The sequence below is a fragment of the Trachemys scripta genome, chromosome 1, assembly GCF_013100865.1.
Source record: "Trachemys scripta elegans isolate TJP31775 chromosome 1, CAS_Tse_1.0, whole genome shotgun sequence".
Classification (NCBI taxonomy): Eukaryota; Metazoa; Chordata; order Testudines; family Emydidae; genus Trachemys; species Trachemys scripta.
In genome coordinates this window covers 79275646-79419824 of record NC_048298.1, presented here as the reverse complement: position 1 = coordinate 79419824, position 144179 = coordinate 79275646, and the positions used below count along the sequence as shown (strand labels likewise).

General features: G+C 40.3%; 1 protein-coding gene across 2 annotated transcripts; it reads left to right on the top strand.

The window, feature by feature from the left end:
• Window positions 1-28776: 28776 nt before the first annotated feature.
• On the top strand, window positions 28777-143029 carry EEA1 (early endosome antigen 1). 2 transcript variants are annotated; one of them, XM_034772665.1, is made up of 26 exons: window positions 28777-28924; window positions 45457-45549; window positions 70136-70263; window positions 76842-76896; window positions 77007-77066; window positions 77996-78035; window positions 78939-79046; window positions 79135-79256; window positions 81822-81977; window positions 90180-90296; window positions 100629-100967; window positions 109799-109948; window positions 111361-111480; window positions 111749-111952; window positions 114286-114486; window positions 115478-115591; window positions 116878-117033; window positions 120324-120463; window positions 121638-121968; window positions 124308-124409; window positions 125139-125333; window positions 126315-126497; window positions 137938-138123; window positions 138560-138691; window positions 142002-142187; window positions 142766-143029. In XM_034772665.1, the coding sequence occupies exons 1-26, from the start codon at window positions 28901-28903 to the stop codon at window positions 143006-143008; spliced, it is 3885 nt and encodes a 1294-aa protein (XP_034628556.1). In that variant the 5' UTR covers window positions 28777-28900; the 3' UTR covers window positions 143009-143029. The 2 variants fall into 2 exon arrangements, with proteins under 2 accessions (XP_034628556.1, XP_034628565.1); XM_034772674.1 differs by lacking the exons at window positions 28777-28924; window positions 45457-45549; window positions 76842-76896; window positions 77007-77066 and having other exon boundaries at window positions 70196-70263; window positions 142766-143028.
• The last annotated feature ends 1150 nt before the right edge of the window (window positions 143030-144179 follow it).

Below are 144179 nucleotides of genomic sequence, written 5' to 3'. Positions count from 1 at the left end.
TTTCATTATACATGAACAACATGAACACCTTCCTGTGGTGGATAATGTTTCACACTATATTGTCTCTGAAACTAACACTGTTGTTACCCATCTACTTCTCCCTCAGCGATCCACAGAGAGCTCAAAGATTCCACTGCTCTGTGCTCTGCAGTAAAGGAAGACAACAGGGGTGGGCAGGCTCTTACAATGGAAAAAATCACCCTCTCATCAAACCAAGGGCAGGTTAACAAGGATTCTAGCTCAGTTAAAGGCTGCAGTGTCTTTGCCAAGCATAAGAAACAGAATGGTGATAGTCTCAGAGGACCTTGTGGGTTCTCTTCACTTGCACATGTATTTTCCACTCTGTGTTGTCCCTGAATTTGACAGATTGGTAGGAAAAGTAGGGAACCTCCTGACTGGAAGTTGTGAGCTGTGGAGTTAGTTTAAGTCTTGTATGTTTAATATTTAAGAATCAGCTTGTTAAACTTATGAAGACATTAAGAAAAAGAAGGCAAGGAATGCTCCCTCCCTCTTCTAGAAGCAGAATGATTGGAAAACTTATAATTAATAATCCTGTACTGATCTCAGAACACAGGTATTGGTTTGTGCTTGTTGGAATTTAGCCTGTGCCTTAACAAGTTTCAAAAATATGAGCTCTCCTATAGGCTCATAATGTATGTATGTATGTATGTATGTATTTATTTATTTTTCTCTTACACACATACACACATCCCTGAGCTGACTAAAAATATACTTATCTATTATTCAGTAATCTCTTCATCTTTCACCCTGCTACTGGGTTGCTTTGTAAAACTTTAACAATAAACACATTTGATTGTAATGAAGATAAACAGCTAGCTCATAAATGTAGATTCCTGCTGGAGTACAGATTGTGGAACCCATATATATTTGATCTGAATGGTTGCTTTAAACTCTTTTTAAAGAACGTAACTCTATGAAAATAAGTCACTGCTTGGATTTCACGGGCATTTCGAGTACATAATATAGAACAAATTATTCTCCTAGCCTTACTATAAAACAAAACAAACAAAAGTTATATTGCTAAACAATCGACTAGAAACTAAGTACCCTGGAGTAGCAAACAAATCACTCACTAGTACTGAGCAATGAACTGAGTAGAGCTGATCTGACCATTTTTGCCAGAAATGTATGTTCATCATCATAGGTTGTTTAGTCAAAGTCAAAATGATTTCAACAGAGTTTTGGACAGGAAGGTTTCTGAGAGAGACCTGAGTCGAAAACTTGACCTTTCTGATCTGAAAAAAGGATATTTTGACAGTATTCCATTTTGTGAAAACGTTCTAAAGGTTTTGTTTTCATTCAAAGGTGGAACAAAATCAAATTTCAAAAGTTGTCACAAAATGAAATTGTCCTCCAGCCAGCTCCACTTCTGAGTATTCTGAACACTGACAATATGTAATACTTTTCTAGTAGAGATACTGTCCAGTAGCACCATTTGTGTAAATAACACCGGTCTACAATTTTTGAGAAGTCGTCTACTTCAGAGATAAAATGTGCTATTTATTATGTATTTTGATGTGCTGAATTCAAATATGACAATTAAAACAACTGATTGGCTACTGTTTCTAAGATATTTCAGTTTTTACATTTTATGTCTATGTATATTGTGTAGATAGTAGAGTTTTAATCATAAATTGTAAACCTAGGTCTTTTCATGTGTTTATGGTTGCTTTACATGATAATATTTCACTTGTCCTGTTTATGTAACAATTTAAAAATCAGCAAAAGGGTTATATAAATAAAATTTATTATGAAACAAAAGGCAAAAAATTATTATGTACATAGTTTAGTCCTATTCAGTGTCTACTCGGTGCTTCTTGGCTTGTCTCTTGTATTCATGAAATGGAGCATCTCTTGTCACTGTCCAGCAATAGGCTGCAAGCATTGATGGGCTCCATTTGCCCTGATAGCGTTTCTCCATTGTTGCAATGTCCTGGTGAAATCGCTCGCCGTGCTCGTCGCTCACTGCTCCGCAGTTCGGTGGAAAAAAATCTAGATGAGTGCAAAAAATGTATCTTTAGTGACATGTTGCAACCAAGGCTTTTGTATGCCTTGAGGAGGTTTTCCACCAACAACCTGTAGTTGTCTGCCTTGTTGTTTCCGAGAAAATGTATTGCCACTAACTGGAAGGCTTTCCATGCCATCTTTTCCTTGCCACGCAGTGCATGGTCAAATGCATCATCTCGAAGAAGTTCACGAATCTGAGGACCAATAAAGACACCTTCCTTTATCTTAGCTTCACTTAACCTTGGAAATTTTCCACGGAGGTACTTGAAAGCTGCTTGTGTTTTGTCAATGGCCTTGACAAAGTTCTTCATCAGACCCAGCTTGATGTGTAAGGGTGGTAACAAAATCTTCCTTGATTCAACAAGTGGTGGATGCTGAACATTTTTCCTCCCAGACTCCAATGACTGTTGGAGTGGCCAATCTTTCTTGATGTAGTGGGAATCTCTTGCACGACTATCCCATTCACAGAGAAAACAGCAGTACTTTGTGTATCCAGTCTGCAGACCAAGCAAGAGAGCAACAACCTTCAAATCGCCACAAAGCTGCCACCGATGTTGGTCATAGTTTATGCACCTCAAAAGTTGTTTCATGTTGTCATAGGTTTCCTTCATATGGACTGCATGACCAACTGGAATTGATGGCAAAACATTGGCATTATGCAGTAAAACAGATTTAAGACTTGTCTTTGATGAATCAATGAAAAGTCTCCACTCATCTGGATCGTGAACGATGTTGAGGGCTGCCATCACACCATCGATGTTGTTGCAAGCTACAAGATCACCTTCCATGAAGAAGAATGGACCAAGATCCTTTTGACGGTCACGGAACATGGAAACCCTAACATCACCTGCCAGGAGTTTCCACTGCTGTAGTCTGGAGCCCAACAGCTCTGCCTTACTCTTGGGTAGTTCCAAATCCCTGACAAGGTCATTCAGTTCACCTTGTGTTATGAGGTGTGGTTCAGAGGAGGAGGATGGGAGAAAATGTGGGTCCTGTGACATTGATGGTTCAGGACCAGAAGTTTCATCCTCTTCCTCTTCCTCGTCTGACTCAAGTGAGAATGATTCTGGTGCATCAGGAACCGGCAGTCCTTCTCTGTGGGGTACTGGGCGTATAGCTGATGGAATGTTTGGATAATGCACAGTCCACTTTTTCTTCTTTGACACACCTTTCCCAACTGGAGGCACCATACAGAAGTAACAATTGCTGGTATGATCTGTTGGCTCTCTCCAAATCATTGGCACTGCAAAAGGCATAGATTTCCTTTTCCTGTTCAACCACTGGCGAAGATTTGTTGCACAAGTGTTGCAGCATATGTGTGTGGCCCATCTCTTGTCCTGATCTCCAATTTTGCAGCCAAAATAAAGGTGATAGGCTTTCTTAACCATAGTGATTATACTGCGCTTTTGTGATGCAAAAGTCACTTCACCACAAACATAGCAGAAGTTATCTGCACTATTCACACAAGTACGAGGCATCTCTGCTCACTTTGGCTAAACAGAAATGTGTCCCTTTGCAAAATCAAACACTGACAAATAAGACACTGTATGATTTCTAGAGCTGATATAGGGCAATTTGTTCAGCAGAGTGATGTAAGCTTCGTTATGATTGCATCATCCATGACTTCTAGGAATAACATAATGCAATTCATATCATGTATGATGTAATACCAGCTTCAGATTGCATCATTCATTGTTTTGCTTAAAAAGCAAGTACTGTCCAAACCCAGTCATATATTTATTCATAGATCCAGTCAAAGATGTATTTTAGTCATTTCTGGTTTAAATTGAGATCCCTTCCCTTTATAACTAACTTATCCTCCGCCATTCCCAAGTCAAGGGAATACTGACCCAATAGCATATCCTGAAAACTAGAGCCAATCAACAACTTTAAGCATCATTTTTGTTTTCAGTGACCCAGAATTAGTAAAGTTTGACTACATTTATTTCAGAAGCATTTTGGCTGTAGAGCAGTGAATTAAATATATGGCAGTGTCCACTCTCTGAAAGAATATCCTTAGCTACATGAGGGAATTGCCCAGGTCTCCCCCCAACAACAAAACAAAACAAACGGAAAAACCCTCACACCACATCAGTCCTATAGCAGAACTGGAGGGAGCCCTAATGTAACAAGGCTCTGGCAGCTTCTGATGTGTTATCCACGTGACAATCAGATTTAATTAACTCTGGTGGCTTCCAGCATTGTTACCACAAAATCTTGTTCACACTAGTGTCCCTCCAGTTCTGCTATGTAAATATGGCCAAAGCGCAAACCATCTGTACTCCCTGTGTCATTGAGTCCCCAGTATTGGAAGTTTAAAATAAATATATATATAAAAAACCCCAAATGTTCTCATTCATGCTCTTAAGCCTTGTCTATCCTGGGAAAATTCATTGGATTAGAAAATGTGTTACTTAACAGTGATAAGCATGATTTTGCTTTCAGTGTGGAAAAGGACAGTTGTGTTTAATAATGTGCTAGCTGGTTATATGCCACTGGCCTTGCCTGCCCTAACGACAAAACAAGTTTGACCATTGTTAGTTAAAATGTATGAGTTACAATGTTTTCTAACACTGTGTTTTCCCAGTACAGTGAAGGCCTTAGTTTTTCTAGTTTTATCTCCAGTTCCAGATTCCTAATTTTATTGTTGTGGCTGTTTCTCCCGCAGGGAATTTGGAATTGAGATTCAGCATTTACGAAGACCTTAGCTGTAACAGATTTTTAATAATGAAATCAGTGAAACCAATATCTCTAACTATGAATCCTGAATAGTTTAACATAGCTACACAAAATGCGGTTAGTATTTGTTTACTGCTAAATCCCCACCCCAGCCCCTCCTCCCCCGGATTTAACCACTTAGTTGTCCAAAGATGTTCAGTTCAGGTCTAGAAAATACCACTCAGAAGGTCCTATGGATGGCATATGCCACACATTTCATTGAAGCTTTGTGAGGTGCAGTAGATATCACAGGAAACTTTGTGGATCCTGACTGTCCAAGCAGTGGTAAAACAGGTTCAAGCTCTGTAGCCAGTATGAGATTATGATGCTATATCCAAGAGCATATGCTTATTGTTAATTAGGATCAGATGTTTCCTTGGCTGAGACAGGAATAGGTGCAATTTCCCTTTAATTGTGTGAAGCGATCTCTCAGTCAAGGCCCAAGAAACAAAGGAAAAACTAGGAGGAGGCGCAAGGGGGTTGATTGTGGGAGAACTCTGTGAAGCAAGAGTTCAGCGTCACATGAGTGGGTTCCTGAGAGGTTTTGGAGGGCAGGAGGACCATCTATAGAGAGTCCTTGTGCCTCTGCGTTGACCCTGAAAATGCCTCTGACTCCCCAGCAGTGTTGTTTGAACTATTCATGTTATTTGATGTTAGTAGGAATTTGCCTAAGTAAGAGCTTCAACATTTGTTTAGGATCCAGTACTCCAGTGCACATCTCCCTCCCTGCACCATGGTGACAGTTGAAAAGAGCTAATGAAGTCAATAAGTTTTAGAGAAATCAAGAGGCGCACACTTATAAACCTCTCTTGAGTTACGTGTCTGTACATTACATTACCCAAATAGGATAATATGCTTAAAAAAAGTAGTGTCATTTCCTGGGTCTTGTTTGCCAACTATCAGCCTGGAGCAAAATTTTACAGCTGAGTTACAAATGCCTGATAACAGTGTTTATTACGGAAATGCTGCCAGCCACTTAATGACAGTGACACACTAGTCACTTAGTCATTGTAAGACATTGTTGTTAAAATGATTACTACTTTTGCAAATGTGGATACATTTGGTGACTGTGTCTCAGTGATTCTAAGAGTAAAGGACTAAATGCTGGTTCAGGGCTAGCCAGCTGGCAGTTACTGTGGACAAGCTTCCCCATAAGGTTCTGCCAACAATAATGCCTAATTCTTACATATGCAGTGTAATTGTAACTACGTCGGTCCCAGGATATTAGAGAGACAAAGTGGGTGAGGTGATATGTTTTATGGGACCCAAAAGCTTGTCTCTCTCACCAACAGAAGTTGGTCCAATAAAAGATATTATCTCGTCCATCTTGTCTCTCTAATACTGAGATAGGACTTTTCATCTTCAAAGTGCTTTACAGACATTGGGTGAAATCCTACCCTTAAGAACAGTGGCTACTGGTGGCTGTGCATCTGGACCTAGAGTTATCCTGCTGGCTCAGGGAAGGTTGGGTCAAGTCTATTTGTGGGGGGACATTGTTAAATGCCACTTCAGAAAGGAGCATCATGTGCAGTGGATGCCGTCATACAGCACAACACAGCACACATACTAACTGAATGTGGGTTTGGTTATTTTGTCTGTCCAGCACATTACACCCCTGTGGAGTTAGGCTGCAGTCATTGATGGGCATAATGGCCCAGGGCTGCCTTCCTGGGTGAGAAACATGCCGCTATTGAGTGGGTGCACTACTGCTCTTAAACCCTCTCCTCGGCCTAACACACCTGCCGCTGGATTTGGCCCTTTAATGCCATTACATCAGTCATTTCTGACATGCTATCCCAACCCTGGAGCTCTTCAGAGTAAAGATTGCTAAATCATTGTAGTACTTTTGCAATGTGGATAAATGTCCACCAAGTACTAGACTGAAACCATTCAATCCTTTATCATTTCATAGCAAACTTACAGTAGGGGCAGCCCAATAACAGATAATTTTTGTTTTTTTGGAACTGAGTGGTAACATTTTAATTGCTAGCCCCTTGGGAGATACTGAGAAAATTCTAGTCTCGCAGATTCAGTATGGATAGCAGCTACTTGGAATTTAGAAAAGAATGAAAATATATTTGCTGGAACAGTCTCTGGTGACACAATGACTCAAAACTCTCCAGGGTAATGTGTTTGGTGCCATTGGCCTGATTTGAGCAGCAGAATATTTTCAGCTAATTTTCAGTCATATAAAAGACCCAAAACCCATTGAAATGTCATGCTTAGCAGTATGTAGCCACTTTTACTTGCCTTAATGAATGCATACAAATAATATTGCAAATTGTGTATTCATACTGTACTGATAAAAGGAATGTGTTCCCAGTTTCCATAAAGCTGCTGAGACACATCACTGTATTGAATATAGTCCTCATGCAATCTCTCTTTAATGTTGTATCAGGGGAAAAAGACAAAGCAATGTATATCAAAGGGTGAAACATGTTATGTTTTCCAGTAAGGAACAGCTCTTCCATGCCATTAACACAATAATGCCGCATCCTATAGTACCTAGAAATCAGAGGACTTAAAGTGACTTTTGCTTTTAATGCTGAATTACTTGTTTCTTAATTATTGCAAACTTAAGAACTTCTCCTGCTCCGCTGGAAGGCAATGATAAATTACCCATTCAAAGACCTTCCTGTAAGCAGAGGAGTGCCCTTAGTAAAGTTTTTGATGTGAGACTATTTTATCCCAATGTATTAGTTTTTGCAGAAAGGTAAATCACCTAGTGCACACTCTATGGCCAGTGTTCATAGAAGAAAATGCAGTAGATTCAACAGTTGGATTAATTTCCTGCATACCTGCAAGTCAATTATACACCCAATTTTTTGCATCCACATTGATTTGGTAGAGTGATAATTAGTTAATCAGATCATCAAATGGTACTACGTAAAGCACCTTACAGAAGTTATTAAATAAAAACAATCAATTTTTATTAAACTTTTGATCTCAAAGAATGATATAGAGTTTGTTTGACAAGACCTATTTTCCATGAAACTTCTTGGGCCCATCTGTAAAATTAGAATAATAAAAATTACTTTCTCCTACTGTCTTTTCTATTTATACTGTAAGCTCTTCAGGACAGAGACTTTTACTACATATTTGTGTTGTAGCACAATTGGACCCAGATCTAAACTGGATCTTTTGTGGGGCATACTCCCCACACTGGCCCCGAGAGGGCAGAATTAGGCTACGTGGGCCCAATCAGCCCAAAAGGCTGCAAATAGGTCAGATTTAAGCTGGAGGAAGCTAATTAGAAGAAGGCTCACCTAAAGGAATAGGTAGGACTTCTACAAAGCCAGTATATGATCATGCAGTTAAAGACTGTATCATAATTATATGCACAAGGGGGATAAGTTAAGGTTGCATGGGCAATATTAATTTTGGCATTTCCTAACATATGAGTGCTTGACTTTGCAACTTTAATTTTTTTAATGTAGTGTGTGTATGTGAGAGACTTACACACACACACACACACACACACACACACACACACACACGTCATGATTTTTGGATGAATAAATTCTGAGGAGAAGTTCTAACCATGAAGAGCTTGATTTTGCAATGTGCTGATAGCTCTGCATAGTGCTAAGTGCCCCGAACACTTGTTGAACTTGGTAAGCACTGAGGTTGCTCAGCACCTCACTTGACTCCTGACATTTCCATTCTTCGCCTGTTGCTTTCATTTTTGACGGTGCTGTGGCTTAGGGCAGAAAGCTCTTGTCATGCAGGAAGAAAAAAAGAGGACTTGTGCCCTCTATAGGCTTTTCTGCTTATTGCGCAAGTTAATTGACTAGATGTGGTAATACCTTTAATGGGGGGCATGGATCAGCATTCACATCACACTCCCCATTGGTACCCGGCCTATGTGGACCAAATTCGGTGATGAATCCTGGTCACATGCCACCTGAGGCACATTGCGCATATGCTAAGAAGAAGATACCTTTAGTTAAGTCAACATGCAGGCTTGGGAGGCCATGAAAATCTCTCTTCTAAGTAATGCCCCTACTGTAAGTGTTTTCAAAACGTAAAGATTTTATTTTTGTAGCTATTATTTCTCCAAAAGTCATATATGGAACGCTTTTATGGTTTGTTTGTTTAGTGTTATGGATTATTTTCATTTAAATCTATGTATTTTCCTCTTTTGTGTATGTATCTGAATTTAGCACTCATAAAAGGGGCCAGACTGACTATAGACTGAAGCCCTCTATCTGCAGTACAAGTACAGTGTAAGCAGTTTGCCAATGTACCTTAACTTTAACGTGGAGGTCAATGGGGGGATCAGTTTATATGTCAGTAATCCGTAAAGTATCAGGGGGTAGCCGTGTTAGTCTGTATCTACAAAAACAACAAGGAGTCTGGTGGCACCTTAAAGACTAACAGATTTATTCGGGCATAAGCTTTCGTGAGTAAAAACCTCACTTCTTCGGATGCATAAAAGTAACACTTCAGGGAAGTAATAGGCAATAGTGACTTGGACTTATAAGAAATTGCTCCTCAAGGCAGATTTTGCACTAACAATCATAGATGTCTTTTCAGGGTGTCATTAGACACTGATAATTAATCCAGATTAATGATAACTTTTTAATATAGACAGCACAGGTAGGGACACTTGTATCTAAGGGTACCTGACACTTTCTGCTATAAGATCCGGGTTTAGTTGCTTGTAATTATATCAAACTTGTAATTGTTTAGGCTGAAATTTTCCATATTGGGTGTCTGCCTCAGTTCAAATTTTCTGGGAAAAATTCAATTAAAATAGTTCAGCCATTTCTAAGAACAAGATTAGGGAAAAAATGTTGTTTCAGCCATTTAAAAAAAATTCTTACAGCTATTTTGTTGATGAATTATATTTAGGGCCCTATGAAATTCATGGTCCATTTTGGTCAATTTTATGGTCATAGGATTTTTAAAATAATAAATTTCATGATTTCAGCTAATTAAATTTGAAATTTCCCAGTGTTGTAATTGCATGGGTCCTGACCCAAAATGGGTTTGTGGGGGGATCACAAGGTTATTGTAGCAGGGGTTGCGGTACTGCTACCCTTACTTCTGCGCTGCTGCTGGCAGCAGCACTGTCTTCGCAGCTGGGAAGCTGGAGAGCGGCGACTGCTGGCTGGGAGCCCAGCTCTGAAGGCAGAGCCGCCGCCAGCAGCAGCGCAGAATTAAGGATTGCATGTATGGTATTGCCACCTTTACTTTTGCCCTGCTGCCTGCAGAGCTGGGCCCTCAGTCAGCAGCCGCCACTCGCCAGCTGCCCAGCTCTGAAGGCAGCAGCGCAGAAGTAAGGGTGACATGGTATGGTATTGCCACCCTTACTTCTATGCTGCTGCTGGCGGAGTGCTGCCTTCAGAGCTGGGTGCCCAGCCAACATCCGCCACTCTCCGGCCGCCCAGCTCAGAAGACAGCGCAGAAGTAAGGGTGGCAATACTGCGATGCCCCTAAAATAACCCTTATGCACCCCGTGCAACTCCCTTTTGGGTCAGGACCCCCATTTTGAGAAATGCTGGTCTCCCCTGTGAAATCTGTATAGTACAGGGTAAAAGCACACACAAGACCAGATTTCATGGGGGGAGACCAGATTTCATGGCCCTTTACACATTTTTCCTGGCCGTGTATTTGGAAGGGCCCTAATTATATTGCACTGTCAGTACTGTGTTCTCTGCTTTCTTTACAATGTATGAAAGAGTTTGTTCCATGCTCCACATTACAGTGCTCTATTGTAGTAAAGGTTGTGTTTATTATGAATTGAAGATATAAATAAATTGCTTAAACTTAAACACACCCCTGCCGAAGATGACAAATACAAGTGCCAAAGGATAGTGCATCAGATAAATAACTGTAATGATTCATGTAGCTTTGAAGCTATGGTAACTGGGGTAAGAAGAAACAAGGTGAGTTTCAATAATATCTTGCATATGTATTTGATAATATGTTCAATTTTTATTTTTACTAAGCTGCTCATTAAGTCAGTATTACATGACATAATAAATATTTATACTTATAGTTTCTGATGCACAATACATGGTATGAATCAGATTAATTAAATAGGAGAATTTGGAAAATACATCATTTTCAGGATTTTGGACATCTGTTACATTGGCCAAGAGTGACCATATGAAATACCATGCAGTGAATTGTGTACAATGCCATTCATACAATTTTGTCACAGTGCACTCCTGTTACAGCAATAGAAATGTTTCAATAAAGGTGATGAGGATTAAAGCTGATCAGTTTTTTTTTCAAAATATTTTTTCAGCATAAAATTGCTTTTTGACCAAAGATAACATTTTTGTAGAATATTTTTATTTTGGTCAACGTGCTCTGTTTTTTGACTCTGACTCCCCATCCAAAAACTAAAACCCGAACTATTTTTGGCAAAATATTCGGTTTTCAGATTGTAAAAACTAACCTCTACTGTTTTTTTCTGACAAAACAAATACTTTTAATGACAATTTTAAAAAAATCAAATTTTTAAAATGTTCTGTGGAAAAATAATTGGCACTTTCAAGGAGCTCAAGTTGAGACAACATTTATATACATATATTTACAATAACAGGGCACCTTGAACAGGCATCATTTAACATAATTAATAACACTTCAAATAAAATACTAGCAATACTAAAGCAATAACTTTGAAAGGAACACAGCCAGGAAAACACCTATAGAGACTCCTTTCAACCCCTTCATCATTATGGGAAGCAAACCCTCAGCCCTCTCCAATAGACAAAAAGAAATAGGTAGTGAGTCAGGTAATAATCACCAAGTCAACAGGTTATAGGAAGATTTTGGATTAAACCATGTTTCAAGAAAAGGTGAGGAATTGGTGAGACAGAGGAAGATGAGGGAGTCATTTTTCTATAGAAGGCTGGCCTGTGGCAGCAAAGGATCAATCTATGGCAGGAGAGGATGCCAGAATTAGCATAGCAGAAGGACTGAGGGGGAGTATAGGGACAGATGAGATCACAGCATGGAGTAGATTGGGGTCGGCACCTACAGCATACGTGCCAAACACGGCATGCAAGCCGATTTTGAATGGCATGCGGCTGCCAGCCACGGTCCCGGCCCCCAGCCCCACTCAGCCCCCCCGCCCACCGCTCTCCCCTGCGGGGGCAGGAGGCAGAAGCTTGGTCCTGCGGCAGCCAAGCTTCCCCACTCCCACGCTTCTTCCCCCAGCGTGGTGCTTTCCTGCCCCTCCTCCTCTCCTTCCCTGCGCTGATCAGCTGATGGCCCTTGTGAGGGGGAGGGGGATAAATGGCAGCGTGCTTGCTGCTCCGGAGAGGAGGCAGAGAAGAGGTAGGGATGGGGCCTTGGGGAAGGGAGTGGAACAGGGCATATCCCTTCCAGCCCCCTGGCATGAGCCACTCAGGGCAGGGAGCTGGGAGCACCCCAACGGGCCGAGCACCCCAGCCCTCTGCCCTGACCCCTGAAACCCCCCCACACACACCCAGCCTTCTGCCCTGCACCTCCACACACACCCAGCCCTCTGCCCTGACCCCTGAACTCACCCCCCACACCCAGCCTTCTGCCCTGCACCCCCCAACATTCTGCCCTGACCTCTGAACCCCCGCACACACCCAGCCTTCAGCCATGCACTCTCCACACGCTCCAGTCCTCTGCCCTGACCCCTGAGCCCCCCCACACCCAGCCTTCTGCCCTGCACCGCCCAACCCCCCCAGCCCTCTGCCCTGACCCCTGAACCCCCCCCCACACACACACCCAGCCCTCTACCCTTACCCCTGAAACCCCCCCTTCCCCGGTCTGGGGTCCCAGCTGCCGGCCCCTTGCCAGCCGGCATCCTGGCTGTAGGCCCCGCTCAGCCCGCTACTGGCCTAGGTGAACAGAACCCGAGGCTGGCAGTGGGCTAAGCAGGCTGGTGGCGTAAGATCAGCATTTTAATTTAATTTTAAATGAAGCTTCTTAAACATTTTGAAAACCTTGTTTACTTTACATACAACAATAGTTTAGTTATATAATATAGACTTATAGAGAGAAACCTTCTAAAAACATTAAAATGTATTACCGGCACGCGAAACTTTAAATTAAAGTGAATAAATGAAGACTCGGCACACCACTTCTGAAAGGTTGCCTACCCCTGGAGTAGATGGTGTAGCCAGAAAAGGGAGATGCAGTTTTTCAGTGGCTAGGGTGAGGTGGTTGTGTTTTGTGTGTAAGGATACTATAGCTAGACTTACATAGTTTAGTTCTTTATAATGATGCCAGAAATCTGCTGCATGTCTCAATACCGGCAGTTGTTGCCAGTTTCTGGAGCACAATGTGTCTAGGAGATTATGATATGAGGCCGTCGTTAGAACTGCAAAATGTTTTGCACATAAAGCCAAACCTTCAGAGAAACAGAGAAAAGATGCTTGGTGAGGCTCTAAAGATCATGTTGGAATGCAGGATTCTGAGACTGCAGAGTAGAACAGCTCCTGCTAACAGCTGGCTCTGGTTTCTGTGGTGTTAGAGTTATGTGAAGTATAACATAAAATTATTTGATTATTAAATGTAAAGGTTTCCTTGCCTTATAATGAAGAAAATCACTGGTTTTCAACCAGCAACAAAAGTAGCCAGGTCTTCGTCTCCTGTTTTTCTCTATGACAATTGACAAGAGTAGTAAGGCATTGACTAATTTTTCTGGCTCCTAAATATGACCAAAAAGTCTTCTCTCCCCAGTTATTAGCTAGCTAATGAGTTGCCTCTTTTTAGTGCATACCATGCATGACTGCATTGTTAAAACCATTCTTAATCACCCAACGAGATCGATTCTATTGATCACTTCCGCCTTTTAGTGATGTGCATTAAATGTCAACCGTAGCAGTTATGAGTCAGTCTCAGGTCATGTGCTGTGGCAGAATGGGTACATTCTTGACCTTAGTTACAGGAACACTTTGGCTGTTGCTCTCTGTGTCTTCCTAGCAGACCTATAATAAAGAATATATTTTTTTTTATTTCCTGGCTTTGTGTTTAACTGGAAATCACCATTTTGCAATTGAACTGAGACCAATTCTTGCACATGGCCTCAAAGGGGAGAAAACTATGATGACTGGATGAGTGGCTTTCAACAGAGAATAGAGTAAAGCAATTCCTACTGGCTCAGCAGGAGGGAGACTTTCCTTCTAGAATGCTGTGAGTCATGAGGGCCTCCCTTGATTTCTGCACTAGAGTTGGGCACACTATCCATACCACAAATTCAGCTACTGGGTCTGCTCTGATTTTCTAGAATTCTTTGGGTGTGTCAACAACACAGTGGATGAAGGAGAAATAGATGAGAAAGTAACTTAGAGTTTTAAAAAGCCTTTGACAAAGGCCCTAAAAAGAGGCAGCAGAGTCATGAGGTGATAAGTAAAGTCTCTCATTGCTTACAAACTGCCTAAGGGACAGAAAACAAAGAGAAGGGATAAATGATCAGTTTTCAACTTGACACAAGTAGGTTGCCACATTTCATGCTCATGCTGAAATAAGGTTCCAGGATTGTCTCTGTGTGTGCCACTCTGAAGTCTAGAATGTCTCTTGAATTTGTGTGAAGTGATGGAAACAGCAACAGGCATGGTTGAGAGCTCTTGTTGATCAGAATATCACCAGGTTCAATTACTGGGATTCACTGTCTGTTACCAGCCTATGTTTAAGTTCTCAGCCATTTTGACTTTATGAATTACAGCCGTGCAACAGCAAGGGCTTTCATCTACACTAAGCATATATCTATGCTATGCCAAGAGTCTTAGACCATTGTGATATCAGTCACTCTTACTCCACAGCTAATTTGCATGCAACAATTTCATTGGTTGTATGAGGCAGACTGCACAGGTGGATTACTTGGCCTGACTGCCACACCCAAGCAACAGCAGGGGCTTTCAATTACTAGTATAATTATTAACTACATACATATGTTTAATGTTTACGGTTGCAAGTTCAAGCATTAAAAGGTAGGAAGTACCAGAAGTAAAGTTGCCTGTGCAGCATTAATTCAGTCCTTTTGTGCATATGAATTATGATCTAGTTTGTTTACTTTATTACATACTCTTTGTTTTGACTGGCTGAGGTTTGTACAGTTGTACATACTGTACAAACACATAGGAAGATAGGATCCCTTGGTGTAAGAACAGACATATTAGCAAAGCGTCAATACGTTTCTTGTTTGTTATGTTTTCTAGTATTTCCCCCCAAATATCCCCTTCTACCATACCATCACTCTTTCTAGGTACCTCTATCAAAGTGCTCGCCCACGGCTGATACACTGTGCCCTTTTGCCACCCTGTAACCTCACAGAAATAGATTTAGGGTCAGTGGGGGTGGAGGGTGGAAAGAAAAGCTGCCAGTCAAATGTTGCTTGTGTTGCAGTAACTAAAAGGGCTTGTCTATATTACAACAATTTACTGAATTGCATCTGAAGAAGTGAGGCTTTTTACCCATGAAAGCTTATGCCCAAATAAATCTATTAGTCTTTAAGGTGCCACTGGACTCCTTGTTGAACAATTGACTGTGTTTTGAACAAGGCTGTGAACAAACTAATTAAATGACACAATGCTGACCTCACTGAGTGGTCAGTGTAGATCAAGTCGAATTGTGTTCAGGGTTTAATCACATGATGCTGACCATGATGTGTCCTGAGCTATACTGTCAGATAAGTTGAGGTCAGTATCACATCATCTAGTTCAGTTGTTCAGTTTCATTCAAACACTATAAAGTTTTGTAAGATAGATAAGCCCAAAGTATGAAATCCTGGTTCCACTGACCACGGCAAAACTTCCATTGACTTCAGTGGAGCTAGGATTTCACTCAAAATGTCTAAAGGCCTCTTCTGCCTCTTTGCAGTCCTTACTGGCAGCTGGAGCTGCATTCCCCCAAGGGGAAGGTTAGGGAGTAGGGAATCTCCCACCTTGCCTCTGGGGTTCCCCTGAGCTGGGACCAAGCATCAGTATGTTGCTGCTTTGTTGTTGTTGTTGTTGTAAATTTAGAGGCAGGCAATAAATATTTTTAGTTGACTCTAGAAAGCTCCCCCACAAAAAAATAATTGTGTATTGTACTGTGAAGCCATTATTTGCCTTGTGTAAGGCAAATTGCTTAAGTTTACAGGGGTGAGCAGACATAGGTACCTGCACATAAATGAAATTACTAAATATAGCAGATGAACAGGAAGCATTGCTTAGGAAGGCACCACTAAGCATCATATTTGAGCCACACTTTGAAATTGTACAGGTTTTAGATTCTCTTTCAAGTGCAGTTATAGACAGAAAAGTGACTGTAAAAATGACACAGAGGGGTTCTATATTTTCACAATGATTTCTAGAACAAATTTGCTTAATATATAAGTCAAAAGATTATTTTTGTATATTGCTAACTCTTCACCTGGAGTAGGGTAGTTGACCTTTCTACCTCTTAACGTTGTCATTGGTGGAGCTTGCCAACAACCAATTTTTTTTTTTGGTTTGGCCATGGAACTGAAAAAAAATCATTTCAGGTCATTGTGAAACAATAATTTTTAAATTTTTCAGCAAACCAAAGAAAAGTTTCAGGCTGAATTAAACATTTTCTTTGGTTTTGAGGGTTTTTTTACTTTCTAAAAAAAGTAAGTCAAATTCTAAATTTGCAAAATGTTTCAGTTGTCCCTAAGCTACATTTTTTGACCAAAAAAAAGTTGTGTCTGAAAAATTTTGCCCAGCTGTAATCATTAGTAGTAAAGAATTTGCAGTCACATATTGGACTCAGAAATATCCTGCAGAGCAAGGGAAAGTTGTGGCATTTCTGTTAAACAGGGCAATTTTTCTTCAAAGCCCTTTCTTCATGTTTGGTGCTTCTGGGTGCTGGGAAAGGACAGCATCTGGGGCATGGCACCTTTCTGTGGAATAACCCTCACACTAAAGCATGGGGATTTCCCTGCATAAGGTACTGCTGGACTATATGGGCATGAAGTCTGTGAATTTTCCATGAGGGCATTTTGGGAGTGGTATAAGTAGGGAACGAATAAGAGCACAGATAATGAGGGAACCATGGTGGAGGGCATCCCTGGGAAGTAATGCAGAGATTCTGGACTTCTGCTCAAATAGGTACCCAGGCATCCAGAGGTGTTTCAGTTTCTATTTCCTCTGGGGTCTTGAGACATCTGATAAACTGAGATGCAAATCCCAACCATCTCTGGATGTTCAATGCTCAATAGGAAAGCCCCAAAGCTGAAACTTAGCAGCATTTCCTGGCCCTCACATGGGTTTCTTTTGGCTGGGGAGTGATCTGTCCCTCAGCAGATAATGGGATTAAAGATGCATGAGTCCAAACAGTGTGCAGCTGTCTCTTCTATAGCTATACTGGCCCTGCAGAGAAGTAGTAGCAAAAACTTCTTTTTGTAAGTAAAGTAAACTCACGTGGTTCAAAGATGCACCAGGAAGCAGATATGTTGAGTAACAAGATACTATTTTACAGGGGCTTTTCTGAGAGTAGCCATGCTCCAAAATAGGTTTTAACTGGGTTTCTGGATAGACACCTTCTTCAGGGGTTAGTTGTGCCTTTAAGATAAAGTCCATAATAAGTGGTGGTGTGGAACCAAAGCGACACAAGGGGAGCATCAGGAGGCATCCTTTATAGGGTGTAGCTTATCCTTGCTTGCGTGCCAGTTGGAGGGCCAGTTGGGGCCAGTTGGCCCCAATCCTCCTCCTTGCCTGACTCCTCTTCCCCTCCTTCAGGCTCTGTGTGCTCCTAGGGGAGTATGATGGAATCAGGCCTTAGGCTTCTGCCAGTATTTGACCGAATATTTTAACTTTTGCCTTCTTATTTGGGTTTGCTAGAAACTTGTGAACCATATTCTCAGTTGTAAATCAGTATAGTTCCAATACAAACTTCATAGAGCTATGCTGTTTATACCAGCTGAGGATATGTCCAGTATATGCTAACCTAAACAGGAAAAATAGGGCCTGATTCTGATCTATATTACTTTTAAACCAGTGTGTAACTCATTTGACTTTGGTGCACTTACTCCTGATTTATATCAGCATAACTGAAATCAGAATCTGGTCCATGGTTTTTAATGTCATGATTACTAGAAGATGAAAAGAAAATAATTAAACATTATTAATGAAATAATTAAACAAACCTTCAACATTTCCACAATCATTCACTTTTCTAGCTTGTGCATCTGCTCAACATGATGTTACCAGCAGTGGCAGCAGCCCTACATGATATGTTCCCAAGAAGACAGAAAACTACACAGGCTGGCCCAGTGCAGAGGAAGAAGCTACCAGGAATCTGGTATTTAATTGCTGTTTGTTCTAAGGTGTTTTTAAAAACCATTCAACATCTGGGGGGATGAAATTTTGGCCCCATTGAAGTCAATAGGAGTTTTGTCACTGACGTTAATGGGGCCAGGATTTGGAAGTATGAAAAACCAACACTCCAGTCAACATTTGTAACATTTTATTGCACACGATTGGGCAAGGCTTTTTTAGTTCAACCTGACTTTTATTTATCAGATATCATTAAAGGTTCAATCCTGAAATGTCTAGTCAAGCAAAACGGCCTCTGATTTTAGTTACAGATGGGGGCAAAGAACAAATTTAAATCTAGATCCAAACTTCCTCAGGGTTTAAGACGGTTTGGACCCTGTGTTCTGATTTGAACCCATCTCTGATTTCAGTGGGCATTTTCACTGAAAAAGGACTACAGAAATGGGCCCTAAAACATATCTTTTCTTTGTGATTGTACTGAGTCATCTATGGAGACAATCCAAGAATGTCTGTATTTTTAAATAAATTGTAGGGCACCTAATTACTACTGTTTATAGGTGTAGGGAAAACTAGTAAATAAGTAAATTAAAACAAATGATTCATGCCCCACTGTCTGTTTTTCTTAGTGTTTTCATGTTAAATTACTATGTTTTGGAGGTGGACAACTTGGCTATAAATAAGCACACCAATGTGAAGCTTAGAATACAAGCTCTTAAACCAGACTGACTTTTTTTTTTTTTTTATAAATTTTGGTTTGGACCAATTTGTCTCTTTTAAAAATAACAATAAGGAAAAGAGCAAAACAGAAGTTTTCTGGTAACAGGTGACTCTCTTTTTCATACTTCACCAACCCCTAACAAACTTATGGCCTGCTTTTGCATTCCTTCTCATCACCCAAATCTCCCAGGGAAGTCAGCAGAAGATTTGGCTGCCAGGGTTGTCCATCCAACTTTGGAGTCCAAGGCCAGCACCAGCGGTAACACCACTATAGCGCTTAGTGGGGAGGTAAGGAAGTATGCACCTAAGCGTGGCAGTAAGTCTTCCTCTAGGCCTAAGAAGGGAGAGATTCCTTCCTTGAGTTCCAGTCATGAGGATGGAGCACGCCCTAAAGCACACAAACACGAAAAGAAGCTGCACAAATCGATGGATCCACTGGTACTGAGTGCTGACCTGAAAACACAGTCACCATTGGCGTCCCTCATAGCTAGAGAGCCATCCGTTCTGAGAAAAAACATTGCTCCCTGTGATGGGGTGTATCAGCCCCGCACTGGTACACAGGGGTTAACCCTTCTCTCTTAGCCGAGGAGGCCCCACTCCTCCAGCTCTGCTGGGCATGCTCCAGCTGGAAGCAGGATATAAAAGCCAGCAGAGCAACTCAGTCTGGGCTGACCGCCGGCAGGGAAGGAGGTGTGTCGCTAGCCCCTGAGGGAGCCTTCTATATCATGGCAGTATCCTCCACTCCAGCTGCCATGGAGCCACCGTTTTCCTGCACCACTCAGCACTCTCCATATCTGTCATGCTGGGCCTACTGGGGATCCTGGCCCCAGTGCCCTCCCTTGGAACCTGTCCCTTCCACCAGGGAGATTTTGCCTATTTCACCATCTCTGGCGCCTTCGAGTAGATGCCCAGAACCACCATGGAAGATAAGCCACTCTGTCTGGCTCCGACGGTACTGTTGGAACAGGAGAGATTCCTGTTATCCTCACCTGATGTGGCAGTGACTTCAACATTCCCTTCCCCCCACCTCCTCCTGATGACTACTACCAATTCCAGGATCTCCTGTGTAGACTGACTGGAGAGCTTCACATCCCCCTGGAGGAGATCCAAGACACTCAGCATAAGTTGCCGGATAATCATTGGTGCCAAACAGAGTCATTCCTACCAATCAATGATGCCATCCTCGAGGCAGCTCGTACAGTTGGGCATACATCAGCCTCATGTATGCCTACCCCAAAGGGGGCAGAAAAAAATATTATGTACCAGCCAAGCGGTCTGAGTTTCTGTTCTCACGCCTGCCCCCCCAAATTCACTTGTGGTCCAGGCAGCGATGGAACGGGCTAGGCAACAGCATCCATGCTCCATCCCATCTGACAGGGAGGGCAAGTGACTGGACCTTTCAGGTTGCAATCTTCTCTTCATCCAGACTTCAGTTCAGGACTTCAGATTATCAGGCATTACTTGCCTGTATTCTCACCATTTATAATCTATTCAAATGAATTACTAATGCAACACGTGTACACAGCAACTACCAACAAAGCCAACATTTATTATGTCTGCTCACACACAACCCAGGAAGAAATAAATGCATTAATATTCATAGAGAGAGGGGACAGCGTTTTGAATCACAGGCATATGAACTTCCATACATTTAGAAAGAACTTCTTCTTATATTTGTTCAGATATGCATTGAAAACATCCAAGGACTCTCCTCTCTTCTGAAAATTACTCAAAAGGATGACTTTTCAGAGAAATTCACTGAACTCCAGTACCATTAAATCCTCACACACACTGAAAATGTATTTTGTTAATTATTACTCAGAGTGCCAAAATGCTAAGTGATTTAAATGACTCGATTGTATATACGTACGACACTCAGATGCCTAGATATTATGTATATATAATAAAAGGTCCCCTGCTTATCTTTCTGGAATTCTAACATTCTCTTGGGAGCTGTTTGGATGATACCTGCAATTGCCCAAACAGTGAGTGGAAGGAGATGACCAAGGAAGAGCTCTTTATAAGATCTGAAACACAGACTAATTATATGGAGGTTAAAAGTGAACAGGTAATAAAATATAGCTATTTTTAACTGCCTACAGTTTGTTCTGCAATGGAATGTTATAAATACTCTTTCTCCGTTTGCCCTTTTTCAGTGCCACTTATGCTAGCGTACATATGAAGACTCTTTAGCACTCTTTGGAGTAAGAGAGGATTAGAGTGGCGATGTGATAGGTGGGATCAGTGGCAGTTCTTCATAGTGGAATTTGGGCAGAGAAACCTATTGGTTGAAGGCCTTGGCAAGGGATGGGCTAAATGACTCAATAGATCTTTTCCATCTTTAACTCCTATGATATAAATATCTGGACTTATTTTTCACATGAACTGGTGAAAGTTTGGGGTTTTTTTTTTTGTTTGTTTTTTTGTCATTGCTCTCACATGCTAGCCCTACTAAACTTCTGTCAGTTTTATGCACATCTCTTAAACCACTGCAGCAGAGATACATCTAGTAGAAGTTTGAACATTCCCAGGAAGTTTGTTCCAGGCTATAAACATTTGTGGTTTCCCCGAGACTGAATCTAAAAAGAGGCTAAAGTGAAAAAAAAATGAAATTCTGGGAGTTCAGACTCACTTAAAAGCAAGATAAATGTAGTCATTGTAATAGTTAATATTAATTATCCTGTGTTAAACTTTAAAATATAGTGCTGCAAGTATGTTAAATTAAATAATGGATGTAGATTTTCATATTTTGGCAAAGTCTTTTCTTTTCACACTAATGATGAGAACTTTTCCATTTGCTCCTAATTGGGCATTATTTTGGTTCCACTGTGGATTTAGTACAGATGAGGGATGATGTACTTTGCAAGTCCTGTGAGCTCTGTCATACAGTGTGGGTTTTTTTGACTTTGTATTAAATGGCCAGCTAGTTCACTAGTATGTTAATATATGTGTGGACGTAAGTCATTGTAATGCACACAAACTAAAGTTAGACCTGTGTAGACCTCCTGTGTAGACCTGCCCCTTGTCTTCACGAGACTACAAAAGTTGTGACTGAAACAAAATTAGACTAGAATTTTCTGAAGTCAGATATCTTGTCCACCTTTCTTGTGATTTTCACTTTTACGTTTCTCATTTAAAGCTATTTTAATTGAGGTTCTGTGCATCTTATTAGTATCATATCCTAGCTACTAATGCTTATTTCCTCTGATTTTCAGTCATGTCTATTATTTCTGTTTCTTGTATTGAACTGATTTCTACCATTGGCCTCTCCAGACTTGGGAATCATGAAAATAGAAATGGTGATGTCTGCATGAATGGCAAGTTTCTATTCCATTTTCTTGATTAAATGACTGTATATGCTCCCGAGTTGTACTCTATGTAATTTATCAGCCGATATGTATGAACGGTGTATTTAGAGACAAAGAGGACCTATAGCTGAAATCCTCTAGTCATGGCAGTTTTTTCCTTCCTAAATTTGTGTCAATCTAGTTCTTCCTAATTTATATCAGATCAAAGAAATGATTTAAACTCATGAGATGGGATCTTCAAAAGTTCTTAAGTGATTTAGGAGCACAAGTCCCATTGACTTTCAATAGGGCTTCCACTCCTAAACCACTTAGGGGCTTTTGAATATCCCATCTCATGAATATTTTCTATGTATTTTAGTGCTGTGGTAACTTGTATTGCATGACTACTGATTACGATCTTTAATTTGTTTCTTTTTCTAGTCACTACTTGACCTACTTGAGCTTGTTTATGAAATTTTGGCAATCATGTATTCTTCATTTGCCAAGTCATCTAATGAGTAGTTTAGGTAATCCCTTTTACTATTGTAATTCTATTTTTTTAGAATCCAGTTTCTAGAAGATGTGTTTCTTAATCCATGAGGAGTTCACTGTAGATGATGATCCATGAAGGTTTCTCTGCTGTCCCTTTGGCTGCTATTTCATAAGCACATAGTTGATGTAATAATTTTATAAACATTTGCAAGAGTTAATGTCTTAACTGTGCTGATCTTAGCATGAAGAATGTTAATACTTACATAGAAGCCTTGTTAAGGTCAATAACTCTATATGCTAAATTGTATGATTTCTTGTATTTTTTTAGATGTGGAAAGGGGAAGAAACCTTGATTTGACTGAAAGTGCACCTGTTTTATTACTTTATGGAAATCCAGTATTGCAGTTCTTTTTGTTTTTGTTAGTGTGAGGAAAAAATATTTTTTGCATCCTTTTGATCTTTGTTGCATGCTGCATATGGTAGTTTAAAATCTTTACTGTTTTAAATCTTCTATTCTTTCTCTTTTATAATGGGCAATCCATTTAAACTAGAGGTTTATCTATTTAGCTTAGATTCCTGGGTTGTAAATTAAGTGTACACAGTCAAGAAAAAGAAACTAGAGGTAATTGAAAACAGCTTGATGAAAATATCTGCTAAATATACAGCAACAGTCAAAAGAGCAAGAAAAAATGTGAGGGTTTATAAAGAAAGGGTTAGAAAACAAAACCCAAAATATGTTGGCTTTATATAAATCAGTAGTATATCCTCATCTGGAATATTGTGTTCAGTGCTGGTGTCAACTCAAAAATACAAGAGAAATATAATGGGTCCAAAAACCAGACAATGAAATTGATTTGAGGCAGGAAGAGACTCCACTGAAGAGAGACTGAAAGGAATAGAACTCTTCAGTTTAAAGAGATGATTGGGGACGTTTTAGAGACATGTAAAATAATGTATGGTATAGTGAAGGTCAGTTGCGCATATCTGATTACCCTTTACTCATAGTACAAGACCAAATCATGACGAAAAGGGCATTCAAAGAAACTGACAGGTAACAAATTTATATCTGATAAACTAAATACAATTTTTAACACAACAAACACTTAACCTGCAGAACTTGTTGCCATAAAATATTGAGGCCAAGAGCTTAGTATGATTAAAACAAAGTATTAGAAATTTAAATGGATAATGAGAACCTCCATGGTTCTATATGGTAGGATAAAAATGAAAGATGACAAACTCCGTTGCATCCAGGCACGCACCAAACACTAAGGTCCAAATCCACAAAGGTATTTAGGCTCCCAACATCCACTGGTTTTTGTACAGCACTTAACACAATGGGTTCCTGTTCCATGACTGGGACTTACAGGTGCTGCTGCAATACAGATGATGATGATGATGATTATGATGAATAACTAATTAGGAAATCTGCCTCCTCCGCAGGCAGATTATTCCATAATTGTCAATTATGGGGTTTCTTTCATCTTCCTTTGAAGCATCTGGTATTGGCTGTAGTTGGAGACAATACTTGACTATGAGGTGGACTACTGATTTGACCTGGTATGGCAAAACCTGTGTTTCAATCAGTTGTTCCTGCTGAACTATTTGGCAATGAGAGCTGGGCTTTAAAGTGTATATGATGTCAAGTAAATGATCACAGATCACCTAACTAATTAGCTTTGGTTAGTAAATATTTATTACACTCAACCTAATTATTAGTTAAATACAGTTTTATTGTGTCAGTAGTTTATTTGTATCCTTTTTATGTTGTGTTCTAGATGGAAAAATGATAGCTTTAGAACAGATAAGGGTATTGGTTGATGCTGAATAATTTATCCTGTGTTACATTGCTGTTTCAGGGGATCCTTTGACAGCAGGACTCTATGTGCGTTTTGCCTCAGCATTAGTAAATACACTTTCTTTCTACTTGTTGTTCTTTTTGGCCTTAGAGGCCATTGTTCGAAAGAAAGGGAAAAATTGTTACAAATTGTGGCCTGTGTTATAGAGGTCAGATTAGGTTATCATAATTTCTCTTCTGGCCTGAAAATCTATGAAAAAATGTAAATAAGAGGCACAGGTGCCAACTTTCCATTGTGCCGGGAGGTACTTGACCCCCGGCTCTGCCCCAGGCCCTGCTCCCACCCCACCCTTCCCTTAAGATCACACCCCAGCTCTGCCCCACCTCTTCCCACCCTGTTCCGCCCCCTCCCCTGAGCCTGCCTCGTACTTGCTCCTCCCCCCACCCCTTCCAGCCTCCTGCACACCGCAAAACAGCTGATTGCGGTGGGCGGGAGGCATGGGGAGGTAGGGGGAGGCGCTGATCTGCGGGGCCCACTGGCAGGCAGAAGGCGCTGGGGGGGGCAGGTGCTGATGGGGGGTGCTCAGCACCCACAATTTTTTTCCCATGGGTGCTCATAGCCGCTGAGTCAGCGCCTATGATAAGAGGCATCATGTATGTTGATGATTATGGATTAAGTGTACCTGAGAGGAAAAAAGAACTTGTTCTGAGTGTTTTGAAAACCTGATGGTATTTTGCAATGTAGAATTTTCAGTTGAATGCTCAATTAAGTGTGCAATTGCTCATGCAAATTTCCATTTCCAGTAGTACTAGTTCTTATTGAAATTACTCATGCAAAAATATTATTTGAGCATGCAACTGCTCAAGCATCTGTACCATATTTAGTGCTTAAAATACAGCCTTGCTATCTTTCACACCAACAGTTTCTTATTTAACAAAACCAGTAGGGAATGACTTAAATTTATTTTTTCTCTTACATAGCATGTCTCATCCACAAGATGGGAACATTTCCCACAGGAGGTGACACAGAGTCATATGTAGTACTTGCTTGTAGAAGTTTGTGGGGAAAGTCCCACCCTCTTCCAATCCTCTTCTGATCGGGCAAAAGTGCTGACGAAGTTAGAACCCACAACTAGATTTTTTTGGAATCTTGAAACTTATCACAGGCTAAAGAGCTGCCTGTTGCGTACTGTTGAAGATAAATAGACCAATCAGACACAGGTGAGGATGGCCATTCTGGGGGCAAAGGGTGTGTTGTGCCTCCTGGTTAGATGCACAGACCTGGTGCTGTGATTTAAAAAAAAAGTTTCTTGAAGAGGAAATAAAGTATTAGAAGTAAACAATATTAGAAAATGAGAGGGAAGAAAGTACTGTACTACAAGTAAAAGAGAATTGTCACTCTACGTTAGGGACAGATCTTTGTGCATCCAAAACTTCGTTTGAAGCCAATTTGCCTAAGTAAGGACCACAAGATTTGCCCTAAGAAAATTAGAAATAGGATGGAATTGAGTGGGTTTAATACAGATCTTCTCCATGAAAAAGAAAGGGAGGCTGTGAAGGATTGTTTGTAGGCAGGACCTTTTATATGCTCAGTTTCTATAGTGTTTACAGATAGGTGAAGCAAGCGGTCTCCAATTACTAGTGACAGTTTGGTGGCATGCGAATCCAGGCATGTGACTGTGAATCTGCCAAGGCAATATATGCAGAAAACCCAGGCTGGTGAGTAAATTTAAAAATTAAGTTTGAGAATTTGTTTACAAGGTTGAGCTGAAAGACTGCATCAAAGGGAAGACCACAACACACAATGGGAAAGTGTCTGAATAAGAAATAGATTTAAATTTGATTTTTTTTCTTTCTGTGGCCTGGACTTGGTTTGGATGAGAGAGTACTTTTTATTTCAATTTCTTGAATTCTTAAGTTGAGATCAATGCTATCGGTAAAAAACCCTAAACTATCCTGAGAAGTAGAAGCCTGATCCAGCAAGATGCTGGAGTCCTCCTCTGTAAGCTCAACATCCTCAGCTCTCTCTAACATCAATTGGAGTTAAGAGTGTTTAGGGCAGTGGTGGGCAGGCACGGCTGCCCGCAGCTCCCATTAGCCAAGAACGGTGAACCGCTGCCACTGGGAGCTGTGGGTGGCCGTTCCTGCGGATGGTCAATGTAAAACTGTCTCACGGCCCACCAGTGGATTACCCTGACAGGCCACAGGTTACCCACCACTGGTTTAAGGTGACCATATTTCCCAAAGAGAAAATGGGACACCCCCAGCCGCTCACCCAAGGCCCCCCACAATGCTGTTGCTGCTCACTGGAACCCTGTAGGTCCCTCCCCGATGCAAGGCTGTTGCGCATGGCTGGAACACTGTGGGGGCCCCTGCATGCTGGAACGCTTCCTCTCCCTCCCAGCCCTGCCTCTCCTGCTGCAGGGGGCCGGCAACTCTGCTTGCCCCCTGCACGTTCTTCCGCACCACACCCTACTTTTTTGACAAAAGTGAGCCCATTTGCTCTTGCCAACTGATCAAATCAGCAAGAGCAAACCAGACAAATGCCTCCTTTTGAAAAAAAGTCGGGATGGCTGGGACAGGGCTTAAAAAAGGGACTGTCCTGGCCAAAATGGGATGTATGGTCACCCTAATGTTCAGTACTATGCAGGATTGGGCCCAAGGAGACGTGACCATGACACAGAATATTCTAGACTTTCCTCCCACTCCCATCTGTGACATCATGGAATGCCACAGCATTTTCATTGGTTGCAAAGCTCCTGACTGGGAGAACAGCACTATTGTATACAGAGCAAGAGAGAGAGTATTAATGATGTCACTAAAGCAACATCAAACATTTTATAGTAAAGACAGCAATTCGACTTTCATTGTAGCTTTTACTGTCTCCAGTAAGGCCTATTAGCAACTGAAACAAAGATTTTATTTGAGAGAGATTAGTTACAAACTAGAGAATGTGCCACCACATTAACACTTACTTTTCTTAAGCAACAGACTCTGGACTATGGTGTAACTTCTCAAATTCTTTCTGAAGTGTTTAGCAGTATGCATGGAAGCAGTTAAACTACAAATTAGATTTCCTTGCTTTCCCATTTGCTGCTTCAGAGATAAAAGACAGCAACCATCAGGTAAGTGAAGAACAAATTTATTTGCAAGTCCAACAAAAATCTGGACTATTTGCAGATGTAGAAAAGGAAATAACAACCAAACTCTCAAAAGTAATTATCAAACCATGTTAAAGAAGCAGTTTAAAAATAATGAAAAACACAAGAGGTAAAAACATCTATTATATCTATTATAAATAAATACTAATTACTTAACTAAATGATCATACTATGCAATAGTCTTACAACTTTATCTTTCTTTAGGAACTGTTGGTCTATCAATCCTGAAACCTAAGAGAGTCAAGGCTGATAGTCTTTGCTTCTAAATTCTCTCTGGGTTAGTACAACTGCATTTCTTCTACATTTAAAACAATCCTGGTTCTTTGCCGGTCAGTGATAGTTTGCCATTGAATCCATTAGGACCAGGATTTGGCCCAGAAAAAACATCCCCAGTCACTGAACACTGAAGCACAGGTTTAAATCTCAGTGAATGGGATTTAAGTGCATGTTTAACTTTTTTGAATTGTGCTTAAGTGAGAAAATTCATTCCTCAGTCATCAGTTGCAGGATAGTTGATTGTCTCCCTAGTCTCTGCAACAGTTCAGCATGTCCTCATGGTACTGTTTGGGGTAACTATTTCGGTGTGTCCACAGCATTTATAGCCATGGTTATACTAGGTATGGTCCTGGGATCCAGTGTTTTAAAAAGGAAGTTTATTAATAGCCCCAACTAGCTTAATAAGAGCAGGCTCCGGGCAGGTGCCACTCTCCTGTCCAGCTTCACTCCCACTTTTGTCCTATGTCCTTAGCACTAGACAAACATGGTGGATTAGCTAATAGCTTTTATTGGCCCCATTTCTAGTGCTGGGAGAGCCAGGCTTTGGAGCTGACAGAGCTCTTCTGGCCTGGCTCTCAACAGAAGTGGGTGGGTCCAATAAAAGCGATTACCTCGCCCACCTTCTCTGTCTGTCTGGTATCCTGGGCCCAACAGGGCAGCACCAGCCCAGCCCTGCAACCACCTGCAGTGCAGCGTCCAGTCTGGTCCCGCCCAGCCAATTGTTGCTGCATTTCCTGGGGGGCGACAGCCTGCTCCCCAGTAGGGGCGGAAGGAAGCGGGGGGGGCACCCCCATAGGGCCTGGGCAGGCAAACCCAAGCGGGGTGGGTGGAGGGAGCGCGGCCTAGGCTGGGGCAGCGGCGCAGCCCCGTCGGGCCCCGCTCAGCGCCGGTTCCCCTGACTGCGGCCCGCGGGAAGGCCGGGTGAGGCCAGAGCGCTCCCGGCCCAGCCTACGGGACAGGCCGCCGCTCCCTGGCAGCGGAGAGACCCCTCCCCCAGGCCGGAGCCGGCCAGGCTCCCCGCCCAGCGGCTGCCTGTCAGTGGCGGAGGCTGGCGCCGCCGTCCCGCCCCTCAGCTGCTGCGGCGGCGGCTCCTCCTCCCGGCGGGCAGCCCCCGCTGTCACCGAGCGTGCGGGCCGGGCGGCGCGGAGAGCGGGTGTCCCCCTCCCCGGCGCCGCGTCCGCAGGCAGCCGGCGGGACCGGGCCGCCGTAGCCATGTTGAGGCGGATTTTGCAGCGGGTAAGAGAGTGACAGCGGCCGGCCCGGGCAGCCGCGTGGGGAGGCGGCTCCGCTTCCTGCTGCCAGCGGCGGCGGGTCAGGGCAGGGGGCAGGCGGCGCGCGTGGCCGCATGGCGCCCCGCGCTCCTGCCTCCCCAGGCCCGGCTGCTTGCGGGTCCCCCCCCTGCCCCTTCGTGGGGGAGGCGGGTGGAGGAAGCACATTCCCTGCTAGACAGGCCCCTCCTCCCCCCGAGCTGTGGGGCAGCCTGCCGGCTGTACGCCCCGGGGGGAGAGTCCTCTCTCCCGTCTCCGCAGCGTCCAATGCCAGGCAGGATCCAGGCAGTGCCCTCGTCTCCTCCCCCCCAGTCTGGGCTGGGCAGGGCCCCCTCGTGTGTCTCGGATTTGTTTCTGCCCCGCCTGGTGTAGGCCGAGGCCAGGGACTCCAATGGAGGGAGGGAGCGGAGGGATGCAGGCCCAGGACCAGCTCCTCTCCACCTGACTCCAGCTGCAGTAGGTGGTGTCCGCCTGATGCTGGGCCGGAGGCCCGTTCTAGTGTCAAGAGAGGGTTAATGGCAGGGCTCTCTGGCAGGGACGTGTCTCTGCTGGGTTGGGAGACATTACTCACTCTCCGAAGTCTTGTGTTATTAAACATACATTTCTTACATCTCCCTCTGAAGCTCTCCGAGCCATTATACGCTAACACACTCACAGAAGATCAAAATAAACTCAGGTCACACTGATAGCTCATCTCGATTGGCCTCTTACAATTGGTATGCGTACTTCCACCTTTTCATGTTCTCTGTATGTATAAATATCTTCTGTCTGTGTGTTTCACTCTTTGCATCTGAAGAAGTGGGCTGTAGCACACGAAAGCTTATGCTGAAATAAATTTGTTAGTCTCTAAGGGCATGTCTATACTTACGCGCTGGTTCGGCGGCTGGCAATCGAACTTCTGTGTTCGATTTATCGTGTCTTGTCTGGACGCGATAAATCGAACCCAGAAGTGCTCCCCGTCGTCTCTGGTATTCCTGCTCGCCGCGAGGAGTACGCGGAGTTGACGGGGGAGCCTGCTTGCCGTGTCTGGACCGTGGGAAGTTTGAACTAAGGTACCTTAGTTCAATTTGGGGGGCCTCCCGGTACCACAAGTACTCCTGTTCTTTTTGCGGATACAGACTAACACGGCTGCTACTTTGAAACCTGTCAAGTCACACAGATTCTGTAACTCAGACCCACAGTAATCCTGGGTAGTATATTTCCATCCTACTCCCCTCTGGGCTCTGGTTAATAAATAAACTCTAAAGTCAATTGAAATACAAATGTAAGCCAGGATACCAAAAACTACCAGCCAACTGTCTCCTATTTTAGGAATTGGTTCCTGTGTAACTTTAGATAGGTTTAAAAATCAACTTGTGCTATTTGATTCTGAACCCTGTCTCTCCTTCTGCTCTCATCTGCCTTTAAAAAAATCTCAATTGTTTACCTTTCTACTATGTTGTTGTGTTACCTGCCCTAATAGGTTGTTTGTGATTTACATGGATGTTGACCATGCAATATTAATGTGCAATAAAAAATAGATGACAAACATGGTTGTCAAAAACATTTGGTTTCCACTGGAGTTGGATAACTGGTTCAAAGTGCACAGGGAATGCCTTCATCTTTAGTGTTCAGCATTGGGATGTACAGAATAGAGTTGAGTCACCCAGCTAGTTGAAAGGGTGTGCTCTAATTCGTGCATAGCTTTCTTGCAATGTCAGTGTCATGTAGAACTTAGTCATGTATAAGTGGTGAAAATAGCCAACTTTGGTATTTGACACCAGCTTTGAAAATTGCCTGTTTTCACAAGCATATTTGTGGAAGGGTTTGAAGGCTTTTGAAATTGTTCTAATAATACTCTATGTAAGGAACATGTATTGCAAGAATGATAATAAATCCTTGTTATATGTGGGAAGGAAGGATATCTGTGTACATGTTGGTGTACTTTGAAGTGTGGGGTGACTGATTTTTCTTGTGCCTCAGACTGTATTTTTGCCATAGTTTCTAATCAATCAAAGTTTTTCCTTTTGCTTATTTAAAAGTTACTGTTTACAAGGAATAGTTTCCTGCCTGAAATATGATTTCCCAAAGAATTAATAAGGTAACAGCAAAAAACAGGGAAACTTTACTTCCGTACTGATCATTTTAGGTATTATTAACATTAGTTGATTTTTTTTATTGATTCTGAGAAACGATCTGCTGTTTAGAAAAACTTACACAGTTGCTGGAAATGTGGCCCAAAATATAAATTTAATTAACATGATCTTTTATAAAATCGAAGGCATATATAAATGTTCCCACATTTTTAAAATTTCAGCGAAGACCGTTGTTTTTAAACAAATAAACATTCCCTTGTCGTTTTTGAAACTCAAACTAGAACTAACTGTGAGCAAAAATGAAACTGATTTCATTCATTTTTATTGTTTAAGTAGAAGGAAATACAAAATATAAACAAGAGGCATAGTGACTATGTGAACTTTAAAAACCTTTCTTTACCTTTGTTATTAGTAACATAGATAAAGAAATGTTTGCTTACAACATATGATTAAGTTCACAGTGTCCCTTTAACAGAAAATTATGTTAAAATTATATAAACAGTTGTATTCATGAGTTACATTAGAAGCAGCTCCTGGTATGCGATTAGGGCCCTACCAAATTCATGGTAATGAAAAATACATCTCAGACCGTGAAATCTGGTGCCCATCTTGAGTTCCTACCCTGCGCAGCACTCCAGCTGCTGATCCCAGCAGGGGATGGGGAGAGACAAGACTTCCTCTTTCCCTACATGGGCCACTCCTGGGGTGGGTCAGACCCACCTCTGGGAATCTGTCCGAGCTGCAGGAAGCTGTGCGACTTGAGCTGTCCCCTTCCCCCATGCGGAGAGGCTGTGGCTTGAACGGTCTCTCTCTCCCACACACACACCTGTGTGGAGAGGCTGCAGCTCCAGTTGTCAGCCATCCATGCTGCTGGGAAAACTGGACATATGGTAACTCCCACCCCCACCCCATTTCTGCACTGATGCTGGTAGTGATGGTCCTGGCTTTAGAGCTGGGTTGCTGGCCAGCTCTGAAGGCAGCACCCCTGCCAGCAGCAGGGCAGAAGTAAGGGTGGCAATCCCACAATCTCCCTACAATAACTTTATGGACACCCCCACCCTCTCCCAACTCCTTTTTTAGTTGGGACCTCCATGGTTAGAACACCTGAAATTTCAGATGTAAACAAATGAAAACATGAAATTGACTAATTTAAAAAAAAAACCTGGCCATGAAATTGACCAAAGTGGACCATGAATTTGGTAGGGGCCTATACTGAGCTGACAAAATATGAGGAAGACTCCTGACTTGCACTGGAGTTAATAACTATCCATAATTTTGTGCTTAGATTGTATGAATACATACTAGGAGTATACACTTTAAAAAGTGAGATATTATGTTTTGAACTGGCTAATTTAAAGCATGTATTGGTTTCTTCTATGCTTTTAAGCGTGTGATATTTGTCACATTTGATTAATAATGAAGTTTAAAATTACACACATTTTGCAGTCACTGAAACAGGTATATTTGCAATATTTTTTTCTTTGTGTCCATAACTTGAATTCGGTTAATGCTCTTTTCCCTAAGCCAACAGGTAGTCACGACTAATAGTATATCATGAATCCTGAAAGTGTGTAACATAGGGAAATCTCCACCTTTGTAACCTTTCACTTTGCATAGCAATTATAAGACAGCAGCAACTGAAGCTGCAAAAGCACTGTTTTCATTTCATGCACAATTGTGATCTTTTTCTTTGAAAAGTATCCTTTCAGTTTTTTTGATAATAGAAAGTAAACAGAATACTGATTACTATTCATCGTAGCTCATTTTAGTTTTTGAAGTTGGCATAACCAATCAGGGATGTGTGTCTTTTTTCATTCCCCCTCTTTTTTAGCCAAGATGTTGTGTTGGATATAATGGCTTAGTCATCTGTTGTGTGTTGCATCCTGTGTCTTATCTGTTTTTTATATATTGTCTATTAGGCTCCGTTTCTGCAATCAGGTTTGGATGGATGGACCCTTGCATTCATATGGAGCCCCATTGACTTCGTTGGGTCTCCATGTGGATGCAAGGTTCTGCCTGCATGGATCTCATTGCAAGATGGGGGCTGAAGACTTTGTCCTTTGAGGCAGGAGCTGTTTCATTTTACCTGTCTGTAAAGCAGCTGGCATTCTTCAAAATAAGTAAATTATAATATTATACAGTACACAGTGTTTCTAGGATGTGAATTAGTTTAAGTAATAGCATTTTGTAATTAATTTCAGTGGATAAAAAGTGATGTACTGAGGGCTTGGAATGATCTTATGTAATGTTAGTTTGAAATGTGAAATTACCTTTTAATAACTTGAAAATAGTCCTTTCTCACTAAAATTCTAAAGGAAAAATGAGTTTGTGATTAGGTTTCTTCTTCTTCTTTTAAAAATAGCACACACAACTAGTAAAATAAAGGAACAAAGCTAATGTCCTGAAAATTGTTCAGGAGCAGAGACTTGAACAAGCAGTGCTGTCTTTTTATATTTTGATTCTTGCATTTAATATTTGTTAGGGAATTCAGAATGATTGAACAATAGAAGCCTTATGCTGTATTTAAATCTCTGCTGGGAAAATTGTGTAACTTCATGTTCATATATTGTTTTTTCATTTATTTTTAAAGAGGTTGAGTTAAATCTAATTTGAAAAATGTTTTAAAGGGTACTGCTGATAAATTTGAGTACAGCTATACACAGAGAAGTGACTGTAAAAGTGACATCGTGGGAACCCATGTTTATATTCTCAGTGATTTCATGAGATGTACTAGGTTTCCAAATTTAAAATAAATAAGTAAATATATGTAAAGCATCACCTGATTTTCAAAAGGGAAACTGTTCTCTTCCCCTTCTTTCTTTGTTGTTGGTGGTGATGTTTCTGCATTTGGTTAGCTTCCAGTTTTGATGATCCATGAAGAATACTGTGTAGTTCACCTTGTTTTTCAGCAGCTGTATTGGCTCTACAGTGCTAACAGTAGTAAACTTGTACTTGTAGTTAAAATAAACAAATATGACTCAGGCACACAGGAAGCAGATCTGTTGAATAAGAAGGTGCTAGTTTTACATAATCATTTTTCCAGCGCTAACCATACTTCAGTGCTTCAGAATTTTAATCTTGTAAAAATGTTTGTAATAGTTTTATGTATATTTTATGTAGATAGCTTTTCTCTCCCTCCCACCCACACCACAGAAATTTATTCAGGAGTGAATAATTAAAAGACAACAAACAAGAAAACTAAAAGGGCATCAGCCTTCTTCTATCCTCTTCTGGGTTATATAATATGGACCATACTTATAAAGCTGTGCGTATACACTGTGATGTTCATAGTGCATGGTACAGCAGTGTTTATGCTTGAAGCCTAAACTAAATGTGTTTGTTCTTAAATGTTTAGTAATGAAAAGATCAGTTAAAAAGATTCTTTCTCCAATTTACTGATAAAGTCCATGTACACTGTACATTTGAAAGTTGTACTGTTGATTGATTTTGAGGTTTCAGCGTTTTCACAATATCCTACTAAATTTGCATTTAAATTTTTCATGATACTAAGTAGTTTGTCTCTGCTATATTGCTAATGGACATGTACGTTTCTCCAGATTTTGAAGGTTAATTTAAAAAAAAAAAATAAGCACACACAAACCCCTTTGTAGCATGCTTTTTCCTGTGTTGTAGGCTGGAACTATGTCTGTTTTAAGTAAGCATTTTACTTTCAAAAGGCTAGAAAGATTTTACCATTGTTGTTTAATAACTTTGGCTAGTATTTGCATAACACCAGGAATAAGACGTCTTGCAGTGCATTTCAGTGTGACTATAGCACACCTAAGGTATTTCATAAAGCAGTGACTTTAATCAAGCAAGCAGTAATAACATCTTACGTTATGTAGCACCTTTCATCCTGAACATTGCAATAACCATGCATTTGCAGGGCCAAATGCTTTAAAGCAATTTGTGTTTTACAAGCTATCAATATTTAATATGCATAACTCATGTTGAAATGCAGACATCTCTGGGGTGAAGCATGGCAGCTGTTTAACCGTGTACAGTAACATTATGTAAGAATTTACAATGGAAAGAAAATAACATTTTCTTTATCATTAGTTGCTTCAGCAGATCTCTACTCTGGCACAGATGCACATGTTCCAGAACTGTGGGTCTAAAAGTGTCCACCCTCCCATTATCCCTTTCTTTCCTCCTATGTAGGTAGGCTGCAGAATAGTCTTCTTGCATCACTGCCAAGGGCTAGCAAGTTTGCTCATTTTTCTGTACTTCCATCTTTCTATTCTAAGACTTCACTGCTAAAGTACTTGAAGGAGCATTCTTTGAATTTTAGGTTCTGAAGGATGGAACCAAAGACCTGCTTTCATTGCAAGGGGTCCAGAAAAGGTACATCCCTTAGTGCAGACGCTCTCTTTGTATCAGAAAGGTCTATTACCACTTGGGATAAATTGTGTACTGGAGACATTTGAACAGATGGGAACCTAATTGGCTCTGAGGTTTCGAGAATTAAAGTTTCTCTGTTGTTAGGGCCTATAGGAAAGTCTCTCCATCATCCTCAGAGTTGAGCAGCTTGTGGTTCTAAGAGTACATCTACACTACCCGCCGGATTGGCGGATAGTGATCGATCTATTGGGGATCGATTTATCGCGTGTAATTTAGACGCGATAAATCGCTCTCCCGTCGACTGCTGAACTCCAGCTCGGCGAGAGGCGGAAGCAAAGTCGACGGGAGCAGCGGCCGTCGATCTCGCGCTGTGGGGACGTGAAGTAAGTGATTCTAAGTTGATCTAAGGTATCTTGACTTCAGCTACGCTATTCTCGTAGCGAAGCTGCGTATCTTAGATTGATCCTGCCCCCCTAGTGTAGACCAGGCTTAAGAATTCCCTTCTCATAAAAAATGGGTTAAACAGCTGATCTGACAGTCTGAAGTTGCTGTTTCTCTATGTGAGAAAAATTTAGTATCTGAGACTCTCTGTCAGTGTGAACATGCATATATCTTCTTTGGGATTCCTCAGTGCCGGGGGGTACAAGAATGATGTCTGGGCATAACCTTTGTTCAGATGGCCACAGCTCATGTACTGTGTGGCAAGGTGCTTCTGCCTCAAATTCATAGAGTTTCAAGGTGAAGAAAAGTAGAGTAATAACAAGATGCAGTATTCTCATTCCTCCTTCCTCCCACTTGTCTAAGATAGATAAGTCTTTCGTCTGGGTATGTGCACATTAGAGAGGAAATTTTGCAATAGGAGTAGGTGGAACAGGCAACATTTTAGTCCTGTAAGCTTTTTGGGGAGGGGACCATGCTTTTCTTTATTTTATATACAACATCTAGTATTTTGTGTGTATTACAGGAAACAAATTCTTAATAATTATAATTGAAGAGATTTCTTCTCTCTTCCCAGTGGAATCTTTTGATTTTTTCCTCCCCTCTGGATAACACAAAGGTGCTGGGAGCTGTATGATTGTCCTTTTTCAAAGTCCTGATTTCATTAGTTCAAAAACAGATGAAACCTAGAGCACATTAATGGAGCCAAGGATTATTGTCCACTACTTGGATGTTGGCCATTTAAAAATGCACACATACATAACTAGTTCAAAGCCCCTCTTCTTTTCACATTAGTCTCACATAGAATCATATCCTAACTATTAGACCCTACAGATCTTAGCTCAGGGGGAGGGATAGCTCAGTGGTTTGAGCATTGGCCTGCTAAACCCAGGGTTGTGAGTTCAATCCTTGAGGGGGCCACTTGGGGATCCGGGGCAAAATCAGTACTTGGTCCTGCTAGTGAAGGCAGGGGGCTGGACTCGATGACCTTTCAAGGTCCCTTCCAGTTCTAGGAGATGGGATATCTCCATTAATTTAATTTATCTTATGGGTGTCAATCTCAGAGGGCTCAATAGCCTAAGGAGTCTTTAAAGTACCATATATACTCGTTCATAAGCCGAATTTTTTTTAGTAAAAAAGGGAAGCACCAGAGAAGAGGGTCGGCTCATGAACGGGTATAGAGAGGGAGATGTGGGACCCAGCCCCCTTCCCCCCCACCCCTCAACAGAGGGAGAAAGGGGAGGCAGCACAGCCAGAAGGGAAGAGGCGGGGCCAGAGTCTCTCCGCTTCTGGCCACGCTGCTCTCCCCGCAGCCTCCGAAGCAGCTGCAGCCGTGCTGCTCTGCCCCGCCCTCCAGAGCAGGCTCTGGCCACGCTGCCGGAGCACGCTGAGGCCGTGCCACCCCGCCCAGCCTGTTGGATTCTTGCTTAATTTTGCTCAACACCCATGATGACTTTGGGCTTGATTATCCTCTCGCTTAGCAAGTGTAACTCCATTGACTTCAGCAGAGCTACTTCTTGTTTATACCAGTATGAGTGGACAATCAGACCCATTGTGAACATCTGAGTCCATGTAGCAATTTTGCTGGTCAAGTACAGAGAACCTTTTCCATTGGTCCCCCTCATCCATGCTGTTGAGGACTCCATTTTGTTGTACTTTACAGTTTGAAGGGCTATTACTATGAGCTATTAAGTTCTTGGTTATAAAATATGGTTCCACCTTTACTTCTGATGAAAACCTAAATCTCCTTCTGCCCACATCCATCTCATATGAAGTTGAGGGGAGAAGTCCTCCCTTTTTCCAACTAGGAACAATAAAGTGGGTGCTAGGATCTTTTAGTTTTAGATTACAGGTTTTTACTCTCATTGCTTTTTCATTCCCATGAAGAAAAGGGGATGTGTCCAATGCTGATCTCAACAAATGTTTGAATAAAACAAAATTTCATATAGTAACGTAATTCCTTCTGTTAGCAAGATTGCTTTGGAGTTGGACACTCAAGATGCATCCTTCACCATATCAAGAAGGCTATGAGATACCTAAGGTTCAAGTTAGGCAACAATAATTTCCCATACAAGTTGCTCCTGTTTGGACACACTGTTCCTTCACCAATTCTTTATTAGTGGCGTTTGCTCACCTCTGTCATCTAGAACTTCAGGAATATTCATACTTAAACAGTTGGTGTATTAGAGTTTATTGCCACAACATGAGATTTGGGCGTGGTTCAGTAATCCTTATCAGAAAGTGCTTCTATGCCTTTACCCTCTGTTCCCTTTACTGCAGCACAGCTGATTCTAGGAGCCCAAATTTGGCCAAGTCTGTTCTTGTTCTCAGATCTCTTTGCTCTGGGGAGAGAATCACTAAGTCTCTCACCCTGGCAGTTAGGATCTTTGGACCTTAGTTGAGGAAGAGTTATATTTAGGTGAAATCTAGTAAAATTGATTAGCAAGTTTCCAGATCTTCACATAGTAGACATATGCTTTAGACATAAAAGTATTGCAGTAGTTTGACCTGAAGGTTGACTATTGACTGACAGTAGATGTAGGTGTAGCTCATAGGGTGTGGATGTGAGTTAGAAGCTATTTGTCATCAAGAAAGGAAAGGATAATTAGTGTCTTAAACATATACAAATGCTCTTACATCACATATGATATCATTTAATCTTGTGCTAATATTCCTATGCACGGGGTGTCTCCCCAGGAGTATCAGGAGACTTTCCTGCTCCCTTTCCTGCTGGATATTTCATACCTTTCTAGAAAACAGTGATATCAGCAATTTAGCCCTCCTTGAGTATCTTTCCCATTGCTTTCACAATGTAATATACCTAACCCCTCTTCCCCGAACTGTTCTTATCACATTGCTCCCCACTTTGAATCCCTCTACTGAATCTCCACATGTTAGCAGTACTTTATATAAAAGATATATTAGTTACTGTAAAGAACACTGTCTGCTGGTACAGAAGAATATGTAACATTGTTCATAACTTGTAGGTGCTATTGTGTTATGAACTTCAAATAGCTTCTTGAGTGCATCTTATCTGCCACATGAAGCTTTTGTCACTTCCTTCAGGGCCTTGCATGATACCTTTGCCCCGCCCTACTTATCTGACCTCCTCATTTTTTGTGTTGCTCCCTGCCCCCTTCATTTCACCAGTGTTGCTAGCCTTGATACCTTGCTTTCCTATAACAGTCTCTACATTCTTCCATCCTACTCCCTACCTGTGGAATGCCCTTTGTGTTTATACTAATTTCCTTTTTAAATCCCATCCCAAGACCTACTTCTGTTGTGAAGTCTTTAGGAAATTAACTGGTTGGTAAGGGTATGTCTACACTACGGGATTAATCCGAATTTATATAATTCGAATTTGGGAAACAGACTGTATAAAGTCGAATGTATGTGGCCACACTAAGCACATTAATTCGGCGGTGTGCGTCCATGTACCGGGGCTAGCGTCGATTTCTGGAGCATTGCACTGTGGGTAGCTATCCCATAGCTATCCCATAGTTCCCGCAGTCTCCCCCGCCCATTGGAATTCTGGGTTGAGATCCCAGTGCCTGATGGGACAAAAAACATTGTCGCAGGTGGTTCTGGGTACAGCCTCACCCCTCCCTCCCTCCCTGCATGAAAGCAACGGATGGCAGACAACCATTTCGCGCCTTTTTTCCTGGGTGAACACTGCAGACTCCATACCACGGCAAGCATGGAGCACGCTCAGCTCAAGACAGCAGTTATGACATTGTAAACACCTTGCGCATTCTTGTGGAGTTTATGCTGAGCCAGGACCAGAAAAATGAGGCGAGGAGGCAGTGGCGGTGGCAGTGGCAGCGCAACGACCAGCATGATGAGGACATGGACATGGACATGGACACGGACACAGAATTCTGTCAAACCGAGGGCCCCGGTTCTTTGGAGATCATGTTGTTAATGGGGCAGGTTCTATCCATGGAACGCCGATTCTGGGCAAGGGAAACAAGTACAGACTGGTGGGACCGCATAGTGTTGCAGATGTGGGATGATTCCCAGTGGCTGTGGAACTTTCGCATGCATAAGGGCACTTTCATGGAACTTTGTGACTTGCTGTCCCCTGCCCTGAAACGCCAGAATACCAAGATGAGAGCAGCCCTCACAGTTGAGAAGCGAGTGGCGATAGCCCTGTGGAAGCTTGCAACGCCAGACAGCTACCGGTCAGTCGGGAATCAATTTGGAGTGGGCAAATCTACCGTGGGGGCTGCTGTGATGCAAGTAGCCAAAGCAATCACTCAGGTGCTGCTACGATAGGTAGTGACTCTGGGAAATGTGCAGGTCATAGTGGATGGCTTTGCTGCAATGGGATTCCCTAACTGTGGTGGGGCGATAGATGGAACCCATATCCCTATCTTGGCACCGGAGCACCAGAGTACCCAGTACATAAACCGCAAGGGGTACTTTTCAATGGTGCTGCAAGCACTTGTGGATCACAAGGGACGTTTCACCAACATCAACGTGGGCTGGCCGGGAAGGGTTCATGACGCTCGCGTCTTCAGGAACACTACTCTGTTTAAAGGGCTGCAGCAAGGGACTTACTTTCCGGACCAGAAAATAACCGTTGGGGATGTTGAAATGCCAATAGTTATTCTTGGGAACCCAGCCTACCCCTTAATGCCATGGCTCATGAAGCCATACACAGGCAGCCTGGACAGGAGTCAGGAGCTGTTCAACTATAGGCTGAGCAAGTGCAGAATGGTGGTAGAATGTGCATTTGGCCATTTAAAAGGTCGCTGGCGATCGTTACTGACTTGCTCAGACCTCAGCCAAACCAATCTCCCCATTGTTATCTCTGCTTGCTGTGTGCTCCACAATCTTTGTGAAAGTAAGGGGGAGACCTTTATGGCGGGGTGGGAGGCTGAGGCAAATGGCCTGGCCGCTGATTACGCGCAGCCAGACACCAGGGCGATTAGAAGAGCACACCAGGAAGCGCTGTGCATCAGAGAAGCTTTGAAAACCAGTTTCATGACTGGCCAGGCTACAGTGTGAAATATCTGTTTGTTTCTCCTTCATGAAAACCCGCCCCCTTTATTGACTCATTCTCTGTAAGGAACCCACCCTCCCCCTTCCCCCAGCTTGCTTTCAAACCAAATAAAGTCACTATCGTTTAAAAATCATTTATTCTTTATTAATAGATTATAAAAAGAGGGAGGGAACCCGGGTGGGGTTTGGGAGGAGGATCGGCGGGAAGGAAAAGGCCACTAAAAAAAGGTTTAAAAATGACAGCCTTTTGCTTGGGCTGGCCACTGGGGTGGAATGGAAAGGTGTACAGAGCCTCCCCCCCCGCGTTCTTACATGTCTGGGTGAGGAGGCTATGGAATATGGTGAGGGGGGAGGGGGGTTATACAGGGGCTGTAGCGGCACTCTGTTTTCTGCTGCCGTTCCTGCAGCTCCACTAGACGCCGGAGCATGTCTGTTTGCTCACGCAGCAGCCCCAGCATTGCATCCTGCCTCCTCTGATCTTCGTGCCGCCACCTCTCATCTCGAGCGTCCCTCCTGTCCTCACGTTGGTCCCTCCTGTCCTCACGTTGGTCCCTCTGGTCGTCACGTTGGTTCCTCCGGTCGTCACGTTCACTGGCTTCTTTCCTATACTTTGAAACCGTGTCCTTCCACTCATTCAGATGAGCTCTGTCACTGCGGGTGGATTCCATGATTTCTGCGAACATCTCGTCTCGTGTCTTCTTTTTCCGACGCCTTATCTGTGATAGCCTTCGGGATGGAGGAGGGAGGCTTGAAGAATTTGCAGCTGCTGGAGGGAGGGAAAAAAGGAGAGAATTTTTTAAAAAGATACATTTTGCAGAACAATGCTTATACTCTTTCACGGTGACCAACACTATTCACATTACATAGCACATGTGATTTCTGTGCAAGGTCGCATTTTGCCTCTTAATATTGAGTGCCTGTGGCTTTGCTGCTAGAGATCACAGGTCCGGGCAACGGAATTCGGCTTGCATGCAGCCATGGTAAGCCATTGTCTTTCGGCTTCTGCGCCCTCCTTTCCCTCATACCAAGCAAAGCCCGTTGAGTGCTGCGGTTTTCCTGTTAACATTCAGCAACAGCAGCAGAAAACAAACTACCCCCCCCATCCAATTCTCTGGATGATCGCTTTACCCCTCCCCCCACCGCATGGCTGGTATCAGGGAAGATCCCTGCTAGCCAAACGCGAAAAGCTCTGGGCCAATTCTCCCCCTCCCCCCCCGCGCTTGGCTAACTGCAGGGAAGGATTTCTTTTCAGCCACAGGCAAACAGCCCAGTAGGAACTGCCACCTCTGTCCCCTTTAATTAAATTCCCGTATTTCAACCAGGTTACCATGAGCGATATCACTCTCCTGAGGATTACACAGCAAGATAAAGAACGGATGTTGCTTGAATGCCAGCAAACACCGGGACCATACGCTGCCAGGCTTTGTCATGAAATGATACCAGATTACTTGCTGCAAGCATGGCGCGGTCAAATGTCCTACCATGGGGGACGGAATAAGGCTGCACTGCCCAGAAACATTGTGGCAAGGCTTTCGGAGTACCTCCAGGAGAGCTTCATGGAGATGTCCCTGGAGGATTTCGGCTCCATCCCCAGACACGTTAACAGACTTTTCCAGTAGCTGTACTGGCTGCAAATGCATCCCAAGTCCTCAGGGCAAAGTAATTATTAAAAACCCTTGCTTTAAAAACAAGTTTTATATTTTAAAAGGTAAACTCACCTGAGGTCCCTTCCATGGGGTCGTGGTCTTGGATACTGGGTTGGGAGGGTACTTCAGTCAGGCTGAGAAAAAGATCCTGGCTGTTGGGGAGAACGGAGTGCTGGGTGCTCTCTGCAAGCTCGTCCTCCTCCTCCTCCTCCTCTTCTCCATCCGCAGAATCCTCAGGTGTAGCTGATGAGATTATCCCCGCCTCTGAATCCACGGTCAGAGGTGGGGTAGTGGTGGCGGCCCCCCATAGAACTGCATGCAGCTCGTCGTAGAAGCGGCATGTCCGCGGCTCTGACCCAAAGCGACCGTTTGCCTCCTTTGTTTTTTGATAGGCTTGTCTGAGCTCCTTGACTTTCACGTGGCACTGATCTGAGTCCCTATTGTGGCCTCTCTCCATCATGCCCTTGGAGATTTTTTCAAAAGTTTTTGCATTTCGTCTTTTTGAACAAATTTCTGCTAGCACTGAATCCTCTCCCCATATAGTGATCAGATCCAGTACCTCCCGTACGGTCCATGCTGGTGCTCTTTTTCGATTATCGGCCTGCATGGTTACCTGTGCTGATGAGCTATCTGTGGACACCTGTGCTCTCCACGCTGGGCAAACAGGAAATGAAATTCAAATGTTCGCGGGGCTTTTCCTGTCTACCTGGCCAGTGCATCCGAGTTCAGATTGCTGTCCAGAGCGGTCACAATGGTGCACTGTGGGATAGCTCCTGGAGGCCAATACCATCGAATTGCGGCCACACTAACCCTAATTCGAAATGATAAAATCGATTTTGGCGCTACTCCGCTCGTCGGGGTGGAGTACAGAAATCGATTTAAAGAGCCCTTTATTTCAAATTAAATGGCTTCGTTGTGTGGACGGGTGCAGGGTTAATTTGATTTAACGCTGCTAAATCCGAATTAAAGTCGTAGTGTAGACCAGGCCTAAGAAAGCAATAGATGGTAGCTGGTACAATATAAAAAAATTAGTTATGAGAAATACCAATATAAGTGCCAGGCAGCACCTTGATGTATATATCATATTCCTTTCTTCCACCTTTGATCCATTTTTTGCCTTTTAGATTATACATTTTTAGAGGTAGGGGCTATATCATCATCTTCTGGGTTAGAAATCTTCTACCATATTATGGATGCTACTGCACTCTAAATAATAATTTTATAGCTAGAATGAGACTGTATTGTTCTCTCATGTTGTTTTTTGTCTTCTTTCATGTTTCCAACAAATAGACTAAGTAACAAACAGAACACAAAATGGATAAACTTGTAGCAGTGGCCATTTCAGCAACAACTAAAGGGGGAGGATGCAACAAGAAGAGGTTCTCTCTTCTCCTATCTCTTGTCATGGTCACCATTGCCCACCTCTGTTAGGTGCAGTGAATTCAGCTAATTTCCCACAACCACTCACCTCATCCTATTTGATCTTCAAAGACTTCTTTAAGGTGTACTGTATGTTAGGAGCAGTACAGTAATTAGATGACGGATTTGATCAGATAGATTTAAAATTATATTTAATTACTAATACAAATCTGTAATCCTGGAGGGGAAAAAAGAAATAGAATATTATTTATAAACGCATATAGAATCTATACTTCAATTTCAAACTAAGGGAGAAAATTACATTGAGGCATCTTTATAAAGGGTTATTTATTGATTTGTTTAAAAGATTTTGGAATTCTTTTCCAAGACAAATAATGTTATGATATTTCTGTTTCTGAAGTATGTAGACAAAACTTATTCCTGTAGCCCTCTCCCTTTAAAATTCTGTATGCAGAAAGTGTGAATACCTTATATAAGATTGCTTACAAAATTACAACATCAGTACTTCATTCACGTTCTAACCCTGTCAATGGAATTCTTAAAGTAAACTTTGAGTTGGCTCTAGATTGGGAGTGATTGATGGTCAACGGTTCAGAGACCAAAAGTAAAATTTTACTATAAGAGTAAACAAATCCTTGTTTTTTCAGAACAATCTGGACCCACACAGAATTTAAGAGGGAGAAAAATGTTATACTATGGAAGAATTTTTTTTTTTGATTGGCTGTTTCAATAACTTTCCTTGCTAAAGTTTGCCTTGTTGAGGATGTTAACTTTCTTTTATGATTCTGATGAAGCAGTGGAACTTTTGAAGTAGATAAGAGAAGGAAAAATGAATCTCTTGCTGAAAAGTAGGATGAATTGGCTGAGGATTAGTAACCTGAATCTATTTCACGAGACTTTGAATGAAGTAGTGTTTACTTAATTTGTTTACTGGTTTGAAACTGTAATTTGGAAAGAAGCATATACTGGAAGCAAATGAAATATACACCTTCATTTTATAGGATTCCTTGTTGAATAAGCTAGTCTAATTTAATTGGAAGTTTGATCTATGAAGCAGTTTTAACTTGAGTTTTCTACTTATCCTCTATATTGAAATTTGGTGATTTGTAAAGTAATATTTTTTTATTTACTTACTATCATATCAATGGGCCTACTTTTCTACTGAATAATCTGATAAGTATAAAAACGTTGTTTTAGTTATCAAAACTCCACAGTCTGAAGAGGAGTATGTTAGTATTTATTTAATACCTTGTTTAAGAGGCAAAATTTTAATTTCTAGGATTTTTCTATTGAATAACCATTTAACTGTATTTAGCTGTAATTTGAATGATAATAAGTGCAGTTTGGCTTAGTTCTTTATGTATTAAATTCTTATATATTGTTGTGTATTGATCTTTCTAATAAATACTCCTTACTCAACTGATCATGTCAGGGCTTGGCAGTAAGTATGGATTGTACACTGTTGCATTGACTATTTATGCAGTATTCTTGTCAGTTTATTCAATTTACTATTGATGTAAAATCTTAAAATTATAAACAAATTTATAAAAGACATTCGTTTTTGCAACACAGACTTCAGACTCAGTTTAATAAAATTTATATTTCTTCTGTTTCAGACTCCAGGCAGAGTTGGGTCTCAGAGCTCAGATTCGGATTCCTCTGCAGCCCCAGGAAATGCAGTGGATGTGAACAATGAAAGTACTTCAGAGGTACTGTAGAATAACAATATATGGAACTAGGTTCTTACACTTGGCATCTGATTCACCTCTCTTTGAGAGGGACTTTAATTAGAGAAAATCTGTGTAAATGGACAAATGTGTTGTACCAGGAAATTAACAAATGTTTCATAGCATGCATGAATTAGTGAGTTGAATTTGTGAAGTTTTCTAGCTTAAAATGAGCAGACATATTCTCAATAGGCTTCATAGTGAAATGTCAGCACATATGTGGTTAAGTGAGAACAAGAAATATGTAAAATATATTTGCTAATATGAAATAATTTCATCTCAGGACTTTGAGTAAAGTGACATGATCCTGTGAATTTGCGTGAGACATCAGTGATTCTACATTTGATATCAAAAAGAACCTGCATATTGGTGTAATATGCTTCAGATACATCAAGAATTGTGGGGTGTCTGCATTTTTATGCAGTCAAGTTGCTCCGAGAACTGATGAAGAACTCAGGCATAGGGCTCGTGCATCACTTGCTTTTTCAAGCTACTCTCTAGTTGTCTTAAGAAATGCCTAAATAAGTTGACTAATGCAGTGACTAGTGGCAGACTGGATTGTTCCTGTAATATAGTATGTTTGAAATTCCCTGTGAGCATGTAGTTAAGTGCAGAGGTGAATTGAATCACTACAATAAAGTATGGTTCCTTTCTGTTGAAGAGTCTAAGTTAATGATAGGTGAATCTCAGAAAGTTCAGATATTTACAGTATCTAACCTCAAAATCTGTTGTGGTCTCCTACCCAACTGGCTTAAAATGTTCCCTTCCTGTGATCCTTCTTTCCATGTACATTGTGATCTGCTGCCCATGTCCCTCGTAGCCAGACCCATTGTAGGACATCTTCCTCTCATTATAATCCCATCTGATCATCTAGTATTATATGGAATTGAGAGTCCCAATGGATCATTCATTCTGTTCCAGGCAGGCAGGTTTATCTTTCTAAATCTCCCAACCCAGGGCATTGTAGGATCTGAATGGAGACAATAACTTGGGCCCAACAGAAGATCTGGGGATCTATGTAGACTGTCTGCACTACAGAATTAAATCGATGCAAGTTGTGCTGATGATCATAAACTGCTATAATTACAGCACTCGTGCATGTTCACACAACTCTACTTGTGTTGGCGGAGTGTGTCCACAGTTGGTGCTGCAGCATAGAGAAAGAGAGCAGTGCACTGTGGGTAGCTATCCCATGTCATGCAAGGAACATGACACTGAGGAGCACTTCCTTAATGGAAGCTCTCATAGCTGTGTATAAGTCCAGATGTCCTTAGGGAACCTATCCGAAGGGGTGGTGTGAAAGGGGTACTGCGAGATGCAAAGAATGTGTGTGGAGAGTGTGGGAAGGGCAGGGCACGCAGTTCTGTATAGGCTGCAGGGGAAGGCGAGCACACATGTTCTCTTGTCCTCCATCAGTTTTATCAACTGGTTCACTAAAATACATTCCTAGCCATGCTTCCTCTCCAGGCTATCTATTTTCAATTTTTCATCAATTGTCTTTCTTCATGCCCTGTGCTCAACATCTGTGGTATCTGACGATAGGAGGCCCTCCTTAAATATGTCCTCCTTACTCCTCCTGTGTTGCCTCCTTATCTGGTGGAGGCGCTCTGTTGGTGTGTAAGGGGTTCCCCTGAAGTGCACATCTGCAGAAGCACAAGAAGCAATAAACAGAGGCACTCACAGCATTGAATCATTATAGTTAAATACACCTCTTTCTCACTCACTCTCCCTTGGCAAGCATGCAGCTCATCGAGTGCCCTAAACATGGTGAGTTTGGCCCGGGGGTGGGGAGGGAAGGTCCAAGATGGAACAAAGGGTCTACGTGGCTTTTTAAGAGGATCACTGCAAGTGACTAGGGACACTATTATAAATTCTGCCACCATTTTCCACAGGTGGGGGTAATTGAAGCTGATATCTCACTCCTGAGGGTAAACAAGGGTGCAAGGGTGCATCTCTGGCATTCATGCGGCTTCAGACCAGGTCTCTATGCTGCTTGTTTGTGTGTCAGTTTGGTCCCTGCACAAGTGATTGCCAATTGGTGTGACAGAGTTTCCTACAGTGGGGGAAGAAACAAAGCATTTCTGCCAAGGAATCTTCGGCAGAGGATTGGCAGGTACCTCCAGGAAAATTTCCTAGAGATCTCTCTGGAGGATTCCTGTGAAATCTCAGTGTGAATTAACGAACTTTTCTGCGGGGCCTGCACTGCGTAGCTGTAGGGGAATGGGAAGCAGACGCAAATACTTCTACTCTTGTACATTTCTATCCCTTTACCCACTTCTAGTACACTAAATGAAAGAAAGGACAGCGCTATCTCATGTAACTGAGTAGTATCAAATCAAAATGAATGCTTACCAGAGCTCCCCTCTTGTGTATCATGTGCGCCAGAGCCGGAGTGTTGAGACTGCCTTGAACCCTCTGGACTCGAGAAGAGGTCCTGGCTTGCCACGCCTACAGGACGACCCTGTCACCTGTCCCACCTCATGCTCCAACTCCACTTCCTCATCCACCACTTTGTCTTCGGGGTTCAGTCCGCTGGGCGCTGTCTCCAATTCCCCCTGAAGTATCCATGGGGCTCTTGTTGGTGGAGGAGGGATTGCTGCCGAGGATGGCGTCCAGCTCCTTGTAGAAGTGGCAGATCTTTGGCGCAGCTCCAGAACAATGGTTTGCCTCCCTTGCCTGCTGGTATGCCTGCCTCAGTTCCTTGATCTTCACATGGCACTGATGCATGTCCTGTTCGTGGCCCTTCTCCAACATGCCAAGAGAAATCTGATTGTAGGTATCGAAGTTCCTATGGCTGGAGCAGAGTTGGGACTCCCTTTCCCCACTGACCCAGCAGGTCCAACAACTCTGGTGTACTCCAAGCGGGAACATGTTTGCTGCAGGGAGCCGCCATGGTCAGCTGGGAAGATACAATGTGAACGGTCCATACCTAGCAACAGGAAGTGGAATTTCAAAAAATCACAGTCCTTTAAAGGAGAGTGGCGGATGCCAGTGTACCTGGCTACAAGGCAGCGGAGTTTGAACTGCTGACCACAGTGGCCAGCTGGGCATTGTGGAACACCTCCTGGAGGCCATTTACAGTAACATAATTAAACACAGTGTCTACAGTGACACTGCATTGATCTAACTTTGTCGCAGAAAGCTCTATGCCTCTTGTTGAGGTGGTTTTATTTTTGTGGAGTAACAGAAAAGTTAAATCAGTGGGAGGAGCATTGTTGTGTGTACACCTCCATTGTTTTGTTGATGAAAGCTGACTTTTGTTGACAAAACTCTGTAGTGTAGACAAGGCCTTAGATCCCACAAGTCTTCAATAGATATCAGGATTGGGTTGAAGGGGGCCGGAAGAGGAGGAAGCGTTAATTTAATTGAACAGATCCAAGTCTTGGAGTTGCTTTTTTGGGTTAGGACTAGGGCTGAGGTCATGAAGCTGTTTTCAAATCAATATGTCTGAATATTTTATGCCTAAGGTAAATCTGATATGAATATGTAGAATTTTTAAAATCGTCTAAGAAAGAAACACCTTTGTAAATCCTCTCTGTTCTTTTCTTCATGTGCTAGGTACACTGTGCAGTGAAAACCCTAAACAGAGAAAATCAGATCAGTGTATCAAGTATCCAGTGTATCGCTTATCCAGAAATACATATCCATCTTTGTAACCTCCCCGTGTGTTAAATGATCATGCCAGATGTATTGTAGCCCAGCACAGTCTTTCTGCTGTGCAGCATTACCTGTGCATTTACATGGTCCTGGTTTAAAACTAGTAAGACATTTGATTTTGTGTGCATCTATTTGAATGCCCATGTATATATTGGTAACTTTATCTTGCCATTTTGTGTTGAGTATGTGGCGTAAACAGCGTAGGTGGAAACTATTTAATCTTTTCTCCTGATGAGCATCAGTTATCCATGTTCTACCAAGTGTGACAGCCCTGCTCAAGCAAAGATGACTGCGCTGGCTGGGCCATCTGAGTAGTTTGGAAGATGGACGCATACCCAAGGACATGCTATACGAGGAGCTATCAGATGGAACAAGAACAACAGGGCGTCTCAAGCTTCGCTATAAATACACATGCAAGCGAAATATGAAGGAATTTGGAATTGATCCTGACCGATGGAAAACCTTGGCAAGTGACTGTAACAAGTGGTGCCAACGTCTCCATCAAGGCATCAAAGTCCATGACAGGAGCTGGCTCCTACAGCTTGAAGAGAAAAGAGCCCATAGGAAGCAAGCAGTTCCCAACCAAGAAACATACATTTGAAACAGCTGCCAAAGGTCATGCAAATCTCGGATTGGACTATTCAGTCACATGAGACATTGCAAACCATCTACATCATAGGCTGCAAATCCCACCGTCTCTTGCAGACGAAAGGATGCCAGCTATGTGTACATGCATTTCCCATTTTACGAAAACAAGTGGCATGCACAGTTTTGAAAATTGAGCTCCAGAAGTTAGCTTGCGTATATAGCTTTCTATTTTTTAACAGTTTCTGTAATAAAGCTTATTTTAACTGGAAAGCAAAATAAACCAAAAAGTAGGTTTAACTAATGCAATTTGAGTCTTGGTTCAAGACTTATTTTCCTCTTTCATCAGTAAGAGAGAGACATTATTAAGGCATTGCACTCTTTTGGATTGACTTGTTAGCACATACTTCAGACTTCAGGCTAGAAGAAAGGTACTTCTGATGTTGCAAGATTTTCTTATAGCTGTATAGATTTAACTTCATAAGTTAGGTTGTTGAACATGGTAGTGCAGTGAACAGGTGATCCTTTAAATTGAGGTAAATGACCATTCTGGGTGACAAATGTGTTGTAAATGTTGCTAATTGGTTAAAGCTGTTCTGAATTAAAAATAAAGGTTACTAGGGTTTTTTTGTTTTGTTTGTTTAACAATTTGTGTAAAGCGCACTCATACCTTATTACAGTTTCTTCAGAATTTAAATTTTACTTCCATGTGCATATTATTGACTCTCATATTCTGAATCCATAATAATAGTGCTTTTGCTAACAGTACTGAGATAAATTTAAAAAGCCCTTAAAAAACTGCTTACCATTTAAGAAATAACTTAAGAGAAAAATAGTTGGGTTTACTTTGTATAGCTCCACATCAACAGATTTATTTTTAAAGGGACACTTTCTTCAGTTTTTTTCCCCCTGAAACTGTTTTGACCTTCTGTTTTTCATAAGGAGCATTTAACATTACTGTAACTGAAGGAAATCAGAAGGAAAAAAAATGTATAGTACAATCATTTGTCAGAAAAACTTTTTTAAAGAATTTTAATACATATTTGACGTAAGGTGCTCTTTCTGTTTATATTCTTAGTTTTTTAAAAAATTTACGTACCTAAAAGTTACTGTTTCACAGGGCTTCATCTGTCCACTATGTATGAAAATGTGTGTAAGTGCCACTGGTCTGTCTGAACATTACCAGAATGAACACATTGGGACAGAGACAAGAAGACAGGAGCATCATGACCTGCCCGCTGTTACTGTGGGTCTTGTTTATTTTGTTTGAGTGGCTTGGTAATGGGTTACTTAAAATAAATGTCCTTCCTTTCTGGTTGCTTGGGTACCAGCCTCTTTCACTTTGTTTCTTGTGATTCCCTGCTGTAAGGAAATATGGGTTGATCTTTTTATGCCTATTTACAATATGGTATCTCTTGAGATGCCTTCTTTTGTTTTCTTTCTGGTTTGCAGCTGTCTCTCATGGAATTTCTGTAATATCAGAAATTTGCATTCAAATTTTTAAAAACAGTTTTTGCATGATTGTTCTCTGAATTAATATGTTACTTCTGCATTAGTGAATGTACTTTACTTCTGCATTAGTCACAATAATGAACCTAAGTATAAGATTTGGGAAATCATTTATACAGTTAAATGTTTTAGAATTTCTGTTTAACTATCTACTTTACTCTTAAGACAGACTTTTAATGGGAGTCTGGTTTTGAGGTACAGTTATAATTTAGTTAGGAGGAGATATTTCAATAATATTTGGGATGGGGGGATAAGAACTTTTAAAAAACATACAGAATTTTCCCCTTAAACAATTTTACTAAGGAGTTTCAAGTACACTGACAAAATCACAATAAAAAATTTCTTATAAAACAATTCTGAGATTTAGAACACAATCATTATTTTATATCTCTCTGAGCAAATGTAAAAGCTTTTTGTTTAAGTAGCTCTTGTGTTTAGAAGTATATTTAATAATTCTTCGATCCTTCAGTGTGGTGTTAATTTTATGTTGGTCAGTCTTCTGGTAAATCAAGTCATTTTTCCTCAATACTCATGGACATCAGATACTGAAACAATCAGTTGCAGGTGCAACTGTAACGATCAGTTGCAATTAGTCATGTGTCTAAATTATCAGAAAGGTACAACCCCTCCTCTTCTCCCCCACTCCAGGGGGAAAAGCACCCAAGCTACCCAGGTTCTGCCCTTTCTGGAAAATGGTGAATATTTAAAAAAAAAAAAATCATTTCCATTCAGGAAAAAAACAACTGCTGCGGAAGAATGGGAATGGGACTATGTGATTTTTGGCCATCTGACGGCCATGTGGTTTGATACACAGGTGGACCTATTTACGTCATGGAGCAACAAGAAAATTATAGCATTTGGTTCCAGATATTGGCACTAGTGGACATTGAGGGTGAACTACTACTTTTTCCTGGGATTAGACTAGCTAATGTGTTTTTCTCCAATTCCATTATGTTCTAGGAAGATCATGGTGGCCAAGTGAGCCTTGTTTCATGCAGCGGGACCTCTGCAAACAAGGGAACCACCTTAGCTGTTCTTGTCACCATTTCAGGATGCTCTTTCCAGGGCTGCCTGGGGAAGATGGAACAGATGTGTGTATTCACAAGCAAATAACAGCCAGGCTTTGTCAGGCTCTCTGATTGGACCCCCTCTGAGCTTTAAGAAAGTCTAAGCTAGGTTGGCTTTTGGGGATGGGCAGTTTGCCACTTATTAAATGAGGCTGGAGTGCAGGGGAGGATCCTTTTGCCTCCCTTCTCCCAGCATCACTTTTGCCTGTGTGTGAAGAGGTCAGTTGTTTCAGTGGTGTGAAGTATACAACGTGGTATGTTTTTGCATTTTTATTTCTCCACTGGGAAGTTGATACTATCATTGAAATTTTGTAATTTAAATTATTTTGTCATTTATTGGTACTTTGCAACATTAAATGCTTGCAGGACAGTCCATGCAGAGGAAACTTTACAGCTGGATGACAGTTAAATTACGGGAAGTGATCTTTGTCCCGTGTTTTGATGACTGGGGAATCTGGGGATTGTGATGTCTCAGGACAGTGAAACTCACCAATTGGGACTCCAAAGATTGCCCTGAGATTACTCTAGGTCTCGTTACAAGGATCGAGTGTATGCTGGCTTACTGTTGAAGTGAGCAGGCCAAATTTTTGTAAGTCATATGGCCAAATTGGTCCGTGGACCAGCAGGAGAAGAACTAGGGTACTGCTAATTATCAATTGGAATTAAGTGCTGTCTTTGATTAGGAGATGGGCTGCCCTTACTGCGAGAACTATTCTTTATTTCCCATATCGATGATGATTATGTTAAATAAAGTGAGGTCTTGGTTACCATGCTGTTCAATCAAAATACAGCTGTCTTCCCTAAGGCATGCTTGGCAAATTACCACTTACCTGTGGCATGTCTGAAGCAACCAGATCTTGAGTGATTGAATTTAGTAGCCTGGAACTTCAGTAAGCTGAACCTTAAACAATGTAGCTACATGCAGAAATTAGTAGGTTTCCTGCTTAATTTGTGGTTATATTTTGAAAAGTAACTGTAAAAATAATTTCATAGAATTTTGTTAATTATTCCATATTGAGTCGCTGACCAGTAAAAGAATGACTTTCTTCTAATTGGCAAGCCCTGCACACTCACCCTGGCATTTGAAATTCAAACTCAGCTATTTCTGGCTCATGCCTTATCACCAGTAATACAAACTCTACAAGAAGAACTTTGTTAACAATTAGATTCTATTCTGGCAAGCACTTAAAAAATATATCTCCTTTTTTCTGAAGCTGCATTGACTTTGCAGGGCTACCAGAAGTAAAAAGTAATAGGAACTACCTTTGTTAAAAAATTAAATGGATGAGTTGCTTAATAAAAGTAGGGTATTGAGTAAGTGTTATTTTTATGTAACTTCTCTTATCAGAAATGAGTAAAGTCAGGAACACCTCCATCTCCTTAGAATACAAATAGATATGAAGGATGCAATTAAAAAAAATACATCAGAAGCAGGAAGCCTGCCTGTCAATCAGCGGGTCCACTGGATGATCACGGTGCTAAAGCAGAACTCAAGGAAGATAAGGCCGTTGCAGAGAAGTTAAATGAATACTTTGCAGAGGTCTTCACTGCAGAGGATTTGAGGGAGATTCCCACACCTGACAAATCTTTTTAGGTGACAAATCTGAGGAACTGTCCCAAATTGAGGTGTCCATAGAGGAGATTTTGGACCAAATTGATAAATTAAACAGTAATAAGTCACCAGGAGCAGATGGTATTCACCCAAGAGTTTTGAAGAAACTCAAATACGAAATTACAGAACTACTAACCGTGGTATGTAACCTATCATTTAAATCAGCCTCTGTACCAGATGTCTGGCGGATAGTTAACGGAACACTGATTTTTTTAAAAAGGCTCCAGAGGTGATTCTGGCAATTACAGTCTAGTAAGCCTAACTTCAGCACGAGGCATATTGGTTGAAACAGTAGAAAAGAATATAATTATCAGATACATAGATGAATATGATCTGTTGGGGAAGAGCCAACATGGCTTTTGTAAAGAGAGATCGTGCCTCACCAATCTATTAGAGTTCTTTGAAGTTGTCAACAATCATGCGGACAAGGGTGATCCAGTTGGGATAGTGGACTTGGATTTTCAGAAAGTATTTGACAAGGTCCTTCACCAAAGGCTCTTATCCCATGACTGCTTTCTTTGCTTAAGAGGGAAGGTCCTCTCATGGATCAGTAACTGGTTAAAAAATACAAACAAAATGTAGGAATAAATGGTCAGTTTTCACAGTAGAGAGAGGTAAATAGCAGGGTCCCCTAAGGATCTGTACTGGGAACAGTGCTCAACATAAATGATCTGGAAATGGAGATAAAAAGCTACATAGGGATCAGGGCCAGCTCCAGGCAACAGCATAGCAAGCTGGTGCTTGGGGCGGCACATGGAAGAGGGCGGCACGTCCGACTCTTCAGCGGCAATTCGGCGGCGGATCCCTCACTCCCTCTCGGCTGGAAGGACCTGCCGCTGAAGAAGTGGTGGCGGTAGAGTCGCGGTGGAAGTGCCGCAGATCGCGATCGTGACTTTTTTTTTTTTTGGTTGCTTGGGGCCGCAAAAACCCTGGAGACGGCCCTGATAGTGATCTCACAAAACAGGATTACTGGGTAACAAATTGTTGATATCTTCAAAGTAATGCACATTTGAAAACATCCCAACTATACATATAAAATGGTGGGTTCTATATTAGCTGTTACCATTCAAGGCCGAGATCTTGGAGTCGTCATGGATAGTTTTCAGAAAACATCTGCTCAAGGTCCAGCGGCAATCAAAGAAGCTAACAGTGTTAGGAACCACTAGGAAAGGGATAGATAAGACAGAAAATATCATAATGCATTATAGAAATCCATGGTAAACCCACATCTTGAATACTGCATTCAATTGTGGTTGCCCCATCTCCACAAAGACATATTGGAATTGGAAAAGGTACAGAGAAGTGCAACAATAATGATTAGGGGTATGGAATAACTTCCATATGAGGAGAGAGGGAAAAAAGGCTGGGACTGTTCATCTTAGAAAAGAGATGACTGAGGAGGAATATGATAGAGTTCTATAAAATCATGAATGGTGTGGAGACAATGAATAGGGAAGTGTTATTTATCCCTTCACATAACACATGAACCAGGGGTCACCCAATGAAAATAATAGGCAGCAGGTTTAAAACAAACAAAAGGAGGTACTTCTTCACACAACTCAGTCAGCCTGTGAAACTTATTGCCCGGGGATGTTGTGAAGACCAAAAGTAAAACTGGATTAAAAAAAGAATTGGATAAGTTCATGGAGGATAGGTTCATCAGTGACTATTAGCCAAAATGGTCAGGGATGCAGTCCCATGCTCTGGGAGTCCTTATACCTCTGAGTGCCAGATGCTGGGATTGGATAACAGGGGATGGATCACTTGATGATTTCGGTGTTCTGTTCAATCCCTTTGAAGTATCTGGCATTGGCCACTATTGGAAGGCAGGATACTGGGCTAGATGGACCATTGGTCTGACCCAGTGTGGCAGTTCTTATGTTCTAATAAAAATTTGCTTTACATCTAGTTGTGATTTGTTGCAAAAAATGCTGTTTGTATTAGGGAGTAAGAGTACTGTTTACAATCTGAAATTTGGTAATTTAGCATAGCTCTTAAATTCTGTGTAGCTGTGGTAACCAATACCAAATTGTACAGCATATTAAAAAAATAAACCACTTCAGTTATATTTATTAGTGTAATATCAGAGGGGATAGAGAATAGAAATTGCTTTTGTTTTACAATATGGTGTTGATGAAAATCGGAGACTAATTGGAGTGATTTTTGAACTAAGATGTTGGAGCAGCACCTGTCTCCAGTGCTCCATATACCATACCAGTGCACCTGAATTCCATCCTGCAAAAACCCTACTATTATATCCCTGAAACTCTTGAGAAGGGACGTAGACTATGTCTACAGTACACAGCTTTAGCAACACGCCTGTGTTGCTACAGCTGTGCTGCTAAAAGTCGCGCAAAATAGCCAATATTTGTCAGCTCTCCTGCTGACAGAAAACTTCCATCCCCAACGAGCCGGGTTAGCTTTGTCAGCAGGAGAGCGCTCCTGCTGACAAAGCACTGTTCACACCAGCGCTTGTCTGCAACATTTTTGTCTTTTGGGGTGGGTTTTTTTTAACACCTCTGAAAGACAAAGGTTTTGTTGTTCAATTGCCAGTGTAGACAGAGTCTGAGTGGGGAAGAGGTTGTCCCTGAAAAGATAAGGCCACATTGAAAACTTCACTGTAGGTCTGGCCTGGGATGAGTGGCAAGTGGCTATGAAATTCCAGTATAAAGCCAAGGAGATGATTCTCTATAAAGACTGAAAGCATTATCTACATCATTCCCCCTTCCCTCCAAAGCCAGATGTGAGCAGAAAAAGTAGCAGAGACGCAGAAGCTATTCCGTCCTGTGAATGATCTTCTGTGCTATGTAAACTGTGTCTAGATCAACATTAAAATAGTTCTTTGGAATGGTTAGAGATTAGGAGGCTTCTATAATAGCATTCTGCCAGTAATACTCATTGGTTTTATACAATGTTTATTTCAGTCTGTACACTGGAACTGTTTGTGGGTCTGTATACGTGTGTGGGATGGTGAAGTTTTTGTAACCATTGCAAGTTATATTGGTACAATTAAAAATATATGTATTGTAATTGATCGCAAGGAGTGTTTCTGCCCAGTTCCGCTTTTAGTGTACTGGCTTACTTCCCAAAGAATATTCCATCGCTGCAATGATGCATGAGAATATTAATGCTACCCTAAAACGAATTTGACATTTTAGTTACTTCAAATGGCTTCTGTATTAGTTGCAAGAGGATGACAGGACACCTGGAAATTTAACTAGATAACCAAGGCTGAATTTTAACTCTTTGAAAAAATTGGCTATAAATGTAGGAAGGATGTTCTGATATAGATCTTGTTGGAAGACTTCTCTTCCAAAGCTAATAAGGTAGCCTGAACTGTTTCCCTGGAGACCACAATGTTTGGTGAAGTTTAGGCATTAATGGCACCCTCCTCTACTCAGTTTCTTTAGGATTCCTTTCCCTCTGCCTAAAGAGCAAGTCCCAGACTCTGTAGAAATGTCAATTACAGGAGTTTTTAGGAGTTGCCATGCCATACCATTGCATACCTAATGGTAAATGGAATCTTTGTCTGCTGTGTAATCATGGGATGAAAAATGTTAAATCTATTTCAGATTGCCTCGGTTGTCTTTTGGCAGTTACATTTAAAAGTGTATGCAATATTTTATTTCCCCAGTGGTAAATGTGTTTCATAAGGAATATTATAGGTATTGCAAGAGATACCACTTGGTTACTCTCTCCCTCTCCCCCCCCCCAAATATACAAAAGAGCCAATTTAATGAAAATCAGACCCCAGTATGTCTATGCAACAATTTAAGCCCAATTTTGAGCCTGGGCTCACGCCAAGCCCCTCTTGCGTTCATATTGCAAATGTGCTAACCGAAGGCTTGAATGCAGGGTCCCAGGACCCTGCAGGTTGCAGGGGCCAAGCCAGGGTGGATAAATATAAATGATTTTTTTAAAAAATTGGATTTTTTAATTTAAATTGGATTTTTTTGATAAAATGCTTTTTGAGGAAAAAACCTACCTAAAGATAGTTTTAATTAAAATACATTATAGCTCAAAGATCTCTCATCATGGAATAGGTCTTACAAATTCTAATTCTATAGTATGAGACAATATATTCATGTAATGTTTAAGAAAAGTTTTGTAAATGAGTAATTCATGGATTAGGGACCCAATCTTATGGGGTTCCAGGGGCTACTGTACAGATTATTTAGGCTAATCTTTCTAGCTATACAATAGGAGTCAGTGCTCAGTCTAGAAGATACCATCAGAGATGCTTAGTTTTGTAGTTCTCAAACTGTGGATTTGTGTCTCCAGAGATAATGTTTTGTTAACAGCAAAAATGTTTTAAAATCAATAACCAAATAATATATAGAGGTGAGAAAAACAGACCTCAACCCTGTTGTCCCTCTGCAAATTTCTGTACACCGAGTCAATCCCTTACCTCTCTCTAAAAGTGAAAAGTTTCAAAAAGTTCAGTGAATAGAAGATTGTTGGGGGCAGAATAGATCTGGACAAGGAGAAGAAGTCTGGAGATAAATGTGAGAAGGGAGGGACAGGCAGTAGAAACAAAAGTGAAACTGTGAGCAGCATATTCCAGAAGTCTTGAGATCTTTCTGAGTGTAGCCCTCATTGATTTGAGATCTACCATACCATTCTCTCACTAGAAGGGAAAACCTATAATGGCAGCAGGCCGTAAAAGAGACCCAGTTTGGGTCTCGTCTATCTCCCCTGTCTCCGAGTTGTGAAGAATATGTATTAAGGTTATAACAAGAATGCATTTTTATGTAGCAATACATGATTAAATTGAGTCTTCCTGACTAGTTTTTAAATCATGATTTAAATCAATTTGATTTAAATCAAATCCACCGTCGCCAAGCCTGTGTTAAGCTGGCATCCAGGGTCTGAGCCCTATTGATTGCCTGTGTACATGCGGCCACAGCTTGACTCAGGTCCTGTAAGTCCTCTGACTGTATTCCGCAGTTCCTGGTGGCAGAGGAGCAGTGTTGCAGGCAGCCAGCGCAGCATTCTGGAAGCACCATTATTGTCTGGCTGAGCATGCTCCCCCTTCCTCCTCCCATGGCAGTGGCTCCGGCTTCTTCTCACTGCTGCATGGAGCTTACCTGGAGCAGGAGCAAAGCTGATAGGCAGGAGGTGGCTCCTGGCTGCCAGGATGTTGGGGGTCATCCCTCCCCTGGCAGGGCTGCTGCCCCTCCCTGCAGGGCAGCCCCTTGGTCCCTGCTCTGCTCTCTGGCCCTTGCTTCCAGTCCACCAGCCCTCCCCGGGGCTGCTTGTGCAGAGGAGCTAGGGCAGTGTGCACTGTGATGGCAGCGAATGGGAGCCAGCCCCCAAACTTCCATGCAGCCTCCTGGGGATCCCTTCTCCCTGTCTCCCGGTGTGCAGCAGGGATGGGAATAAGGGATCCCCAGGGGGTGCTGGAGCACCCTGCACCCCAACCTCTGCGGATGCACTTCATTGCTCTGCAGCGGGCAGCAGCCAGGCTGGGGTGTGAGTGCGCCTTTCTTCTGAAACCTACATTTTATGTCAAACGTCAAAACAGACAAATAAATAAAACACAAAACACATTCATTGAGCATCCCATTTTAAAAATTAAGAATTGAAAAGTTTCATTTTGGTAGTTTGACAGCCCTGGAGACTGATGCCCTATTTACCTTCATAACTGGTGCACACAGACATTTTACATAAGAACATAAGAATGGCTGTACTGGGTCAGACCAAGGGTCCATCCAGCCCAGTATCCTGTCTACTGACAGTGGCCAATGCCAGGTGCCCCAGAGGGAGTGAATCTAACAGGTAATGATCAAGTGATCTCTCTCCTGCTCTCCATCACCACTCTCTGACAAACAGAGACTAGGGACACCATTCCTTACCATCCTGGCTAATAGCCATTAATGGACTTAACCTCCATGAATTTATCCAGTTCTCTTTTAAACCCTGTTATAGTCCTAGTCTTCACAACCTCCTCAGGCAAGGAGTTCCACAGTTGACTGTGCGCTGTGTGAAGAACTTCCTTTTATTTGTTTTAAACCTGTTGCCCATTAATTTCATTTGATGGCCCCTAGTTCTTATATTAGGGGAACAAGTAAATAACTTTTCCTCATTCACTTTTTCCAGATCACTCATGATTTTATATACCTCTATCCTATCTCCTCTTTTCCAAGCTGAAAAGTCCGAGCCTCTTTAATCTCTCCTCATATGGGACCCATTCCAAACCCCTAATCATTATAGTTACCTTTCTCTGAACCTTTTCCTCCTCATGTGACTCAGCCTGGAGCTGGAGAGCTCAATATTCAGATTAGATGATAGTTCAGTACACCTCTACCCCGAAATAACGCTGTCCTCGGGAGCCAAAAAATCTTACTGCATTATAAGTGAAACCGCGTTATATTGAACTTGCTTTGATCCGCTGGAGCGCGCAGCCCCGCCCCCCTGGAGCGCTGCTTTACCGCGTTATATCCGAATTCGTGTTATATCGGGGTAGAGGTGTATAAAGCCTTCTCAAACTGCAGTCATTCTATTGAGACAGCCATCAAAGGAGCTAATTATGCACTTTATGCACTCGTGCTCCATAGGGTCACAAGTCCCATCACTAGCACCACCACAGTTAGGAAACAGGGTGGGCAGTAGAGTTTTCCCACAGTGCATCATGTTCCTAGGGCTAGAGTGTCGACACTGGGGGAGGGGGGGCGCTAGGATCTCTGGTATATGGTTACTTTGACTCGGGTCTGTGCACTGCAGTGTGGGTGCCAGAGTCCTAGGTTTGAACAGGCGCCAGAAAATTTTCAACCTCGGGTTAAAACGCAATGTAGATGCTCAAGCCCAAGGTTTCTTGACATGGGTCAGCAGACCCAGTAACCCTACGCTTACATTGCCGTGTAGGCATAGCTTCTGTTACATAAACATCATAGTCTAGATATAAGTGTCTCAGACCCTTATCTTTCTTGCCCCCACTTACAGCTTTAAATTGGCAAAAAATATTTCGTGATATATTTTTTAAAAATAGCTCCCAAGCTGACATTTTGTTCAGTAACTCGATTAGAGGTTGAGTTTTTACAGTTGAACTAAAACCCCTTTATGAAAAGGGTTTGTTAGAAAAGCTCTCTGAAAAGGAAACCAGATTTTCAGATGGCGTAAATTGGCATAGTCCCCATGAAGTCTTCAGCCTCTGCAAGTTACTAATCAAAGTGTCAGTTTGGGAGCTGCTGCTGCTGCTCCCTTTTTTTTTTTTTTTTAAAGTAGTATTTGCTGATTTTAAGCCTTATGGGGCAGGCTGTTAATCAAATGTTAATTCTGCCTTCAATGGCGCTATCCCACTTTGAAATCTTGCCCTGGGTCTATATATCTGAGAAGTAACTTTTGGTCGTGAATATGTTTGTTTTAGCTTTTGTGTCATGCACTATGAGACATGTGTATAATAAAAATCCAATTAATTAAACTGCATTTATATTGTGGTCAGCACTTAAATACCTCTCATCTAACTAGGTGATACATGTTTCTGTGAGGGAAGGCATTGAGCAGTTCTGCAGGACATGTAGTTGATCCACTTGCTGTGATAATTGACTGACTTACAACCCATCTCAACTGGATTAATAATTGATTTCTGTGTACATGCAGCACCAAGTGCAAGTCATTTTTCTCTTTTTTGTGACCTATTTTGAAGGTACTGTTCTAAAGGAGGCCGACAATTGTTATGGATGCCCACGTATGCAAGTGGAGGATTTAACTGTACAATGGGAGGTGCACAGCTAAATCCTCCTTATGCCTTCCATCTAAATTTTACCCCACCCCCAAAATGTGATGCTGTTACAGTACATTTGCTTGCTGTCTATGCAGGGCCAGATCCAGGGTTTTTGCAGCCCCAAGCAGCAAAAAACAAAACAAAACAAAAGCGATCGCGATCTGCTCTACCGTCGCCGCTTAATTCTTTGGCGGCAGGCCCTTTGCTCCGAGAGAGAGTGAGGGACCTGCCGCTGAATTGCCGCCGAAGAGCCAGACGTGCCGCCCCTCTCCGTTGGCTGCCCCAAGCACCTGCTTGCTGAGCTGGTGCCTGGAGCTGGCCCTGTGTCTATGCTGAGTGAAAAAAGAATAAAACCTTTGCTTCTGATAGCGACATCAAATCTGTTGTCAGTGTCACAGTGAGAGCATCCCAGAATTTCTCATTCTTCCACTCTGGAATGAAAAGTACATTCTATAATCTACTAATTATAATGCATTAGATGAATAAAAGTATTGTTAGTAAGGTAGGTAGCGAATATATCAACTTTAGATGCATCTTTCATGGCAGCTTGAAGATTAGATACATACAACTTGTATATATAAGTGCTTGCTCACTTAAAAAAAATCGGAAGTGAACTGCTGAATGTACTAGAGTCATGAAGATGAATGCTGGGAATTTGGAATAGTTTAGAAAGCAAATAACAGGGTGGATAAAAGTCAATGATTTAAAAAAAAATCAGATTTTTAAATTTAGATTAAACAGGGTTTACTTTAAAAAAATCTATTTAAAATATAAAATTTGAAATGGACACTTATGTTAAGGTTTAAATTTAGCTATTAAAATATTAAAACTAGTATTAAGCAGTACATGCTTGCTACTGAGTTTTAAAGAAAGTTAAACCACTGAACTGGTGGAAGTCACTAGCTAAGTACCTTGAAGTGCTAAACCAGCTTTTGTTGAAGTGCTAAACCAGCTTTTGACAGCAGTAACCTTTTCTGCAGGTGCAGAGAGAATATTTTCTTCATTTCAGTTCAATGACTAGTTCATTCAAAGTCAAGAAACAAATCTGGAGCTGAAAAAGCAAGAAATCTTGTTTTCCTTTTTCCAGTCTGTGACTAAAAATTGAGAGGATGGGTTCTGTTACATCTGAAATCTTGAAGCACATAGTGACCAGAAACAACCAGTTCACTAGCTACAGTTAATACTTCCTTTCTTTAGTAAGACAGTTTGTTTTAAATGCAAAACATGCTTTGTTACATTTTTCTTATGTATTCACCACATTTAAGATAGTTCGATGTAATGATAATTAAAAAATTAAAATGCTGGTTTTGTGCATTTTAATTTAATTTCCATCCAAATAGAGCTTGATACAAATTGCAAGTAAAAAATTCATCATCTAGTAAATAAGAAATGTACCATTCACTATTTTTAACATATGTAAAATTTAAGAATCTGAATAAATGTAACGTAAGCAGTATAATTGCTCAAATAAAAGTATATCCTTCTAGTTAGCCCCCCCAAAAAACAAACAATAAAAACCTGGACCAAATGTAAAGTAAAGACTACATTTAGTTGCATATCAACATGTTTTAATGGTTACCATCAAATGAGAACCAACTTTTCTTTGAGAAAATAATTACAAACAATGGTTAAAATTGATTTTTAAAATCAAGTTTTCCTGGCAAATAAGTATGCTAGTTTAGTGTAAATCAGGGATCGGCAACCTTTGGCACGCGGCCCGTCAGGGAGATCCACTGGCGGGCTGGGACGGTTTGTTTACCTGCAGGTTTGGCCGATCGCCCACGCCGATTCCTGCAGCCCCCATTGGCCTGGAACAGCAAACCATGGCCAGTGGGAGCTGTAATCGGCCGAACCTGCAGATGCTGGATGCAAACAAACCATCCCAGCCCGCCAGCGGATTTCCCTGATGGGCCGTGTGCCAAAGGTTGCTGATTCCTGGTGTAAATGTTTGCTTTTGGGAGGATAATCACAAAAGGGGAAAGTTGTTCATCTGAAGTCTCATTTAGCACAACTACTGAATCCACAATCTGGTGGGCTTTGTTTTGGGAACTTAATATGATAGTAAAAGTAAGGTGTTTGTTTATTTGGAGTTTAATAAATTTTTTAAAAGTTCCCACCTAATCTTTTATAAATACCCTAATTCACTAAGTAAATAAATAGACTAGTCAATTCCGTCAGATTAAATCAGATTTAAGTGTTTATTTTACAAATCAGAAATAACCATGTAACAGCTGTGTTGTTCCAGGGTAAATGCCATCTTAAACAGGATATACATACTGTATACGCTACTTAGGTGATTATATTTGACGTTACCTGGTAAAGCTGAGAATATTTAGTACAGTATATGCAGTTTAGCTCATAAACTAAGTATTAAAGGCAAAGCTAATTATGTAATCTTGTCATTATATGGTATGTAATTGCTGATTTTGCTGCAAAAGAGTACAAATTATACACAGAATGACAAAGCTTTCAAGGGGAATTATAATTTCATAGTGAAGCTTGCTATCTTAATGTTACAGAAATACAAAGTGAGCTCATGACAGTGCAAGGCACTGAAGGGAAACATGATTTTTAAATATAGCATATGTGAATAGAGAACAAAAAAGACAGAAGGCTTTAATCTCACTTAGAGCAATGCAAATAGGCCTTTGTCTGACATTGTAAAAGGACTTTAAAGTGGGTATAAATTACACTTACTTCCACTTTAGGGCCTCTTCTTGCTGCTAGAGTAGTGTAAAGGTACTTTAGTGTAAATGAGAATCAGGCCCAGAGTGAAAATATAAAAAGGATAAAGAGCCAGAATAGAGTCCAACCCTTTCCAAACACACAGAGGGCTTGTCTACACTGTTATTTTTTACAGTGAGTTAATTGGTTGTCAGTTAAATTGAGGTATTTTGGGTGCCTGAAATGCCCTGCTGCTGTAGTTCTCAGCCTGGGACACTCACAGCCAGCTTACAAGCATGGAGCTCACACCGCGAGTGTCTGTGTGCTGGACAGCTCTGGTTCAGTAGCTCTTACCCCAGCAGCCTGTCTGCGGCTCCACTCTGGCTTCCACCAGCCTGGGTTACAATCAGCAAGGTGACCCCAACACACTCCGAATCCCGAATCTCCCCAAAACAGTGTGCCCTGAAATGTTCAGTCCTGGACCATTCAGAGAAATAAGGTTTGTTGCTTCTTCATGGAGACAAAAGTGCATTACATCTTATTAACTTAACGGGGGTAGATACCCCCTTTCCTTCAAACACAGCACTGAGTTGGTATATAGTAAAAATAAAACAAATTTATTAACCATATGACATAGGTTAAGTGATGCCAAGTAAAAGTAATAAAAGTAGAGATGATTACAAGCAAATAAAAGTGAAAACATGCATCTAAAGGGCTAAAACTTGATCTACCAAGGTACAGACTTTGTCGAAGATGATTTCTCTCACCAATCTTCCTTCTTCCCAGCTATGGCTGATTTTCCCTCAGTCAGGATCTTCCACAGAAGTACAAGCTGCTGCCTTCCCTTGTCTTCCTGTGGAAAGATCTTTGCCTAAGTAGGTTTCTCACTTGTATTCAGGCCCAGAGACTTCAACCCTCCTTGGTTGAAGGACCGATCTTTCTCAGCTTACATGAGTTCTGGCCCCATGTGTTCATCTAGTGATGGATGCCAAAATGGTGTCTGGTCTTGTTTATATCGTCCTAAATTCAATGACCTGGTTTTAGGAGGCAGGATGATCTCATGCTGTTCTTCCCTTGTTCCCACCCTCCTGCTGATTTTTATGTAAACAGACCTTCCATTGTTTTTCATCACATCTTGCTCAGTTTCTTGGATACAAGTAGATAGCTGTGATGTTTCTCTCTGGGAGAGATCTTTTTCCTCTTTGTTTTGGTCACAGACTGTAAAGCATAATATAAATAAGTATCCATAATTCCTTATGTAGTGTTAATACATACAGTTCACAATGATATTGATCACCAGTGTGTTATAGGCTTTCATAAAACACCTCACTTGATAAACTGCATATACAGTATATTGTATACCCTCAATTGATTAAATTACTTATCACCTGAGGTTCAGAGCCTGGTCTTTTAGCCCAGGTAAAGTTTCTCTTCCCTGCTGGAAGCTGTTTCCCCCCCTGCATGGCTTTGTTTACCTAGTATGTAAATGAGACCTTCATTGTGTCTGCCTGATGACGGGACTGGTCAGAGAAGCAAATACACATTCCTTTGTCTAGGGCAGACCTATTTACCAACTTCCCCCACATGCCTGGCTTAAATACTTTTTAGTCATCATTCCAGCATATATCCATAGTTCTTAATACATGGCATGCACATGCATCACACAAGAATATTAATGATCAGAGAATTATTTGTTTTCCAATGTCATGTTACATCCGTGGTTCTCAAACTTTTGTACTGGTGACCCCTTTCACTTAGCAAGTCTCTGAGTGCAACCTCCCTTATAAATTAAAAACACTTTTAAATATATTGAATACCACTATAAATGCTGGAGGCAAAGCAGGGTTTGGGGTGGAGGCTGAAAGCTTGCGACCGCCCATATAATAACCTCACGACCCCCAGAGGGGTCCTGACCCCCAGTTTGAGAACCTTTGTATTACATGACACCTTTTTGATACAGACAGTAACTACAGTGAGTTAGAGTACACTGAGTTGGTCAGGCCAGCTTAAACTCATTACCTGATAGCAGTGAGCTCCTTGCCTTCTGGCACTCTGATGCTCTTAGCGTCAGACTTCCCCCTCCTACAGAGCTGCAGGAAGGTTAATCACTGACTGACCCAGAGGCAGGTCAGACCCTTCCTTTCTGGACAGGGCATCTGCCATCATATTTTCTTTCCCCTTTAAATAGGGGTTTTGGCACCTCTGTCTGTTTAGTCTACAGGACATAATATCAGAGAATATCCATAATTTCTTCTTGGAATGATGGTCCCTACTGTATTCCACTCTGGATTATGCATGCACACTATGCGTTACGGAGCTGGAGAGTTTGAAAGTAGTGTCCATTGGTCCATGCATCTGTCCTGGTTCATCTTGTGCCTCCGACTGGGGTGATAAAGGGAAGGGCGGACTGACTGCCTCCAGTTCCTTCTCACTGCTGTATGCTCTGGGTCGGAACCATTAGTGTCCTCAGCTTTGGCTTCATGCTACAAAACAATTGTCATCTCAACTGCTTCATTCGCAATTCAGATTTCACACGGTCATATTGGCAGCAATAATTCCATCACCCTGTGGTTCACGGCTCTCAATAGGAAGGACACTTACTTTCACATAGATAGTATCAGAGGGGTAGCCATGTTAGTCTGTATCCACAAAAACGACAAGGAGTCTGGTGGCACATAGATATTCACCCCACATACAGACACTTTCTTGGATTTAAGCTAGGCGCCGACTATTATCAGTATAGAGTACTGCCCTTCGACGCAGCAGCCCCCCCCGAGTCTTTGTCAATGTATTTTCAGTCATAGTGGCTTATGTCAGACTTCCTTGTCTTTCCATACCATGTCAATTGGCTCCTTGCTGCCAAATCTCACCAGGAAGCCTATGCATCAACCTCTATGATGCTCCACCTCCTTTCTTCACTGGGAATCAGCATAAACACAGAAAAATCTGGTCCCTCCTCAATCTCTAGACTTTATCAGGGCAGTCTTGAACTCTGTCACTACAAGGGCGTACCTGCCCACAGACAGATTCCAGACCATCAGCAATTATTTCCTAGGTCTCATCGCAAGCAACACTCAGGTACTGGTCAAAACATATCTTTCCCTACTTGGCCACATGGCTTTGTGCACTTACATCGCCCCATTCGCAAGACTCCACCTTCAGTGCCTGCAAGCTTGGCTACAGTCCTGATACTCCCTAAGCCGCCATTCCATGAACCTTGTGGTGACAGTCCCGACCAATCTACTGTCCTCCCTCCTATGGTGGACAAATCCCCATTATGTATACGTGGGGGTCCCTTTTCTCCTCTCCTCTCCAGAGAAAACTATAATTATGGACGCATCCCTGCTAGTTTGGGGAGCCTATATGAACAGCCACACAGCTCGAGGGGCTAGTGCAGTGGTTCTCAAACATTTGTACTGGTGACTCCTTTCACATAGCAAGCCTCTGAGTGCGACACCCCCTTATAAATTAAAAAACACATTTTTATATATTTAACACCATTATAAATGCTGGAAGAAAAGTGGGGTTTAGGATGGAGGCTGACCAGTCACGACCCCCCATGTAATAACCTTGCAACCCCATGAGGGATCCCGACCCCCAGTTTGAGAACCCTTGGGCGAGTGTATCTTGAAAATCCAGATGCACGTCAATATCCTGTAACTATGAGCAGTACGGAGGGTGTGAGAATACTTTCTCCCATTCATCCGCTCTCACTGTGTCCTTATAATGTCAGACAACTCTACGCCTGTTTTCTACCTCAATAAGCAAGGGTGAGCGGGATCGGCCTCCCTGTGTGCAGAAACAATCAACCACTGGAATTGGTACATCAACAATCACATCACACTATCACCCAATTACTTTCCATGAGAGCTGAATGTGCACTCCGACTTCCTCAGTAAACACTTTAAACTCGACCACGAATGGGAACGTCACAAAATTTTCACTCTATGGCAGTGGTGGGCAACCTGGCGGTTGCATGCGGGCCGCATGTGACCTGACAGGGTAATCTGCTGGCAGGCTGCCCAACCATTTGTTTACATTTGCATGGCCGCCCGCAGCTTGTAGTGGCTGCGGTTTGCCCTTCCCAGCCAATGGGAGCTGCGGGCGGCTGTGCAAATGTAAACAAATGATCTGGTGGCCCACCAGCGAATTGTGTAGCTTGGTGTTTTTTTATGTGGAGTTAATTGATTGTCAGTTAAATTGAGGTATTTTAACTTGTCTGCTGAAGGCTGGTCTGGATAGATCACTAATGTTTGTTACAGGGCACATCATGGCAATCATTTAACTTGAGTGTAGACAAGCCGGAGGGAGGGAGGCAATCCAAAAAAAGCAATACTGTGTGAATTTACAGTGAATCTTCTAGAATGTAAACGGATGATGTCAAATTCTTTAGACCAAACAAATCTGATTTTCATGAGTTAGTTATCCATCACTGACTTAGTTAGTTTGCTCACTTTTGCGAGATCAAAAGACATTTTCCCCTAATATTAGTATTGTAGACTCAAACAGGTGTCTGAATATTAAGCTGTTGTCGTTGTCTTTATTATTATTATTTAACATGTTTGTTCTGGTAGCACCTAAGATCCAACCAACTGGGGGCCCATTATGCTGTACAAACATAGAATAGTAGATGGTCCCTGTCTCAAAGAGCTTACAGTCTAAATAGACAAGATAGACGCAAGTTGGGGGAAAGAGCGTAATACACAAGTAGACTGAACAGTGTGATGACAGCAAACTGCATGTTAGTTCCATGATATTTTTTTTCGGAAGGGAGATTTACTTACATGAGGATCAGCTAACTGGAGAGAAAAGGGAACGGAGGGGAAGGAGGGTGAGGGGGACAGGGGAGGGGTGAAGAGCGTAGGAGGGACAGTGAGCTGAAGTGAAGAGCTGAGACTGTGCGGGAGGGGAGGATTACAGCAAACAATCAATCAGCACAGGGCAGAGAAAGTCAAGTCAAAATTGTGGAAAGTTCTCTGAATGTCCCAAGGTCTCTGCGTTGGCTGCTTCTGCTTCTACTGGCTGGGGTTTCTGGCTGACTCTTCTCTGCGGTTTTCTCCCAAGCCCGCATAAGAGGGAGGTGGGGAGGCTACATCTGGGTCCTAGTGCCTCCAAGAGGTGTGTGTGTGTGTGTGTGTGTGTGGGGAGTGTCTCTCCTGTACAATTCTTTGTCCAGAGGGTTACTGGGGGGAGGGATGGGCTCAGCTGAGCCCCATTTTACCCTTTTCCCCCAGTGCAGCAGCCCCAGCTTTGGCTGCTTCTGCCCCTGCTTGCTGGAGTTTCTGGCTGGCTCTTCTCTGCAATTTTTTATTGTCTGATTACTATGAGTGTGGTTCTCCATCCTAGGAAAATCTTTGAAAGGAACAGAACTCTTTTTTAATAAAAACTTTGTGAAAGTGCCTTTTTAACACTGCCTTTCCTCAAACATTTAAAAAAGTGACAGTCCTTTGTGATGCTACATTTCTTAAATTTATAACAACTCTGTGTACTAGTTCTGGGAGTGAAATTTAGCAATAGGTACAATTTTACTGGAGAACTGCACTACATAACGAAATGGGGTGTGTTTTTTATGCTTTCTAGTCTTCTCTACTTTCCATAATGTCAGATAATTAGATAAGTGGTATTTTTTAAGGTAACTACTCTCCTACATTTTATTTTTCCTGTTAAATGGTCCCAATAAATCTCTTGATTAGGATGAAAAGGATGGGAAAAGGCAAAAACTACTGTTGGATTTTCTTTCCTCTATAATAGGGCTTTATTTGTCCTATGTGTATGAAATCTCATGGATCTGCTGAAGAACTTTTCAAGCACTATGAAGTAGTTCACGGATCTGGCATCGATTCAAGTCATGGAGGAGACGAGCATCTTTCACCGAAAAGGTAGAACAATATTAATTTGTGCATATAGTCTTCTGTCAATGTTAAGTATTTCTAATTACATTTAAGCATGTACTAATCTGAACAGTTAATTATGCAATGAAGTATTTAAATCGTAATGCCCCATTTCTAAAATCAATTAAAATATTAGTTTAATACTATGCTAGCTGATACTGGACTGGTGATAGATGAAAATTGGGTTTACATATTGATATTGTTAAATCCATTGGTTACTTTTAATGCTGTTGATCAGTTGGTGCTGTTGACTCTTATGTATGAGGCTGGAGTTGATGGGGGTAGCTCATGGGTGGCTTGATTCCCTTCTTATTTGAGCATTCCCAGAAATTGATTTTGGGCTCTTGTTCCTTGTCCCTGAGGATTCGTTCATGCACGGTTCCACATAGTTCCATCTTGGCTCCCCTTCTGTTCAATGGATATGTGGGGCTGTTGTAAATTTCAGCCTGTATTACTTCCAGTTTATGCATTCCATGATTTTCATCTTGGTTGTGCATAGCAATAAGATGGTGAGCAGCTTTTGAGTGTGTTCACATACTGTGTGGGAACACGTGATGCTAATATAATCAAGGTGTAGATTGTATAACTCTGATGGGTTCAACTAATATCTTGACTAGCTGTTGTCTTAGCCGTGGAGCAAACCCTCTGTGATTGATAAAAATGATAAATAATTTAATTAAAACATTGATAACCTATTGAACTCATAAAGAAAAGAACATAAAATTTAACATGCTATGGCTATTAAGTTGGAGTATGTTGTGGGAAAATAAAAATAAAAATATCCAAAACAAAATCCAAAATCTACTTGTCACTGTCTGTGGGTACATCTACACTACAGGGGGGAGTCGATTTAAGATACGCAAACTCAGCTACGTGAATAGTGTAGCTGAATTCGACGTATCACAGCCGACTTACCCCGTTGTGAGGACGGCGGCAAAATCGACCTCTGCGGCTTTTTGTCGGCGGCGCTTTCTATCACCTCCGCTGGTGGAGTTAGAGTGCCGATTCGGGGATCGATTGTCGCGTCCCAACGGGACGCGATAAATCGATCCCCGAGAGGTCGATTTCTACCCGCCGATTCAGGCGGGTAGTATAGACCAGACCTCAAGGAAGAAGGAGCTCCCATTTCTTCACAATTGCTATTGGGATAGGCTGAGAGCCATCTTAGGCATTGACAGAAGCAAGGCAGCAGGTCACAAAATAGCAGGGCAGGACATCCATCAAAACCACATTGCTCACAGCCCAGGTCATTGGAGATCTTCTTTTCACACACTGATCTGGAAGCTTCTTCTGACTGACTGTTCTCCAGTTGGCATGGGATCTTGATGACTTCACTAAGCTGAACATGTGCATTCTATTAAATACGTTAGCGGTAGTGGAGCTGTCAAAGAGTCTGACAAGACCCTTTCTCTGTAGCTCAGCAAAGAAAAGAGTCTACACTAACATTTGAGGCTTTTAAATGTTTTGAATGTTTTTTAACATGTTTCTCTTATTACATGTAAAACAAATTATTTCTGCTCAAATTGGTGAAACAACCATTCAATTAAACTAATAAAAATGGATTTTTCTAGGATATTTTTTAGAAAGTAAACAGTAGCATGATGTAATGATGACATTAAAAATGAATTAGCTGGGGCTAACATTAAATACCCTCCCCAGTCATTCACCAGTTAAGACTTGTGAACATGGGCTAAGGCTGGGGATTAGGCCTTTGGGAAGGTTTGGGTCTTTGGGAAGGTGTGGGTCTGCTCTTAAAAATGAGTCTGTACAATTGGCATTGCAGGTTTCGATGTTTATTTTCATCTGCTTATCAAATGTGCTCAGTTTACAAGTAAAAAGATGGGGATTCTTTTGTTTGCTTTTTTTTCTGTCAACGTGCCAGCTCTGCAAATTCAGCATAGTCTCTGAGAGTCAAGCTGAGTTCTTTCCATCTGGTGTATCATCACCAGTAATTAATAAAGGTTCTATAGGTCAAATCGTGCCCTCAGCAACACCTTGTCTTCAGTGAGGTTGCACAGGTGTAACTGACTGGAATGCGGTAAACAATTCTGTTGATGATACACAAGATGGATTGAATCCACAGCTCACTCAGTCTTAGTTTTGTGTTTTGTGGGGAAAGAAGACAAAGAACAATACCAATTTACTTTGCTCACTAAAGTGAGTAGATGTGACCCCCAATACACATTTGGGACAGATTTGCTGAGTAAGATAATGTTTTTATAGTCATTTTCACACATCACATAAAAGAGGAACTTAAAGTATATCTGGATCAAGCATCATACATCAGATTTAGGAGGGCTGCATAGAAGAAGGCCTGAAGACAGAAGTGGGAGAAGGACTGGGAGTCATGCAGCTCAAGGGGAGCAAAAAGAAATAAGAGTTAGGGCTTGTCTACACAGGAAAGATTTACTAGTTCTTAAGATGATATAGTTATACCAGTATAATTCCCTATGTGGACACCCTTTAATTGCAGAATAAGAGTGGCCTTTTCAGTTGAACATAAACCTCTTTCCAGAGTGACATAAGCATAAATGCGGAAAAAGACTCTCTTTTACTGAAATGAGTGTCCACACACAGAGTTAAACTGGCACAGTATAAATATATTGGTTTAAATTCGTGCCTCAAGTTATACCAAATAAACTTTTCCATTTAAGGCTTAGAAAGGTGAGATATAGCAAACTATTTTGGAATTGGGCCAGGAAAAGCACAGTATTGTGAAAAGTGCCATTTTTTAAAATATAAGCCAAAGTTATATCAGTATAACTCCTCTGCGTGAACACTTTTATTCAAGTATAAGAGAGCTTTTTCAGTTTAGCTTAAACCTCTTCCCAACTGACATAAACTAAACTAAAAAAAGCCACTTTTATAAAGAATAAGTGTGTCCACATGGGTGGTTATGGTGGTATAACTATATCTGTATGACTATGTCAGTATAACTGGTAAAACATTCCTATGTAGAGAAGACCTAAATCCCATTATTGCTTTAAATAGATAACTTACAATATAGACATAACTAGTGAGACACTAGTAATATTTATTGGAGATTTTCTTTTCTATTTAGTGACCCTGAATTGTTGTGTAGTGTTTTTTGTATCAGCCTTTGGTTGTGACTGGGGCCTCAGATTATTACTGTATACCAATAATAAGAGTAAGAAATAATGTGTTGTTGGCAGTAATATGGCTGCTACATTCCACATTAAGGGTGGCTGCATTTCTGTGATGTGATGTGATTCTTATGTGTATAGTTTTTTAATTAATCAAGGTGAATTGAGATTTTAGGAAGGTGCTATGCAAACTGAGTAATAACTATTTCCTCCTCATATTTTGTTTTCCTGGGCGACTAGAACATCAGGCTTCTGAGTGTAATTTGAGAGTTACAAGCCCCAGGGTTTTGAATGTCAGCACACTCAAGCCCTGAAATTGGTGTAACTATTGGACACATTAAATTGCTGTTTGAGTTAAATATTATATAACTGTGTATTTCAGAACAAATAGGATAGCATGCTGTCTCCTAGCATTGCCCCTTGACATTATATGGGAAATGAGGGGGAACTAACCACAGCTAAACATTTTAATACACTATCTTGCAATTCTAAAGTTCTATTATTTAGTTGATACAATCAAGTAAAACAGAATATAGGTCTAAATCAGTTTATTTGCATATTTAACCCTTCTAATGTTTTGGGGTCTGTGTGACCCCAACGCACACAAAAATGTAAATAAAAATTGTTATGACAAACCTGTGCTTCTTCATATGTTAAGTATGCTCAAAGTAGGATGGGGTCAATCTTTCCACATTGGGTTTATTATCTTACCTATTGTGATTTTTGTGTTTAAAAAAAGGTCACCAAAAAGGTAATGGGGTCAGTTAGACCACCTCAATGTTAGTCAATGGGAAAAATGAAAGTACTACACTTTCAAGGTCTTTGGGGGTCTCCTGAACCCCAAATACATAATAAAATAAATAAAACATGATAGGCAAACCACTGGCTGTTTTTTTCTTTAAGTATTCTCTAAGTATGATAAGGACAACTTGTTAGCACTGGTTTTTATCTTCATATCCTATTGTGGTTTTAGCGTAGCAAAAAAGGTCATTCAAAAGTTATTAGGGTCAGTTAGACTTGAAATTAATTATGCAACTATTCCAGCACAGATTGTTTTTATGTTGAGGCAGCAATTATGATATGATTATATCAGTCTTTCAGCATTGTTTTTATCTTCTCTGTTTCAGTGTTTTTTGTTTTTCAAAAAAAAAAAAAAGCAAGCACCAAAAGGTTCTTGAGAATCTGTGAGAGTCCAGATAACATTTGGCTTATGTATCATCACAGTTGTCCAGCAAATTGAGTTTCTTTGAAGATAATGCCATTACATTGGTTTTCTGGGAAGCCTACAGTTGCTAGGAAGAGTTTCTGGGGATGCAACGATTGTCAGATGCATTTTCTGAAAAATCTATGCTTGACAGATGCTGTGGCTGGGGCAGAGACGCACTATTGGATTGCATATGCACATTGCATGTCTGAAGGCATATGTTGTTTAGATTTTGTTGAATCACAATACATCTATGAATAAGAGGTGAATGTTTCTCAGGGACCTGGGTACAGAAATTTTTTGCCCACTGGTACATGAAAGGAACATTCCAGCCTTGCCTAAGGCATCTAGGGAAGTAGTGTCTAGTATCCTGAAAAAAGAAGAACAGGAGTACTTGTGGCACCTTAGAGACTAACAAATTTATTAGAGCATAAGCTTTCGTGGACTACAGCCCACTTCTTCAGATGCATATCATCGGTATGCATCCGAAGAAGTGGGCTGTAGTCCACGAAAGCTTATGCTCTAATAAATTTGTTAGTCTCTAAGGTGCCACAAGTACTCCTGTTCTTCTTTTTTCAGGATACTAGACACTACTTCCCTAGATGCCTTAGGCAAGGCTGGAATGTTCCTTTCATGTACCAGTGGGCAAAAAATTTCTGTACCCAGGTCCNAAGAACAGGAGTACTTGTGGCACCTTAGAGACTAACAAATTTATTAGAGCATAAGCTTTCGTGGACTACAGCCCACTTCTTCAGATGCATATCATCGGTATGCATCCGAAGAAGTGGGCTGTAGTCCACGAAAGCTTATGCTCTAATAAATTTGTTAGTCTTTAAGGTGCCACAAGTACTCCTGTTCTTCTTTTTGCGGATACAGACTAACACGGCTGCTACTCTGAAACCTCTAGTATCCTGGATACTGATCCAGAGACTAATGGGGAAGATGTTGCATCTGTTCCAGGGAATGAGATAGAAAAACACATCAAAAATGTGTGAAGTGTAAAAACTTACTATTTTTAGAAGATATGTCAGTTATTAGCTCCATTTGTTCAAAGTAGTAGGCCATTTATTGCAATTTTGCTGTGTTTGTGCCTTTTATATTGTTGCTGTTGCTATCTATTTTCATTGTCTAAAGATGGGGTCAGTTAGCCCCCAATACCTGTAGAGTGTGTTCCTTTTTTAAAAAACGTGTTTCATCATGGGGTCAGTTAGACCCCAGCACAAGTACTGTGTAATGTGCTTCTTCGAATAATGTCCTTAGGTGTGCTCCACTGCAGGTGTGCTTGCATCTCTGTGCTGTTGATGAATCAGTTAGTTCATGTGAAACAGGGAGGTTACCTTAAGAATGAATTTTGGATGTGGCCAGAGTGTAACATTGTCCCGAAAGAATACTGTGAAGGGGGGATGTGCACCAGAGCCGCTATTTCTCCTTGTCTCCTGGCCGAAGTAATTGCTATCAGGAAGGCCATTTTCATTGAGAGATATGTAAGTGAATAGGTGGCCCTGGGTTCAAAAGGAGGCCTCTCAACACCAGGTTTAAGTCCCATGTGGGAGTAGGAAGTCAAGGGGGCTTAGCACATTGCCTAGTCTTGTGGCACAGCACAAGGAGAGACCGTGCATGTGTGGGCCTAACGGACACTGCTACCGAAGTTCTCTGATCAGCAGCCCAGAGAAGCAAGCACACCTATAGTGGAGCACCCATAAGGACACACATCTCGAAGAACCATTGTTACTGCACGAGGTGAGTAACTACTTCTTCTGAATCTAGAAAGTTTTAACTTATTCATAATTTTATAGTTCATTGGTTACAAGTAAAGTCAGTTTTAAACACATCCCATGTGTTATCTCCAATTTTCACATATTAGGGGTCTCCAAGACCCCAATATGGAAATAGTTGAGTTATTTTTGGTCCAATACAAGGGTGAAAAGAAAATTCCATAAACCTTAGTGCAATTACTCATTCTGAGAATAGACCAAATACATTAGACTGAAAATTATTAAGATATTTAAGGTGACTATGCACTTTTTAAATCTGGTGATTAGTGTGAAAATGAGATAATGGATGGCAGTTCAGTTTGTGTTGCATTTTTTATTTTTTGAAATTTAAGACTGCATTAAGACACTGATCAAATGTGAGGTGTCCTGTATCCAGCTTATTTAATAACAAATCTGAACAGGAACTATTGCATGTACTGGAAGTTTAATCAACAAAATGTAACCATGACTTATTAATTTCTCAACTCCCGGATCTTTATTCAGCAATGAAATATCACTACTCCGACAAGAAGTCCAAGATTTGCAAGCTTCACTTAAGGTTGGAAATTAATTTTACTTGAATATAGTTCATGGTTTCAAATTGTGAAGTGTGCTAGCAGCTTACATTGCAAGCCTGTAATACACTTTCTCTCCCCTCCCTTTGTCTAGGAGGAGAGATGGTATTCAGAAGAGCTGAAGAAAGAATTAGAAAAAGTGCAGCGCCAGCAAGTAATTGCTTTAAAATACTTGAAGCAGGTTTACAACAAGCAGTTTATTATCATCTTTGACATTGAAGATTAATACCTTGTTGTAAGGCACGTGGCCCAATTCAATTAGTTCCATAAATTGATTCCTGAAGTGTTTTAAAAAATCAGTTGAATATGCAATGAAATAAATGTGTATGAGGTTAAAGGTGCTATGATTGTTCATTACTACATGCCCTTTAATTTCCAATCAGATTTTTCCTGACAGTAGGCCCATTCAGACCATGCTCAGTTTATCTGTCTCTTCACTGTATTTATCTGTAGTGAATTATTGCTTCCAAAGTATTTCTGAAAATGGCAATAGAATCTTAAAAACTCGCAAAACCTTCTCCAAAAACACCCACCAAACAAAGTTAATTGTAGCCTCTTGCACATTATTAAACTTGCCTCCTGAAACAATGGAGCTCTAATTTATTTTCATATATAACAGAGTTGCTTCAGAACTGATTTATACAAACCTCAGAAATAGGCATTGGGGTGAATTTCGCTCTATATGTGAAGGATTAAAAGTATAGAATTGCTTGAACCTTTTGGGAAAATCTGTCTTTCCTTTCTTTGCTGCTGCTTCTCTTGCACGTAATAGTGCATATAACAACATATATTGCTGTAGAGGCAGATTTCAATATAACAGAAGGCTCGTTAGCATTGGAGTCTTGCTGTTCTGCATCAGTATGATAGCTAAGTGATATAAGAGGATGGCTAGTCTTCTTGGCCTTTTCTGTCCTAAATTGCTCTGCAGCATTGAAGCACATCAGTCTATTTTCGTAACCATTCTAAGAGGCTTCAAGTATGGAATTCTTTCAAATGCTCAGGAAATGTCTGCTATTGAAACTTTTGTTATTACCTTTACTCTGTCTAGTGATACACTTATTCTTCATTTTTTCTTTTCTTAAGGACTCTAAGCCTGATGGAGTGACAACTGCTGCATCTACAGGTGAGAAATATTTTAATAGAGAAGTTTCTACATTGCATTGAAATACTACAGTTCTCTGTGTTAGAAAAATTAAGTTAAGTGAAACTTCAGACTTGATAAAAAATACTGTTTCCTATATTAAAAGGCTAAAATGGTGCAATTATGTAATGTCTTCTCTTGCCTACATTTTTTTTCAATAAGTTTATAGGGACACGTAAGGTTGCCTTGTTCATTTTTAGAGTAAAGAAACATTAAAAAAAAAGGTTGATTGGTTCTATCATTTCTAGGATAAAGGAGGTGAAATTATTGTGACCATAAAAGTACTTCTGATCATGGTTTTGATTTCTGAACATGTTCTTAATCATTTTAAATATCCAACCAGCCATTGTGCTGCGGAAGACAGAGTGATTGTTGACATTTGAATTACACCAATTGTCAGTGCTCATTCTGTTGACTTCAGTGCCAGTCTTCCCTGCTTGCTGCCAAAGAAAACACTTTTTTAAAAATCTGCATGTTCTTAATTTTTTTGTTCCATGTTATATTTGCATGAGACACTCATCGAATAATAACTTTCTTATGTGTACACACACAATCTCTGGCTGATCCTTATTAAATAACTTCTGACTGCACCTCAGGGCTCAGAAATTAGCAGTGTACAAAAAGTGACCAAAATGGATAAACTAATTTCCATTGGTTAGCTAGATTATGAGCTCAATCCTGCAAAGTGCTGTGCTCACTGTCCTATTCCAGCAAAGCACTTGAGCACATGCTTAACTTTAAGCATATGAACAGTTCTGTTGAAGTGAATTGAAGGTTAAGTGAGCTTTGGTGAGTTACTCATTTCTAATGCTCTTTTATCAATATAAGTTTCTGTGTAACCTCTGATTTTAGTTTTCTCAATAAATACTACTGTTTTTGAGCTAGAATCATTAGAACGGCAACTTGAAGAGACCCAAGTAGAAAATTTTAATATTAAGCAGATGAAAGACCTGTTTGAGCAAAAAGCCGCACAGCTGGCTACTGAGATTGTAGGTAAGTACATAAAATTATTATGCAATCGGTTCTTCTTTTAATTAAAACCTGAATGAATGATCTTTTGCATAACTTCCTTCTTTACTAGATATTAAGGCAAAGTATGATGAGGAAATGAGTCTTCGAGAAAGTGCAGAGCAGAAAGTGACAAACCTGATTCAAGAACTACAGAAAGAGAGAGCCATAATAGAAGATTTAAAGACTGAATTGGTAACTCATACCACATTATTTATTTATTTATTTATTTATTTATTTATTCGGCCTTTCCCAAATGAGAGGGAGAGAGTTTTTAGTCATTTGCCCATTCTAAACATAATCTTAAAATAGACTATCATTGTTTACTTGGACAGTGATTTATTTATGAGAGAAAGAGCGGCTCAGAAAATCCCTTCTTCTAAACTATCTATTCCATTGCTCTAAACTTCCAATAACTTCCCAGCCAAGGAATGTATATTTTGCCTGCTCTGTTTATTCAGTTATTTGCATTATTGCTAGGTACGTATGACATGATGCTTGTTTGTGCTCTGTTCAGAGGCCTCTGTGTGGCTTCCCTCATTTCAGGACTTTCATAAACAAAATATTAATCCTCATACATTTTTTACTTAGGCCTAATTTTGCAACCCTTACTGTCGATGTTTAGAATATACTCATGTGAATAGATCCATTGTTGTTGACTTCAGTGGATGTCTCTATATTAGCCTTTTTCCCCTCATGTTTTTCACTGTTGCTGTCACCGGGCAACTGCATTCATAACAGCAGCTCTGCCCAGACCTCGGTGATGTGCTGGTTAAAGGCTGGCACCTATCATCACTTTGTCTACACTGGTGTTACCGTTGTTGCTCTTGGCTGCCCAGGGCACACGTATTCCAAGAGTGTGGCTCCACAGAGGCAAAATACTAAAGAAAAGTTATTCCTAGTAACCCTTTTTCACAATCATGGTCTAAGAGGAAGCTACCCAGCAGCCTTTCTTCCACATAAGGAAAAGCAGAGTAGCCAGGAGGCGCTTTCTAGCCTCCTGTCATCTTCATTCACTTACTCAACTGAGAAACTTGGGCTCTGGATTTTTCTTTTCCTCTTCTGTATTGCTGTTGATTAGTAGACTTTCTTCATTTCTCTGTCTGCCACTGCAATCCTTCATCTGCGCAATCTCACTCTCCTGGACATTTTGCTTCTGTCCCTCCTTCTATCCTTCCTCTCTCTGTCCCGTCTCATCTTTATTCTCTTTCCTGTTCCCTGTCCAACACCAACAGTCCCTTCCTCCCACCCACTTCAGCTCCAAGTGCTACTTTCCCCTCCAAAAGCCGACCTGAAACTTTTTTTGGGGTAACACATATGAAACAAATATGTAAACAACCCATCCGTCCATGGAACTAACATGATGTATGGCTTTATGCAGTGGTGGTGTTGCTGTGTTGGTCCCAGAATATTAGCAATACAAGGTGGGTGAGGTAATATCTTTTATTGAACCAACATCCGTTGGTGAGAGAGACAAGGTTTGAGCTACATAGAGCTCTTCTTCTTCTCTGGGAAATGTACTCAAAGTGTCACAGCTAAATACAAGGTGGAACAGATTGTTTAGCATAAATAGCTAACACATATTTCAAGGGACCATTCAAGGTGAAGTAGCCTGTTAACAGCTCTCCAGTCATGGGGGCATTTACTGCACTGGATAAGGTACACCATAGGTTGTGATAGGCATGTGTAGGACCCATGGACCTTGAAAGATGTGTTGTGGGGAGTGTTGATTATAGCAGAAATGGAGATATGTCTACAGTTTTGCATCTGTTCTGACAATGTCTGGTGCTACTTTGAGTTGGTGGGCCCTGATCTGCATGGAGCTTGCGTCTGATGAGGAGCTTGGAGAGTGATTGGGGGCTTGTTTGAAGACCAGAAGAGGAGGTTCAGGAAAGGTTTATTTCAGGATAATGTCCACATTGAGTATAAGTTGTAATTGTTTGATGATACCCCGTATGGGTTCTAGTGTGGTGTGGTAGGTGAAAAGTACTGTTGTGCGGTCGGAGGGAGTTTTATTTCTGTATTGAAGCAGGTTCTCTCAGGGTGTTTGGATGGCCCATTCCATGATGCTATCTACTTCTCTGGTGGAGAGTCCTTGTTTGGTGAAGGTGGTTTTAAGTGTATATATCCTGGACTCTCTCCTCAGAGCATATTCTTTGGTATCTGAGTATCTGGAAATATGTGTTAACTACTAGGCTAAACAATCTGTTCCACCTTGCATTTAGCTGTGACGTTGTGAGTACATTTCCCAAACCTGACAGAGTGCTCTGTGTAAGCTCAAAAGCTTGTCTCTCTCACCAACAGAAGTTGATCCAATAAAATATATTACCTCATCCACCTTCTCCCTGTGATGTATAGCTGCGATTACCACCCTGGCTGCTTTTCCTGTAAGGTTTATCTTTTCCTTCCACTCCTCATCTGTTCTGTTGTTCTTTTATATTGTAAGCTTTTCAGGGCAGGGACTCTGTCTTTATGAAAGTGAAAACAGTGCCTAATGCCCCACTCCTGATTGGGGTCTTTGGGTGCTACAGCAATATATATAATAAAAACAGTGATAAATAATACCATTCTCTGTTTAGATGAGAAATGAAAGTGTATTTGAAAATAAAGGGTCTGGAAATAACCCAAAATAGTTTCAGCAGGAAATCTTAAATGAATTTGGAAGCTTTTGCAGAGAGTGAATATGAAGTGATACTGAAAACATATCTGTCAGTATTAGAAATCCTTATAGGTAGTAATTATTGTTATGCTGCCTTTCAGCTGCAAAGGCCTGGTGTGGAGGATGTTTCTGTTTTAAAGAAGGAGCTGGTCCAAGTTCAGACATTGATGGACAAGATGACTTTGGAGCGTGAGAGAGAATCAGAGAAGCTGAAAGATGAGTGCAAGCATTTGCAGGCAGAGTATGCAAACTCAGAGGTAATGAAGCCAAACAAAAAGGCTTAGAACATGTTTTAGCTTTGTTGTGATTTTCATATTATAATGATGAATGTTAATCCATCACACTGAATAGAACTTTTTTTCTTCCCTAACTAGTCTGGTAGGGAGTGTTTCATTAGATTAGAGTAAATTGATACAATCTGTGCATCGGATCCAGACACTAAATCTTTTTTTAAAAAATTCTCTTTTTAGCATGAAAAGTTAGTTTTGTACAGCCATGTAGAGGAGAAGCAACCTCCCCTGCTGGTATATGTTGTGTTCTCTCCAGCGAGACAGGGAAACAGACAGAGCAATACATTTCTGCCTCAAAAAGAAAAAAATTATTTTGAGCTTTCCTAAATTGTGCGCAGTAATACAGAGACAGAAACTAATTGTTACCTAAGGTTATGGTTGCTACTTAACATTAAAATTGAAACATATGTTTACAAAACAGGGTTACAGTTTTAAATAACCCCCTAAGCATGTAAATATATGAAAATGAACCATTAATGCGAGGTAGATAACTATTCAAATGTTCTCACAGTTCATATAGTCCCTTAAATAAATGTACATGTGTTTGTAGAATATGCATTGACTTTTAAAAATCAGTGTAAATTCTGCACAATTTTCCCAGCATTAACCTGTTAATCAGAAGCCTTTTGACACTTACCCTTTATCACATCTATATTTTGCATATAAATTACAAACCTTAAAATCACTCACATACTCCCCCCTGCCCTCCTCCCCCACAGTATCCTTCAGTTCACCTGCTTATTATTGGCCATAGAAACCAACATTTTGTCTATTATCCTCCATATACAAACCAGAAACTAGGCTCTTGCCAATCCCAACTACCTGTTTTGGCCAATAGACACCAATATATCATGTCTCATCCTTCATGGTCAGACCAGAGGCACAACTATTTTTCTTCATCCACTATTCCATTCTGAGGTTGAAAACAAAATCTGTTACTTCCACCTTAATTATATGTCCTGGAAATATATAGCCCTATATCACCCCATGCCATTTTTTCCTGTTTATCTTTTCAAAGTGAGACTCCACATTTCATATGAGATACAGATTGTAGGTGGGTTTTTCAGAAGTGCTCAGCATTGGGCTAACCAGCATCTGTTGAACTCAATGGGAGCAGAATTAGACCAGTGTTGACTGATCTGAAAATACTTAACAATATTTACCCAATCATGCTGTACTCAATAGGGCACAGATCTCAGTATAACCTTTTGATTAAATTAAGCTAGTATATTACCTAATTACCTAGGAAGAAGAGAAAGCGGGTCAAAGAAACTTGGAGAATGTTTGGTGTTTTCATCTGTAACCAGTGATTTCAAATATTCTTAAAACTGTTGTTGTTCCAATAAGCATTTCCTGTTAAATGTTAGGTGGGTAGATAATGGGAGTCTGAATTAAGGTTGTTTTTGGAATGTGCAATGTGATTTTATTTTTACACATGCATGTTTATTTCAGAGAATGTCTGAACTGTGAGGATACTTGAATATTTATCTTCCTTCCTTTAACTATTCATTTCCAGACTTTTAAATGTTTAGGCTTTTTTAAACTGGAACAATCCTTGGAGTGAATATGTTTGCGCTTCAGCGAGAGGTAGCAATCTTATCACCTATAACCTTGCTGTAATTTTTGCCTTGGATCAATGAATTTTGGTGAGGAGATGCTTGTGCTAAAAGTAACAAAATTATCTGTTTGTTAATTTCCTTCTTTTGACTATAGGGCCAATATGGAACTTAGGAGCTCTGCAAGGTCCCTACTCCACCATGACTGTGTTTTTCCCTATCCTGTACAGCTCAGATAAGCTTATAAGTTTTGCAAGTTACCCCTAGTTCATGCTGTTCTAGAGGCCTTTGCAATGGTTCAGAATAACTGGCCCCTTTAAACCCTCTCCCACCACGGGTTCATCTGCCCTGTGGAATTTTGGAGCTCCACAGATTCCAGTGCCTTCCTTCCTCTGCCCTGCAGAGCTTTAGGGATGTGTGGAGTAACCAGTTCTCTTGGCCTTGTATTGTTTCTAAACTCCTCAGGGTTCTTGATATCTTCCCTTCTTTCCTTGCCCTGCAGAGACTGTACAAGGCATTCATGGGGCCACATGAATTGTATAGAGAGTACAGTATTCTATCAAACAATAAGTCCAGTATTTTCTTACTCAAGTTTAAAATATTTAGACTAAGGAGAATCCGTTCACATACTTGATCAAACATGTATGTGAAGAAAAGAATGTCGCAGTTGGGACCCTGAGTATACAGTAACTCCTCGCTTAACGTTGTAGTTATGTTCCTGAAAAATGCTATTTTAAGCGAAACAATGTTAAGCAAATCCAATTTCCCCATAAGAATGAATGTAAAATGTGTGTGTGTGTGTGTGGGGGGGGGGAGGTTTAGATTCCAGGGAAATTTTTTTTGCCAGACAAAAGACTATATTTTATATATATGTATATACACAGTATAAGTTTTAAACAAACAATTTAATACTGTACACAGCAATGATGATTGTGAAGCTTGGTTGAGGTGGTGGAGTCAGAGGGTGGGATATTTCCCAGGGAATGCCTTACTGCTAAATGTTGAACTAGCATTCAGCTGAGCCCTCAAGGGTTAACACATTGTTAATGTAGCCTCACACTCTACAAGGCAGCACAAATGGAGGGAGGGGAGACAGCATGGCAGAGAGAGACACACACTCATACTGTGTGTGTGTGAGAGAGAGAGAGAGAGAGACACGCATCACCCCTTTAAGTATGCTGACCCCACTCTGAGTACACTACCTTTTTAAGTAGATCAGCAAGTTGAGACAGCAGCTGCTGCTGGCAGGCTCCCTCCGTCTTGAGCCCTGTCGTGTCCACTCCCTTCCTCCCGCTCTATGGAGATGGGGGGCAGGAGGACACGCCTGCTTGGCAGCTGCCGCACAGGGAACTTAGGGGAGTGGGGAACTGATAGGGGGGCTTCCGGTCCACTCTGGTTCCAAGCCCCCACCAGCTAGCTCCAATGGGCTGCTCTTTCTGCAAGCAGTGGACAATGCAGGTGGCTGTCAAACAACATTATAATGGAGCATTGCACAACTTTAAATGAGCATGTTCTCTAATTGATTAGCGATGTAACAATGAAACAACGTTAACCAGGATGACTTTAAGTGAGGAATTACTGTAATTGGTTATGTGGCCATGTAAATTGCTGCCTCATTTTTGAAGTATCACAATTGTACTTCAGAATTTAAACTTTCATTTCAAAATATTGGCTATCTAGTCTGTCTGTTTCAAAGACAATCTGAAAGTGTAAGCTGAACATAAAGTGATGTCTGCCAAATTTTGCAGAGCTAGCTCTAACAGAAATATGAACTGCTGCTGTTCATCCAAATGATGGATTTACATATCAAAATGGCTAACTATTTCACGGTGTATCATTTAGTAGAAACAATCTAATGTTCATTGTCACTCTTGTTGGACATAGTAGCAGATATAGGGGAGAAGGGTTGCATTGGTGTAGCTAGTTATTTTCATGCATATATATGGGAAATCTTGGTGGGGTTGTGTGACTAAATTTCCAGTAAAGTGTTTTCAGTGACATTAGCTATCTATGAAAAATTTGGATAGGTATTGTTTAAAGTGAACCAAAGACAACCGGTATCATTTAAGTGCTAGAGTAAGTAGCGGTAATTCATTCTTCTATAAAATGTTGCTATCTCCTCTGCATCATAACCTTTAACATAGCAGTGACTATAGTGTGAGACAGGTTAACTACATTAAAATAAAACGTTGCTGTCTATGAGAAGTGATATTAGATCTAATAGATTTTAAAATCAGTAGCCTGAATTCCACTTAGCTTTTAAAAACTAATAAAATGTGTTTGTGAAAAGTGCTAGATTGAGAACACTGGAAACTGATGCCCTCCACCCATGGAATGTATATAGTAATGGTGGTGAAAGCTTCCCCAAGCCTGTGATTCAGCCCTGTTCTTGAGGGCTGAGAGAGTAATTCAGTCTCTGACTATTCAGTCTGTGGAGCACGAAGGAGTTATCTGTATTATTTTCTGACAATCACATTTGCCTCAGTTTACCTGCTGGATATTATGCTGCCTGACTTCATGGAATTAAATCAGAGGAGGCTGTTAGGAGGGAACTAATGGGAAATGAAACAGTGACAGAGATAAGATACCACCAGAGAGAATACAAAGGGTCCTTAAGGGAACAGTGAAAGGCCCGTTAATTGGGAAATGCCTATCTGCCTGGCTTCATCCAGGCTAGCAGGTTAATTTCTCCCACGTCCAAGCCAAGGATCAAAGGGATACAACTTAGAGAATTTTTCACTTGACCAGAGCTCAAAGAGCTGGGAAGTGAAAAATTCTCTAAGTTGTATCCCTTTGATCCTTGGCTTGGATGTGGGAGAAATTATACTAAACCATGAAAGACCCTAGCCTAGAAAGGCAGGGGAGTGAATAGGCAGCAGTGGTTGAAGAGAAGTCTCTATGTACGTCTCCACTGTGTTTGAAAATCCATGGTAGCGAGTCTCAAACCTTGGGTCTATAGACATGGACTCGCACTATAGCACTAAAAACAGCAGTGTAGATATTGCGGCTTGGGCTGGAGCTAGGACTCTAAGGCCTGGGTGAGGAGGTGGGCCGCAGCCTCCCCTTTTTATCAGCCATATTAATATGGGCTTCAGAGCCTGAACCTGAATGTTTACACAACTGTTTTTAGTGTGAGCCCACATCTATAGACCCGAGCTTTGAGATTTGCTGCCACGGGTTTAAAAACACAATGTAGATGTACCCTCTGATAGTGAGACACAGACAGAGTGTAGCAGGGGCTGACTGTCACTCCCAAACCAGCAATAGGGGTGGCTGGGCTGAATGGGACTTACATAAAACTTGCACAGAAAGAATAAAGTTTAGGTAAGACCCAGGGGTATAGGCTTTTTATTGTTTTATCTCTTTCTCTACTTGCTGTGCACCCTTGAGTGAATAAACAATTCCTTGTTTTGAAGAAGCTGTTTGAGTCACTTTAATCAGCCCATGTCACTGGCCCTGGAGGAAAAGGGCTTACAGTAGTTAAACACAGCTGGGCCTGTTGTGTTAACACAGTTGGTAAAAAAAGGGGCTGCAGCCCAGAGATCCATTCTGAGAGAGGTAGAATGTGTGGTTCCACCCAAAAAGCGGGGAAGGTAGTGAAACCTGTCACCAGACGGATACACTCATGAGGGATCAAAAGGGGTCTGAAGCACAGCTCATCCTGTAACTATAACACAGTCCTTGGTCTTTTTGCTTAGAATGCTAAGAGTGCAGATTGAGAATCTAACTAAAATAGCATTAAGAACTCAAACTGTATCTTCTCATGTTCATAGTATTGGTTTCCAGAGAATGTAATTTTTTAAAAAGAGAACTGTATAGCCTGAATTGAGAGAATAAGAAAAAAATCTTACTGTTTTCCTTTAAATACTGAGAAACTAAGTAGTTTTGAGATGAACAAATTTACCATTTCCATATTTGTGGCATTTCTGCTCTAAATGTGGCTTTGTGTGTTTGTCATCTTGTGCTTGGGTTTTTTGGCCTTCATTGCTAAGGAACTAAATTATCATTTTGGCATTAACTAATTAAAAACTGTTGAAAGAATTCTAATTTTTCATATTTAAAAATCACTGATCCAACTGTATTCTGAACTCTTCTTTTGCGATTCACCATCTCGCCTTCTTATTCATTGGATATTGTATGTTGTGCTTGTTATGGAGTTATACCTGAAAACATGGCAAGTTGCTGTCTTAGTTAGATTATGAGGATCCCAAAACCATCTCTAATTATCCCATGTTTAGTTTCTCACTATAGTGAATCCCACATAATAAATTTTCTCTGCGGCACCTAAAACACGTAAGACGTACTCCAAAAGCCTTTGAAATCAATGGAAAGACATGGTTAACTTTACACACTGTGCTTAACTTCATTCACTGTGGATAGTTTCAGTGCAGTCAAGTTTAGCATGTGTGTGAATCTTTGCAGGCACCCATTTCAGTTATTTATATATGGAATAATTGCCTACATGGCATAAGACACCTGCTAGATTGTTGATATTGTTTCCAGTGCATATTAACATGAGTAGGGGGTATTAGCATGAGTAATATATGAGTATTTCTGTATAAAGTGCCTTTGTTGTGATAAAAGTCAAGATTGTCTCTTTAAATAAAGGCATAGAAAGATAATGTTTTACTATAGATTTTTGAAGAATTGTACCTAAAACTTTTATCACTGCCTGCTTCCACATTTCATCCATCATTTTATTTTATTTTTTCTGCTTTCTAATGGAGACACTTACATTTGAGGTAATTTTTTTGTGAAAGCTTTTTCTCATTACATTGTAATGCTGTAGTCCCAAGATAACATCAAGACCTTGTTAAACAGTTCCTGTTTGCTTATTGGTTTATTAATCAAATAAACACATCAGCCAGCACGTATTTTAAATAATTATTCAATCTCACTTTGTTGCTGTTTAACTAAACATGAGATTTTGTTTTGAACAATGGCTGGCAGAACTGTATCTTGAAATATATTTACAGTAACTCTTCTATGTAGGTTCTTGTTCTGTTTCTGGTTTAAACAGCTGCAACAGTGTTTGACAAATTTGTGCACGTTTTTGCATTTGCACTATCACTTCTACAAAATGTCTGTGTACTTTTCTGGATACTCTCACAAAACAGTGTATTTGCAAATTAGAGATCCCATGTTGTTTAGTGACAACTCTGCAACTACAACAGTATAAAGTGTGCCATTATGAAAAGTCAGAGTTAATAGCAAAATATATTTTTACAAATAATGTGTTTATACATTCTCTTTGCTCTTCCCAAAAATGTATCCTATTTTATGAACAAGACTGCTTCTTTCTGGTAACTTTTGTTACTTGCACAAAATAGCGTAAACTTTCATGGGATGTGCTATTCTTTTTCTAAAAAAGAAATTATCAAATTAACATCTGTACTTGTGACCAGAAATCTGTGGCTAGAATAACTTAAGGGAAGGAAAAGCATTTATAACAAATAATGCCATTGGTGTACTATGTGTTTCAAAGATAACACAACGTGCATTTTATTTTTCTCATTTATCTTTAAAATGCAGAACGCTGATGTTTCTCCATATCTTTCTTTGTTGCAGAAAGATTGAAACAAAGAGTAAAAGCAAGTGAATTGGACTTGTTAGCCATTGGATGGTTTGCTTCAGACACATCTTAATTAGGAAGCTCAGTATTAACTCACATTTTATTAAAAGCAGTTACCTTTGTCTTCCACTTTAAGGACCAGATCGTGCCACCTAAATCCATGCATAGCGGGGATCCTCCACACACTTATTTCCTTCCTTCCCCATCACCTTGTCCCCTCCCCCACCCTCTCTTTCCCCCTCACCATTTCCTGTGTGCCATGCTGAGATTTCTCTGCATTCTGGGGTCTTTGCCAGGGGAGGAGATGGGGAGTGGGTGATGCACATTGTGCATCTGTCTCTCCAAAATTAACCCTTAAAGATGAGAGCCCAGGGCAACCATTGCTATCTGTCTAAGGTACTTATGCCCTCATCACTGTAGTATCTGAACATCGCACAGTCATTAATGTAGTTATCTTTACATCACTCCTGTGAGGTAGGGAACTGTTGTTATCCCCACTTTACAGATAGGGAAATGAGATACAGGGTAGATTAAGTGACTTGTCCAAACTCACACAGGAAGTCGACGGCAGAACTGGGATCTGAACCTGGTGTCTTAAGTCCCTTCTAGTGCCCTATCCACTTGACCATTCTTCCTGGCTGGGTAGAGATCTTGGCAACACTGCTGAAATGGAGCCAAGGGATTCCAGTTCCACTGAGAATCAGAGCCATCGGAGACACAAGGCCTCCATGCAGATCCTTTGGGATCTGCCAGGTTTGGGGGTGGGCTCCTTGGCCTTTTCCACTGGAGCGGGCAAGCAACCATCTTCCTGATGGGATGATGTGAAAGGATCTCAGCAAGGGGATTCCCCCCCTGCCCCCGGTATTTCCATGGGTAGTGATCTGGGCCAAAATTTGCACATATCGTTCATGCAAATTAAAGACACATTCTTTTTTGCAAGCTGGTTTATATGCTCCCCTTCCCCGACCTCCTGTCTATATTTGGGCTATCAATGTAATTGATTATTAATCGTAACTGTTTTTAAATTTTTTTTTTATTAAGGCCACCATAAATCAGCTAAGGGCTGAGCTTGCAAAAGGCCCTCAGGAGGTTGCTGTGTATGTGCAGGAACAACAAAAACTTCAAAGTTCAGTTAATGAATTAGCACAGAAAAACCAGGTAAGAGTTTTATTATTAATCACATTTGTAAAACTGGTATTTATGTGAAAATGTACAATCTGGCTCTTGTGTCACAAACTGCATTTTAGAGTGTTAACCAAAGAGTTTAACAAAATACATCATTGTGGCATCAAAAGTTAAGCCTTTCCTGATTGTTCACTATCCCGATTAGCCTGAAGGGGGTAATAAATTTACAATACTGTAGTGCATTTGAAGGATTTTATCTTACATTATAACTTTTAAAGATAGTCATGTCCATTACAGTTACAATTGTAGTTTTCTAATATCTGCCATTTACACTCTATATAGTATTGCCAAAACAAGCATTAAAAAATCATTAGTAAGTTCCCAAAATATTAGGAGATTGGCTTAAAAATAATTACATTTAAAAGGAAATTATATACTTTTGGGGGTTCTTTTTATATGCCATCTGGTTCCTGAGCCTTTAGGTCATACACAGGTCACATTTTGAAGCTTTTCACAACTGTGAAGGCTAGGAACTTATTTATTTATTTTTTATAATAAAAGCTGAGATTCTCAGCTTGAAGAGCCAGGGTTTTCAGAAAAACATCAAATATTGCAAAATTTATGATAAAATCCTGAGTTGGCATCATTTCATATGTAATATATAAATGAACACACACATGTACAATAGAAACTCAGAGTTACGAACACCTGAGTTACAAAGTGACCAACCACACACCTCATTTGGAAGCAGAAGTATGCAGCAGCAGAGACAGGAAAAAAAGAAAAGAAAAAGCAAAAACACCACAGTACTGTGTTAAACGTAAACTACTAAAAAAATAAAGGGAAAGTTTAAAAAAAAAAAATTGACAAGACAAGGAAACTGTTTCTGTGCTTGTTTCACTTAAACAGAGATGGTTAAAAGCAGCATTTTTCTTCTGTGTAGTAAAGTTTAAAAGCTGTACTAAGTAGTGTCCAGTTGTAAACTTCTGAAAGAACAACCATAATGTTTTATTGAGAGTTATGAACATTTCAGAGTTATGAACAACCTCCATTCCAAAGGTGTTTGTAACTTTGAGGTTCTATTGTGTATTCCCTAAAGAAGAAGTGGGGAAAAATAGTAAAAGGAGACTGAAGAGAAAGAGGAGACAGGAAAACAAATCAGAGAATTTTTCTACAATTTTATGGTTGTTTCCCCATTATAACGCATGTTTGTGAACATATAAAACATTTGAATGTATTTGTACTATATGGTGACAGGTTTCCGAGTGGTAGCCGTGTTAGTCTGTATCAGCAAAAAGAACGAGGAGTACTTGTGGCACCTTAGAGACTAACAAATTTATATGCAAAAGAATAAATGGACACAAATCAGATGTCAAGAATTATAACATTCCAAAACCAGTCGGAGAACACTTCAGCCTCCCTGGTCACTCGATTTCAGACCTCAAAGTCGCAATACTCCAACAAAAAAACTTCAAAAACAGACTGCAACAAGAAACTGCAGAATTGGAATTAATTTGCAAGCTGGACACCATGAAATTAGGCTTGAATAAAGACTGGGAGTGGATGGGTCATTACACAAAGTAAAAACTATTCCCCATGCTATTTTTTCCCCCCTACCGTTATTCACACCTTCTTGTCAACTGTTGGAAATGGGCCATCCTGATTATCACCACAAAAGTTTTTTTTCTCCTGCTAATAGCCACCTTAATTAATTACTCTCATTATAATTGGTATGGCAACACCCATTTTTTCATGTTCTCTGTCTATCTTCCTACTGTATTTTTCACTGCATGTATCCGATGAAGTGGGTTTTAGCCCACGAAAGCTTGTGCTCAAATAAATTTGTTAGTCTCTAAGGTGCCACAAGTACTCCTCGTTCTTTTTGTATTATATATGATTATAATTTTCTGTGTGTGCATTTGTGTATGTGTATTTATTTATGTGGTGGCAACATTAGTAGTTTAGGGTAGGCCTGTGAAATAATTCTCCCCACTTGTTGGAATTATTTATATTTGAAATTATTTATATTAATGTGGGAAACCACCAAACTCTAATTTAACCACAAATTCCTTTATTAAATCCAAAGACCAAATGGTGTGTGTACAATTGCTCCAAACATGCCTAAAAAGCCTCAATAATAAGCAGTTTACTACATCCAACCAGTAACAAAACATTTATAAAGGTTTGGTCAAGATATTTATAAATGGGCTAAACCCAAGGATGCTTAGAACCATATTTGTTGGCTCCAATGTGGTCAGGCAAGTAGTGGCAATGAATCCTTTGAGTTTACTTTTTTTTTTATACTCTTCAACAAATAAGTACTGTCATTGCAAATTACTGTCTTCAGTTACAACCAATTTGAGACAATTTCCCCTTATTTCTAGTCCTTATTCAGCTAAGATTTACAGCTTCCTTTCCTCCCCTCCTTCTTGCAGTCTGACAGTTTGTTCTGGATTCTCACAGACTTCAGTGCTGGTGTGTGGGGTGGGAAGGGCCAAGCTGGCTCATTTTAAGACAGATTCTTTTTGTCTTATTTAAAACCATTTGCACTCACCCCTATTGGTCAGAGGCCTTCTTTTTAGAAGCTTTTCCTTTATATCATTTGTTATTCTTTGAACAGACATCTTCCTTATTTTATTCCTTGTGTCCTTATCCTTTCCTTCTACTTGCTAGTCAGGGCCTTCCTTTACAACACACACATCTTTTCGTAACCAAACTCAAGCTAACAGTAATTCTTTAATTTCATATTTATTGAACACCACCTGAAGCCTAACCAATTGCTGTCTACGAGTATTTATTTATTTTTGGCCAAATTGTGACATAGCTAATGCAGTTGTGTAGGGGTGTCCGTATACAGCTAGTAGTGCTAAAGGGGAAGCAGACTGTGCAGGACCACTGTGTCCTGTCCTTGTGCCAGCTAAGTGGGAAGGGCAGAAGAAGGCAAGGATAGGTTAGAGCTGTGCCAGCGTGTTGGGGAGCATACACTGCTTCCTCTGGGTAAAGGCCCAGCATGATTTACTCTCTTCTTGGAGCAGCAGGGAGACTCCTGGGGCAGGAGTAACAAGGTGTTGCCCATACCTTTGAGCTCATGGCAAAGTCACAATTGAGCCGTTTATTGTCACATCACTCTGCACTAACGATTTAGTGGAGGGCTGCACTTTCAAGTTAACTGACACATTTAACATAAAAATGTGTATTGCGGGCTATCCAGGTCCTCCCCCAACCTTTCTGCTACAGAAGTGGTCCTATATCTATGTTTGTATCTCAATGTAAGTGCATATGTGAGTGTGTATTTCGATGTATGGGTATATATGTAGAGAACACCATAGATGTGGTAGTCGTAGCCATGTGCTCAATTAACATGCCTGCCTCACTTGCTCTCTGCTCATTAATGCATCTCAACTGGGCTTATTTCTGATTTTCCTCATCATTAAATAGATTTAAACAGCCATGTTAACCTGACAGATAAATATTTTTTTCTTTCCTTGACTTGTGGAATTTCCCCTCTAAAATCACAAGCAGTACTCCTGGAATGTAATATGTTTAAAGCTCAATGTGTTGTGACTCCATAGAGCTGTAAATGGGAGCATTATAACACAGAAAAAAGGAGAATCCCAGCTTCCCAGTGGGAGTCAGCATTTGATTCTAATTATGGAAGGTCTCAAGTTATCCAGTTTCAAAGCCCCGTTGATTTTAGATAAAACTCTTTTAGGTTACTTTTAGGGTTCTTTGTGGCTTACTCTGAGGCTGCCCTGTACAGTTGGACTTAAGGCAAGTGAATTGCTCGTTTTTCAGTTGTCTCTTTAAAAAAACTCCTAGTAAAAAAAACCTTTTAAATTTTTTTTTTCCGTTAACCTGTGTGGCATATGCAAAAACATGGTGGGTTGGTAGGGTATAAAGTTTTCCTCAGGACATGTTTAGACCTGTATAACTTCTTCAGGCTTCACTGCTAATGAGTAATGTGCCATCTCAAACTCTTGCTAATAAATCCTTTATACTACACCACAACATTGTGTATTCTCTGCATATTTTATTTTATCCAAGTTCTTATACTTTACACATCACCATGATATCAGAGTGCCTATTTTATATATCTATATCTATATATCTATATATATAAAATCTTACATATATATAATATATAAAATATAATCACAACTCATGTTTAATTAGTGTAGTCAATGAAGCATTTCAGTGTGTTATTAAACATCTCTGTTATTTTGAAAGCTATATACCTTTTTCTCATCAGCTGTAGCCTGTGTGAGTGACGTAATTTATTCCTCCTCTGTGGAGATGAAGCATTTTTTCCAGGGCTCTGTATTTATTTCACTATTGTATAAATGTCTTGTGAATAAATCCAAGACATGTTTACTGTATTTGGCAAATCATTCAACATATAAAAGGCAGGCTTTTCTTTTTTCTCTAACTTCATTTTTTTAAATGTTACATATTTCCTCTACTCACAGTTGCTTTTGTGATTCTGCATTGCCAAAAAATTTGGATAAATTCCCCCTGCAAAGCATAATGCTCCACTGAATGTTTTATTGTATTATCTACTATTCTGCCAAAACAAAACTGGGACAAATCAACATGGAAAACGTTCAGGTCAAGTTTGTCATAGTGATGTTAACTCTTAACTTGGAAGCTTAGCAGATGCCTATGCAATATTCCTACTCTTACATTAATGTGAAGTGCACAATAAAAGTACAGGCTTGTAACCCCAAAGTCTCCTACATCATAACTCTGAATACTACCTAGTGACCTGTGCTGTCCAGATGCTTTTCTTTGTTTGCATACTCCCACAATGTCTGTCTCTGTGTGTGTATGTGGAGATAAGCAAGACCAAATATGGAATTCAGTTGTGATGGAGCACTTCCTTAGAAGGATGAATCATAGTACTTGGTGTGTTGCTGGCAGAGTAGTTATTATATAGCACATTGCCCAAATAGTGTCTTGGGAAAGGAAGCATATTCATATTTAGGAAAATAGAACATAGAATGTCAGTGGGGGGCAGGGACTGAGACCAAACACTAGTTTAATGTAGTTTAATGTAGAAATAACATTTGCCAAGGAATATAGTAAGATGCAGTTTAAAATTTCTTTATACTTTGCTTGTGATAGTATGATGTAAATCTGAGGCAGACCTATAATAGATAGTGAGAATTAGCATCTTATTTCACTTCCACAAACCAGCAGAGTTTAATCATATATGAAGAATGCATTGAAACTGATACACAGTATATTTAATTCCCTATATTTAATGGAATGACAGCAGACTGATGAATAAAATGACTAATCTGTAGTCAAAATGGGAAGATAAATTAGAAATCAAGGGAAGAGTCCTCAGCTCTGTCGAGTTCATGCTCGGTGCAGTTGAGATGGTGTGGCGGGGTGGCTCCAAGCCACCTTTTGAGGCCCCCAGTCCTGGGGCTGTCACAGCTTAAATGACCCACAAAGTGACTTATAGCAGCCTAAGAGTGCTCTAATTTGCAGCATCTGAAGTAGCCTCTTAAAACCACTCTGTCAGCCAAGAACTGGCTAGAATACTGTGTTCCTTGGTCATGCCCCTGATTTGCCGTCACTCCAGTAAACCCTATACTGGGTGTGAGTGAGTGCTTGGAATCATCAGCTGCCTCTACAGGGCAGCTTTCCTGATACCTTGTACTGTCCTATGTTGAAGGTCTGGCCACAGAACTAGAAACGTTATGAAAAGCTTCTTAAATGATGCAAAAACTTTACTTTTAATCTCCTTGTAAACATGTGGGGGCGGGGGAGAGGGGGGAGTTTGAGCATTGGCCTGCTAAACCCAGGATTGTGAGCTCAATCCTTGAGGGGGTGACTTGGGGAAAAAATCTGTCTGGGGATTGGTCCTGCTTTGAGCAGGGGGTTGGCCTCCTGAGGTCCCTTCCAACCCTGATATTCTATGATTCTATGCACTTTTGGAAAAGATAGACAACAGATATTCATGCAGAGTGGAATATATTGGGTTTTAGTTTGTATGTCCATTAAGCTTCTAGCGTAGCCCAGGACAGTCTCTTTGTGTATGCATCCAGATGTTGAGATCATGTAAAGTCTGATTTAGAAGAATGTTATTCTTACAGTGATATCTTCCAGCAGCTGCATCACAATGAGCAGCGATGAATACGTCAATGCAGGCCTTTACTTTAGGAGAGGAATCTACTTCCTCTAATTTTTAAAGTAAAACAATGAACTTTGAGAATAGTAGGAACTTGTGAGGAAGGAAACAGACATCTGGAATTTCGGTCAAGTGGCTGCAACTCTATTAATCCCATAACAGAACATAGATAACTGGATAAATTCATGGTGGTTAAGTCCATTAATGGCTATTAGCCAGGACGGGTAAGGAATGGTGTCCCTAGCCTCTGTCTGACAGAGGATGGAGATGAATGGCAGGAGAGAGATCACTTGATCGTTGCCTGTTAGGTTCACTCCCTCTGGGGCACCTGGCATTGGCCACTGTCGGTAGACAGGATACTGGGCTAGATGGACCTTTGGTCTGACCCGGTACGGCCTTTCTTATGTTCTTATGTAACAGGATAATTTAACAGGCCAGCCTGTGTTGACCACAGTGGAAAATGGGGGAAGGCAACAGGCACTGTATTGTCACATGGATTCTCCCCCTCTTTTTGTAGCTCAAATCCAGAGCATCACAGTTCCAGGGATCAAATTGCTTGTATAAAACCAAGGCTCCTTAGAGCCTACATTACTCCCAATGCCTATAATGTCCTATTGCCCAGAACAGCCTAATGCTAGAAAAAACAATACGCCTCTTAAGATGGCTCAGGCTTCCCTGCAAATCTAGCCCCTTTTCCTAGGAAAGGTGTGTTAATGGGAAAGGGGCTTCATCTGAAACCTGCTGCCAGAGCCTTTCACCGCTGCCTCCCCACTGCCAGAGCTCTTCCTTGCTGCTTTGTGAGAGCCTTTCCTACTGCCTCAGATTTTCCCCGCTGTGGGGAACAACTCCTGCCGTTTCGAGTCGCTGGTAAGCTACTGTGCTAAAAATAGCAGTGTAGACACAGGTGGCACTGCTTGGGCCTGTAGAGAGCTGTGTAGAGTATATGCCCTATACTGCCCAGTTCTGGAGTGTCTTTATTCACCTAAGTATTGCCTCACTATCTACACTGCTGTTTATACCCATGCTATGCGGCATACATTGTATGTACTCTACACACCGCTTTAAGTTTAGACATAAGCTCAGGTACAAGTGATAATACGTCAAATAAACATTCATTGTTAGCTGTTTCACTATTCATCCCAGCATGGAAGGAGTGAGAGGAAGTATCATATTAAGTAGATGTACACAAACTCCTCTTGAGTGACTGCTCATTTTGGCTAGGTGTTAGAATGCGTGGGGGATTGAAGGGGAGCATATTTTGTTTCGTTTTCCTGAAGCGGAACTGCGATTTCAGAAGTTTGGGAAATACTGCAATAAAGCAATTATAAATGCCACTTTATTATGTAAACATAGTATCTAATATCCTGAGACCAACGCAACAACAATGGCACTGCACACATTATGATGTGCCTTTCCCAGTGTTAATTCAAAATTAAACTATGCCAGGGATCTCTCTTTCAAATTCTGTCATTCATCTTTAAGGTGCATGAAAATGTTCAGCGTCTCATTACTTCTTTGAAGCACCTTTACATTGATTACTATAAAAATACCTTCTGAGGGTTACAAATGTATTGTGATAATCTGCATATGAAACTGCTGTAATGCCGTTATAAATATGCATATTAGAAATCAGGTTGTGAAAAAGGTGCTATGCTGGTGCTCCTGTGCTGAACCTGTTTTCCTGGTGTTAAGAAGGCTAGCTAGAGTTTTTGTTTTTCTAAAGGTTAAAACATACTAATTCACACCATAAACTCAGGGTGAAATTGTGGTACCATTGTAATCAATTGGTGTTTTGCCACTGATATCATTGGGGCCAGGATTTTACCCATATAACCTTAAAAACAGACATTCTGTATGTATTGTTTATTGCATATATAATACATATTATAATATAATCATGTAACTAAAAATAGTTATTTTGTTTTTCTAGAACTGTTGTGGAAAATGTTATTGCCAGGCTAGAATTCACATTCAAACTTCAGCCTGGAGCAAATTTTCTTGGCCAAGTTTTAAGCCTTAGCAAGTATATTTTATAATGGAAACTCTGAGGGGACTATAATTATATTCGTTCTAATGTGAGCTGCTACTGCCGAGCCATTTGCCAGATTGCAACATAACTTAAAAACTGATGTACCGAAGAATAACTCTCCCCTCCCTCCAAACTTGTTAAAAAGCAAGTAAACTAGTATAAAAGGACTTTTTGCCCTTTTAAATTTGGTGAAATTTAACAGTAGTTAAATTCTGTATCCTCAAAATTAGTCTTGAATAGTGTTTTAATTTTCTGTTAAACTAACCAAAGCAAAATCAATTTGGGATTGGTGCTTAGATGCTATGAAGAAGTGTGCTTTAAAAATGCCCAACATAGCTAGAATTACAGTTCTTTCTGTGTCTTCTCCTGAACCTATATATTCCAGGAATTGCAGAACATAAATCACCAACTGACACTTTTGACACTAAACTTGTGAGTGCTGGGATTTTTCAAGCTGCCAGCCAGCTGAATTCTTAGAAATGTTTTGTTTAAAGAGGAGCTGAAAAACAGAGTATGCAGTTAAACTGCGGGGAGAACATTGGTAGCGGAAAGATGCACACAGAGATGCTATGATGGGACAGGAAGTTAAGAATTCAGTTATACCTACATGGGGATTTTAGAGAAACAATGAATTCCCTGAGCTGGAATTTTACTATGACACCCAGGAAGACAGCTGATAAATTTCAAAAAGTGCCATTGGCTATTTAAGGACAATGGTTAAGATCTTGGCTTTAGTTCTCTCTTTGAAAGATGGCACCTCCGGCAGGAAAATGGCCTCTGTTGCTGAGGCGTTGATCAATACTGATTTAGAGGCCTTGCTGCTTGCAAAATGAATTTTGCTAAAGTGTGGTGAGAAAAAATTGAGACTTCAGAGCTCCTCTTCACTAAAAGGCCACTCTTAAATTTGTGGTGTGTTCAAATTAAAAACAAACAACCCTCCTGAGCTGACTTGTATGCAGAGTTTTATTTTCCAACAGAAAAGTCTGGCATGAGGGAGTTAGCAGAACACTAACATGTTAAAACAGGCTAAATTCTGAATCATATTATGAGTTTGGTGGTTTCATGCTATTATCATTTTTAATGTCGCATGCTGCACTCATTTTGGCAGTCTCTGTTCAAGAGAAGCTCATAGAATATCAGGGTTGGAAGGGAGCTCAGCTAGTCCAACCTCCAGCTCAAAGCAGGACCAATCCCCAGACAGATTTTTGCCCCAAATCCCTAAATGGCCCCCTCAAAGATTGAACTCACAACCCTGGGTTTAGCAGGCCAATGCTCAAGCCACTGAGCTAGCCCTCCCCCCAAGCAGTAACATGGTTACCGCCGTCCCTGGGTGGGCTTGAACCAACATCCTTTCGGTTAACAGACGAATGCGCTGACCCATTGCACCATAGAGACACATATTTTGAATATTTGGGGATGTTGCACTTCTCTTGAGATGTGATAGGGCAAAATGAGGAAACTTCTTGAAAAAGTGAGGGTATGATGCCTTATACCAGTGGTTTTCAACCTGTGGTCCATGGACCCCTGTGGGTCCGCAGATTGTCTAAGATTTCGAAAGGGATCCGTACCTCCATTTGAAAATTTGTAGGGGTCCGCAAATGAAAAAAGGTTGACAACCACTGCCTTACACAGAATTACAGGTGAGGCAGTGGCCCACAAATTTAAACATATAGAGAAGTACATGAAAGGGTGAGGTATCTCTGACATACAAATAATTTTTAGCTGTCACAAAGCAATTTGCCAAACACATGCATGAGCTTCAGTAACATAGAAGCTCAGTTGTTTCAGTAAAACAAATCAGTCTTCAAGATGTGGAAATAGTGGCAACTGAATCAGCTACCAGAAGACTTGAAAAAGGGCTTATGTAAGGAGTAAAGGAAAAGTGTTAGTTTCAGTCCAGAAAGCAACTTTATTGAGCACAGTTTAAAATATATAGAGAGCAAGGGAGCCTGAAAATGGGAATTATAATTGTAATGGTATGCTATATGGACTCTGGCATTGACTGCTATAATATGAAATAGAAATTAAAATGTAGAATTATTGACAGACCTATTTCATGTCTCAACTCAATTTTGGAGATTATTAGTGTGAGAGACTTGTTCATTGCTCTGGATAAACTCTTGTGAGGAAATGTGAGTAATAACAGTTGATCAGATGTAAGCAGAATTGTAATTTAATTTCCATTTAATTGCTGTTATAGAGTCTGACAGAAAAGCTGCTGAAGAAAGAACTTGATTACACCCAGTTAGAAGAAAGGCACTATGAAGAATCAGTGAGTAAAAAAAATATGCAGGCAAGCCTTCACCAAAAGGACCTGGACCTGGAACAGCTTCGAGCAAGGCTGTCTGCCTCTGAAGCCTCATTGCAGAGATTACAGACAGAACTGGGTGAGAAGGGGGAAGCAAGCCACAAACTTAAGGAAGAATTGTCAGAAATAGAGACAAAGTATCAGCATCTCAAGGCAGAGTTTAAACAGCTACAACAGCAGAGAGAGGAAAAAGAACAACATAGCCTACAACTGCAGAGTGAGCTTAATCAGGTGTGGTGCCTTCAAAAATATTGTTTTCATTCATATTATTCTTCTCAATACTACACTTTTCTCTATATATTTGTGTATATGTAATATAGAGCTTCTGTGTGTGTCTGTGATATCTACATTTAAAATCTCCAGGAACTACAGTGCTCTGTGTGTGTATGTGTACACATTTGTTTATTGGAGGGGGGAAATGCAAACATGCTGCTAAATGTGTATTTCCTGGCTCTTATAAATGAAAAATAAATTTCAAGTGTCATGTTTTGGCATGTTAGAGAACTAAGCAAAGAACACAAAGAAAGATGAGGTAAAGGTAAAAGAGGGAGTACAGAAACTTACTCTGATCAGTACTGTCATACCTGAAACTAGTTATAGGGCCAGACACTTAGTTGGAGCAAGTTGGCGTAGAGTTGTGCTCGCTTACACCAGATGAGGGTCTGGTCCATAATTCATATTGTTTTAGTTTTGTATCCCTAAGATTACTAATGCTGTCTGTTTTAAAATAATTAAATTTTCTGCTCTGTGTGAAAGGAACCTCTAATTCCTTTAACCTTGTAAATAGTTCTTTATAAGTAGCTTTCCATTTTTTAAGAATAATACTCTTCTTAATCTAAATTAGCCGTAGAGCTTATTTCTTGTTTTCAGAGGGCTTGTCTGCATTGTGCCTTAATCCACATCAGCTGGAGTGTAAATTCTAATGCATGCTGCTGGGTCAGGAACTCACTGGCTCATGTGGACCCTGCTGGTGCACACTAAAAGTTCCCTAGTGCATGTTAATATAGTCCCATTTCAAACAGCACTACATTAACATCCACTAAAGAACTTTTAGTGTGCACCTTCAGGGTCCACACAGGTCAGTTAGTGTGCAACATGCTGGTGCATGTTAGAATTTATACCCCAGCTGATGCAGACTAAGGCATTGACTGGACAAGCCCTGAGAGTCAGAGAAATCAATAATTTCCAAATTCATCATGCCCTTACCCATGAATACGGATCTTGAGGCATATCTGTGATATTCCTCTCCTGTTGGGGGTTCTTAGGTAACTGACCATTGCACTATGCACCCCACCCCTTCCCTTTTTTTTTTTTTTTTTTTTTGTTCTCATCACATTCTTTTCCTGACTCTAGGTGTGGAGTATTGGCAAAAGAAAATGCTACTTAGATTACTTAGTTTTCTTGACATATATGAAAGTGATCAAGCCTTCCTCATGTGTCTAAAAGTTTTGCAAGGCTGTAAATAACAAAGAGCAAGTAATATTGTTTCTGCTGGCTCAGAGTAGAGTAAGTTGTAATGGGATGAAGTAGTACAAAAGAAAGTTTTGGTTGAATATTGGGAAAGTTTCCTAGTTGTAAAGCTTGTTAGACTGTAGGATAGTATAGAAGAAGTAGTGGAAACCCCATTGTTTGATTCCTTAAAAAATGTACTAAGCAGTGAATGTATTATAGAGAAGAACTCTGCATGACTAGAGGAACAACATAAAGTCCTAATAGTTTTTTTCAATTTCTAATGTCTGTTTCTGTGATTTGAGCCTTTATATTGGAATGCATATAGTAAACAGTCCCATAGTCCTTTCACATGCTAAATCCTATGGAGTATAATCAGAGCTACTTTCATAGAGCTGTGGGATTGACCCACTATTATTCAATGTTAGATGAAAGTTGACTTTGAGGTGCAGTTTTGTTTGATCTTTGTTTTGTTGGGTGCCTCTTTGTGTGTAGTATGTGAGATCAGAGAGATGTTTGTGTTTCAAGAATCATGCTCAATACTTCAATAAGAAATCTGTGGTTCATTCCAGCTTGGTTTACTTTACTTTTAGGCCTGTGCTTTTACAGCTTTCCCTTTTTCATAAAGTAATTTAAATAAATATGTTGGCTTGATGCCCACCCACAAGCCTGTAATAAATTACACCTTAACCTATGCATGCATACTTTCTACTGGAATCTCCTGTGGTTTAGCAAGAATCCAAGTTTAATGGGAAAAAAAAAAAAAAAGCTGATGCTTGGAGATGTGCTGAAGTTTGCAGTTTCATCCATATGCTTAGGAATCCTGATGGGTGACATTGCAGCTGTCTTTCTAGACCGCAAAGAATACAATTTCCGAAAGCACAACCAACTGGCAGAGTTCAGCTGGAAACTGGTTTCAGACTAGGAGAGCGTGCTCCAGCTAAGCAGGGCTTGTGAAAGGATTTTTGGTGGGGAAAAAAAACTTGGATTGCCTAATAAATTTCTAGGAAAGGAAGTGTAGATGACACAAATCTGCTGGTGATACCATCAGAAAGGAATTTAGTCCAACTAAGAAAACCTGCCTGAAGGGGGATCACTGGAGTTCCCAAGATTGTCTGTTGAGACCAGTGGTCCCCAAACTGTGAAGCACTCCCCTATAGGGGGGCTTGGAGGAATGTTTGGGGGGCATGTGTGGCGGGGCCCAGGCCAGCCCCCACGGGGACGGAGAGGAAGCACCACCCATCCCTGCTCTGCCCCTATCTCCCTTCCTGGCCCCCCCGGCCCTAACCTTGGCCCCACTCCTGACTGCAGTTCTGCTCCTGGCCCCAACCACAGTTCCTGGCCGTGGCCCTGCTCCCAGGCCCCCTCTGGTTCCTGACCATGGCTCTGTGTGTGCATGTGTGTGTATACCAGTCAGGGGGAGAGGGAAATCAGTAAAAAAAAGTTTGCGGACCACTGATTTAGACATGGTGGAGGGAGGACTTTAGGGTGGATTGAGAGATTCTGAGTCTATTCATGATACAGTAACTGGTTACTCATAGAAAGAGAGATTTGTCTTAGTTTTTCCAGTTTCTTCTCTAATCGCTTTGTACAGTTCCCATATATTTCGTATTGTTGTTCACTTAGCAGTCTTAGCTCATAGTTTTGAATATTGGAAATAGGTTTATAGCTATCTTTTTATTTCCCTCTTACCTGTGACTGGAGATGATCATTGCAAGGGTGTAGCCTACTAGGGTATGTCTACACTGCAATTAACTGCCTGCAGCTGGCCTAAGCCAGCTGACTCGGGCTCACAGGTCCCGGGCTCAAAAATCTCAGGCTAAAGGGCTGTTTAATTGTGGTCTAGATGTTTGGGCTCAGGCAGCAGGCTGAGCTCTGGGACCCTAACACCTCGTGGGGTCCTAGAGCCGGAGCTCCAGCCTAAGCCCAAACGTCTACATCGCAATTAAACAGATACCAGTTAAGATTCAGTCACAGTATACTTTTTTTCGCGTGTGAGATTTTACCTCAAATGAAGCTGAGGTTGTTGGTATGTTGAAAGCTTTAATATCCTATCTGGTCCTAAAGTCAGCAGTGTTTCTTTTAATTTAAAATTAAATTAAAAAAATGAGAAATAGTATTTTAAATGTTGAATTTTTGAAAGGTATCTTTATGTGTATGCAATGTAATTATTTTAATACATGGAATATAGCACACACAGTTCATTAGGATTAATCATTTCTTCGGGGCTGAAGGAAAATTTGTGGATGATCTGTTTACGGCAGTGGTGGGCAACCTGTGGGCTGCATGTGGCCCATCCGGGTAATCTGATTGCAGGCTGCGAGACATTCTGCTGACGTTGACCATCTGCAGGCATGGCCCCCTGCAGCTCCCAGTGGCCATGGTTCACCATTCCCCACCGCTTCCCGCAGCTCCCATTGACCGGGAGCTGCGGGGGGCTGTGCCTGCGGACGGTCAACATCAGCAAAATGGCTCACGTCCCACAATCAGATTACCCTGTTGGGCCCCAGGTTGCCCACCACTGGTTTATGGCCACAGTTCGATTGTTCCTAACATGTTATTACGTGATATTGTTCATGATGACATAATGAATTGCCGTTTGCTGAATGGCTAAACATGGTTTATATGGTAACCCACCTCATTCTGTAGTGGAGAAAGCCCATGTGCCCTCTTATCAAAATTGTCTCAAACAGTTGTCGGCCCAGATCCTGGAGAGTTCCATGTGCTTCTGCAAGGTACAGGGCACCCTCAACTGCCATTCTAGCCGGCAGTTGGAGACCTCAGAACATTACAGGGTTATCCCTTAGTCTTCAGCAGGAAATGCTCATTACTTAAAACAGCAAGTCTGTGAGTGATGTTAACACTTCTGATACAGTAGTTTTAAAAAGTACGGTTTCTCTATTTTGTTTCCATTTTGCTTGATGATGACTGGAACGGGACTCTGACAGCGTAGCTGATAGTTTCACTTGTTTATGGAGAACCCAAAATTGTGCATTACAGAGAATATAAAAATATAAGTTGATCCTGGCCCTGATCTTGTAATGACTTGGATGGACCCATGTGCTTGCATGCAGCTCATTGCAGGATAAGGACTTAATTTTTTATGTGATGTGGTGAGTGAGAGTAACAAACAGTTGAGAGATGGGGGGAGAAAAGAAAAGGGTTTCAATAAAAAGATGATCCAGTTTCTCCATTTTTGGTATGTGCACATCTCTGTGGATTGGTTAAGTGCATGTCTGTACAACATACTTTTTTGAGGTGACCTGACAGAAATGGGTTTCACTGAGTTATTTGAAAGAGGAGAGGCTGTTGGTATGGTTAGGCAAACAGGGATTAGAAGAATGTTCCACATAAGGTGGTTTTGCATGAGGAAGGCTCTGAGACAGTAATTGAGGGATGCGGAGTGGTGGGATGCAGGGGGAGAGGAGAAAAGGAAAATATAACCCTCTCTTTTCCTTAGAAGTGATAGCTGCTAATAAATATTGGTTTTATCATGCAACTTTGAACATGATAGCCTACTAATTGGTCATATCTTTTTAACTCCAGAGATTTTTTTTCTTTATAAGTAAAATCAGTAATAAGTACATTCTACTCGCTATGGTAATGTCTTTGGTTATACAGCCCTATTAGCTTAAAGTTCATCACATGTCCACACTGCGCCACACCATTCCCCACAGAAGTCAATGGTTTAAGAGCTTTTGGCCATATACTCTGCCTCTTGCTTCTATAGACTAATTTTTTGTGACATTAAAGCAGAAAATAGGTATTGTGCTTAGCAGTATCTTACAGGAAAAAATAAAATGCATTTTGATCACATTGTATATTAAAGGGACCTTTATAAAGGTTAATAGTGTTTTTTAAATAAATGGTTAATCAATTTATATAGCTTGTTAGAATCCAATAGGTCAATAAGTTGCATATAACCATGGCTTGTAACCATCTATAGCCCCTTCTTCTAACATAGAATCATAGGACTGGAAGGGACCTTGAGAGGTCATCTAGTCCAGTCCCCTGGACTCATGGCAGGACCAGGTATTACCTAGACCATTCCTGACAGGTGTTTGTCTAACCTGCTCTTAAAAATCTCCAAGGATGGAGATTCTACAACCTCCCTAGGCAATTTATTCCAGTGCTTAACCACCCTGACCGGAAGTTTTTTCTAATGTCCAACCTAAACCTCCCTTTCTGCAATTTAAGCCCATTGCTTCTTGTCCTATCTTCAGAGGTTAAGAAAAACAATTCTTCTCCCTCCTCCTTGTAACAACCTTTTACGTACTTGAAAACTGTTATCATGTCCCCTCTCAGTCTTCTCTTTTCCAGACTAAACAAACCCAACTTTCTCAATCTTCCCTCATAGGTAATGTTTTCTAGACCTTTAATCATTTTTGTTGCTCTTCTCTGGACTTTCTCCAGTTTGTCCACACCCTTCCTGAAACGTGGCACCCAGAACTGGACACAGTACTCCAGTTGAGGCCTAATCAGCATGGAGTAGAGTGGAAGAATTACTTCTCGTGTCTTGCTTACAACACTCTGCTAATACATCCCAGAACGGTGTTCGCTTTTTTTGCAACAGCATTACAATGTTGACTCATATTTAGCTTGTGGTCCGCTATGACCCCCAAATCCCTTACCGCAGTACTCCTTCCTAGGCAGTCATTTCCCATTTTGTATGTGTGCAACTGATAGTTCCTTCCTCAACGGAGTACTTTGTATTTGTCCTTATTGGATTTCATCTTATTTACTTCAGACCATTTCTCCAGATCATTTTGAATTTTAATCCTAACCTCCAAAGCACTTGCAACCCCTCCCAGCTTGGTATCGTCCGCAAACTTTAAAAGTGTACTCTCTATGCCATTATCTAAATCATTGATAAAGATATTGAACAGAACCGGACCCAGAACTGATCCCTCTGGGACCCCACTCGTTATGTCTTTCCAGCATGACTTGAACCATTGATAACTACACTCTGGTAATGGTTTTCCAACCGTTTTGCACCCACCTTATAGTAGCTCCATCTAGATTGCATTTCCCTAGTTTGTTTATGAGAAGGTCATGCGAAACAGTATCAAAAGCTTTACTAAAGTCAAGATATACCTGGTCTACTGCTTTCCCCCATCCACAAGGCTTGTTACCCTGTCAAAGAAAGCTATCAGGTTGGTTTGGTTTTCTTTTTTGACTCTCACTTATCACCTTATTATCTTCTAGATGTTTGCAAATTGATTGCTTAATTATTTGCTCCATTATCTTTCCGGGTACAAAGTTAAGTTGACTGGTCTGTAATTCCTGGGTTGTCCTTATTTCCCTTTTTATAGATTTTTTTATAGATTTATAACCATCTACAACACATGTTGCTCATGTCTCCAACAGGCTTATAAAACCTACTAATTATTTATTGAATATACATTGTTTATAAACGTGTGTTTAAAAAAGTGTGACCTTCATTTCTGTAACATGTAAAATGTTGTTATACTTCTGCTGATTTTTTTTTTTTTTCTGGAGCTTTCTTCTTACGTTTGGTGTTTTCTCCCAACATCCGGGTACAAATGACATCAGCGGTTAAGCTGTTCCTGCAAACTTTCCCAAGTTTGCTCAACTCTTGTGCATATTTTTAGAAGGAAATTACATTAGCAATTTACCACAACTTCTTGCCTCCAATCACACACACAAATTACTAGTGTTACTATGTCACAATTACTAATAGTCCATCACCCACAGGTGGAATGATTTTTAATTTACAGTGGCTAATAGTATGGACTTATAAAGGGAAATAACTTAGCTTCAGATATTTTTATCCACTGATGTAAGTGCTCCAGTTAGGTGGAAGTAATTTTTCTACTGTAAGGTCTGACCCATTCAATGTTTTGCATTGAAATACTTCTGTCTTACTCTGTAGTTACCTGTCGCTCCAGAATCCACAAAATGGAAGCTCACATGTGTATGTCGGTTGGGATTCAGTAGTGTGTAGGAGTGGGATTCAGTAGTGTGTAGCTTGAGGTTTCAGATGGAAGAAAAATTTGTTTGCATGGATGCCTGTTTCTAGCAAATAACTGTAAAGAAAGCCCTCGGCTCCTTTAGCTGATGACAGCGTCATAGAATATCAGGGTTGGAAGGGACCTCAGGAGGTCATCTAGTCCAATCCCCTGCTCAAAGCAGGACCAATCCCCAACTAAATCAACCCAGCCAGGGCTTTGTCAAGCCTGACCTTAAAAACCTCTAAGGAAGGAGATTCCATCACCTCCCTAGGTAACCCATTCCACTGCTTCACCACCCTCCTAGTGAAAAAGTTTTTCCTAATATCCAACCTAAACCTCCCTCACTGCAACTTGAGACCATTACTCCTTGTTCTGTCATCTGCTACCACTGAGAACAATCTAGATCCATCCTCTTTGGAACCCCCTTTCAGGTAGTTGAAAGCAGCTATCAAATCCCCCCTCATTCTTCTTTTCTGCAGACTAAACAATCCCAGTTCCCTCAGCCTCTCCTCACAAGTCATGTGCTCCAGCTCCCTAATCATTTTTGTTGCCCTCCACTGGACTCTTTCCAATTTTTCCACATCCTTCTTGTAGTGTGGGTCCCAAAACTGGAAACACTACTCCAGATGAGGTCTCACCAATGCCGAATAGAGGGGAATGATCACGTCCCTCGATCTACTGGCAATGCTCCTACTTATACAGCCCAAAATGCCATTAACATTCTTGGCAACAAGGGCACACTGTCAACTCATATCCAGCTTCTCGTCCACTGTAATCCCTAGGTCCTTTTCTGCAGAACTGCTGCCTAGCCATTCGTTCCCTAGTCTGTAGCAGTGCATGGGATTCTTCTGTCCTAAGTGCAGGACTCTGCACTTGTCCTTGTTGAACCTCATCAGATTTCTTTTGGCCCAATCCTCTAATTTGCCTAGGTTCTTACTTTGTACTCTCCGGGGAAGTTTCCCATGCATCAGCCGATCCAAGAGAGTGGGTTACAAGTCCTATGGAAGGAGCTGGGGAGTAAGCTACAAAAGGGCATGTGACCACAGGACCCTCCTAAAGATCTAGCACATCTTATAGACAGAGTCCATACATCAGCCTCCCTTGTAGTGGAGGAATGCCAGGCGCTCATGGTGAGCTGAAAACACAAGTCCCACTTGCCCAGATAATGCAGAACACTATGATATTGGAACCAATGTAGCCAGTAAAAGCTTAGAGCATGAGCCATTGGAGGGCATAGGAATGCTGATTTACTCTGAGCTCTATGTAAGATGTTGGTTCAGCCATTGCTATTTTACATGATAAATATTTTATGCATTTGGTGGGGGATGGAATTTAATCCTGGTTTTTCTCTGTGTAAGGCTACATAGCTCATACAGAGGGGCTTCTATAAAGGGGTGAGGCTGCTTCTTGATAGCCTCACTTCCCACCTTCTGAACATACCACCCCTTTTGATCCTATGTTCCTGCATGTGCACGTGGCTGGTATGATTTAGCTCAGGTATATGAGAATAATTCCCAAGATGTTTTAGTCATACCATTCTTGTGTGATTAAAAAGCATGATGAAAATTACTATATTGTGTGGATAATGAGTCTGAAGTACAGTGTAGTGGTTGGAAAACTGAGACCAGTATTTTCTTCCAGTTGCACAGTAAACTTCTGGAGACAGAACGCCAGCTAGGGGAAGCACATGGTCGACTTAAAGAACAGAGACAACTCTCTAGTGAAAAACTGATGGACAAGGAACAGCAGGTGGCTGATCTGCAGTTAAAACTTTCTCGTGCTGAAGAGGAGGTAGGAGTGATGCACGTGATCAGATTTCACCTTTGTTGTAGTGATGGTTTGTGTATTCTACTTCTCATGTTGGTGTTTACAGAGTTTGTGTCCAACTGACAGCTTTGACTAAGTTTGTTAAAACGTAATTGCATTTTTAAAAAATCCTCATTAAAAAAAATCCACTATTTTTCTTTTGGCAAAATAGTCTATAGGACAGTTACTTTTTTGTTTTTAGAAGGCTAAGAATTATTTCCTTGCCTAGAGCCTAAAACTGTGAGGTGATTTACAGAGAAATAAAGGATATAGCCCAGGCACTTGAGGACTTTGAGGCTATGGGTCTGAGCATGCAAAAAGATCCCCATGCACAGAAACTTATGCCGTGCATAGCAGAGTTTTGTGTATGCATATATTTTTATGGGATCAGGGTCCAATTGAAGAAGTAATTGACATAACGTGATTATAGTGAATAATGTGTAGGGGGGAATTGGTGTCAGAAAACAGTAATTTTACTACTCTATTAATAGGTCAAGTTTTTTTTGCAATAGGGCTCTATCTTAGTAACAAATATTTGTTGTTGACCTGTTTATATGAGCTATATGCAGATGTGCCAAATATCTAAGAGTGGTACATTTTCAAAGTTTTACACTACAGTTTAGCAAACACCTCCACTCTTAGACTTTAATGAAAGTCATACAGCTAACACTGTGCAATGCTTTGCATGTTGGCTCCAGAAAGTCTGTTAAGGTAAGTAGAGCATAAGGGCAGGTGTATACTTAAAACGCTGCATCAGCACAACTGCATCGATGCAGCTGCGCTACTGCAGCGCTTTAATGAAGACGCTCTATGCTGATGGGAAAGAGCTGTCCCATCGGCGTAGTTAATCCACCTCCCTTAGAGGCAGTAGCTATGCTGACGGAAAAAGGTCTCCCACTGACATAGCGCTGTCTAAACCGGGGATTAGGTCTGTATAACTACGTCGCTCAGGGGTGTGGATTTTTCACACCTCTGAGCGACGTAGTTATACCAGTGTAAGTCTGTAGAGTGGACCAGCCCTAAGTTGCTACTAAAACTGCTAATGATAATTAGCACTTAGTATACTTTATGAATATAAATTACTTTGACTAACTTATCCATAGGAAAAAAGACTAAATATCCTTTAACAGTTTGGTGTTAAGATGTAAAATAATGCATGTCTGACACTTGAGATAATTTTCGTTATTTAGAATTTGCCTACTGTCAGTGTTGAGAAATACTTCAGTGCTTTCTTCTTTGCTATAGAATTGGTATGACAAATTACTACTTTTACATCTGTTTGAAATGTTAAATTGTTTAGTGTAGTCTTTCAGTATTAGAGTAAATGATAAATGTTATTGAACTACTGAATTGTGCTTGTCAGTTTTCAGTCAACAGTCCGTGACTGTTTTTTTAAGCTAAAGGAAAAAGCAGCAAATTGCACCGAATTACAGCATCAGTTAGATAAAGCAAAACAGCAGCATCAGGAGCAACAAACTCTTCAGCAAAGCACTACAGCAAAACTCCGAGAAGCCCAGGTAAAAAAAAAAAACAAAAAACCCCACACATTCTTTTCAAACTAGTATACTGCAGCAGTTAATATTGCCGATGCATTGCCACATGTAAGCTGCATGATTTCCTAATGTATAACATTATCTTTTTTTAATTAAATAACATTAAAGGAATTTATAATTTCAAAATAGAATATGTAGTAAGTATTCGTGAAATTCGATATCTAACATTTCATGCATCAGGAATAACTTTTAAGGTCCCTATACTTAAAGAAACTATTTAATGCATTTTTAGAATGATTTGGAACAAGTACTGCGTCAGATAGGAGATAAGGACCAAAAAATTCAAAACCTTGAGGCCTTGCTACAAAAGAGTAAAGAGAACATCACCATGTTAGAAAAAGAAAGAGAGGACTTGTATGCGAAAATTCAAGCAGGGGAAGGAGAAACTGCAGTTCTTAACCAGCTGCAAGAGAAAAATCATACTTTGCAAGAGCAGGTAAGAAATGCAAAAGCCTCCAATACCCTTAAGAAAGTTTGTGTAAGAAGAGTCTCCTTTGTTTCTGTCTCCCAGTCTGCAGCTTCAGCCTTCACTGTACTTCGCTCTTGGATACTGTATTGCTTTAGCATCTCTTTATAAAATTCACAAGATTTCTGTGACTCCCTTCCCCCCCCCTTCTTGTTGTGATAGCGATACATTTTGGTGCTTCGCATCCAGGTGCACAAGTTGTGCACTTGGATATGAAGGATGGTGTGCATACAGACAATCAAAATGATTTATAATTATTTTTTCTTACCTCTGTGGAAATCTAATTGATAACCTATTTGAACAAGAAAACACATAACATACACTGAATATGATTTAATGAAAAGATCTTTGAAGTTGGAATTTACAATCACAGTGTACCATCTGAAAGGTACATTATTAGATATTGTTAAGGAATTTTTAAAGTAATTTTAGCTGCATACTCTTTTAAAATATATATGTGTATTTATATACGCACACATATATTTTAAAAAAAGCTATGCTGGAATTAGTACTACTTGTGCATACAATTTTTACTTCATATTTTTGCAAAAGGTAACACGATTGTATGTTAGTGACTCTTTTTTGTACTTTGAGGAATTTTTTTAGTATACTGTTTAAAATACCAGTATGGTAATATTGTTGCACACTTACTAACAAAGGTTATTAGAACACCGTGTTCTCCTTTCCCAGCATATGTGCAACACATCACTAGTAATTAGAGCTGAATGTGAGTTCTCTGACATATAGTCCATAGTGTATGCTACTGGTACAAATAAGATAGAAATGTACTAGTTCCCAATACCAGCTGTTACCTGTTTGTAAGGGAAAGAACACTTGTGTCTTTTATGAGCTACTTGAAAAATATTTTGGTAGCAAACACATGTCAATTTTTTGAGAGTAATTAATGGATGTTTTTTGCCATACTTGCTGTAAACTTATAATAAAACATACACAATATATAGAATACTAATATGAATTAAATGGAGTTCAATTCATGTTTATTGCAGACATAGAGCTTTGAAACTAGCAAAGATTAAATTGATAGGGATATATTATTTTCTGGATGGCCACGTGTAACTCACATTAGTGTTAATGGTAATGTGGAAATACCCTTATCCTGAAGAGTTTATAATCCAAGGTACTGATCATATTAACATTTATACACGTCAGTGGGACTACTCATGTTGTGTAAAGTAAAGCAAGAGCATAAGTGTTTGCAGGGTCAGGCCTTAAGAAGACAGGTGAAACGTGAAGGGTGGAGGGAGAGGGATACAATCAAATGTATATAATTTTCTATTAATGGAGTTACTTGTAAATTCTTGGCAATTACATTCTATATTCAAGGAGCAAGTGCTGTATGTTGCATTTTTCATACGTTATGAGCTGGGAGAAACCTTATGTGTCAAGCTAAAACCTCATTCAAATTGATGAGTGAACATGCAAAATAAAGCCCAATAGCATCTGACCAGAATCTAGCACCATGTGGGTGGAGGTTTTACTGGGTATTATGACCAGGAGTATGTGGGAGAAAGTAAGGGTGAGAGCACACAGAAATAGAGAGCAGACAAGAACAGAGAGAAGGAGAGGCAAGAAAGCCAAGCAGGAGCCTGTGACCATGAAAAAAGCTAGAGAGCTTTTGGATTGTTGTTGGCTAAAGAGGTTTGTGGGCTATAAGCTTAGAAACTGCTCCTTTTGTTCTTGGCTCCCTCTGTATTCAGAGGCCCGTCACTTTGTACATTCCTTCCAATAAACAGGACCGCAGCAAATAAAATACCATCAAATTCTGCTTCCAGCTGGAACATCCCCAGGGCCCCAAACTGACTATCTACTCAGGTGGAAAAGAGGCAATAATACATAACCAAAGGGTTGAATCCAGGCCTTCAATGCAAAGCTCAACTCAGCCTAACTATTGAACCACAATTGGTGCCTCCATGATGTGTTTATATTATTTTTCTTATAAATAAAGCAAGAGTCAACCATCCTCATCTGTCTCTCAACCTAGCCAACACTAACTGGGTATACACAAAAGGATACACACTCACAGTGTTATTTGAGAGTGATCATGCTTGCTGGCTTTGAATTTCTTGTCAAAATAGTTATGCTTTTAAAAGTTGGGGTCACTCACGTATTGCACACAAAAAATAAATGCATTGTTGTTGTCCACAAAGAGAAACTTTGTAGAATCAATAAGTGGTGAAGTTGATCAGTATTGGGGCTTCATAACCAAGACAACATGTTTTGAATTTTAGGGTGTTTTTAATTTTGCCTTTGGACTTTTAATTGGCAGCTTATTTATATTGTAGGTAACTCAGCTAACAGAAAAGCTGAAGAATCAATCGGAAAGCCATAAACAAGCCCAAGAGAATTTGCATGAGCAGGTGCAAGAGCAGAAGGCACATCTGAGAGCTGCTCAAGACCGTGTGCTCTCCCTAGAAACAAGCATTGGTGAACTAAGTAGTCAGCTAAATGAAAGCAAAGAGAAAGTATCCCAGCTTGATTTACAGGTAATTTGCCTTTGTACTATATCCTAATGAAAAAAATCCATCTGCACTTCATCATGGAAAAAGGTGGCCTTTGTTGAATATACAAGGCTAGTAGGCTAAGATTCTACTAAAGTTTGCTTGTTTTGTGAGCAACAAATGGCCAAATAAAGTGCAATAAGCAAGATATAATCCAGCAAGACATCAGCGGTTCTAAGATATAAGGATTGCAGCCAAAAAAAACAAAAAAACAAAAAAAACCCACACACACACCAAAAAGAACACAACCACCACCAAGGAATCAACGAAGGAGAAGTTATGTCTCCTTAAAAGACTCAGACTTGCTGTGTGTATTAAGGCTAAGAAGCCTATCTGAAAACTGTTTTAATGGTTCTACAGTCCACATGCCAGGGTGATTTCCCTTGACTAAAAGGAGAACTGGATTGGACCCCATAACTCAGGGTATATCTACACTTATCGTGGATCGACGCTGCGGCGATCGATCCACCGGGGGTCAATGTAGTGGGTCTAATGAAGACCTGCTAAATCAACCGCAGATTGCTCTCCCATCAACTCCGGTATTCCACCAGAACAAGAAGCATAAGGCAAATTGACGGGAGAGTTTCTCCCGTCGACCCAGCGCAGTGTAGATACTGCAATAAGTCAGCCGAAGCTACATCGACTCCAGCTATGTTATTCATGTAGCTGGAGTTGCGTAACTTAGGTGGACGTAACCCCGTAGTGTAGACCTGCCTTAAGAGAAGAACAATTATTCGTAACTTTATTTTATTTTGTTCCATTTTGTCTTCAACTGTCTAAACTTTGTTGATAACTTGTGGTTTAGCTATGATTTCTGTGTCCAACATTTCATCATGTCAGAATTACTAATAATTAGCAATAAATAGCTAGTATTAAAGCGCTTGTTAGTAGGAAGAAAATTTGAGTTAAAAGCAGCTGCAATCAAGAATTCTTTATGATCTTCATATTACAAACATTGTAACACTCTTCTTTTCAGATAAAAGCAAAGACTGAATTACTGCTTTCAGCAGAAGCATCAAAAGCCGCTCAAAGAGCAGATCTTCAGAATCATTTGGACACAGCCCAGAATGCACTGCAAGATAAACAACAGGTAGGAGAAATTAATGCTACTAGATCATCTAAGATAACCTTCATACAAAACCAAAAGGACAATTTGGTTTGGGGAAAAAAAATCAAAGTCCTTGTGGATTTGCATTTGCGTTGGAGACATTATTCAGAATTTGAATATGTGATATATTTTGTCCTGTTTGCTATACGCAGGGCCCTGTATATTGTAATGTATGGAATTGACTGTGAAATCCACCCCTGCTGCAGAAATGTACTCTAGAATCTAAGCTTCCATGTTAGAATAGAATAGTTTCTAACCTGTGTGATTATGAAGAGAGACTTTACAAAGTATACTGAGTGTAAAACAAAGCAATGTTGTTTTTCTGGAGTTTGCAGATTCAAGATAAAAAAAACAGACTTCAGCTAAATGAAGAAACATACTTTTTTATTCCAAAATCAGTGTGTACACACACACACTTGCATTAAAATAAAAAAGGGATGAATTAAAACCAATTTAGTTACTTTGGTGAAAGTCTGTGTGCACTCCATCCCTAAATCAGCACGTCTCATTGGGGTGCTAATATTGAAAACGAATGATAACAAATTAACTGTCAACATGGTTAATTATTTTGCTGCTGATTATTTCAGTAAAAACATTCACAATTTCAAACCACTTCAAAAGTAACACCAGCTCCCATGCCTTCTCGGGTGGAGAATTGAATATTAACATAAATAGCACAAGTCCTTCTGTAGTGATTTTCATTTTCATATTTAATTAATTAAAAATCTCCCAGATTTTATTTTAAATGAAGCTGCTGATGAATTTGTCAGTCTCTTGCATCAGTGTGTTGCATAAGTTAGGTCCAGCTCACCATAAAACTTGTGGTCTTTTGACTATCAGCAGTATGTGTTCCGCTTCTGGTAGAAAATAATATTGTTCCATGTTGAACCAATAGTTTTCAAACTATGATCCGTAAGCCATTGGTGTCTGTGGAGAGTTGATTGGTCACATGGTATTGGATGTCCTTGTTCCTGCTAAATTTAATCTACTGCTACAAATAGGTTAATATTATGTTCCCGTGCACACAATAGCAAAAAATTTAAAAAATTTTTGCTCATGAAAAAGTTCTGCCTTAAAAGCAATTTGAAAAGAATAAGGTATTAAATATGCTGTTTTTCTCCAGTATAACATGTGCATTTTTAAAAATTTCATATGAACATTTTAGACAAGTAAATATTTAGGCATGTGTTTAGAGAACTCTTTAATAATTTAAAAAATACTCATCCTTTAATAAAAGTAACCATTTTCAATTATATTTTACTTCATAGGAGTTAAATAAGGTCAACACTCAGTTAGATCAGGTTACAGCTACGCTGCACGACAAGCAAGAATATTGTACACAGCTGGAAGCCAATCTTAAAGAGTATAAAGAGAAACGTCTTTATTTAGAACAGAAAACGGAGGAGCTAGAGGGACAGCTTAAGGTTTGTATTCAGAAATGAAGAACCTGAGTTTATAAAACTAGTTTTCACCATGTAAAGCAACAAAATTGTTTCATAATGCATGAGACAGCAGTGCAGAAATTGCAGGAGGAGAATGGCCAGCCACCTAAAAAGTAGTGTAGATAGTATTCTCTTTTCCCAGTGTTTCCTTTTTCAGCTGATGAATGAGAAAGTGGGGTTATGCCATAACTGCCTCCGCTGCCCCAGTCTCCTTCCCCTCCAATGGGTACCCTGAATATAATTCATGGAGAATATTAAGAGATGAGACATAAACCACTTCCTAATTTCAGAGCTCTCATATTTGTGGTGAATAAAGTTACTTGAAGTTTATATAAAGTGCATAAGTGTTTGCAGGATCAGACCCTAATGTACACACATCTTCAGTGTATTACATTTGAGGCAGGAGGCAAAAAGCTAGAATACAGTAACATGAGAAGTGTATACAATTGCACAGAGCTGGAGTATGTTCCATTTATAAATTATTGGTTTATTTTTAGATTACAGTATTTTAAGCGTCTTACAGATAAAAAACAAGGGAGATGTCATGCTAGGAGTCTACTACAGGCCACCTAACCAGGTGGAAGAGGTGGATGAGGCTTTTTTCAAGCAACTAACAAAATCATCCAAAGCCCAAGATTTGGTGGTGATGGGGGACTTCAACTATCCGGATATATGTTGGGAAAATAACACAGCGGGGCACAGACTATCCAACAAATTCTTTGACTGCATTGGAGACAACTTTTTATTTCAGAAGGTTGAAAAAGCTACTATGGGGGAAGCTGTTCTAGACTTGATTTTAACAAATAGGGAGGAACTCGTTGAGAATGTGAAAGTAGAAGGCAGCCTGGGTGAAAGTGATCATGAAATCATAGAGTTTGCAATTCTAAGGAAGGGTAGAAGGGAGAACAGCAAAATAGAGACAATGGATTTCAGGAAGGCAGATTTTGGGAAGCTCAGAGAGCTGATAGGTAAGGTCCCATGGGAATCAAGACTGAGGGGAAAAACAACTGAGGAGAGTTGGCAGTTTTTCAAAGGGACACTATTAAGGGCCCAAAAGCAAGCTATTCCGCTGGTTAGGAAAGATAGAAAATGTGGCAAAAGACCACCTTGGCTTAACCACGAGATCTTGCACGATCTAAAAAATAAAAAGGAGTCATATAAAAAATGGAAACTAGGACAGATTACAAAGGATGAATATAGGCAAACAACACAGGAATGCAGGGGCAAGATTAGAAAGGCAAAGGCACAAAATGAGCTCAAACTAGCTACGGGAATAAAAGGAAACAAGAAGACTTTTTATCAATACATTAGAAGCAAGAGGAAGACCAAAGACAGGGTAGGCCCACTGCTTAGTGAAGAGGGAGAAACAGTAACAGCAAACTTGGAAATGGCAGAGATGCTTAATGACTTCTTTGTTTCGGTCTTCACCGAGAAGTCTGAAGGAATGCCTAACATAGTGAATGCTAATGGGAAGGGGGTAGGTTTAGCGGATAAAATAAAAAAAGAACAAGTTAAAAATCACTTAGAAAAGTTAGATGCCTGCAAGTCACCAGGGCCTGATGAAATGCATCCTAGAATACTCAAGGAGCTAATAGAGGAGGTATCTGAGCCTCTAGCTATTATCTTTGGAAAGTCATGGGAGACGGGAGAGATTCCAGAAGACTGGAAAAGGGCAAATATAGTGCCCATCTATAAAAAGGGAAATAAAAACAACCCAGGAAACTACAGACCAGTTAGTTTAACTTCTGTGCCAGGGAAGATAATGGAGCAAGTAATTAAGGAAATCATCTGCAAACACTTGGAAGGTGGTAAGGTGATAGGGAACAGCCAGCATGGATTTGTGAAGAACAAATCATGTCAAACCAATCTGATAGCTTTCTTTGATAGGATAACGAGCCTTGTGGATAAGGGTGAAGCGGTGGATGTGGTATACCTAGACTTTAGTAAGGCATGTGATACGGTCTTGCATGATATTCTTATCGATAAACTAGGCAAATACAATTTAGATGGGGCTACTATAAGGTGGGTGCATAACTGGCTGGATAACCGTACTCAGAGAGTTGTTATTAATGGTTCCCAATCCTGCTGGAAAAGCGTAACGAGTGGGGTACCGCAGGGGTCTGTTTTGGGACCGGCTCTGTTCAATATCTTCATCAACGACTTAGATATTGGCATAGAAAGTACGCTTATTAAGTTTGTGGATGATACCAAACTGGGAGGGATTGCAACTACTTTGGAGGACAGGGTCATAATTCAAAATGATCTGGACAAATTGGAGAAATGGTCTGAGTTAAACAGGATGAAGTTTAATAAAGACAAATGCAAAGTGCTCCACTTAGGAAGGAAAAATCAGTTTCACACATACAGAAGGGGAATAGACTGTCTAGGAAGGAGTACAGCAGAAAGGGATCTAGGGGTTATAGTGGACCACAAGCTAAATATGAGTCAACAGTGTGATGCTGTTGCAAAAAAAGCAAACATGATTCTGGGATGTATTAACAGGTGTGTTGTGAGCAAGACACGAGAAGTCATTCTTCCGCTCTACTCTGCTCTGGTTAGGCCTCAGCTGGAGTATTGTGTCCAGTTCTGGGCGCCGCATTTTAAAAAAGATGTGGAGAAATTGGAGAGGGTCCAAAGAAGAGCAACAAGAATGATTAAAGGTCTTGAGAACATGACCTATGAAGGAAGGCTGAAAGAATTGGGTTTGTTTAGTTTGGAAAAGAGAAGACTGAGAGGGGACATGATAGCAGTTTTCAGGTATCTAAAAGGGTGTCATAAGGAGGAGGGAGAAAATTTGTTCACCTTAACCTCTAAGGATAGAACCAGAAACAATGGGTTTAAACTGCAGCAAGGGAGGTCTAGGTTGGATATTAGGAAAAAGTTCCTAACTGTCAGGGTGGTTAAACACTGGAACAAATTGCCTAGGGAGGTTGTGGAATCTCCGTCTCTGGAGATATTTAAGAGTAGGTTAGATAAATGTCTATCAGGGATGGTCTAGACAGTATTTGGTCCTGCCATGCGGGCAGGGGACTGGACTCGATGACCTCTCGAGGTCCCTTCCAGTCCTATAATCTATGAATCTATGATATTTGACCACATTCAAATATAGAAGTATGTTTAATTTTAAATGTATGTGAAGACTAGGGGTGAGATCCTTACCCCTGCTGTAGCCCCTTTATACCTGGAGGTTGGAGATATTTATGAACAATTGAGTGAATTTTCACTCTGGTGGTTGTGTAATGGTAACTGTAGCTTTTTCTTTTCTTTTACAGAAACTTGAAGCTGACATTCTTGAGGTTAAAGCAAGCAAAGAACAAGCTCTTCAGGAGCTACAACAGCAACGGCAGCAGTGTACAGAACTAAGCCTCAGAACAACAGAACTGACTAAACAGCTTGAAGCAGAAAGAGAAGTGTATGCTAACAGTGTTTAATGCATTACTTTTCAGACCTAGAGACCTAGATTCAAATTTGAATTGTTCTATAAGAACAAACAAATACATGTTTATACTCTTAGACTAGAACTGAAATTATTATTCACCTTCATGATCACCCAGACCTCACCTAAAACCCTACATCTCAGTGGGGGCTTCTGCATCTTTTCCTCCACAGGGGAGAGAAGCATTGCCTTGTTTGACTTGCACTTCAGCCATCAGCCTTCACCCCATAGATGAGTCACCAAGTACTGTGACTTAACCTGTGTGGGTTGAGATGCCCCCAGTGTACTTCCTCCATCTCTTCTGTACACTCTGTCTAGATCCCACTTATTGTATCAGCAGCAGAAAGCTGGTCATCAGCAAACAACCTTTTACTGTTATACCACCCTCTGAAAAATTAAGGGGTCCTTCCCAGCATGGGGCTCAGATCTCTAATATGTATATAAATGAGATATTCATCATCACCACCTATATCTGATATATGGGTAAGAGGAGGTTATATTGTCATAGAACAAATGAGAATATTGGAATTCATATGCTTGACTAAGCGGATTTAAGTTTTGTGTGATAAATGGGTAAGGGAGATTCAACCCATAGGTGGAAAGTTAGTGGGGATACAGGCTAGCATTAAAGCTGGTGTGGGAATCTTATTGCAAATGCAATTTCTCCAGCACTTAGCACAAACAAAAACTACTACAAAATATATTTGGTAATGTTGTTGTGTTGAAGGTCAGTCTCTCAACTTTTAACTTTGTCTGGGAATAATGTGTGTGAGACTCTTTCATAGAACCAATGGGTATGTTGCCAGTTGATGGATCTGAATATATTAACCTGTTCAGAAATCTGCTGAGTAAAACACCTTAATTTGGGGTTTTATACATCTTGATTTACAGTTTGCATGTTAGCTCTCCAGGAGTAGTTCATAGGTGTAATGTTTAAAGAAGAACCACCAGCCTGAAAATGGGACTTCAGAGTATGTCATTCATTTAAGTGTAGAAACGAAACATCAATATATCATCTGAAAAAACATGTTTTAAATTAGTAGAACAATTAATGTATTTGATTATAGAGAGTAGATTTAATTACACAAAACAACTTATCAATAATTTTTTTAAGTTTTGTGTTTCACTGTTCTCCTTTGTATTTGCACAGTGTATCTAGTACTAAATTGGAGTTGGAGAAGAAATCTGATGCCCTGGAACAAGCAAAACAGCAAATATCAAAGCAAGGGGAAGAAAAAGCAAGCCTTAAACGGGACCTTGAGAAATTAAATCAAGAGACAAATAAACAACGTAAGGAACTAGATGGCAAGATTCAAGCAGCAACATCAGAGCTGCAGAAAATGAAGTTGGAGAAAGAAACTTTATTGAAAGACCTTACAGTTACCAAAGACAAATTATCAAAAACCATTGAATCCTTGAAGGATATAAAGGATGAATTGGAAAAGGAGAAACAGAAAGGAAAAGCCGCTGTAGCAGAAATGGTTAGTTGTGGATTTAATCAGGCATCCAGTATTGGGTATTTTTCAGTTTGCTCATTCATGTTTGTCAGTTCTGCTTTGCATTGTAGTATGAAAACTGCTCATATTTATTGCAAAGATGATGGCACCAACTGTGGAAATTATGATTGCCTTAAGAAAAACAAAACTGAGATATAATTGTAAGTCCTGAATTAAGTTGTGGCTGGATGTTTTTACTGGTAAACACTGGTTCATACCAGAAACCAGACCCCTTTAGTTGCTTATTAATAGAAAGAAAACCACAGACAGTGACGAGCATTGAAACAATTATATGTGAAATGTGGAAAACACTGGACAGCCCTATAAAAACATAGGTTGTGAAACTTTGCCAAAATGCAACCCACATTTGAGAACAATGAAGTCAGTTTTTCTTAACGTATTATAGTTTTGGTTTTCTAATCTGTTTCATGCAGAACACATTGGTGCACTTGATATGGGGGTGATGGAAGATTGCTGGTTCTGGTAAGCATAATGGTGTCTGGAGAGACAATTATTCTATGCAATGTTGTAGCCATGTTGTTCCCAAGATATTAGAGACACAAAGTGGGTGAGGTCATATCTTTTATTGACCAATTTCTGTTGGTGAGAGAGATAAGCTTTTGAGCTTACATAAGTTTACAGAGCTGAAGAAGAGTTCTGTAAGCTCTCACCAACAGAAGTTGGACCAATAAAAGATATTACCTCACCCACTTTGTCTCTAATATCTTGGGAACAGCATGGCTACAACATTACATAGAATAATTGTCTGTCATTTTGGGAAATATCACACACTTGCAAGACCTGTCTGAAAGCCAAGTGATTCCAGTGACCTAAGAAGCGGCAGTATGGCAGCAAAATGCTTGGCCAGGAGTCCATTATTGTAATAAAAGTGACCCTTACTATTACTGTGTTTAAAACGATAATCCCCGTTTTTTTTTTGTTTTTTAAACTTTGGCTGCTTATAGCAGCATCAGCTAGTACAGTAGCAATACATATTTTGTGAATTTTCTATGTTTAAAATGTATTGTACGGGTATTTTTCCCAATTTCTTTTTCTGTTTTGCGTCAGACCATCTCTCAGCTCCCATGTGTGATTGTTATTTTTATTTCCACTCAAAAGTAATCTGTATTTACAATTACAAATACCATTTCTCCCCACCTTCTATCCCTTTTATAAAAAGCCCTTTTGTTTCTTCTTTAACAAATGCCGATGATTGCAATGTTTTACAAAGGCAGGTCTACACTTAAAATGATTGCAGCGGCGCCACTATAGTGCTTCATTGAAGATGCTAGTATGCTGACAGGAGAGCTTCTCCCATCAACGTAGTTAACCCACCTCTGAGAAACGGCCGCTGTGTGAAGGAGAGAAGCCTTCCTGTCGACGTAACGCTGACTAAACTGGGGGTTAGGTCGGTATAACTGAGTTGCTCAGGGATGTGGATTTTTCACACCCCTGAGCGATACAGTTATCCTGAGGTAAGTTTATAGTGTAGACCTTACCTTATAGTGTAATTAGCTACTTCTGCTTAATTATTTACATTTACTCTAATAACTGGAAGGGTTTACTCTTCAGTTTATACTGTTAAAAATAAGGTCCATATCCTACTTCCAGGGAAGTCCATGGGAGTTTTGCCATTGATTTCAGGGAGTAGGATTTGGACCTAAAGAAAGAGAGAGAGAGTGAGTGTGTGTGACAGAGAGAGAGAGAGAGAGTGTGTGAGAAAGAGATACGTTAAGAAATTTTTAGATCACATTACTACAAAGGTTCCAATTCTGCCATCCTTACTTACTCTGTGTAATACCTTACTCCAGAATTAATAAAGATGGTGTTTTGAGCCTATACTGTTCCCTGACAAGGGGAAGAATCTCAGTATTTATTGGTACCCTAAGGGGAATCACCCTTCCCTGCCTTAAAACAGCTATCCTTGTGGTTCCACTTCTGAGCTGCCAATCTAGGCCTCAGTTGAGAAAAGCATCCCTATTCAGGAAAGCTCTTCAGCACATTCGTAAGACCCAGGGACTTAAATGCTACTTAAGCACATGCTTAACTTTAAGAGTAAATAGCATTTAAGTCCATGGATCTTAGGAATGTGCTGAAGTGCTTTCCTGAATCTGGGCCTTGGTGACCTGGGAAGAATGACTAGGACTGGGTTCTAAACAGTTATAGTTTATAGCACATTGCGAGGATATTTCTGTTCCGAATACAGATTCTGATTTAAGAGAATGCAAGTGTTCTTTCTTGGTAGTTTGTAGTTTTTGTAATAATAGCTGAAATGCATTCGGTAAAGTTGACAAAAAATGCTCACTAGGTAATCTGTTTTTTAGGAAAAATCTTGCCAAGAAACTAAACACCAGCTTCAAGTACAGACAGAGTCTGTAGCTAAAGAACGGAATGAGTTGAAAAACTCACTGGAAAAACAGGAAGGGGTAAGATTACTAATTCCCAATTACAAAAAATAAAAATATATCAATGACAGCTTTTCCAATCACATATGCAGAGATCAGATTGGAGGGGGGAAAAAGTAGTGGTATTCTTCCAAGCCCTATGCAGTTGACACCAAAACCAGATGACAGTCACAGAAGATTGTGTGTATTCTAATATGATCATCCCTGGTTTTGGTGCGCTCTTCGTACAATACATACAGTGACAACATGATCATTGTCCCTCTGCTTTCTTACATTTTTTGAAATAGTTAACTATGTTAACATGTAACTTGTCATTAGTTTTCTGAGTTAACATCTCTCTTAAACGAATAGTGACAGTTCACACCTCTCAGATCTGTTGTTTCAAGCTTAGTTAGACATCTCCATACCATTGTATGTATTGTTTTATCAGTACGCTATTTGGGAGAAAATTTTCAGAAACTCTTGAGAGATTTAGTTGTTTTTGAAAATCTCCCCGTAGGAGGTTATCTTTGTAACTATAGGGACCTTTTAAAAAATGAAAACGTACATTCTAGAGCACAGGATAGCCACGTCAATGATAAAAGATCTGCTGCCAAGCAACTGTGGAGTGGCCCGGTTTAGCCCTTCCATGAAAAAAAGTGATGTACAATTAGATGTTAGCTGTAAATAATGTATTTGATGTACCGCAACACAAACTAATAATGATTAAGGTAAAGATAATATGCAGTTTTTTTATATTTTTAAATATAGATTTCTAAGCAGCTGACAATTGAGCTTGATGCGGCACGAGGACAAATACTGGAGATTCAGGGTGTCCTAAAAGAGAAGGAAAAGAATGAGCAGCATCTCCAAGGAAAGCTGAAAGAACTGAAGGAATCGTTTGATCAGAAGAAAAGGCAAACTGAAACACAGCAAGCTGAATTAAAAGGTGCCCTTTTAGAAAAGGTAGTTCTGGCTTCTCTTCATTCCTCTTACTTACAAAGGAAATTAGTATTAACTCTGATGCAGGCTCCTGATTTATGTCATTATGTGGGTGATAAAATAGCTATTTACTGTAGGTGAAATGTGTTACTGGGAATGGTAAGGTCAGGATGCAGAACTGAACCCATCAAATATTGTTCAAGGTCAAAACTATAAAAATGTTGAGTAGAAGGCCCAAATAGTGAATTATGGATTATGCAAGTAGTACAACTGTCATCAAATTGATAAAAATAGCTAGACCTGCTGTGTTCATTCTACTGCATCTGTATGCAATGTGGCAAGAGTTTCCATCTTGTCGCATAGCAGCATGCAGTTTCGTGAGAATAATTTAGACAAGAGTCCTCAGCATTTTGGAGCATCAGTGGTGGTTTTAAACAACTCATTTTGTATTGTAAGAAGAGAATAGAGAGTCTTAATGACCATATGAAACGTGAACTATGATGAAAAAGTTCAAACTCCATATAGCTTTAGGGATTTTAGTGTCATGTGCTGTACTATTAAATGATGTCTGCACTCAGTCGTTCATTTATCATATAAAGTATTGCAGTGGCTTTCTGTTGTTCTGCCCATGGAAACTGCAGGGTTTGGAAATACTGTTTAGATGTTTGAAAACTGGCCTTCCCGTGTTTAATTATTCTCTTGTTGTTAGTCATTTATTTTTTTTATTATGTAGCAAGTAAATCACAATATATTAATGTAAGAAATAATATGATTTAATAATGCGACCTTGTTCAAATTTTGTAGCTGGGATAAATCATAGCTATAAGTATTGCAGAGTAAATCAAGAGAAAAGATTTATTGAAATAATTATGCTTATTTAATTAACATTTCTTAAAAATTAGTTTAACAAAATTGAGATAGCAAATAATCCATATTTTACATTTTATCTTACATGCCTGCTTTGTACTGTAAAATATAAATCCAGGATTCGTATGTGTGTTTCAGGCAGAACTAGAGAATAAATTACAGCAGCAGGTAACATTATCCGCACAGGAGCTTAAATCAGAGAAAGGAAAACTAGTAGAGCTACAGAAGATCCATGAAAAAGATCAGGAAAATATGAAAAAACTTCAGCTGGATCTTTATGGTAAAGAATCTGAGCTGTTGGCAACAAGGCAAGACCTTAAGGTACAGTGTCTTTTTAAAGTCATAAGTGACTTAATAATGTTTGTCTTCAGGATGAATAGAAAGAAGCAAAGTGAGAGCAATGTGAAGAAAAAACTCTCTTGCTATATATAGAATTGTATTGTGTTCTTTCCCTCAGGACACAGTACATGTTGGCATTAATTTAAATGCCAAGTATTTTTGCCTGATGTACCTAGAATGCCCTTCTAGTTCACAAGTGTTTTGTAGCAGTGCTGTTGTCTGAGCTTTGGGAACAAGGTGAAGGATTTAGGAGTACTGAGTTCTTTCTTTATACATTCCACTCTGTGTAAAGCTTGTCCCCAGTCTTACCCCTGCATAGTTCCCAATCTGTGGAAACAGAAATACAACTAATGATATCCATTTCTGCCAGCATGCAAGGGACCAACCCCAAGAGTATTTCCCTCCCCCACAATTTAGTGCCTTTTTGACTCCTTTGTATGGACGTAACAGGCTTCGACAGTGCTCCTCAGCTTGCATTCCTGCAACAAACCCGTTTAGTCTGTGTTGTTCTACAGGTGACCCAGTTGTTTTGGCAAATTTACATACTATTTTCATTCAAGATACATTTTTAAAGGGATTTCTCTTTAGTGGGACCTATTTTACATATAAAGTGATGCAGCCATACCATCTTGAGTCAGATGCCAAATCTAAGTAGACCCTGACATTGTCAGTGCTTGGATCGGAGACCTCCAAGAAAGCCCAAGTACTGCTGGAACTGGTGTTGGAGAGTCAGTAGATAGTGCTTTTTCCTCTCAGTCAGTACTCATAGTCGAGGAGTCATAGAATTAAAACCAGAAGTGACCACTAGTTCACCTCTTGTGACAGCCTGTATATCACAGGCCACCAACACCATCCAGCACCCACACACTAAACCAAACACCCAAAATTAGACTTACGTATTACAGCCCACAGGAGATTAGACCATTATGTGCCACAGGCAGAAAATAGGGATGACTGACTGAAGCAGTGCCCCAGCAAGTGTTAGGAAATATGGTGCTAAAGGAGTTATCTTTAGGGTGAGTTGCAAAACAATTGGCCCTGATCATGTGTAGTCATTAAAGGTTCTATGGCCCTTTCTGGAAAGAAAGGTCTATTAGCCTTGTGTCTTGGCCAAACTGCAGTGCTCATAGACTCTAAGATCAGGAGGGACCATCGTGATCGTCTAGTTTGACCTCCTGCACATTGCAGGGCACAGAACCTCACCCATCCACTCCTTTAATAAACCTATAACCTCTGGCTGAGTTAGTGAAGTACTCAAACCGTGATTAAAAGACTAAAAGTTACAAAGAATCCGCCATTTACCATAGTTTAAACCTACAAGAGAACCATGCCCCATGATGCAATGGAAGGCAAATTCTCCCCCTCGCCCCCCCAGGTTTTCTGCCAACCTGACTTGGGGGAAAATTCCTTCCCAATTCCAAATATGGCAATGAGTTAGACCCTGATCATGTGGTCAAGACTCACCAGCCAGACACCTGGGCAAGAATTCTCTGTGGTAACTCAGAGCCCTCCCATTCTAGTGTCCCATCACCAGCCATTGGAGATATATGCTGCTAGCAGTTGCAGATACCATCCCCTCCATAAACTTATCAAGCTCTGTCTGAAGCCAGTTAGGTTTTTGCCCCCACTGCTCCCTTTGGAAGGCCGCTCCAGAACTTTTCTTCTGGTGGTTAGAAACCTTTGTCTAATTTCAAGCCTAAACTTGTCAATAACCAGTTTATATCCATTTGTTTTTGTGTCCACATTGGCTCTTAACTTAAATAACTCCTTTCTCTTCTTCATATTTATCCCTCTAATGTATTTATAGAGGGCAATCATATCTCCCCTTTTTTTGGTTAGGCTAAACAAGCGAAGCTCTTTGAGTCTCCTCTGATCATCCTAGTAGCCCTTCTCTGCATCTGTTCTAGTTTGAATTCATCCTTCTTAAACATGGGAGACCAGAATTGCATACAGTATTCCAGATGAAGTCTCACCAGTGCCTTGTACAATGGTACTAACACTTCCTTGTCTGTATTGGAAATACCTTGCCTGATGCATCCTAGGACTGCATTAACCTTTTTCTTGGCCGCATCACATTGGTGGCTCATAATCATCCTGTGATCAACCAGTACACCAGGTCTTTCTCCTCCTCTGTCACCTCCAAATGATAAGTCCCCAACTTATAGCAAAAATTCTTGTTGTTAGTCCCTAAGTGCATGACTTTGCACTATTAAATTCCATCCCATGTCTCTTATTCCAGTTTTTAAAGTCCTCCAGATCTTCTTGTATGATATTTCGGTCACTGTCTGTATTGGCAACTTCTTTGAGTAGTGTCCCTATGGGTGCTCCACTGTAAGTGTTCCTATGAATGCTCACAGTTGGGAATTCAAGGACACAACCTGGGGGTCAGAGGAGGTTGGCAATAACAAGAAAACAAGGTTACCAGTCTTAGCAAATGTATAATTTTATAAATTTTTAGATTGTGGTTCTATTGTGCTAAAATGCCGTACAAACATGGAGGCAGTGTATGGGTTTTTGTTTTATAATAATATCATCACTGAACAAGACAGTTTAATAAAATGCTAAAAGACCACTGTAAAATATAGCTAAATTAAAAAGATGTAAAAAACAAAACAAAAATCCTATTGAGAAAATTCCAAATAATGATCAAAAGATCAATTTATTCTTAGACCACACAAAGAATACAATTGACTATGAACACATCCTTCTAAACTGTTTTCACCTTGGTACTTATGTGCTAAATATACAAAACCAGTAGAGCAAAGATTTGGAGAGTCTTTATTTTTCCTTTTCCTCTCAGAGGATATTTTGTCATGTCATGGTGACACATCCCATGTTATATTATAAGTAAAGTCCTCCTAGTTTCCTCAGATACTGTTTCCTTTAATTGGAATTCTGGAGCCTTGTTGCAATTGATGTCACGGCCACCATAAATATTTAGAAATACATGACAGAGAGTGCAACTTAATGGAAAAGTAGGCCAAAAAATGTATTGCAAGTGGAAGTAGATTGATAAATATTTAGGGTTGCAAATTATATTTGCTAAAGAAGGTGGAATTTTCTTTTTAAAGAAAAACTAAGGATGCTTTATAAACTAACTAAACTTTTTGATGGCTGCAGAATATAATGGGCTTGGCCCACAGTTACGGAAATGCAATGCAGTTCAGTCTTTTGTGACTCGTAGTAAACAAGTGTGTCCCTATTTAGTGTTTTTAATCTACTATGCAAAATAGATAGGCTCCAAAGATGATATAAGCAAAATATTTGGGGGGTAGTTCCTGAGATTCCTGTATGTTCTCTGAAGCTGAAGGCTAAGAATGATGTGCACAACTAATAGGACTGTTTTTACCTGAGGACACGTAAAGAAAAACAAAAACATTATTGCTCCAAGAGCCCATCAGTATTTTATTCTTTAACATCTTGACCTCTTCCCCATCCCCTGCCCAACTTCATCTGCTGGGAGACGGCTCCAGTCTTTTGTGCGGTGGGCTGGCCCTGAGGGAGTTACTCCTCACTGAGGCACTAATAGGTGATGATCCTCATTCTAAGATCAAGTGCTAATGATTGGGTATCTGTGTAGAACATTTCAGTTCAGTTCTTTTGTGACTGTGATTAGCAAAGCAGATCCCCATCAGAATTGCAAGTGTGACTTGCCAGTTCTCTGCTGTTCCTGTGGACATTGGCTTCAGTTTGGGCAGTGTTTCTGTTTCCTTTTGTTCATTTGCCATTTTCCCCTTTCAGCCTTTGTGATTTCTCTTGAAATTGCAAACTCCTGGTGTATAGAAAAGCTATCACAGATCAATTTTGGAGGTTTAAAATTTCTGATTTTTCTGTCATTCTAAGGACTGCACATGGCAACCAGTGCACCTTTCCATGCAAAGGGATGTGAAAAAATGTCACACAAAATTTAAAATGTTTAAAAATTATTAAGAAACTGTTCTCTAAAATGTATATTTGAAAATACATGAGGGAGTGTGAGTTGATGGTAGAGAGATTTTGCTATTCCTAATCCAGCCATTCCAAACTCATACCAAGAAGGCATACAACCCTATGCCGTCATCCATATATTATGAATGGCAGTGGCCGCAATTGGTGTCCAGGAAACCTAGGCCTTTCTCACTGTTGCAGTGCCTGTGAAGAGTGGTGGTCAGTTTGGTTTCCAGGTACATTTTTGGTTTTTTGTTTGTTTCTGTAAAGGGAATCATCCTGAGACAGCACTTAAGAGAGAAATTTAGAACTCAGGATACATTTAAAATATGTTGAATTTCAGAGGTGAAATTCTGTCTCTATGGAAGGTGATGGGAGTTTTGCCATTGACTACAATGAGACCAGGGATTTACAGTTTGACCTTTCATATGTGGAAAACCAAAACAATCAGTTTTGTTACTGGAAAAGGTTTTCTTCCACCTGTTCCCATTCTTCCTTCTCTGCTTTCACTTCCATAGTCAACCTGTAGAACTCTTTGCCAGAGGATGTTGTGAAGGCCAAGACTATAACAGGATTCAAAAAAGAACTAGATAAATTCATGGAAGATAGTTCTATCAATGGCTATTAGCCAGGATGGGCAGGGATCGTGTCCTTAGCCTCTATATGCCAGAAGCTGGGAATGTGCGATAGGTGATTGATCGCTTGATGATTACCTGTTCTGTTCATTCCCTCTGAAGAACCTGGCATTGGCCACTGTCGGAAGACAGGACACTGGGCTAGATGGACCTTTGGTCTGGCCCAGTATGATAGTTCTTATGTTCTTATGTACTGGGTCTAATAGTTACAGCTGCTGGGGTTTCCTAGAGCAGTGGAGGCTCTGGGGTGGTTTCCTGCCTGGCACTCACCCCAAAGTAGCGGCTCTTGCAGCTCCTGTGCTGTGGGGCTGTCTGGGCTTGGCTGTCTGCTCCAGGTGTTGCAACCTCCAGGGTTGCAGCACCGCTCTGATTCGACCCTGCCCCCTGCTTGGACCTGGCTCATGGGATTGCAGTGCCACTCACTCAAATTTGGTCTTCCCGAACTCCCATCATCATGACAGATAGGATAACCCTAAGTAGTGCTGGGACCCCAGCGGTTGCAATGCCTGAAGCAGAGAGGCAAGCTCAGTCAGCCACATGGGACAGGAGCCACAGGAGCTGTCACATGACTCTTCAAAACCCAATTTTGGATCCCAGCCCTGTCCTACGTAGAGCATTGGTGCAAAGCAAAATGGAAGCTGTTCTCATAGTTAACTTTATTAGACCTAGTGGTCATCATTATTTTTCCCAGTTGTTTTTTTTTTCATTTGCTGAACCTTTGTGATTTTTTATATTTGTTCTAAATCTCCTGTTATCTCTCCCCTTAAACACATCTTTTTGTTTGATTTTTTTTCATTATAAGTTCCTGATCCTGCAAATGGTTACACTTGTAAGTAGTCTCATTGACATCATGGGACTACTCTTGTGCATAACCGTATGCAGGTTTGGGATCTGCCATTTTAAATCTCTTTGTAAATGTTTTGAATGATTTATCGAGTTTGTGACATCACAAAAAGGGGAAAAGCTGCGACCTGTTTTTCATGAGTTTCATATGACAATGTATAGTTACAATCTCAGTACAGAAACTCTGTTTCTAACCATTTTTATCATTTCATAAAGGTGAAATGCAAAGAAAAAGTGCCTGTTGTTGTTACCAGACTTCCCTGTATTGACTCTGTATCATCAGCTTTGAAATAGGGCGCCCGACTATAGTTCTTCTAAGTTAGAACAAGTTCACTTTTTGGGCTGAAAGCATAGCTAGATTATGAGAGTAGAGAAGGAACAAGGCTGATACTGCAGGTCTGTTAATATTAATTAAAAATAGTTCTAAGAACTATTTTCAGTCTCTCTTATTTTTGCTTAAAAAAAGGGAGGGGGGGGGAAATGTTCCTACCCTCCTTAACCCAGGACATGCTGTATAGCTTTTATTGCAGTATAAATTTAGAAAGCATGTGTTTTAGATTAAGAAAGTGAAGAAATAATTTGTGTTCTCCATAGGCAGTGATCTAAAAAATAATGGTGACACAGAAGTAGTATTTTGATATTCAGATGTTAAAGTAGTAGAATCGCTAAAGCCAGGCAATTCTTGTAGCAGAATTTCATCTTCTCAAATGCAAAATTTACCACTCATAGGCTACATAAAACTAGGGGCCTTGCTTAATATTAATAATAAATACACCTGAGTCAGAACCACAGAATTTGGATTGCATCTGGATCCAAAGTTTGTGTGGGGGTTCAGGTCCAGGGTTTTGGTTTGGCCCCATCGCTACAAGGAAGTATCTCATTCATGGTGTGTTGAAACATCTGGAGTCATTTTGTACAATACAGATCTTTGAAACACATAAACTAGATGATCTTGAATGTTTTTCTTGTCACTTCAGGTCTTTTAATAGAAAAAGGATAGTCATTGCAAAGCAGTGATTAGTCCACATGGTGTCAAAACCAGTTTTGTTAAAGAGAAGTTTAAACAAACTTGATTAGGTCTGAATGTGAGATACCCTCACTGTTAGCCTTCACTTTAGCTAAATAAAAATATCTTTGGAATGGCTAAATGGTTAACACAACTTGGCACACGGACTCTGGGAGGCCAAGGTTTCAGACAGATATGAAGATAGATGGCCTCAAGCCATGTGGATGATATGAACTGAAGTGGCATGTATAGAGAGGCTGGGTAGGATTGGAGGGCATGAGTTGAGCTGTACTGATAGCACCATCTGCTGGTGTGAGAATGGAATATCATTGTTAAACTACTTAGCCATTTCCTGACCTTCCTAGTTAAAGGAATCAGTCTGCTGTGGAAGCTGCACTATGATGAAAAGCAGATCATGGGAGTTCAAGGGACATTTTATAGCTTGAGATATTTAGGTGACAGTGTTCCATGAAGGCTAGCCTTAGATCAGACAATTGCTCTGGTGAACCCAATTCCTCCTCTCCTTATCAATATAATTAAAGTAATGAAGGGATGGTTAACATCAAAGCCTTTATTTTAATAGGGAACATATGTTATGTCACTTTAGCCAAGGTGAAAAGATTTGGTGTAATCTGAAGGGGTGGATGGTGGGACAGAGGTGCACACAATAATGTTTTAAAAGTCAAATTTGAATTAATGTAGATTGAAAAGAAAATATGACACGTGTGTGTGTGTATATATATATACGTGCGTGTATATAAAATACACGCACCTCTATACATTACAATTTAATACATACTTTTTCAGTTTAAAAAATTGCCTTGTGCCTCCCCCCCCCAAAAATGGCACCAAACCAATTCACTTTGGCTAAAGTTAAAGTTATAGAAAGGATATGTTCCTTTTTAAAAATAAGGGTGTTGATCTCTTGCAATTCTTTAACTGTATTGATGGTGTGTGTGAGGGGAATGGATGGATGGATTTGAGCTGACCAATTCAAACAAATTATATTCTTTTTTAATATATGTAAATTGGGGGAACTTTATATTGTTTACAAAAATTGCTCTTTTTTTCAAAAAGTTACATTTTCTGTAAGTGAATGTGTAGTGCTCATGAAAATGAGGAACTGCTAGCCCTGGACTGGATCGAATTAAACAAATAGATAGTGTATGAGATCTTGCAAATGCACCTCAGTCTTGGCCTGGATGCTTTTCTAATCTAGTCCTGGTCTCTTCCATAGACGATGCCAGCAGTAGAATGTATTTGGGGAATTACCTTGCTTCATAGCATAGTCTTCCTGGTTGGTGTTTTTTTTTATTTGACCTTTCCTCTCTGTGTATTTGCTTGTAATGCTTCCCTCCCATCCCCCACTCCCTCAAATTCAGATTACACATGTAATAAAAACGGCAGAAAGGCTAGTGCACCTAAGCCACTGTCACCTTGTACATATGTCCTCAGAATATTTTCTAATGCCTCCTCTGCTTGTCCCATCCCCTGTTTAAGAACATTCTAATAAATATCCCATTGATCTCATTACTTACCCAATTTGTACTTTGTTTTATTCCTTATTCAAGAATTTAAAATTAAACTAGAATTAACCTGTTAAAACCGAAAATGAAGGGCCCTATTTCCTGGGAATTTATCAGTGTTTATTACTATAACAACAAAAATAAGTGAAAATCAGTGGGAAAAACTATTAATCATTTTTCTGGGTAAATATCAGGGGTTATTTTGGTGGACGGAAGGAGAGGGGAAAAAAGTATTCAGTAGATTAATGGTTTGATGAACGAATTCAATATGATTTGCTACAGAACTAAAACAGCACTCAAAACACGATGTCACCTCTGAGTTTAAGAAAACAATGTATCTCTAATCTGAAAATAAAACTTTTCATTTCAATAAACAGTTTACTGTTGTAGACTTAGAGCTATTAGTCTTTAAATATTTGCATTTAATAATTGGGCCACACCATTTGCAGTGCAAATACTCAACTTCATCCCTTTTCTCCTGTTTTTGTTTGTTTTAAAACTTTTGAATATTTCCTTGTGTTCTGAATCTGACACAGATTTTCATTTTCTTCCCATTTTAGTGTGTCAGATCTTTAAACCATTATCTTCCAACAGCTTGAAATGTGTGCATGGTGGGCGTGAGATTCATCAGTACGTTCAGATGTGCACACACTTCAGAGCTTGCGTGCATGCCTGTTTATTGTGTATCTTCTAGACTAATACATCGCCTTACTTCAACAAACAGCTTTGCATATACACACACCGACTAATGTATTCTTGTAAAATAGATATATATCATGCACTATATTCTATTTTTGTAATAGAACAAGTTATTTTTTATATATTTGAATGATACAAAGGTAGGGTGAACATCAGGAAAAAAACAAATAATACTTTTTTGTAAAACCTGGGATTTTTTAGTTTAAAAATCAGTTTAAACTGAAAACAAAGGAGCTTATCTGTTAAGTATTCATACTTGTGTAGCAGTATTATAGCTATAAGCTAGATAGGATCTAAGATGTCAGTGTGGACATTAATACTTAAGCTGGTCTGACATTCCATCCAGTAACGGAGGGTACTGCTACTCATACAGAAAGAGAGTTACACAAACAGTGTGTTATACATTGGAGTGATTATCTGTTCATTTAAAGAATATTTACTACTGTTGAAGAGGATACTAGTTAAAAGAGGACACTGTAATGCACATGTTAAAACTGGCCCATTAAAAATAATAGGTGAAATTGTAAGGGGCAGAACTCCCATTGATTTTGGTTGGGCAGTTTTTCACCCAGTATTAAAATGTAATATCTGAGTTGTTATCGTTGTTGAGTTCTGGCAGTCTCCCACATCATAATGGCCTTTGCAAGAACTAATGGGCAAAATTCCCATTGACATCAGTGGGGCCAGGATTTCACTGCATGTTTTGAACAGGGTTTAGTGTCCACTTAAAATATCTTGGGAGATATTTCCATAGCTCTACCGTTGGGCTGTGTTCTGTTTTGTTACCAGATACTGAAGCAGGTTTTAATGACTTACGTGCTTTTCCTTTTTACCTGGCTTTGAATATGGTTTGGGATATGCTTATTGTTTAAGTTTCGTAAAGAGAATATGCCTTTTTATAAGGTAGTATCCCTCTGTGCTTAAATCCCAACATAATCCTCTTACTGAAGCTTTGTGATTCTAAGAGGTAACAATAAATCTGACCTTAAGCGTTGTTCAGTTATTTATATATTTGTTTACTGAAAAACAGGTCGTTTTTCTGATATTCCTTAGTTCTAGTGTCTTGAGTCACCATCTGTTCCTTCCATTGATGTAGCCAACCCTGCTTTCAAACACTACTGTTGAAATGCTCCTGTTACAAAAGTAGTATCACCAACCTCAAGGGCTCAGAATTTATGAACTGGGCTTACACATCACGAAATCGAAAAATATTGAGGCTTTTTATTTGCTTCTGTCTTTTCAAGCTTTTCTGCACCACCATGAGAGCTAGAATTGTTTTTAAACTGAGATACTCATGCAATCTCATGATTCCAGCAACCTGAGGCTTTAAGAACACCAAATATTGTGAGACTTCTGAAACATCACAAGAGTTTGGAACACTGGAACAGTAGCCACATTTTACTTTGAGCGAGAGGAGATGAGGCGTTTAACAAACACATACTCTATGAAGGGGATAAAATCTTTAGTTTTAGTTTTAACACTTAAATTAAGATACTACAAAAAACTTATTTGGTGGAAATTAAGTGGTTATCAGCTGTGTTGAGCAAAAAATATTTGTAGGTGCTAGCATCGATGAGTAGTGAGCCTTAAGTAAGTCTTGTCTGCACCAGACTTTTTTCCTTTAAATTTACCATTAATGGTAGCAATGACTGGAATTTTAATTGTACATACACAGACCAAGAAGCTCTAAAAATTGGTGAGAGAAAACATAGCAGTCAGCCTATGCTGTACTGTATACGGTGTAAATATTTTTGAATAATGTCATTCAATAAATTTGCAATAATTACTTGTATTATATGGAGTTTGGAAGTTACAGTGCAGTCTACTATGTGCTCTAATTTACACACAGCAAGTGCCACTTAATTAAGAAGTGGTTAATAGAGATGTCTTCTTAATTGGGACTTGAACCAGTTTTATATACTTTGTGTGTTAACACACCTAGCACCTCTTCACATAATTTATCTCCCCCCTTTGCTCTTGCTTAGCTCAGACACTGTCCTCAAAATACCTTTTGGAAATGAATTGCAACCTCTTTTGTCCATGACAAAGTGTTGAAATTATTACTTCTGCTCCTGATTTGCCCTCCCCTAAGATAAAGTTCAGTTTGCTTCTCTTGTAATTGCTCAACAGCTGTTAATTACAACAGTTACCTTATTATTACTTATGTGTTTTACTGTTGCTCTCACAATGTTATAGGCATTGTCCCAACAAGAGGATGTAAAGAACTTACTTTCCAAGAAGACAGGTTAGACATATGAGGGAAAGAGAGAAACCATAAAAAGTTTGGGACTTTGCTACAAGATAGGTGGGATTTTCAAAAACACTCATGATGGGCCTAACTCTCTTCCCGTTGAAGTCTATGGAAAAACTCAACAGGAACAGAGTTAAGATAGCACTGAATGTTTCTGAAAAATCTCATCCTACCACTTTACCTATTTCTCATCTGTACAACTATCTGTAATCATAGGGCAATTCAAGTGCCTGAAGAAATAAGTTTATTTGTTTTTCATTAATTTTTTTACTGTGTATTTTCCTTCTTTTCTTCTTGATGCATTTGAAACATGTAAACTCCAACTCCTATTACTGGAAACATTATTGGAGAAGTTTTTCTTTCCCCAGAAGTCAGTCTACTAACTATGTTCTACTGAAATTTTAAAATGAAGTACTACACACCAGAAGCTGGTCTTTCCATGCAGATGCATAACAAGTATTTAAATTATTGTGACTAATGTGGAGATCTTGAAATAGCTTTGACAGATGATTTTCAGAACTGTTTTTTTAATTAGTCCACAGAGGAGAAACTTGCCCTGGCTCAGGAGGAATTAGTTTCAAACAGAAATCAAATTGGTAACCTTAATCAGTTGATCCAAGAACTTAAGACTATAAAGGCTACTCTGGAGCAGGATGCATCAAAGAAAGAACAGCAGCTGAAAGAACAGAACAAAATGTTACAGGAAATCCAGAAAGACAAGGTAACTTACTTTTCCCATTACCTTTCTCCTCTTTCCCGTTTTCTAATGGAAACCTATTTAGAAATATGCCAGGACTTCTCAATGTATTGTGCAAATGCAATGTATACCTGCACTTACAGCAGTTTATTGGACCACTGATACATAAAAGATTTTAAGCAAATAGTTGAAATGGCAGAATATATTAAAACAATTTCAGCATAAGTTAAATATCCCCGAGGGGCCATGTACTGAACAAAATGAATGTGAAAAGAAAAAACAGATTATTGATTTTAAAGCTGAAACTAAATGATAGGGTTTCTCTAAGATCAGACAAAATAATTGTGGCTGGAGATCTGATACAATCATTCTTCCATCAGCAATCTTTGTAATCAAGAGGTTTTTGATAACTGTGAGTCTGGATGAGGTCCCATTTTTCCTTTGATTTTTTTTTTTCAAGGTTTTGAAAGAAAAAGATTTGGCTAATGAAAAATCTAAAACAACAGAGCTCCAGGAAATAAAGAGTAAGCTGGAAAAAGACAGTACTAAATTGAGTGAAGAGCTTAGGACCTGCAAGCAAGAATTTGAGAAGGTATGTTGAGACACAAATTGGAACTACAGATAGTAATAAGAATATGCATGAACGTAACACGTTCAGTCAGAGAATCTCAAATTGCTTTGCAATTATGGGTATTACTATCTCCATTTTACACATGAAGGAACTCAAACACAGAGGGATTAAGGCCCATATCTACAAAAGTACTTAGGAACCTAACTCCCACATCAGACACCCAAGTCTAAACTTTAGGCACCACTGAGATCTTCAAAATCTCTGGTCAGCTCCCACCTAACTCTGGAGGTGCCTACATTTTTTCTGTAAAAGTCCCCCAGGTGCCAAAGTTTCTGCCAGTGGGTAAGTACATAACACCTCAGTCTAGACTTCCAGGCACCTATTCTCATGGCTAAGCCCCAGCAGAATCCTCAAACCAGGTGAAGATAGATGTCCCCGCCTATCTTGTGTGGCCCAGTCCAGTTGGTGTTCTCAGAGCACTGGGCTATGGGTTATTCTGATGGGGATCAGTGTCTCTTCTTGAAGCTGTTCTACTGAGTATAAATAATTAAATATGCTTTGGGCCAGAGAGTGAGAATGACTCTATAGCCTTGTGGGTAGGGTACTCTCCTGCAATGCAGGAGACCCAAGTTCAATTTCCCTCTCCATATCAGGCAGAGAGGTTAATTGAACTGGGGTCTACTGTGTACACTAACCACTGGGCTAAAGATTATAAGGGAGCCCATCCCATCCCATCTGCTCCTTGGCTGTTTTGTGAGGAGCTAGATGTGTGTTGCCATCACTTCTGTAAGAAACAGCTTATGCACCTGATTCCAGGAGTGGGTCCCTGGCTGTGGGTTGCAAGCAGAGATAGGTGTATTTTTCCAGCCCAGACTGAGTCGCCTCACTAGGACCCACCTTTCTCCTCAGCATCTCCCATTGACTGCTTTAGCTGGGTCCCTGTCTAGTGTGCTAGCTTCTGTGGATCCCATTCTTAGATGCCTATCTCTCCCCATGTATTCTATAGGGAGCCTAGGTACCTTAACTAGGGTTTGTAGATTCCACTGAGGTGGCAAGCAGGGCCGGCTCCAGGCACCATCGAAGGAAGCAGGTGCTTGGGGCGGCCAATGGAAAGGGCGGCATGTCTGGGTCTTTGGCAGCAATTCGGTGGCGGGTCCCTCACTCCCTCTCGGAGGGAAGGACGCGCCACTGAATTGCCACTGAAGAATGAAGCAGCGCGGTAGAGCTGCCGCCGAAGTGCTGCCGATCACGGCTTTATCTTTTCTTTTCTTTTTTTTTTCCCCCGCTTCGCCACTTGGGGCGGCAAAAAAGCTGGAGCCGGCCCTGGTGGCAAGGGCCTAAAAGTTAGGAGTTGCAATCCCTAAGTCCCTTTGTGGATTAGGCCTAAGTCATTTCTCCATGGTCACACAGCAAGACTGGGTCAGTTGGTTGTGATCCAAGTCTCCTGACTTCAAAGTCTGTACTCTAACCTCTAGACCCTGTTGTCTGCTTTTATATAAATGACTCTAAGCAATTAAATATCCAGGCTTTCTCCCAATGTTTTAATAAAATGTGAACAAGAGGAAAAGTTCTCACTCTGTGTCCCCAAATTCTGAGAAGTGAGGAAATTAAACAGCCTCTTCCAGCCTTACAACAAAACAAGAAACAAACCAAAATCCCAAAGTAAAACCAACATCTTAGTTTTATTAAGGTACATGTTCTCACTGATAACTTCACACTTTACATGGCTTTCCTTATCGGGGTGGGGGGGGATTTTAAGCTGGTTTTGAATGGTTGTGTCCAACCTGAACTCTGATTTTTAAAAGCGACACTCCTAATTAAAAAAAATTGTACATTCATTAAAAATGTACGTACCTGTCACTCTTAAGTGCTTGTAATTTATTGCAACATTAAAATACCAAACCAATATTAGTCAAACCAATTTTGTTGAAACTACTTTAAAAATCACTCTTGAGGCAAGACTTGTATCTTTTTTAAGGATACTTCACTTTCAAAAAAAAAAAAAGAGAGAGAGAGATAGAAAAGGAAGAGAAAAGATTAGAGGATGGAGTTATTTTTTTGTAGTCTTTGTTTGTATTATAAATGCTAGTTACATTTAACATCTCTAAAACTTTTCTGTCTCTTCTGAAATCTGACACTTTTAAAAGACAGCCTGGTTACATTTTCTACATTTAATTACATATTATATTTATTAATAGTAATTTATTTGCTTCTGCTGGCCTCCCCAATGCTGTAGGTGGTTTTGTGAGTATAAAAGAAGACACAGTCCATCCCACAAAGAGCTTACAATCTAATAAAAGTAAATTAATTTTAAAATAGCCTGAATATTCATAAGTTCTATGGAAATACAAAAAAAAATTATGGCTTTCAGATGTTCTTTTGTGATCCAGTGTCTAAAAATGATGGTTACTTCCAGAGAATTCAATGCCCAATGCATTTTGATTTTGGGAACACTAACTATAATTGTCACACACTTCCTGAAACCTCTGTGCTAAAAAAAGAAGGAATTTATAGAGCTGCAGAGAATTTTAAAACATACACAAACTGGGATGTCAGCTTAATATTCACCTCTTGTTCTCTGTGGTTGCAGTCAGACTGAAACCGAAAACATCTCCACTTATGAAATCAAGTATGGCCATATCATCCACTCATGGGTTTGAAAGTAGAAAAAAGACTTTATCCTTGTGATGTTTTGTCTTAACTTTCAGTGGAATGTGTCCTATGAAAAACTATCACCCCTTATTCATCAGAATAATACATTTTTATTGGGCTGTGGATTTAAAGAAGAATGATTCGTGTCAAATTAAGTTATTCCATCTATTTTAGAAGCTATTTCCAGTACAATATGTAGGTAAATATTTACAAACTTAAGACCTATAGAAACTCTCCCATGCAATAATTGTTTTCAATTGATTAAATAAATAAATAAATATAAATTCCCTTCTTGCCACCACAGGGTTTGTAACTCTCACCTTTTGATACCTACCTAGTGCAGAAAACCTGACAGTGAAATTTATTAGAATCCAACTTACAGAAAAGTGAAATTGACAAACCTACTACTTAACAGAAAGCCAGAAAGTAAGCAAACAATAATTTCCACTATTTTAATGGAGACGTAAATTAGAATTTTTTTTCTATTTGTAGGAATCTAAGATGTAATTTGTAACCTAGGTAGCTAACTTAAACACTGTCAGTTGATATTTTGTGCCGTAAAGGCATTTGCTCTCCTATCCCAGGGAATAGTTATCCTCAGTCTGAAGTTAGTTCACAGATAAGTTTTACCATTTTATTTTTAGATCCTATGTGATCGTTTAAACTTGTATTTTAACAGGAGGTGACAAATCTAAAGGATGCAAAGCAGCTATTGATTCAACAGAAATTAGAGCTGCAGGGCAAAGTAGATAACATGAATTTAGCTCTTGAACAGGAGAAGAAGAATCAGCAAATTATCAAAGATCAGCTGAAAAAAAAAGAGGAAGAACTGAAGAAGGAATGTGTTGAGATTGAAACTAAACTGGTGAGCATGTAAAGAATTTATGTGTCTTTAGCACGTCTCTGGTTCCTTTCAAAGAGGGAGGGAGGCAGACTTAATTTTAATCTCATGGCATTTACATTTTTAATCAATGATTTGTAAATATTTCCAAAAACCTTCAACGTGAGACAGATTATATTGTAGGAAAACTCAGATACAATAGGCTAAGCACTATTTTGACAAATAGGTATAAATCCATAGTGGGACCATAAACAGGCATTTGTTTAGTATAATAGCCGTTTATTAATTAAAACTAACTTCGTTTTGAAATTGTAAGTACATGGTTTTTCATTTCTCTGCCTCAGTTGAACAATACTAGAAGGGCAGAATCTAGTTTTCTTTCACTTATAAGGAACATTGTTCCATTAGAAAAAGTGACTCTTTGAAAAGACATGCCCGAATAACTCCCTGCTAGCTGTAAAATATCAAAAATGGTTTTGCAGATGTATCAGAGATAAGTGTTACCATCATTTTAATTTTGATGTGAGTTGATAACACACCAACCTGGTTACAAACTCAGAGCTATTTGATAGGTCATTGTTCAATGTTTTCTTTTTTCTCAGCGCACAGAGATAAAAGAGAAAGAAGAAGAAAACAGAAAACGTGAGGAGGTGGAAGCCAAGCTCACCATGCAGATCACAGCTCTGAATGAAAATCTCGCTACAATGAAGAAAGAGTGGCAGAGCAGTCAAAGGAGGGTCAGTGAGCTAGAGAAACAGACGGATGATTTGCGTGGGGAGATTGCAGTTTTAGAAGCAACAGTACAAAATAATCAGGATGAGAGGAGAGCATTGCTGGAGAGGTAAGTCAGGGAGTGTAATGTGGGTGTGTGCTTTCGGTTGCTTATTAGGAAAGTGATAAATTAAAATTTGAAAAATAGTGTTTCAGTCTTCCCTAGTGTTCTACGTACATTTTGTATGTATTGTACTGCTCCCAGTGCTCCAGGTAGGGGTTTCCAGAGAGTGAAGGCTCCCCTCCATATCCCCAGCAAGTCTTAGTAGGCTGCTCAGTCAACCAGCTAACCAAACAAGAGCCTCCACACCCTGTGGGCTTTGTGATGGAGTGCCCACCTCCTGCAAACTTTGGCAGGCGCATCATAAGTTGCTCCTCATGAGACTCAAGATGTTCACCAAGGCCCCTAAACCATGTTGACCTCAAGAGGCTTGTGTCCATCCCCTGCAAGTCCTTAATTGAGCTCTTTTGCAGCCTCTCCAAAGCCATCCTGCACACGTGCAAGCATTAGGAGGGACAGTCAGTAGCCTCCATGAATCTTAGAAGGCCTTGCAGAGGGGACTTCCATAATCTGAGTTGGTTCCTTGGGGCTCCCTCCACTGAGAATCCTCTGTCTCAGAGTCAGAATAGGTTCATCAACTTCCCAGTGATCTAGAACAGACTTGTCATCCCCCTATAATATAAAAGAGGCTTTTGGGCTTTCAGATGTGGTCACCGGTGACCCTTCTAGGACTCAGCATATGGTTGGGCCCCTTGTGAACCTCTTAAAGCTTGTAAAGAGAATAGACGTGCTTCTCAGACTCACTAGATGTTCCCCTCTCCTACAGGCCTCTTGGTTTCCCATCCTAGGCTTTTGACCTCTTAAGATCCCTCCTGCTACCTCTACTACATATCTCCTAAACTCTGCAGAAGCAGAGCTCTTTTTCTTCTGATTGCAGGAGGCCTGCAGGAGAAGGGGAGGGGGACTGAATGAGAGCAATGTGCTTGCAGGATTGGAGGACATCCTGAGGTCTGCATGAGGGAAGAACCCACTTGTGAGATGAAGGAAACCTTTTATGAGGGTATCTGTGGGGAAACTCTTCTTCTGACCGTCAAGCTTCCTTAACAAATTGTGTTTTGAGCTTTAGGTCTGCAAGGAAAAAGGCTAGAAACTTTTTTTAAATAGCTGCTTAAATCTCCAGCAACAGTCCCCGTGCTGTGCTAAACTCATCAGAGCCAGTTTTCTGCAACAGTGTTACAAACACA

Bases quoted from the DNA above. Each gene is read 5' to 3' on its own strand.
- EEA1 (XM_034772665.1), top strand. From the start codon at position 28,901: ATGTTGAGGCGGATTTTGCAGCGG. The intron at 100,968-109,798 runs GTGTGGTGCCTT...ATTTTCTTCCAG, and splicing joins TGCAGAGTGAGCTTAATCAG to TTGCACAGTAAACTTCTGGA. The intron at 124,410-125,138 runs GTAAGATTACTA...TTTTAAATATAG, and splicing joins CACTGGAAAAACAGGAAGGG to ATTTCTAAGCAGCTGACAAT.